The sequence below is a fragment of the Mus caroli genome, unplaced genomic scaffold (assembly GCF_978045245.1).
Source record: "Mus caroli unplaced genomic scaffold, Mus_caroli_1 scaffold_9, whole genome shotgun sequence".
NCBI lineage: Eukaryota > Metazoa > Chordata > Mammalia > Rodentia > Muridae > Mus > Mus caroli.
This window is the reverse complement of record NW_028227264.1, coordinates 8,424,347-8,568,525: the sequence shown is the minus strand read 5'-3', so window position 1 is coordinate 8,568,525 and position 144,179 is coordinate 8,424,347. Positions and strand designations below refer to the sequence as shown.

Below are 144,179 nucleotides of genomic sequence, written 5' to 3'. Positions count from 1 at the left end.
GAACATCGGCACAACAATCAAGGAAAATGTAAAATGCAAAAAGATCCTAACTCAAAACATCCAAGAAATACAGGACACAATGAGAAGACCAAACCTACGGATAATAGGAGTGGATGAGAATGAAGATTTTCAACTCAAAGGACCAGCAAACATCTTCAACAAAATTATAGAAGAAAACTTCCCAAATCTAAAGAAAGAGATGCCCATGAACATACAAGAAGCCTACAGAACTCCAAATAGACTGGACCAGAAAAGAAACACCTCCCGACACATAATAATCAGAACAACAAATGCTCTAAATAAAGATAGAATACTAAAAGCAGTAAGAGAGAAAGGCCAAGTAACATATAAAGGCAAGCCTATCAGAATTACACCAGATTTCTCACCAGAGACTATGAAAGCCAGAAGATCCTGGACGGATGTTATACAGACACTAAAAGAACACAAATTCCAGCCCAGGCTACTATACCCAGCCAAACTCTCAATTAACATAGATGGAGAAACCAAAGTATTCCACGACAAAACCAAATTCACACATTATCTCTCCACGAATCCAGCCCTTCAAAGGATAATAACAGAAAAAAACAATACAAGGACAGGAACCACGCCCTAGAAACAACAAGAAGGTAATCCCTCAACAAACCTAAAAGAAGACAGCCACAAGAACAAAATGCCAACTTTAACAACAAAAATAACAGGAAACAACAATTACTTTTCCTTAATATCTCTTAATATCAATGGACTCAACTCCCCGATAAAAAGACATAGACTAACAAACTGGCTACACAAACAAGACCCAACATTTTGCTGCTTACAGGAAACTCATCTCAGAGAAAAGGATAGACACTACCTCAGAATGAAAGGCTGGAAAAAAATTTTCCAAGCAAATGGCATGAAGAAACAAGCTGGAGTAGCCATTCTAATATCTGATAAGATTGACTTCCAACCCAAAGTCATTAAAAAAGACAGGGAGGGACACTTCATACTCATCAAAGGTAAAATCCTCCAAGAGGAACTATCAATCCTGAATATCTATGCTCCAAATACAAAGGCAGCCACATTCATTAAAGAAACTTTAGTAAATCTCAAAGCACACATTGCACCTCATAAAATAATAGTGGGAGACTTCAACACACCACTTTCACCAATGGACAGATCATGGAAACAGAAACTAAACAGGGACACAGTGAAACTAAGAGAAATTATGAATCAAATGGATCTGGCAGATATCTACAGAACATTCTATCCTAAAACAAAAGGATATACCTTCTTCTCAGCACCTCATGGTACCTTCTCCAAAATTGACCACATAATTGGTCACAAAGCAGGCCTCAACAGATACAAAAATATTGAAATTGTCCCATGCATCCTATCAGATCACCATGGACTAAGGCTGATCTTCAATAACAAAATAAATAATAGAAAGCCAACCTTCATGTGGAAACTGAACAACACTCTTCTCAATGATACCTTAGTCAAGGAAGGAATAAAGAAAGAAATTAAGGACTTTTTAGAGTTCAATGAAAATGAAGCCACAACATACCCAAACTTATGGGACGCAATGAAAGCATTTCTAAGAGGAAAACTCATAGCTCTGAGTGCCTCCAAAAGGAAACTAGAGAGAGCACACATTAGCAGCTTGACAACACACCTAAAAGCACTAGAACAAAAGGAAGCAAATTCACCCAAGAGGAGTAGACGGCAGGAAATAATCAAACTCAGGGGTGAAATCAACCAAGTGGAAACAAGAATAACTATTCAAAGAATCAACCAATCAAGGAGCTGGTTCTTTGAGAAAATCAACAAGATAGATAAACCCTTAGCCAGACTCACTAGAGGGCACAGGGAAAGCATCCTAATTAACAAAATCAGAAATGAAAAAGGAGACATAACAACAGATCCTGAAGACATCCAAAACACCTTCAGATCCTTCTACCAAAGGCTATACTCAACAAAACTGGAGAACCTGGATGAAATGGAGAGTTCCTAGACAGATACCAGGTACCAAAGTTGAATCAAGATCAGGTTAATGATCTAAACAGCCCTATATCCCCCAAAGAAATAGAAGCAGTCATTAATAGTCTCCCAACTAAAAAAAGCCCAGGACCAGATGGGTTTAGTGCAGAGTTCTATCAGACCTTCAAAGAAGATCTAATCCCAGTTCTTCACAAACTATTCCACAAAATAGAAACAGAAGGTACTCTACCCAACTCATTCTATGAAGCCACAATTACTCTGATACCTAAACCACAAAAAGACCCAACAAAGATAGAAAACTTCAGACCAATATCCCTTATGAATATTGATGCAAAAATCCTCAATAAAGTTCTTGCTAACTGAATCCAAGAACACATCAAAACAATCATCCATCCTGACCAAGTAGGTTTCATCCCAGGGATGCAGGGATGGTTCAATATACGGAAATCCATCAACGTAATCCAGTATATAAACAAACTCAAAGACAAAAACCACATGGTCATCTCGTTAGATGCGGAAAAAGCATTTGACAAGATCCAACACCCATTCATGATAAAAGTCTTGGAAAGATCAGGAATTCAAGGCCCATACCTAAACATGATAAAAGCAATCTACAGCAAACCAGTAGCCAACATCAAAGTAAATGGTGAGAAGCTTGAAGCAATCCCTCTAAAATCAGGGACTAGACAAGGCTGTCCACTTTCTCCATACCTATTCAACATTGTACTTGAAGTCCTAGCCAGAGCAATTCGACAACAAAAGGAGATCAAAGGGATACAAATTGGAAAAGATGAAGTCAAAATATCACTTTTTGCAGATGATATGATAGTATATATAAGTGACCCTAAAAATTCCACCAGAGAACTCCTAAGCCTGATAAACAGCTTCGGTGAAGTAGCTGGATATAAAATTAACTCAAACAAATCAATGGCCTTTCTCTACACAAAGAATAAACAGGCTGAGAAAGAAATTAGGGAAACAACACCCTTCTCAATAGTCACAAATAATATAAAATATCTTGGCGTGTCTCTAATTAAGGAAGTGAAAGATCTGTATAATAAAAACTTCAAGTCTCTGAAGAAAGAAATTATAGAAGATCTCAGAAGATGGAAAGATCTCCCATGCTCATGGATTGGCAGGATCAACATTGTAAAAATGGCTATCTTGCCAAAAGCAATCTACAGATTCAATGCAATCCCCATCAAAATTCCAAATCAATTCTTCAACGAATTAGAAAGTGCAATCTGCAAATTCATCTGGAATAACAAAAAACCTAGGATAGCAAAAACTCTCCTCAAGGATAAAAGAACCTCTGGTGGAATCACCATGCCGGACCTAAAGCTCTACTACAGAGCAATTGTGATAAAAACTGCATGGTACTGGTATAGTGACAGACAAATAGACCAATGGAATAGAATTGAAGACCCAGAAATGAACCCACACACCTATGGTCACTTGATCTTCGACAAGGGAGCTAAAAACATCCAGTGGAAGAAAGACAGCATTTTCAACAAATGGTGCTGGCACAACTGGTTGTTAACATGTAGAAGTATGCGAATCGATCCATTCCTATCTCCTTGTACTAAGGTCAAGTCTAAGTGGATCAAGGAACTTCACATAAAACCAGAGACACTGAAACTTATAGAGGAGAAAGTGGGGAAAAGCCTTGAAGATATGGGCACAGGGGAAAAATTCCTGAATAGAACAGTAATGGCCTGTGCTGTAAGATCGAGAATTGACAAGTGGGACCTCATGAAACTACAAAGCTTCTGCAAGGCTAAAGACACCATCAATAAGACAAAAAAAACCACCAACAGACTGGGAAAGGATCTTCACCTATCCTAAATCAGATAAGGGACTAATATCCAATATATATAAAGAACTCAAGAAGGTGGACTCCAGAAAGTCAAATAACCCCATTAAAAAATGGGGCTCAGAACTGAACAAAGAATTCTCACCTGAGGAATACCGAATGGCAGAGAAACACCTGAAAAAATGTTCAACATCCTTAATCATCAGGGAAATGCAACTCAAAACAACCCTGAGATTCCACCTCACACCAGTCAGAATGGCTAAGATCAAAAATTCAGGTGACAGCAGATGCTGGCGAGGATGTGGAGAAAGAGGAACACTCCTCCATTGTTGGTGGGATTGCAAGCTTGTACAACCACTCTGGAAATCAGTCTGGCGGTTCCTCAGAAAATTGGACATAGTACTACCGGAGGATCCAGCAATACCTCTCCTGGGCATATATCCAGAAGATGTCCCAACCGGTAAAAAGGACACATGCTCCACTATGTTCATAGCAGCCCTATTTATAATAGCCAGAAGCTGGAAAGAACCCAGATGTCCCTCAACAGAGGAATGGATACAGAAATTATGGTACATTTACACAATGGAGTACTACTCAGCTATTAAAAAGAATGAATTTATGAAATTCCTAGCCAAATGGATGGACCTGGAGGGCATCATCTTGAGTGAAGTAACACAATCACAAAAGAACTCACACAATATGTATTCATTGATAAGTGGATATTAGCCCAAAACTTAGGATACCCAAGATATAAGATACAATTTGATAAACGCATGAAACTCAAGAAGAATGAAGACCAAAGTGTGGACACTGTGCACCTTCTTAGAGTTGGGAACAAAGCACCCAGGGAAGGAGTTACAGAGACAAAGTTCGTAGCTGTGATGAAAGGATGGACCATTTAGAGACTGCTGTATCCAGGGATCCGTCCCATAATCAGCTTCTAAACGCTGACACCATTGCATACACTAGCAAGATTTTGCTGAAAGGACCCAAATATAGCTGTCTCTTGTGAGACGATGCCGGGGCCTAGCAAACACAGGAGTGGATGTTCACAGTCAGCTATTGGATGTATCACAGGGCTCCCAATGGAGAAGCTAGAGAAAGTACCCAAGGAGCTAAAGGGATCTGCAACCCTATTGTTGGAACAACATGATGTACTAACCAGAACCCCGGAGCTCTTGTCTCTAGCTGCATATGTATCGAAAGATGGCCTAGTCGGCCATCAATGGAAAGAGAGGCCCATTGGACTTGCAAACTTTATATGCCCCAATATAGAGGAATGCCAGGGCCAAAAGAATGGGAATGGGTGGGTAGGGAAGTGGGGGGTGCTATGGGAGACTTTTGGGATAGCATTGGAAATGTAATTGAGGAAAATATGTAATAAAAATATAAAAAAAAAAAGAATGGATACAGAAAATGTGGTTCATTTACACAATGGAATACTACTTAGCTATTAAGAACGAGGACATCCTGACTTTTGCAGGCACATTGATGGAAGTAGAAAATATCATACTGAGTGAGGTAACTCAGACCCAAAGGACATACATGGTACGTACTCACTAATAAGTAAATGTTAGCCAGAAAAAAAAAAAAAAAGAACAACAACAAGGAAAAAAAATATTGAATACCCAAGATACAGTCCACAAAACTCAAAAAGGTTAACAAGAGTTGAAGTGCCCAAGTGAGGACACCTCAGTCCCACTTGGGAGGGAGAAGAAAGCAATCACAAGTGGAGAGGAAAGGAGGGAAAGAGGGGAGGGAGTGGGGGGAGAGGGGAACCTGATCTGGTATTGGGTGAGCGAAAAGGACTGAAGCCCTGAAGGCCAACAGAAAGAATGCAAACAGGCAACCTCAGGAGATAAGAGGTTCGGGGAACCCTCCAGAATGCACCAGAGACCTGGGAGGTGAGAGACTCTAAAGACTCAAAGGGAGGAACCTTAGATGAAATGCCCGACAGTAGCTGGAGAGGGAACTTATAGAGCCTACCTCCAGCAGGAACACAGAACTTCAAGAGAGGGATGTGGTTGCCATCCCACAGTCACAACTGTGACCCATAATTGTTCCTGTCTGAAAGAATTACAGGGATGGAAATGGAAAGGAGCCTGAGGAAAAGAATGTCCAGTGACAGGCCCAACGTGGGATATAGCACAAGGGGAGGTCCCAAGACCTGACACTACTACTGAGGCTATGGAGTGCTCATAAAAAGGGATCTATCATGGCTGCCCTCTGAAAGACCCAACAAGCAGCTGAAAGAGTCAGATGCAGATATTTGCACCCAACCAATGGACAGAAGCAGCTGACCTCTGTTGTTGAATTAGGGAAGGCTGAAAGAAGCTGAGGAGAAGGGCCATTCTGTAGGAAGACCAGCAATCTCAATTAATCTGGACCCCCTGAGATCTCTCAAACATTGGACCACAAAACAGACAGAATACACCAGCTGTTATGAGACCCCCCCAACACACATATAGCAGAGGAGTGCCGGGTCTATGTTCATTCAGAGATGATGCACCTAATCCTCAAGAGACTGGAGGCCTCAGGGAGTTTAGAGGTCAGGTGGGGTGGGAGTGAGGACATCCACATATAGAAAGGTGGGTGGGGAGGAAGTATGGGATGTGGAACAGTTGGAGGGTGGACAGGGTGGGAGGCAGATAAAATATGGAGTATAAAAAATAAATAATCAATTTTAAAAACATGGACAAAAGGAAACAAAAATAACCTGTTTCTTAGACTTGAAAAGGCAAATATTATACATTGAATACTGGAACATTTAACACAGGAAGCAAAAATGTATGAACAAAAAAAAATCTATAGGCAACCCACTCTTCCAACCCCTGTCACCCTAGCCGCTCATCCTATAGCCTAGAGGATGTACATCAAGTCAGATGCCTGGGTGAAGAAATTCACTTCCATCAGCTGATAGTTGTCCTAGCAACAGTGAACATTCCTACCAATCCTACATGCACCAAATCAATTTAAAAAAAAAAAAAAGCTAGTCTATCACACATGAAAACAAAATAAGATTGCTTGTGGGTTTTGTATTCTCTGTTCAGTAATGTGCCTCATGTGAGCTTTGGAAGTGCACATGTAGTCATGTGCACTTTGCCTTTTTGTTGGTGTTGTTGGGGAAGGCAAAGTCTTCTCATAACTCAGGCTAGCCTCAAACTCACTAGCCTCCTGCCTCAGTTTCCTGAGTACTAGGATTGTAATTGTGTGCTAGCATATCTAGCTTGCATGTTTGTATGGTGATCGGGGGACAGGTTTCAGGAGCAAGGTCTCACCTCTTGTCATGAGTCCTGGGATTGGTCAGAAGGACAGTGCTTTTTCCCACTGAGACATCTTCTGGGCCCTGACATACATTTCTTAACATGTTAGGAAAACAATACTTAGTCCCTTGGTATAAATTGAAAATTCATGATTTTAAAGCATGACAAGGAAGTTGTAACTTGGTCAATTAGCTTTGAAAATCAAACGTGAAGGCTGTGCCTAGAGAATCCACAGCCAGCTGGGCCTCTCCTGTGATCTGAGCAGTTTGATTTACAAACATAAGAGACACTTTCCTTATACATAGATAGCAAAGAAAACTAAAAGTGAAGACAGGCTAGTTAACCATCTACTAACTGCATTTATAGAACTAGGGACTTTGCAGCAGGACCAACATACAAAATAACTATGTGACTAGTTTACCTCTATGTTCTCCCTATAAAATGTTTGCCTCACTGTACTCAGTATAGCCTCTCTATCAGTTTCTATTTTGATCTGTCCAATTTCCAAATATTTGTTTGCTCAAAAATTTTCTGAAACTCAAAATACTACTCAGAAAACATGTATATTTTGCTTCACTTTGCCCTTTAATACTCTAAAAGATAAAAACCCAACTGAAGATTTTTGAGGTGTTTTTAAAGGTTTGGCATTTCCATGCAAATGACTATATCACAAGAGTTGGAGAGAGACAGATTTGTCTAACGTGACTGGAGGTCAGGACCCAAGAACAGAGAATAAGGACTTGGGCTCAAGTTTGTCTCCTCAAGGTGAGACGTGCAATGGTGGCTCTCTGAATTCTTGAGCCCTCGGTCCACTGCAAAACCCTTAGTTTTGAGGGAAGGTAGAGAAGAACATTAAAAGACAAGGGACCAGGAAAGTAAATACATGGACCATGGGGTGGATGACAGTGTCGAACCCAGAACATGTATACAGGGAGTCTGGTAAGAGAGGTTTGACGGTGACAGACAGAGAATGTGAAGTTTGATGCAGAACACAGAGCACATTTAGCATGAAGAAGGCAGAAGAGGTTAAACTGCTACTTGTCTGTGGCTTAAAAATGAGAGTGGGGTGAGGCAAGCTCACTGCTTGACAGGGGGCAGAGGACATGAAGTGAAGCTGCCTTTCTGTTGTGCCTTTGCACCTTCCACTTCCCTGAGAGGTCCATTTCAGCAACTTCTATAAACAGGCTTTCACAAATTAGTAGAAAGAAGATGAAGGAAAATTCCATTTGTGTTTGTATGCCCTCACTACCATGGGGGCCCAATACTTACTAGCTTACCCTTTGTAGCTTCTCACTGGTTAATACCACTAGTCCAGACTTAGACACTATGTCTGTGGCTTCTAAGTCCAGGGGAGGCCTGTTCATCAGATTCAAACACAGTTTGATACATATGCACATTCAGTCACGCACACATATACATCTACCTACAGAAGCTCAAAGACAGAATTAGAATTATGTTTAGGCTGCTCTTTCATTCCTGTTCCTTTCTTTCTTTCTTTCTTTCTTTCTTTCTTTCTTTCTTTCTTTCTTTCTTTCTTTCTTTCTTTCTTTTTTTTTTTAAGATACTTTCTATTATTCATTGTATAGTTTTGGCTTCTTTATCAAAAATCAAGGGTCCACAGGTGTATGGATTTACTTCTGGGTCTTCAGTTTTATTCTATTGATCAACATGTCTGTTTTTATTTCAGCACCATGCAGTTTTTATTACTATTTCAAAAATAGTACAGCTCAAAACAAGGGATGGTGATACCTCCAGAAGTTCTTTTATTGTACAGGATTGTTTTTTTTAGATATCATGCTTTTTTGTTTTGTTTTGTTTGTTTGTTTGTTTGTTTGCTTGTTTTTTGAGACAAGACTTCTCTGTATATCCCTGGATATCCTAGAACTCACTCTGAAGACCAGGCTGAAAACTACCTGCCTGGGCTTTCTGAGTGGTGGGATTAAAGGTGTGTATCATCACTGCCTAGCCAGCCACAGTTACTTCTTAAAGAAAGTTGAGAGCTAAGCCAGGCGTGGTGGTGCACTCCTTTGATCTCAGCACTCAGGAGGCAGAGGCAGGAGGATTTCTGATTTGGAGGCCAGCCTAGTCTACAAAATGAGTTCCAGGACAGCCAGGACTACACAGAGAAGCCCTGTCTCGAAAAAACAAAACAAAATAACAAAAAAAAGAAAGTTGAGAGCTATTTCACTTTTAATAACTAGGTACGTCTGTCCTTAGCTACAAGGTAATTGCCATATATTTATGCAAATATTTGAAACATCTAAAGAATGTTATTTCTTCCCAAGGTTTTCTTTTCTCAAAACCAGGAATACTAAACTCCTTTCTGATTCAGTTCATCTTAATACAAGGTGTCCTGGGTACCAGACTGTGAAAACTCTGCATAACATCAAGGAGGTAGAAATAATTTCAATGATTGTTCAAAAGATAGGATTATGATTACAAAAAAAAAAAAAAGACTAGTTAACACCACCTATGCTTGTCAAGAAGTCAGAAATCTTTGTACATTTGTCCAATATTTCCCTCAAATGTGGTGGGCAAAACCGCATGCTCAGTCCTACAGCAACTAGAATACCAGGTCATGCTACCACTTCCCTGATTGGTACCCAAGGCCTCTCTGGATCTTTGAATGTGTGATACATGATGAGCCTGCGGCAAGCCTTCATAGCAACAACAGCAAATGGCTGGCTCACTGACAAACCCTTAGATCATTTTTATTTGAAATCCTACTAATCAGTTTTCTTTATTTTATTTTTGCAAAAGATCTACACCAGTGGTTTCAATCTGTGGGTCACAACCCCTTTGCCAGACCTCTATCCCCAAAAATATCCACAATAAGACTCATGGTAGTAGCAAAATTACAGTTACAAAGTAACAACAAAAATAATTTTGTTTTTGGTGATCACCACAACTGAAAGACTCCATGAGGAGCCCCTCGCTCAGGCCTCAGGATAATAGTGGACCCGCAAGAACTCACGAGAGACCAAACTTGATGCAAAACCACATGAGGCTTTATTTGGGGAAATCCAGAGCTCTGGGGATGACTCATATCCCACGCAGGGGTAGAGAAGTTGACCTTGAGGGGAGAAGGTTCCAGTTTGTACAGGCCCTCAGGGGGGAAAAGAGAACGGGGGAGTAGGGGATTTCCAGATCTAAACAATGTCTATTCTCAAGAAATGGGTGAGTCTGCACAGGTGAGAGTGTGCACCACAGAAGCTGACAGCTTCTGGGACAGGCAGGAGCCACAGAGCTTCTGAGGCAGCACCCTTTTTGGGCTCCGGACATTCAGCCAACTTCCCGGCCAGAGGACAGGTGTCCGCTCCGCCCAGGAGGACTTTGCCTCAGTATCGGCGGAAGACATCTTGGTTCTGAGACTCCACCAAAAGTTGTCTGCACAAGTGAGAGTATGGACTACAGAAGTTAACAGCTCCTGTGACAGGCCAAAGCAACACAACTTCTGGGAAAGGTCGTGTTTTGGGCCTTCATCTTTGGCCAGGAGGAGGTCCAAACACCAGATATCTGTTCACTTTCCCTGTAAGAGGAGAGATTGCCTGCAGAGAGTGCTCTGACCACTGAAACTCAGAGGAGAGAGCTAGTCTCCCAGGTCTACTAATAGACGGTGACAGAATCACAAGAGGAACAATCTCTAAACAGAGACAACTGTAACAACTAACTCCAGAGATTACCAGATGGTGAAAGGTAAACGGAAGAAAATTACTAACAGAAACCAAGACCACTCACCATCATCAGAACCCAGCACTCCCACTTCACCCAGTCCACGGCACCCCAACACTACTGAAAAGCTAGACCCAGATTTAAAAGCATATCTCATGATGATTGTAGAGGACATCAAGAAGGACTTTAATAACTCACTTAAGGAAATACAGGAAAACACTGCTAAACAGGTAGGAGACATTAAAGAGGAAACACAAAAATCCCTTAAAGAACTGCATGAAAACACAACCAAACAGGTGATGGAATTGAATAAAACCATCCAAGACCTAAAAAGGGAAGTAGACACAATAAAGAAAACCCAAAGTGAGGCAATGCTGGAGATAGAAACCCTAGGAAAGAAATCTGGAAACATAGATGTGAGCATCAGCAACAGAATACAAGAGATGGAAGAGAGAATCTCAAGTGCAGAAGATTCCATAGAGAACTTCGACACAACAATCAAAGAAAATGCAAAATGCAAAAAGATCCTAACTCAAAACATCCAGGAAATCCAGGACACAATGAGAATACCAAACCTATGGAAAATAGGAGTAGATGAGAATGAAGATTTTCAACTCAAAGGACCAGCAAATATCTTCAACAAAATTTTATAAGAAAACTTCACAAACCTAAAGAAAAAGATGCCCATGATCATACAAGAAGCCTACAAAACTCCAAATAGACTGGACCAGAAAAGAAATTCCTCCCAACACATAATAATCAGAACAACAAATGCACTAAATAAAGATAGAATACTAAAAGCAGTAAGCGAAAATGGTCAAGTAATCTATAAAGGCAAGCCTGTCAGAATTACACCAGATTTTTCACTATGAAAGCCAGAAGGGCCTGGACAGATGTTATACAAACACTAAGAGAACACAAATGCCAGCACAGGCTACTATACCCAGCAAAACTCTAAATTACCACTTATGGAGAAACCAAAGTATTCCACGATAAAACCAAATTCACACATTATCTTTCCACCAATCCAGCCCTTCAAAAGATAATAACAGAAAAAGACCAATACAAAGAAAGAAACCACGACCTAGAAAAAGCAAGAAGGTAATCCCTCAAGAAACCTAAAAGAAGACAGCCACAAGAACAGAATGCTAACTTTAACAACAAAAATAATAGGAAGCAACAATTACTTTTCCTTAATATCTCTTAATATCAATGGACTAAACTCCCCAATAAAAAGACATAGACTAACAGACTGGCTACACAAAAAACCCAACATTTTGCTGCTTAAAGGAAACTCATCTGAGAGAAAAAGATAGACACTACCTCAGAATGAAAGGCTGGAAAACAATTTTCCAAACAAATGATAGAAAGAAACAAGCTGGAGTAGCCATTCTAATATTTAATAAAATCGACTTCCAACCCAAAGTCTTCAAAAAAGACAAGGAGGGGCACTTCATACTCATCAAAGGTAAAATCCTCCAAGAGAAACTATCAATTCTGAATATCTATCCTCCAATTACAAGGGCACCCACATTCATTAAAGAAACTTTAGTAGAGCTCAAAGCACACATTGCACCTCACACAATAATAGTGGGAGACTTCAACACACCACTTTCACCAATGGACAGATCAGGGAAACAGAAACTAAACAGGGACAGGGTAAAACTAACAGAAGTTATGAAACAAATGGATCTGACAGATATCTACAGAACATTCTATCCTAAAACAAAAGGATATACCTTCTTCTCAGCACCTCATGGTACCTTCTCCAAAATTGACCACATAATTGGTCACAAAACAAGTCTCAACATTTAAAAAAATATTGAAATTGTCCCATGCATCCTATCAGATGACCTTGGAAAAAGGCTGATCTTAAATAACAAAATAAATAATAGAAAGCCAACATTCACGTGGAAACTGAACAGCACTCTTCTCAATGATACCTTGGTCAAGGAAGGAATAAAGAAAGAAATTAAGGACTTTTTGGAGTTTAATGAAAATGAAGCCACAACATACCCAAACTTATGGGACACAATCAAAGCATTTCTAAGACGAAAACTCATAGCTCTGAGTGCCTCCAAAAAGAAACTAGAGAGAGCACACATTAGCAGCTTGACAACAGACCTTAAAGCTCTAGAACAAAAGGAAACAAATTCACCCAAGAGGAGTAGACAGAAGAAATAATCAAACTCAGGGGAGAAATCAACCAAGTGGAAACAAGAAGAACTATGCAAAGAATCAACCAAATGAGGAGCTGGTTCTTTGAGAAAATCAACAAGATAGATAAACCCTTAGCCAGACGCACTAGAGGGCACAGAGACAGAATCCTAATTAACAAAATCAGAAATGAAAAGGGAAACATAACAGATCCTAAAGAAATCCAAAACACCATCAAATCTTTCTACAAAATGCTATACTCAACAAAACTGGAAAACCTGGATGAAATGGACAAGTTTCTAGACAGATACCAGGCACCAAAGTTAAATCAAGATCAGGTTAATGATCTAAACAGTCCTTTATCCCCTAAAAAAATAGAAACAGTCCTTAATAGTCTCCCAACCAAAGAAAGCCCAGGACCAGATGGGTTTAGTGCAGAATTCTATCAAAACTTCAAAGAAGATGTAATTCCAGTTCTTCACAAACTATTCCACAAAACAGAAACCGAAGGTACTCTACCCAACTCATTCTATGAAGCCACAATTACTCTGATACCTAAACCACAAAAAGACCCAACAAAGATAGAGAACTTCAGACCAATTTCCCTTATGAATATAGATGCAAAAATCCTCAATAAAGTTCTCGATAACCGAATCCAAGAACACATCAAAACAATCATCCATCCTGACCAAGTTGGTTTCATCCCAGGGATGTAAAGATGGTTCAATATACGGAAATCCATCAACATAACCCAGTATATAAACAAACTCAAAGACAAAAACCACATGATCATCTTGTTAGATGCAGAGAAAGCATTTGACCAAATCCAACAACCATTCATGATAAAAGTCTTATAAAGATCAGAAATTCAAGGCCCATACCTAAACATGATAAAAGCAATCTACAGCAAACCAGTAGCCAACATCAAAGTAAATGGTGAGAAGCTTGAAGCAATCCCACTAAAATCAGGGACTAGACAAGGCAGTTCACTCTCTCCATACCTATTCAACATTGTACTTGAAGTCCTAGCCAGAGCAATTAGACAACAAAAGGAGATCAAGGGGATACAAATTGGAAAGGAAAAAGTCAAAATATCACTTTTTGCAGATGATATGATAGTATATATAAGTGACCCTAAAAATTCCACCAGAGAACTCCTAAACCTGATAAACAGCTTCAATGAAGTAGCTGGATACAAAATTAACTCAAACAAGTCAATGGCCTTTCTATACACAAAGGAAAAACAGGCTGAGAAAGAAATTAGCGAAACAACATGCTTCTCAATAGTCACAAATAATATAAAATACCTTGGCGTGACTCTAAGGAAGTGAAAGATCTGTATGATAAGAACTTCAAGTCTCTGAAGAAAGAAATTAAAGAAGATCTCAGAAGATGGATTGGCAGGATCAATATAGTAAAAATGGCTATCTTGCCAAAAGCAATCTACAGATTCAATGCAATCCCCATCAAAATTCAAACTCAATTTTCAACGAATTAGAAAGGGCAATCTGCAAATTCATCTGGAATAACAAAAAACCTAGGATAGCAAAAACTCTTCTCAAGGATAAAAGAACCTCTGGTGGAATTACCATGCCTGACCTAAAGCTGTACTACAGAGCAATTGTGATCAAAACTGCATGGTACTGGTATAGCAACAGACAAGTAGACCAATGAAACAGAATTGAAGACCCTGAGATGAACCCACAAACCTATGGTCACTTGATCTTTGACAAGGGAGCAAAAACCTTCCAGTGGAAAAAAGACAGCCTTTTCAAGAAATGGTGCTGGCATAACTGGCTGTTATCATGTAGAAGAATGCAAATTGATCCATTCCTATCTCCTTGTACTAAGGTCAATTCTAAGTGGATTAAGGAACTCCACATAAAACCAGAGACACTAAATCTTATAGAGGAGAAAGTAGGGAAAAGCCTCGAAGATATGGGTACAGGGAAAAAATTCCTGAATAGAAGAGTAATGGCTTGTACTGTAAGATCGAGAATCGACAAATGGGACCTCATAAAGTTGCAAAGCTTCTGCAAGGCAAAAGACTCCATCAATAAGACAAAAAGACCACCAACAGATTGGGAAAGGATCTTTACCTATCCTAGATCAGTTAGGGGACTACTATCCAATATATATAAAGAACTCAAGAAGGTGGACTCCAGAAAATCAAATAACCCCATTAAAAAATGGGGCTCAGAACTACACAAAGAATTCTCACGTAAGGAATACAGAATGGCAGAGAAGCACCTGAAAAATATGTTCAACATCCTTAATCATCAGGGAAATGCAAATCAAAACAACCCTGAGATTCCACCTCACACCAGTCAGAATGGCTAAGATCAAAAATTCACGTGACAGCAGATGCTGGCGAGCATGTGGAGAAAGAGGAACACTCCTCCATTGTTGGTGGGATTGCAAGCTTGTACAACCACTCTGGAAATCAGTCTGGCGGTTCCTCAGAAAATTGGACATAGTACTACCGGATGATCCTGCAATACCTCTCCTGGGCATATATCCAGAAGATGTCCCAACCGGTAAGAAGGACACATGCTCCACTATGTTCATAGCAGCCTTATTTATAATAGCCAGAAGCTGGAAAGTACCTAGATGCCCCTCAACAGAGGAATGGATACAGAAAATGTGGTACGTTTACACAATGGAGTACTACTCAGCTCTTAAAAAGAATGAATTTGTGAAATTCTTAGGCTAATGGATGGACCTGGAGGGCATCATCCTGAGTGAGGTAACACAATCACAAAGGAACTCACACAATATATACTCACTGATAAGTGGATATTAGCCCAGAAACTTAGGATACTCAAGATGTAAGATACAATTTGCAAAATGCATGAAACTCAAGAAGAATGAAGACCAAAGTGTGGACACTGTGCCCCTTCTTAGAATTGAAAAAAAAAAAAAAACACCCATGGAAGTAGTTACAGAGACAAAGTTTGGAGCTGTGATGAAAGGATGGACCATCTAGAGACTGCCATATCCAGGGATCCATCCCATAATCAGCTTCCAAACACTGACACCATTGCATACACTAGCAAGATTTTGCTGAAAGGACCCAGATATAGCTGTCTCTTGTGAGACTATGCCGGGGCCTAGCATACATAAAAGTGGATGCTCACAGTCAGCTAGTGGATGGATCACAGGGCCCCCAATGGAGAAGCTAGAAAAAGTATCCAAGGAGCTAAAGAGATCTGCAACCCTGTCGGTGCAACAACATTATGAACTAACCAGTACCCCGGAGCTCTTGACTCTAGCTGCATATGTATCAAAAGATGGCCTAGTCGGCCATCACTGGAAAGAGAGGCCCATTGGACTTGCAAACTTTATATGTCCCAGTACAGGGTTATGCCAGGGCCAAAAAGTGGGAATGGGTGGGTAGGGGAGTGGTCGGGGAGGGTATGGGGGACTTTTGGTATAGCATTGGAAATGTAAGTGAGGAAAATACCTAATAAAAAATATAAAAAAAAAAGAAAGAAAGAAAGAAATGGGTATGGGAGGGGTACAAGGAAAGAGTCTTGTTCAGGTGTAGTAACTCCGGATTGGCCCGACTGTGGTTGCTGAGGAGATTTTCTGACTCTTCCCCTGCAACCAATATCACAAACACCTGGCAATGGGCTTCATCAGTGGGCACACCTATGAGTTCAAAAAACAGTCAGAACATTAGCAGACACATGGGTTCAAGGAGTGTCCAGAGCATTGTCCACCTCTATTTTTCTAAATCAGTGAAGCTAGTTCTGCTAACAATTAAATCTATTTTGCCAACTTCAGGGCTCCTGTGAGCTTTTACATTTTGTCAGGATCTTTCACAACAAGAAGAATTGTATTAAAGGGTCACAGCATACGGAAGGTTGAGGACCACTGTGCTCTGTGATAACCTCTCTATAATGAGACACTGAGAATTCAACCCCCAATTGAAGTATAGAGACATGGTACATATATCCATCATGCTTATTAGTGAAAATAATGATTGAAAATAAGGAAAACGGATGATCAGTGGTTAAAATTCATTCCATACTTACAGCAAATACTTTGGTTAAATTAATTTCTAGACAAAGAATATTGTTAAACAGTTCCATTTAAACCAAGACAATGGCCCAGTGACAACTTAAAACCACCATCCTGAAAATTTTTTGCTTTGTATTCAGTATTACTCTTCCCATAGATCCAGAATTATTTAAGAATCTAAACAAAAAAATAAAATTTCTCTACACAATTCTAATTACTACTTCTCAGCAACTATATACAAATCTCCTTCAGCTAATGTTTTGAAATATACAATGATCTTATTCAAGCTATTCCTCTTATTTTGAAATCACATATTTAATAATTATATTAATATATATTACATATTATATATATTGTCTATTATATTTTAACCTGTAGGTCATGACCCTTTTGCCAGACCTCTATCTCCCAAAATAGTTACAGTGTGATTATAGCAGTAGCAAAATTACAGTTATGAAGTAGCAACAAAAATAATTTTGTGGTTTGTGGTTACCACAACATGGGGAGCAATATTAAAGGGTCATAACATTAGGAAGGTCGAGAACTACTGATCATATATATTATTCATAATATGTTAATAATATTAAAATATCCTATGTGTTCAGAGTAGAAATTTTTGAAAAAACAAATCAACAAACTCCTATGACCCTAGGAGAAAGTAATATGATATAGAGAAAATGTTTAAAAGTAGCCCCTTCTCAGAGAGAGAAGGGGCAGAGAGAGCAAGGGAGGGTAAAACAGCCTCTTTTATAGTGAGCCAGGTCTGTTGTGTGCAGTCTAGAAGGAAAGTTAACATTCCTCCCTCTTGGTTTAATTTTTAAAAGGAACAACTAGAAAGAGGCGATGGTAAAGCACTAATAGGATTGTTGTGATCTTTAGCTGATTCCTACTGACTTTTGGGGAACCTGTCTCCTGGAAACATAAAAAATGGGGATGAGGTGTTGGTCTAGTTTTAGAAGAGTTGACTTTTTCCTTGCTGTCCAGGATCTCTGGGGTCATCTGTGGGCAGGAAGGAGCAGGTCCAGTAGAAGCATCCATGTCCATGAGAGGAGACAGTGCTGCATCTGTGGGTTGCTTCTCTGCAACTGTCCTGGATGCAGATTTTGAGTGAACTTGTGGACTTGGCAAGATACTGAAACACAGGGAGAGAGAGAGAGAATAAAGTATGTTTGGGAGAAAAAAATCTTGTATGTATATTTGAAACCCTTTAGGTCTTGGTGGTTGGGGTGAGGGGATTCCCAATCCCATGGAACAGGAGAGGAATCCTACCCTTTGGAATAGGTAGCAAGTGGAAACATAGGCTGTTGATTGGCAGGTGTACTTATCCAGATGGAGTCTGTTTGGTCCATGAGAGGTAGATCTGAGTGCGTTTCTTGGAGCTTGTATATTTACAAAAGAGATAAATTTGTTAACAGCATGAACAGTCTTTAAGGTGAGCTTAGGAAAGACAAAAAGAAGGGCTTTTTCCTTCTGTCTAGGAGACTGGATATATATAAATTTAGTATAATGAGAAACATTTTTAAGTTTCCACTTAAAAGACAATTAAAGGAAATTCAAAACTTTGACCTTGTGAATATGATAGTTGATCATATAGATTTAGCATGAGAACACCTTAAGTCTCTAACTAAAGGAAACTTATATTTGTAACTATGATAGGTGATCTTATAGATTTATCATGAGAAACATTTTAAGTCTATAGTTAAAAGACATCCAAAGAAAACTTTGCTTTTGAAGTATGATAGCTGATAGTGTAGAATTAGCATGAGAAATACTTTATCTATAGTTAAAAAGCAACCAAAGGAAACTTATATTTGTAACCACGAAAGCTGATAGTATAGAATTACCATGAGAAACATTACGTAAGGGTCCATGATTCACAGAAGAATGATATCCAGGACTCAAATAATATGTAAATACAAAAAGTGTTTTATTCTGCAGAAGTCCACCATGCTGGGGTCTCCCATTACCAAGATAGTGAGACAACCAAGTGAGCTGGTAGGCCTAATTTAAAGCACATTAGGGAAATTCTAGGGCAGGTGATCTCTATCTTAATCTGTTGGGGTGGAAACCGTTGCTGGGGAGGTCTGGAAACTGTTGCTGGGGATGTCTGGAAACTGCTGCTGACCCACTGTCCTTGCCTCAGGCCAGGTAGTGGGGCAGATTCTTAAGACTAGTTTCTTACTTACAAAACCCAGGCTGCCTGAAGCCTGGGTTTTGTTTTTTCTAGAACTGACTTGCCTGGGCTTGCCTGCTTCTTAGGCCTACTCTTGAAAGACCCACAACGTGAGGACTCCCCCACGTTCTGACTCAGGAGAGGCGACACCCCAAATCACACAAGAAACGGTCTTGCTGCAACTGCAAGAGGATTTTTATTCGAGAGCGTTCTCGGGCCCATGGTCATACACCACGCAGGGGTAGAGGACCATGGCGCCCCGAGTAGCTGAGTAAGGGGGTATTTAAAGGAAGAAACCACAACTCAAGGAGGTGGGGAGGGCGTTGTTGGAAAATACCAAAAATACCAGTTAAGAGTCACAAGGAAGTGCAAAGTCACAAGTGTCAGGTTATCGCTCAAGACAGTTTCTAAGAGCCCCTAACAATCTAAGAGCCCCTAAAGATAGCACATTTGCATTGTAGGTTCCAGTAATGGTCAGGGTGCCATTCTTTGAATTGAACCCAGGAAGCGGGTAGGTGGAGGAATGTCGCTATCTGTTTTATGACCAGCACCTGGAGCACTAAGCCACAAAAGTCACACTCCCAAGCCTGGGCCCAAAAGCCTCAAATTTTGCTATACTTCTTCACTCTCATGAACTTCCAGTTTGAAGCCTGTCATGGAGTCAGGCTAGTCTTCTCATTTCTCCCTTCAGTTTTAGGCCACCTTGAATCTTTGAGAAGTTTAATAAATCTGTTCCTTAACAAACCTAACTAAAGCATTGATTATGTAGGGACTGAGGAACCTGAGTGCTTTTTCCAGTCCCACACCCTCCTTATAGCTTCCCCCTCCTGCCTGGGGTCAAGGCTAGGCCAAGTTCCATTCTCCACCCACAGTAGCATTCTTGAGTAAAACATTCTCAGAATGTACTGAATGAAAGCTACCTGACCCTCAGGAAAGTCCCAGGCAGAGTTCAAATGTGCATCTTGCTTGCTAGGCAATAGATTTAAAGGTCAATATGCTTAGCCAGTAAGTTTGAACTATAACCTTGTTGATGCAACCAGTGCCCCTAAAAAGCATAAATACTGCTTGTAATAGCCATTTGGGGTCATCTTCTAGTCACTCTCCTCAAGGGACTGACTGAGGGTTAAACCTGAAAATAACCCTCTTGTTTTTGCATCAATCTGCATCTAGGTGTCTCACTCAGGGGGCATCTCGAAGTAAGTACCACTGACTGAGGGTCGGAGTATTACGGGACCAAAAGTCAAAACTAAAACCAGAAGGATCTGTCATGTAGTCTCTTTCTGACGAAGGCCATGTATTCTTTGATGACCTGAGTGGTCAACATAGAAACAACATTCCTCACCTAAAGCTGCATAGAGTCCTCCTTGCTGGAGGGACAGCAAGTCCAGGCCTCTTATTTAAGACTACTTCTGCCAGGGAGGACAGGGAATCCTGCAGGGCCGTGATGGACTTTTCTTTCTCCTGCATATCTGCATTTATAGCCATTCATAGGACTCTAAAATTTTTATTGTGGAGTATTATGGCTGAGGCCACTACACTAGCAGCTTTGGCCAGTCCTATGACAAGAAGTGAACCTAGTAGTACTGAAAGAACCTAGTGGGGAAACCCTCACTCTGTTCCCGATTCTGTGTGCACCCAAAAATCACGAACAGACCATCTTGATGTAAATACATGAGGTAGTTTAATGGCGGAGCTCTGGGTTGAAACGTATCTCATGCAGGAGACAGTGGATTTGACCACGAGGCTTGGAAGCTAGGGGTTTTTATAGAAAGGGTGTTGGGGCTGGGGGAGGAATTGGCATAGTTTCACATGATTGGTTCATTTAGACATCAGCAGACTGTACATGCAGATAACATTTAACTTAGGTCAGAAGGGCGGGAGGTAGGGAGGTGGTGGGCCAGTCCAGACATGTCATTCTCTTTATCTTTATGGCTAAGCAGCCTCAGGATGTCTTAACAATGGGCCTGCCCCGGCATGTCCTGGGCTTGTTCTGCTACGTTCTCAGCCCCAGGTTCCAAAGCTCACAAGCAACTCTTTGGGCTATTTGACATAAATTACATGAATTACAGGTTTTATTTTCTTTCATTCCCCTCTTCTTCTACTAAGTAATTCTAATCTTAGAATTAGTCACTATCTTCTCCCTGACACACTTGATCTTTCTCAAAACTAAAAGTCGCACTGCACTAAATCTTGTTCTAATAAAGGTGACTTGCCTATTTAACACACATGGACCTCTAATTAAAAGCAGAAGCATAATCAAAAAAGGTCCCATAAGCGTAGAAAGTAGGATGGTCAAGAGTACAAGATAAGGGCCTTTCCACCGAGTCTCAAGGTTTTCTGCATGGTGGCATCTAATGTAGACCAAATCTCTAACTTAGAAGAGATGTGGGGCTTGCAGGTCTCCTTTTCTTGAGTAGGCCTTCTGGAGCTGCTTCCACACTCACTCACTGTCTCACCCACTCGAGTGCCTTGAGCCTAGAGAACAAAGGCTGGGAAAGCAGCATGTCAGCACTATGTACAGAGGCTATTTTTACCAGTGGAGCCCCCCACCCAGGCAGAGTAATTTATAGGGAGGGTCAGTCCAAACTGTCCAGGGGTGTTTCTAATCCTGAAGAGCACAAAGGGTAGGGAGGTAGTGGACTAGGCCAACCAGGAGGCTTCATAGATTTTGGAGGAGCCGATGGATTTAACTGGTGGCTCGATTCGGAAGAAGCCTTTAATTTCTCTTGTAACACGAGAGTACAACCACAATTTTGGGAAGCAAAACCCAATTTTAACAGTGTAAACAATCCATTCTCTTTAAAAATCAACACCAAGGAACTCACACAATATGTACTCACTGATAAGTGGATATTAGCCCAGAAACTTAGGATACCCAAGATATAAGATACAATTTGCTAAATGCATGAAACTCAAGAACGAAGACCAAAGTGTGGACACTTTGCCCCTTCTTAGAATTGGGAAAAAACACCCATGGAAGGAGTTACAGAGACAAAATTTGGAGCTGTGGCGAAAGGATGGACCATCTAGTGATTGCCATATCCAGGGATCCATCCCATAATCAGCTTCCAAACGCTGACACCATTGCATACACTAGCAAGATTTTGCTGAAAGGACCCAGATATAGCTGTCTCTTGTGAGACAATGCTGGGGCCTAGCAAACACAGAAGTGGATGCTCACAGTCAGCTATTGGATGGATCACAGGGCCCCCAATGAAGGAGCTAGAGAAAGTACCCAAGGAGCTAAAGGGAACTGCAACCCTATAGGTGGAACAACAATATGAACCAACCAGTACCCCGGAGCTCTTGTCTCTAGCTCCATACGTATCAAAAGATGGCCTAGTCAGCCATCACTGGAAAGAGAGGCCCACTGGACTTGCAAACTTTATATGTCCCAGTACAGGGGAACGCCAGGGCCAAAAAGGGGGAGTGGGTGGGTAGGGGAGTGGGGGGTGGGTATGGAGGACTTTGGGGATAGCATTGGAAATGTAAATGAGGAAAATACCTAATAAAAAATTAAAACAACAACAACAACAACACCAAAAAACATTACTTGCTACAAAGTTTGGCTGCCTGTTCCTGCACACAAACACAAGAAGGTGTAGCCGCCAATACCTCAAAAATCACGGCCCTAAATCTTATCTTTTATAAGTCTGGTTTCTAGGATAAGAATTACATAGAATATTACCCAATTCAGGTGTATCTTCAGAGACCTGTCTCCTTGGGTTGTCTCATGCTGCATGTTGCAGTTTTAAATTATTTTATCCCAGAGTTACCATTTTTAAACCAACTTTCTGTTACGAATGTTATAAAATTTTAATAATAACCAAATAACTTATGAGCCAATAATCTATAACCAAGTCATAATATAGCCTATAACCAAAACATTTTTATACCTTTAAACCAAACAAAATTCTTAATTTTTCTATCTGTAATTTTAAGAGAGGAGCAACTTGTCACCTGATGAATCTAATATCACAAGCACAGAGATTTTTGTAGGAAAAACAGCCATCAGTTACCTTACCATAGAACTTGAGAAACTGCTAGTCCCTATAAGAACAGCGTTTACAATCAGCACCTAGCAAGGCTTCTGCAGCCACATGAGACTCCTAAGTATAGGTGCAGGGCTCCAAAGACCAATTGATACTGTCTATTTTTTTCTTTTTCTCTTTTACTAAATTATCTCCAGATAGTTGGAGAGTTAACGTGTAAACTATCTCTAGTTCTAACTTCAGTTCAATGGTTAAGAGACAGTCGAAGGGGAGTGCTAAAGGTCTGCCCCATTGTCTAAGTCACATACAGGGAGACAAACAAGACACACATAAAAAAAGATTACAGTAACCAGGACCAGAACCTGCCTCCTGCGGGACTTCTAACACCCAGAAACAGAATCAGACAGCCAAGTGAACACAAAAACTCAGGCAGATACAAATTCAGGCTGTGCCGCGCTTCAGAAACATAGGAGGAGACACAAATAACCCAACACAATAAGCACGTTCACATGTTCGTTTCAGAAAACAGACACTCAAAACAGAGACACTGGCTGGCATGCACACAAAAGGGTATCCCCATACCTCTAAGTTGGTCCTCGAATGTGAGGGGGTGGTCACGTTTCCCAGCCCATCAGAAAGAAACAAAAACAAAACAAAGACACAAGACGCTAGTATCTAAGCACACTCATTCCTCACTCTGCCAGATGATAGTCAGACCTTTTTGACTGTCCCTCACCCTTGGAACGTCTTCCAGGGGTCGCAGCTTGCGGGGCCTTCTGGACATCTCCCTCCCACGGCTACTGGGTCCTTATGGCCCACAGTGGTTGCTGCCAGAATACAGAATACCAGAACTGGAGACCCAGGCGGGACTTGAACCCACCAGGTGGGACCCGAACCCACAATCCTAGAACTGTAAAAGCAAGACACAAGGTGGGATTTGAACCCACAATCTCAGAACTGTAAAACCAAGACACAAATTCACAAACCAAGACACAAACTCACAATCTCAGAACTGAAAAACCAAGACACAAATTCACAATCTCAGAACTGAAAAACCAAGACACAAATTTACCACACTTAGACAACAGACAACATGTAAGACACAAACAAGCGTACCTCCAAGGGGTCTTTCAGGGTTCCTGGGTGTCACGCAGATCTGGGTGGGACCTCCAAATGAAAGAACCTAGTGGGGAAACCCCGACTCTGTTCCCCATTCGGCATGCACCCAACAATCACGAACAGACCATCTTGATGTAAATACACAAGGCAGATTAATGGCGGAGCTCCGGGTCGAAACATATCTCATGCAGGAGACAGTGGATTCAACCACGAGGCTTGGAAGCTCGAGGTTTTTATAGAAAAGGGGATGGGGCTGGGGGAGGAATTGGCGTGGTTTCACATGATTGGTTCATTTAGACATCAGCAGACTGTACATGCAGATAACATTTTACTTAGGTCAGAAGGGCAGGAGATAGGGAGGTGCCGGGACAGTCCGGCATGTCATTCTCTTTATCTTTATGGCTAAGCAGCCTCAGGAATGTCTTAACGATGGGCCTGCCTGGGCATGTCCTGGGCCTGTTCTGCTACGTTCTCAGCCCCAGGTTTCAAAGCTCACAAACAACTCTTTGGGCTATTTGACATAAATTACATGAATCACAGGTCTCAAGTTTTATTTTCTTTCAGTACAGCAGAAATGGCCATGAAAAAGTATAACATAAAAACAAAAAGTCTAGGCCTTTAGGCCCAGGCTTGAGAATGTGACCTTTGTGACTCAATGCTCCAAGGCATGCTAATCATAAAACAGATAGCAACATTCCTCCACCCACCTGCTTCCTGGGTTCAGAAGTGTTTGTTCAAAAAGCATCACCCTGCCCATTCATGGAACCTGCTATGCAAATGTGCTATTGTTAGAGGGTCATAGAAACTGTCTTGAGAAATAAACTCACAATTATCAAGTATTTTTCCTTGTGACTTGTGACTTCCTCGTGACTCTTAACTGGTATTTTTGATATTTTCCAGCAACGCCCTCCCCACCCCCTTGAGTTGTGGTTTCTTCCTTTAAATACCCCCTTACTCAGCTACTCGGGGTGCCACGGTCCTCTACCCCTGTGTGGTGTATGACTGTGGGCCCGAGAATGCTCTTGAAATAAAAGTTCTCTTGCAGTTTACATCAAGACAATTTCTCATGAGTGATATGGGGTGTCGCCTCTCCTGAGTCAGAACATGGGGGAGTCCTCATGTTGTGGGTCTTTCAGCCACCCTTTTAACCTGATTGTTTGGAGATGCTAGCTGATTGAAGACATCCTCCCCAGAATAAGTCACTCTGGGTACAAGCTGTACTAGAACATAATCCTCAGGTATATGTATAACCAGGCCATAAATGCATGGAGTGAGCTCCAAAGCACAAGCCCACCAAGCATTCTCTGGGGGAAGCATGTATCCTGCAACAGTAGGGGTTACAGTGGTTGCAGAAGTGGAAACAAGCCAGGGGTACCTTATTTCCAACACAGATTCCCTGTCCAGTAAGCAACAGGTCCGTGTTAAGTCCAGGGAAAGAGAGGTTAAGAACTGGCAATCAAGTCAGCCTTCCTGCCGGCCACCATGAACTTGGTAACAAGGTTGTTGCATCACCCCCTGGGGTGCCCAGATAGTAAAGAGGTTATTAGCTGTGTGATGGTTTGTATATCCTTGGACCAGGGAGTGGCACCATCTGAAGGTGTGGCCTTGTTGGAATAGGTGTGACCTGGTTGGAATGGGTGTGTCACTGTGGGTGTGGGTATAAGATCCTCACCCAAGTTGCCTGGAAGTCAGTCTTCCACTAGCAGCCTTTGGATGAAGACATAGAACTCTCAGCTCCTCCTGCGCCATGACTGCCTGGATACTGCCATGCTCCCACCTTGATGATAATGGACTGAACCTCTCAACATGTAAGCCAGCCCCACAATTAAATGTTGTTTTTTATAAGACTTAATTACCTTGGTCATGGTGTCTGTTCACAGCAGTAAAACCCTAACTAAGTCAAACTGGTACAGTAAAGCAGCAAGCAAGTAGGATCAGGATCATTGGAGTCAAAGTTTGAGCAGATAGACAGGGTGTGAGGTAACTGACCTTACATCATTCTTGTGATAGTTCAGCTAGAAATCTCCTCTGCTGGGACTTCAACTGCTGGATCATATCTCTCTTGGCAGGCTTAACGTAGGAGTGGTGTATCCATGTCCTGTTCCCGTGTAACTTAAGAGTTGTCAGAGTGGTCAGGATCACAGTGTGGGGTGCTCTCCAGGTTCGTTCCAGAGTCTTCTGGCTATGTCTCTTAATCCAGACTTCATCACCTGGTCCAAAGCAAAGGGGGTTAGGTGAAAGCGCAAACTTATAAACCTATCAGATGGCAGGCCAGAGTTGCTCTGGACCCTATGGAAAGGTTCCAAGGATTTTTAAAACTTAATAATGATCATATTCAGCTAAGATATCAGACTGGAAGTTAGGCAGCATGGGAGGGGGGCTCTCATATAGATTCTCAAAGGGGGTTGGGGGGAGCCTAAAGTATAGAGGATATTCCTAGCCCTATATAAGGCATAATGTAGGAGAGATACCCAGTCACTGCCAGTTTCAGGGTTAATTTGGTCAAGACCTTCTTCAGGGTCTGATTCATCCTCTCTACTTGCTCTGAACTCTGGGGTCTGTATGCACAATGTAATTTCCAATTGGTCCCCAGAACCTGTGCTAGAGATTGAGTTACCTGAGAGATGAATGCTGGTCCAGTGTCAGACCCAAGCAGGGCAGGCAAACCACACCTGTGTGATGTCATCCAGAGGCTCTTTGCCACTATGTTGGCAGTCTCCTTCTTTGTAGGGTAGGCTTCTACCCATCCTAAAAAGGTATCTATAAAAACTAGCAAATACTTATATCCATATTATTGTATATTATACTGTATATTATTTCTCTACACTCTATTTCCCAATTAGCTCCTGGCCATTGATTTCTGATTCTGATTCCTGGAGCAGCTTCTTGATTGGGGCCTGAGGGGTTCACAGCCTGGCAGGTGGGACTGTGTGAATTACCTGATCAGCCAAGGGTCCTAAGTCAAATATTTGTACCTTGTCCCTCACAGCAATTCCTTCAGCTTTTGGTGGCCAGGTGTGAAGCTTGATGAATCTGACAGATGAGTTGCTTAGCAAACTCCTTAGGTAGGGTGATGCAGCCTTCAGAGGTCAGCAACCATCTGTCTCTTCATCTGATGTTGTCCCTAGCAGTATATTCAGGGATGGCCAGGAGCACAGGGAGCAGCAAGGCTACTCGGATGTTGGCAACAGAAGGTTGGGTGACCTCCCTTTCAGTTTTATCAGCTACTCTATTCTCTCGGGCTAGTTCTGATGTCCCTTTCTGATGCCCTAGGGCAATGAATTATGGCCACTTTGAGAGGAAGCCATAATGTCTCTAATAAAGCAAGTACTTCCTTCAGCAGTCAATAATCCCATCTGCTGTCAGTGTAAATGTTAGCTATGGCTCCTTTTGGCAGTTTTAAAGCCTGGGTTAGAGCATTTAGTTCAGCTTTCTGGGATGAAGTTCCCAGTGGCAAAGCAGCTGCCCAAATAAGAGTCCAAGTCCATTGCTGCCACCCCTGCATACCTGACTCCATTCTGGATGAAGCTGCTCCCATCCATGAAGTAGATACATTCTATGTCTGACCAGGGTATGTATATCAGTCAAGTCTGGCCTGACATTCTAGATGTGCCCCAGAACTATAGAGCAATCATGCTGCACCTCTGAGGACAAGTCAGGTAGCAGGGTGGCTGGGTTTAGGGCAGATGATGGGTTTTATCTTACATGAGGGGAATTCAAAAGTAGAATCTGAAGGTGCACCAGTCTGGCGTTGGACAGCTACCAGCTAGGTAGATTCTTGAGGGTCCCCTCAATAGCATAGGAGTGGTGACAATACGTTCCTGTGTCAGCATCCTTGACTAGTGGGGCAGTGGCAGCTATCATCTGGAGGTAGGCTGGCCATTCTTGGGCCACTGGGTCCAGCTTATTAAATAAGCCACGGATCTTTTCTGTGGTCTCAAAGTTTGGGTAAGCACCCCCTTCGCTGTCCCCTTATTCTGATCCACATCCAGGCAGAAAGGTCTGTGAATGTCCAGGAGGGCCAAGACCAGCAACCTCCAATGAAGCTCTTCCTAGAGACTTAAAAGCCATGTCCATCTCAGGAGTCTGTTCTCTTCTTGGTCCCTGGTGTCCTCATGTAATGGTTTGTCTATCTCAGTGAAGCCTGCCACCCAAAGTCTACACAACCCAGCAGATTCCAGAAATCCCCGTACTTGCCTTCAGGTTGATGGAACTGAGATGCTAAGAATGGTTTGCTTCTGGGCAACGGACAACATGCGTTATCCGGCTCCCCCATGAATATGTACCCCAGATAGGTGACCTCAAGTTGACAAAGCTGAACTTTCTTAGCAGATTCTTGGTAGCCAAGTTGACTCAGCACCCGTAGCAGTTCTTGTGTGGCCTCCTGGTATGTCTACAGGTACTTGCACGACCCCCCCCCACACACACACACACATACAATCAGGATGTCATTTCCATCCTGGAGCAGTTATTTGGGGATGAGCTCCCTGTAATTACCTAAGTCCCCCTAAAGTGCCTCCTCAAAGATAGTGGGTGAGTTCCTGAATCTTTGAGGGAGGAGTGTCCAAGTCAGTTGTCTCTTGAGTCCTCTCTACAAATTTTGCCATTCAAAGGCAAATAGAGGCTGGATTTTGGGTGCCAGAGGCAGGCCCTGAAGCCATTCAGTGGCTGAAACTTCCAACAGATGTCGGGGCAGCTTGGTTAACAGAAGCCATGTTCATGGGCTTCTGGGTCAAAGGAGTGTAGGCCCTATAGGCTTCAAAAAGTCTTTCCAGATGGTCCCTGATGCTCTGCTTTCCTTTTTTCCTGCATCACCTTGACTCCTGAAAACACCTACCCTCCTCTTTTTTAGAATTTGTGATGGTTTGAATTTAAAAGTCCCGATAGAACCATATATTTGAATGCTAGATTTCCAGTTGATAGAACCACTTGAAAAGGATTACAGGGTGTGACTTTGTTGGAGAAAGAGTGTAACTGGGGTGAACTTTGAGGTTTCAAAAGTCCATGCTATTCTCAGTTATTTATATACACACCTCTGATGTTCATGTGTGAGCTCTTGGATACTGCTCCAGCGCCATGCCTACCATGCTTCCCACCATAATGGCTGTGGATGTTAAGCATCTCAATCCCTTGCCTTAGTCATGGTATCTCTTCCTAATAACAAAAACTAAGATAGAAATATCACTTGGTTTTGCTTTACCTCACTTTCGTTGATTTTGCTTCTGCTTTCCCCAATTTCATCAGTCTTTCCATCAAGTCTTCCCCTACTCACAATATTGCTTAATTGTGTCTGTGCAAAGCCTTCTCTATTCCTCTACACCACGGAGCTCATGGACCTGCGTTCCTGATTTGCCCATTTCCTCTGGCCCTCACTGATAACATCTGCATTACAATACAGGGTTTCTGCTCTGCTTTTACCTCTATAAAATAAAGGAACTGTACTTCATTATCTTTAAAGAGAAATTTGATTGTAATTTCCCATCTTGTATCTCTATTGCCCAGTGTACAGAGAGTTCTAATTCCCATTTAGTTCTCTTTTGAATCTCGTTTCATTATTTCCTCCTCATTCCCAGACTCCTTTTTTCACACACTTTGCATCCCAGTCACAGCCCCCTCCTCCCAGTCCCACTCTCATACATCCTCCTCTCATTACACTCTCCCTTTCTCCTCAGAGAAGGGGATGCCCACCTTGCTCATTCCCAAAGTCTTAACTACATTTTTTATTCAATCTTTTTTTAGGACAAGCCAAGTGAAAAAAGAGAATGTGAGTGTGTGTGTGTGTGTGTTGTTAATGTTTTCTTTTTACCAATTTTGGCCCACAAAACAAAAGAAGGATATGTTTGAAGTCTAAAGGAAAGTAACAGTACCTTGGTGTTCCTTAACTAAGCATGAGATCTTAGAATTTCCTGTAAGAATTCTGTGAGTAAAAAGCTTCATTGGGCTAAAGGTAAAGTTCAGTTTACAGAGTACCTGAGCATTTGTGAGGCCCTGGTGTACTATCCCTGCACCCCCACACATACGCATCCCCCAAACATGCCCAACAAGAGTGGCTTGAGATAGGCTCTTCATTGCTCTTCTCCCAGACATTCTTCAGTTTCCCCTTCAGTGCTGTGGGTGTTTCCATCTTTGACTCCTTCCATTGGCTAACCTTTTCATGGTTGGAATCCATGGGGTAATGAGAAAGGACAACAGAGAAAAGGCAATTTTGCTGAACCAGATGGCCTTTTTACAATAAAAAATAAATAACAAGTATGTTCCTCTTGATTTCAGAGTCAGTTGACAGCATTAAAACAATTGTGTGCAAAGGTCTTCTTTTTATGTTTTTATTTAGCAAAACTCCTTGGTGATTTTTGAGATACACTGGACAATGTACTCACTGAGAGAGTCATTTTAAAATGTTCTTCAATAATTCTAAACAACTCTGTTTATCAAAGCAATAGAGAAAATTCCACCTGAAAAGGACATTGTACAGTGGAACTCATATAGCCAGATTTCTTAAGACATTAAGAAAATTACATATACACACACATACACCACTGTATCAGTTTAAAATATTCCATTTAAAATTTAAATTTACATAATACATTATAACTATAAAATGGTTCTTAAACACAACAACTACAACTAGGGGAGGCTGGACATCACTTGATGCTGGTTTATAGACTTAACTTTCTTAAATTACAAGAGAAATGTTTCCTGTAGGCTGCTCTGCCCAAAGCAAATGCCACCTCCCATGGGCATCATCATGCTGAAAAATATCCTCTCTCTCTCTCTCTCTCTCTCTCTCTCTCTCTCTCTCTCTCTCTCTCTCTCTCTCTCTCTCTCTCTCTCTCTCTCTCTCTCTTCCTCCTTCCCTCCCTCCTTCCTTTTCTGCCTCCTCTGAGTGTCACCATGCTGAGGCTATCCTCCCTTTCCTGAGCAGTACTTAACTTATGCTGTGGCCTTATTGTCCCTGCCCCTCCCAAATAATCCCTCTGCTATCTATTAACACACACTTATAAAATAAGGCAGAGAAACATATTTAAGCATCATAGCTTAACTTTTGGCAGTATGAGATTTGAGAGACAAACCTAGCTTTGCATCCATGACAACAGAAATGAACATGTGCTTTAAATTCTCTGGGCCTCAACTTCCCCATCTGAACAGAGATGATGACCTTTCCCAGGGAGAACAGAGATGGCATCAGAGATAGGGGAGCAACTGGCACACAGTGGCATTCAACTGAAGACAAGTATGCCCCTTCTATGCCCTTAACATCACCTTGGTAGTTGGAGATTATCTTGCAGAGGGTGGAACACAGGTCTGTTTCTAGGTTTTATATCTTGGGAGGCAAAGTGTTGCTGATGTTTGTGCTTCTGATAGAATCTAATGGAATCGAGCACATATTTGGGAGGAGCAGCAATTGTGTGTTGAGTGCCAAGCCAGGATCAGCCCCTAGCTGTCCAAGAATCTGAACATGACCTCCCCAGGCTCCTTTCTCTCTTGAAGTGTGGCTCAGATAAATTAGCCTTGAGAACATACACCACAGCTTACAGTAGGTTGAACAAAACCCAACTGTTTTCCTACATCCTTTGGCAATGGATCAGAACACTGTTTCATTTCCCACCATAGAAACAACCACAGGGGTAGCAAGTTTACCTCAAGAGAGACAGAGCTGTAGCCATGACGGTCTGCTAAAAACAAGCGGTACTGAAAGCAGCTCTGAGCCAAATAAACTGGATTCCAAACTTCATCTCCTTCCAACCCACCGTGAGATTGGGCAAGCCAGCTATGCTCAACAATCCTCAACTGAAAACTGGTGCCATGCGTATGGAGGCACACACCTTTAATCCCAGTCCTCAGAGGCTGAGCTGGGAGGATTGCCATGCGTTCAAGGCTGAGCTTTGTGTGTTATCCTAAACAAGCAGTGCAAACTCTGCCTCAAGAAAAAAAAAAAGGCAATAAAAAGACAAGAAAAAACAGACGGCAAACTCTACTCCTGTTGTCCTATTGGGAGGACAGGAAAATTAGGAGGGTGGAGTCTCTGAGATGTCAGCAACTATGAAGCGGAATGAAGGAAATTACAGAACGCCATTGTTCTATGACCATGCGCAGGAGCTCTTTCTGAGTCCTAGTTAGGTGTACATATTTATCCCTTCCACCAGCAAATGTCTATAATTCTATTCAGTAAAAAGCTGTTTGTGTTTCATGTATGCACATACAGTGTGTTGTGTATGTGTGTGTATGTGTGTGTGTGTGTTACGCTCACAGTAATGATAAGATCCACTTAACCACTCTCTTGTCTTCTGCATGCCAAAGTCACAAATCCATAACAACCTATGCAGACCCTGTAAGCAAAGGCCCCCTGCCAGTGGCAGCAGCAACTACAGGCATACACTGCATTGCCAGTGTACTTTGAAGTTTTCTCATGTGGCATGCAGTTTTCCTTTGTAAAGCATTTCAAACACAAGCCCAACCAAGCCACAATAGAAGGTATCTCCAGGTGACACCAGCCACAGTCCCCTTTGTCTCCAGGTCTTCCACTAACCACACCCCCAGGTTCCTTACTAAGGCAGCTAGACAGGATGGAAGGCTGGTCACCTACAAAGCGCATATGGAAGAGTGAACCTTCCCGAACTTCTGAGAAAAGTCTTGTTGTGCTTGAGCCAAAGCGTCCTCATCAATGTAGACTGCAGGCCTCTTGGCCATGATGAAGTACTGCACCTTGCGCAGATTCCAGCCAATCACATAGTGGAGCCAGCCGCACACTGCAGCTGTGGAGCGACCCACGCCAGCGTTGCAGTGGACATACACGGTGTGTCCGTTCTCCAGAAGCGCGTGCAGGAGACACACAGCCTGTGGCAGCATCTGCACTCGGCCTAGAGAAAGCACAGAACAGTATGTGATTAGAAAAAACAACGTCACGGTCACCGCTAGTAATGCTACTACCAGTGCATTAAGGCAGAAGGCTGAGCTTAGGGGAGACTGGGTGTGACAGTTTGCTTCGTTTATTCGTTTTAGAGGCAAAAGTGAAACAAATTTAAAACTTGAGAATACCAAAGCGAAGAGAGTATCCCAGAGGCAGCAGTCAGTTGTGAACCTGACTACTCCAAGGGATATCACTGCTTTCTGAGTGGCTATGCCCTTGCAAATTTCTCAACAAAGTTAACTACTACATGTTTTTGTGAGGGGGTGCATAGAAGAAAGGATTTTTAACATCTTTCTAGAAGGGTTTGCCAAGATCTGGCAGTGGCTTTAGAGGGTCTCAAAGAAAACTTGATCAATCCTGTCCCCCTCCGTTTCACTTCCTTCCGGGCAAATGGAAAGCACATAATGAGTTCCCACTGGTTAACAACTTGGATGCACTCCTGATTAGACAAATGCGATTTGAATCAGAATTTAATACGCCGATTTGTATTCAAGTAATGGAGTGGCTAACTTACAGCCGATACATGTAAGATAACCAGTCATGTGCACAGCCACAGCACAGCAAATAATAACACGGATTTAATTTCTTCCTGTGTTATTGGAAAGTTGTGATCATTGCTATCACTGCCCTTGGTGCTGTTTTGATGATTAGATTATCCGAACGTCTCCTGATCCTGAGAAGTATGTTTGCACCTGTTGAGCCCCAACATCTCCTGGCATCCTGCCAGGCAGAAGAGTACCCAAAATCCAGCCTTTGAGATCTGAGATGACTGCTCTTCCTACCCACAGGTTCTCTCTACAAAGATACTTAACAAGGTGTTTATCTGTCTACTATTTGGGTGGACAACATCATGATAAATTACTTTGGCCTCTCCTGGGCATATATCCAGAAGATGCCCCAACCGGTAAAAAGGACACATGCTCCACTATGTTCATAGCAGCCCTATTTATAATAGCCAGAAGCTGGAAAGAACCCAGATGTCCCTCAACAGAGGAATGGATACAGAAATTATGGTACATTTACACAATGGAGTACTACTCAGCTATTAAAAAGAATGAATTTATGAAATTCCTAGCCAAATGGATGGACCTGGAGGGCATCATCTTGAGTGAAGTAACACAATCACAAAAGAACTCACACAATATGTATTCATTGATAAGTGGATATTAGCCCAAAACTTAGGATACCCAAGATATAAGATACAATTTGATAAACGCATGAAACTCAAGAAGAATGAAGACCAAAGTGTGGACACTGTGCACCTTCTTAGAATTGGGAACAAAACACCCAGGGAAGGAGTTACAGAGACAAAGTTCGTAGCTGTGATGAAAGGATGGACCATTTAGAGACTGCTGTATCCAGGGATCCGTCCCATAAGCAGCTTCTAAACGCTGACACCATTGCATACACTAGCAAGATTTTGCTGAAAGGACCCAAATATAGCTGTCTCTTGTGAGATGATGCCGGGGCCTAGCAAACACAGGAGTGGATGTTCACAGTCAGCTATTGGATGTATCACAGGGCTCCCAATGGAGAAGCTAGAGAAAGTACCCAAGGAGCTAAAGGGATCTGCAACCCTATTGTTGGAACAACATAATGTACTAACCAGAACCCTGGAGCTCTTGTCTCTAGCTGCATATGTATCGAAAGATGGCCTAGTCGGCCATCAATGGAAAGAGAGGCCCATTGGACTTGCAAACTTTATATGCCCCAATATAGGGGAATGCCAGGGCCAAAAGAATGGGAATGGGTGGGTAGGGAAGTGGGGGGCGCTATGGGGGACTTTTGGGATAGTATTGGAAATGTAATTGAGGAAAATATGTAATAAAAATATTAAAAAAAAAGACACTAAAAAAAAATATATTTGAGAATGAAATTCTTTCACTATGAAAAAACAAAATAAATAAATAAATAAATAAATTACTTTGGAAGGGAATGAAAGAGGATCACTATATCGAATTATCAAATTGTAACTATGCAGTTGCAACTTAGCATTGTCTAGTTCTCTGCACCTCACAGAGAGAGACATAATGTCCCCAGGACTACAAAGAACAGAATCATGTAGTCTTCATGCTGTGGTTCCCACTGAATGACTGAAGGCGTGAGAAGGCCCTCTCCCATCTGCAGATCTTTATGGAAGGCTAGACTCTCCCACAGGAATATTCACTCCTTAGCTGTCCTCTTAGGAAGTACTAGTAACCTGAAAGGGCCAATACAGTACCTCACCAGGAAGTAGTACCCTACCAAGAATTAGTACCTTGCCAGGAGCCAGTACCTAGGAACCAGGAGCCAGGACCTAGGAACCAGGAGTCAGTACTTAGGAACCAGTAGCTAGTACCTCACAACCAGGAGTCAGTAACTGTGGAAGGTGGAGTTTTCACTGGAGCTCACCATGGCTCCAAGGCCCCCTCAGTCTCCTACTTGACTTGAGGCTTATCATACTCTCAGACAGAAGCAACCTGCAGCAAAGCCACAATGGTATTCCAGTCTTCCTGCCTGAATTCTGTTGGCCCATCTAAGGAAGTGATATAAAGTTACAGACACTACCAGCAGTTTCTAAATATTTTCTCTCAGTTTCTCTGTATGTCTGTCTGTGTGTGTGTGTGTGTGTGTGTGTGTGTGTGTGTGTGTGTCTACATGTGTCTCTCTGTCTCTCTTACAGGCAAACACACACACACATACACTTGAATGCATGTACACACACTCCCCATTCCTAAAAGGGTCTGCATTAGTTACATACCAGCTCCCAGATGTCCAACAGAGGCCCAAATGTTAATTTCACTTAATCTGTATTCATGATTTCAGCTAAGTAGCCTGCCACACAATTACATAGGGGGCCCTCTGGGTGGCACTCCCTACCCAGAGCATCACATCAGCCAATGGGTTCCTAGTGGTGATCTCAGTGTGACATATCCACCATTTACCTCAAGATCAGAGGTGGCAAACATCTAAGGCGTATTGGAGTGACTATGCTAAGGGCACAATCTGCCCCATCACTATGAAATCTGTGCGCAGCTTCTGGAGTGAAGAGAAACCCCCTGATAATTTTGGAATCATGGCTTCATCCTGTTCTGGTCCCCTGGACAAGTTCCCTGCAATAGTTGTCATGTCAGGAATTAAACACGAATATCTTACATATACTTTTTAAATTAAATCCCTAGTCCATAAAGAGACCAGAGTGGCTGTTTGCAGTAGAAGCTGAAGGGCTCAGTGTCTCGTGAGCATACTTCTTTCACGATGGCCTCTGCAGACAGAGGAGCGTCAAGGACATATGTGTTCCAACTGCTCGGATGATGTAGTGATACACACTCCCCCTTTCCTTTCCACCTGCAGAAAGGTCATTCATGAAACAAGGACACGGCCCACCCCACTATGGAAATCAGTGAGGAGGCTCCTCAGGAAGCTGGGGGTAGATCTACCTCAGGATCCGGCTACACCACCCTTGGGCACACACCCACAGGACTCTATACCCTACCACAGAGACACTTGCTCAAGCTTGTTCACTGCTGCTCTGTGCATGAGAGCTAGAAACTAAAAACAGCCTAGATGTCAGCCAATGAACAAATGCATTAAGAAAATGAAATAACACACATGAAATATTATTTAGCTGTTAAAAGGAAAATGGTGAAATTCCCAAGTAGGTGGATGGAAATAGAAAAAAAAAAATCATCCTGAGTGAGGCAATCCAGACCCAAAAAGAAAAATATGGTATGCATGGTATGTATTCTCTTATATGTGAATGTTAGCTCTTGAGTTTCTGAAAAGCAGGATACAAGGCTACAATCTATAGAGCCACCGAGGATAGGTGTAGAGGAAGGGGACTGGTTGGGGAAGCAAGGATCTCCCTAGGAAGGAGCATGGGAATAGATAGCTGTGGATAGAGGGAACAGGGAATTAGAACAGGAGGATCAAATGGGTAGAAAGACTGCAGGAGGCCATGGGGATGGAAAACAAGCCATCCAGCAAGCCCTTCCAGACACAGGACTGACAGACACAGGAAGCCTCTGAGACTGTGGCAGCATGCACAGAGCCTGCACTGGTCCAACCCAGATGGGGTTCCAGTGTTAAGAGAAGTGAACACAAGACCCCAACCCTATCCCAGAAGCTATCTCCAATTGATAACTGCTCCCAAAGAAAACCATTCCTTTTCTCTGATGGAGTCTCACTGGGTATCCAAACCACTCTTAAGTATAGTCCCCATGCTCAGCCAACTCAGTGATACTGTTGGAGATGTTTGTTTGTTGTTTGTCTGTTTGCTTTTTACCCTACAGAACCTTTGCTTACATATTACGGATTACAGTTTTGTCTTTTTTCTATGTATTCTCTCTGTGTGCAAATAGGTGTGTCCCTGTGTCTGCATGCATTTCTTGTGCTTTTTTTCTCTGCCTTTTCTCCCTATTTGTTTTGTCCTATTCTTGTTTGTTTGTTTTGTGTTCTTTTATTTGTTTAGATTCCTGTTTCTTTTCTAATGAGAAAGAGAGAAAGATTGTGAATTTGGGTAGGTGGGGGGGGGGGTAGTTTAACAGGGAGGGTAGGGGAACCCATAATTGAATATATTGTATGAAAAAAATCTACTTTCAATAAATAAAGAAGCAAGACCACAGCTTAGGAGTTAGAGAAGTAGTCTTGGATATCTGAGAGAATCTATAGCAGGTGTTATCTCTTATCCTCAACTTTTCCATGAAGGAACTGAGAACTTTAATCCATTCCAATTAAATCTGTAAGAGGCTACTCTGTTGCAGCCAGTCTGACTCCAAAGCTGGGACCTTAGCCCCTGTGCTGTGCTCCTGCCCCATCCACTTGGTTGCTGGCTTGGTTGCTGGTACCTTCTGCTTCATCTCAGTCTGTGTTCTCACAAATCCCTCTAAGTGGCTGAGACCCTGTGAGATGGCAGTGTCTTCCTGGTGCATCGAAGGCCCCCATGCAGACAGCCTGAGTCACCAAGGAATGAAAGGAGGAACTGCAGTGTTCAAGAGAGTCCGTGCCAGCCAGAGCACCAAAAGGGCAGGTTTAGTCTGCACATGCGTGAGTTATGCATGAGTTATGCATGAGTTATGCGTGAATTATGTGTGAGTTATGCGTGAGTGAGTGAGTGAGTGCGTGCATTAATTTGGTAAGTTTCCAGCCTTAAATAGTACAGAAAAAAAAAAAGGCAAAGAAAGAAAGAAGGGAGGGAGGGAGGGAGGGAGGGAAAGAAAGAAGGGAGGGAGGGAAGGAAGATTGTTTCTCTCCATTTATACACATGTGTCCTATGCTGGTAGAGGCCAGAAGAGGGTGTGGAATCCCCTGAAACTCGAGTTACAGACTGTTGTGAGCTACCATGTGGGTGCTGGGAAGCCGGCCTGAGTCCTCTGCAGGAGCAGCAAGTACTCTTAACCGCTGAGCAATCTCCTCAGTTCCCAGATTCTTTTTTTATGGAAAATATTCCAGATTTTAAATGCAGCTAACTAAATTGAAAAAAAAATTGTAAACCTTATGTAGGTCAAGCAAAACACTCCACCATCTGTGTTTCTGTCCTTGGAATTTAAAACAAGCACTGGGCATAGATGCTCACTCAACAAGCATCAGATACCTCCCTAACAACTGAACAGCAGACAACAATCAGGCAATCCCACTTGTTTGATCTGACACGTTAGAATTCTCTTTCTACCTTTTGCTCCTAACCTGCTAAGAGGCTAATCTAAGTCTGGGATAACTAAAGCTCCCTGAAAGGGAAGCAGGTATTGAACAAGCCACGGTTATTAGAAACGGAAGAGCTTTTTAACACCCGACTCTTTAGGGCCTGAGGTAAGGGAGGTCAAGACCCTCTCCAGGGCTGCTTTGCTTTGTCTACAGTTGGCCAAGAAAGAAGTCCACAGCATACATGTGCATCTTCCCTGTCTTACTCTGGCACAATACATAACTGTACACTGGTACTTCACTTGGAAACTCTTGTTTTCCACCTTTAACAAGATGGATAGATGAGGGTCTATCCTATCTGTAACATCTTTTGGTAGAAACATAAAGAACTCTCACCCCTAACTGAAGGCTATGGGTACTTGACAGCTCTAAGCAGGGAGAGCCACTTTTCTTTGCAAAAGTGTCTCCAGTAGGTTGACCATGCTGCAGAGGATGGCCCTGTACCATATAGGCAGCACAAAGTGGATACCATGATTTATTTACAAAACAAACACAAAGAGAATACAAAGTGGGCAGGGTACAGGAAGGCCAGGGTACAGGATGGACCTAGAAGGAATTACAGGGAGGCATGAGGATGAGTGTGTTCAAAACACATTTTATGAAACTCTCAGAGAAGTAATAAAATATTTTTTAAACTTGTGACTAATCTTACAGTCTATTATAATCTAGTTAGTAGAGATCCCATCCTGGATCCTGGATGGCCAGTATAGGAATAGACCCGTCTACAAGCTACCCAAGGCCAACCAGGTATTTAGGCTCCACGGTCAGTGTTGTAGCAGAAAGGCAGAGATGAACTGAGTCTGCTGAGTGAGAGAATGACTGAAGTGTGATAGCAAAGCAACACCCAGAATCTTAGAACTCACTGGGAAGGAAAGAGCTAAGCTGTTACAGGAACAGAGCAGAGAGCCACACTCAATGGAAACCCCTCCCCTGAGAAGGGGGGTTTAATGAGCAAACGCAGTTTATTCCTTTGACTTGGAGATTTTTTTTCATTCCCCAGGTGAAAGAGAGGAGCCATTTTTTAAAAAGGAGAACTGAAAAGGAAGATGTCTAAGCTAGTCGTCCTTATATGACAAAGTGTACAACAGGAAGGATCAATAGGACAATTGACTGCAGCCGCTCTATGACAATTGAGTCTAACAGACTCTCCTTCCAGACTTCACCTGACAGCATTATGCAGCAGCTCAGAATGCTTCCAGACAGATCCCACCCCCCTCCCCCTGGTGTTCTAAAAATACTCGGGTGGGGGAATCTATATGTGCATTGGTCTATAATTATAAGCTACACAGATTAATCTGTTGGGAGAAAGTCACCCTGCCACTCTGAAATGGCTAACTCTTTGATAACCTGTCAAGGTCCAACTGAACCAAATCTTTTATTCGGTGTCAGCATTTGTGCTATGGCAGTTGTGGGCTCCTTGGCTCTCTTCCTGTTGCTGTGATAGCTCTGCATGGGAGGTAGCCATAGACACCCTGACCTGGTGACCCAGTGACCCCCCACCCCCACAACCATGCTTTGAATACAACTACAATGGCTCCCAGCAGAAAGATCAAACCAAACTACTGAGCAAATTCCCTTTTAGACCTGGGACCCTTCAGTTAGCAGAGCATGGGAAGGGGTGGGTGGAATAGCAGAATTAATGGCTCAACTGCTTCCTGCCTGCCTGTCCCCTCCTATTTACCCTGGGCAATGATGCTGTGGAATTAGAACCATAGAAGCTAAATCAAAATCTCTGTGCTACAGTTGAAGGCTCGAACAATTCTTTGACTGTCTTAAAACCAGACAGACAATCTTCAGAGAGCTAATCTGACCTTCTCTCTGCTGATGCAAACTCTGTCTGGTTTGGGGTTTAGCCTCAAGTAAAGGCCTTACATTCCACCTGAGGTCTTTGAAGTGTCAAGATGGCCAGTGACACAGGTTTCCGATGGTCCTCAAGGTGTTCTGCTTTACAGACCTCTGGTTTCTGGGAGATAACCTATGTCCCCTCAGTTCGTAGCTTTGCAACTAATCATGAACACAAAGAACTGAAATTACATGGGTCTGGGGACTCTGCCTGAAGCATACAAAGAAACGCGCAGTTGCGGCTTCGCAGCCTGGCTTTGGGAGCAGTTCTGTGAGACAGAATGACACCCCTGAAATGTGGAATATCTTTCCACATTTCAGTCTTAAGTTACATAACCATTTTGTACCTGTCTTTTCCTCTGCAAAATGGGGTGACTACAATGTCTGCCTAGAATCTTCCCTGAAGCTGACGAGTTAATCCATTTCGTTCATGAGAGGGGTGGAGACGTAGCATGCATTACACCAAGAGAGAGCTGGATGGTGAGAGCTTCCTGGCCTGGCTTCAATGCCATTCTTACCCAGAAGAGCAAATCTTCAAACTCCCCAAACCCATGCACTCTACAGCTCTCTGCTGCCCCCTGCTGACACGTTACTAATACTGTCGTTGAGAGGTGGTTCTTTTACCGAAAGGAAAAGTTAGACCTGCTTTTCAGCAACTGTCTATTGCATCTATAGCCAGCTCTTCTACAAGCCCAAGCTTCTGCGCCTTCGTCTGTGCTCCCCCTTGCCCTCTCATTTCCCTCTCTCTGCCCACATCTCCCATCCAAGTCAGGCCCACTTCAAGCGCCCTGGAAATCGTGTAGTCTGCCTATCTGCCCCCATCAGAGAGAAGCCATAATCTCCAAAGTACATCACATCATTCATTGTCCACTCTTCTCTGCGCTGTAATTGGTTCTGAATTTACCTTATTGCCGCTTACATACTATGTCACATCTATGACTTAGTCACCTGCTTCCCCAGCAGTACCCGACCGCATAACCCATTCATAAAGACTGGTCTCGAATGCTTGCCCAGTCAGTGCTGCCTCACTAACTACCATGCTCCTTCCTCCCCACAGCCCAGGGCCTCACCTCCCAGATTATTACCCATCTTACTACACCCACCTCACTGGACTCCCAGACCCAGCTGCAGGCTGTTCCTGCAGCAACAGATATACTTTTGGTAAACAAGCTTCGCACCTTTTCCCCTGCTGAAGCTATTCTGACAATGTGACACAGTCTGCTACTGTAGCTCACGTCCTGGGGGTACTTTCATAGTCTCAGTTCTTTAGCCACACTGGCCTTTCAGTTCCTACAAGGTGCCACATCCTATGAGGACATAGAGATTCTTCTACATCGCTATTTCTTCCACCCTCTCCTCTTCCTCGTGCCCTCTCCCCAGTCACTGCAAGGCCACTCCCCAGTACCTCAGACATCACTGCCTCAAAAGCCTTTCTAGATTATCTACGCAAGCTCCCCAAAATATCTGTGTGTCTTTATAACCAACCCATTGTGCTTTTAAACCCCTACTTTAGTTCATTCATTAAGACTTGCCATCCCTTAGGGACTGTATGCTCCATACACACATATATATGAAGCCATGTTAAACAGAATCCTGTCAAAGTGTCTAAATACATATTAAATCTAAATCCCTATGTTGATTCCACTTTTATAATTCAGAGTTTAGACATTCGGTTATAGATGAGAGAAAGGCGAACAGGTCCCTGAAGCAAATTCAGCAAGGAGTCCGAGTGCTACTTCTGGCCCTTACCCTCAGTGCTCATGTCTGGAGTGGGCATCCAGATGTAGGCCAAGCCTTCTTCCTTATACAGCTTCATCATGGTGTCTGGAGTCATGGGTTCAGGGTAGCGGTTGCAGCCTGAAGAATTCTGGATGATATCCCATTCAGTCTGGAAATTCATGACAGCTGTAACTCCCAGTTCATGCTTCAGTTTGATTGTCACATGTTCCAGTTGGCGAGGGCAGCTACCCAGCCAGATATTTGGTAGAATCCTAGAAAGAACATACGGGGTCAACAATTAGTAAGGCTCTAACTTGATTTCTCAGCATCTGCATACAACATATGCTATTGAAGTACAATTCATCTTCTAATCTGATAAGGCTGGATTTTTTTAAGGATATAAGAAATAATACTAGTTTTTAAAACTACTTGTTTTACTGTTTCAGGAAAACTTATGATATCAACAAGCACAACAGGAAGTGGACATAGAAACTAAATCTAGCAACATATGAAAATAAACTCAACATGTTGTATGTGCTCTACGAATGTTACACAAAATCTATCAATTCATTTTAAACATATTAAATGTGAAACCACCTACAATTATCTCAAATTTCAAAATAATAAAAAAAAACTAAAATACAGCCATCATTCTTTATCACTACATAAAATTCTTCCAGCAGTATAAGGCCTGTGAAACCAGCTAAACTTGGGAAACAGAAAACTTCTGTTAAACTCAAAACCAAGATTAAGTCCATTAGCCCCCAAACATTTTTCTATATGTTCATCAAAGGTGACTTAAAGGGCTCTCCATTTAGTTCACCAGTTTTCCTTAAAACTATCAGTAAGAGATAGATAGATAGATAGATAGATAGATAGTTAGATAGATAGATAGAGATAGATAGAGATAGATAGATAGATAGATAGATAGATAGATAGATAGATAGATAAGAAAGAGAGAGAATATTGCCATTGAATTTCAGATTTCCAACCATTTCCCAGGTGACCTTGCTTATTCAAATTATAAATCTTGAGAAACACTTTCCTAGAGACTCAACTACACAAGTTATGTGATGTATTTAAATCATTCAGATTAAGATTAAGAAGGAAGAAACACAAGTAGAGTTTTCTTTGTATTTGCAGCATACAAGGAGAAAAGTAATGAAAAGAAAATGATTATTGTGTAAAAATTCTAGGGCAATGAGAAATATTTTTAACCTAAAAGAATAATAAAAGCTTACTGGAAGACAGAAAACAAACAAACAGAGCTTATCATAGCTGTTAATTGAAAACTCCATTGTCATATATGGAAATATTACCAAAAGTGTAAATATTTTACAAACCAGTATGCATAATAAATTTATTATATTTTATCATATTCACAGAATCTTATTCCCATAGTAACTTATTCCATACTTATGCATTCTCTCCAGAACCAAGGAATAGACACTATACCTCAAATGTCCTGAATCAGTTCATATAGGACTTAACTAAGGCTAGTGATATACATTACTGAGATTCACCAGTAACTCCAGGTATTCCCTTTAAGCATGGAGAACCAAATGCCCTCTGCTTCAAATTCAGATGTGTCCTGTGCAGCTTGCTTTTGTGGCTAAACGAGCTGAAGCGCCAAGTATCACTCCCACTGGTTATATTTGAAACTGCAAGCTTGGTTCTCCATACTCTCCCTCCCTGCTGCAGTGACCGTGAACGGGCATGGGAATGAGCTCATGACATCATCTAGAACGCCAGTTACAGTCACAAGGACCGCTGCCCTAGAGAGCTAAGGGCCTGTTACCTTAGTGGTGCACCTGACTTGTTCTGCTAAGACAACACCTAAGTCACAGATGGTTTGAACTCCATAACATGCGAGACAGAAACTGAGCAGAGGGTTGCATTTGCAGCAAGGCTCTTCACGTTGACTTTACAGCAGAGGTGGTCTGCTGGGCCAGTCAGTTTTGGCAATATTAATGAGATACTCTGGGTTGTCACACTGGCAAGTTAAGACCTGTAGTGTTGCTCAGCATCTACAAGAAGAGAGGACAGGACCCACGACAAAGAACTGTCTCATCCAAAATGTCAGTAACACACGTGTGAGGAAAAAAAAAAAAAAACCCTTGGCTTTTAAGAATAAAAATAGCATTGGACCCCTTCCCCTTTAAACAGAAGAAAGTCACCGGGGATGGTGAAGCTCATAGCTCATGCTGTTCTGACAATAGTATGGTAGCTCACATCATAGTTTAAAACACACACATATGTGGTAGAAGAGATAGCCCAGTGGTTAAGAGAACTTACTGCTCTTGCAGGGGACCCAGGTTCAGTTCTCAGCATCCATTGAAAGCTAGCAAGTGTCTGTAACTCCAGCTCCAGGGTATCTGATGCCCTCTTGGGCATCACAAAAAGGTGCATAGACATACAAACAAACAAACAAAATATATATATATGTGTTTGTATGTGTGTTGTGTGTGTTCTTAATTTATGAATTTATATATGTATATATATAAATTAAGAAGAAATAGATTTTTATTGTACATATAAATAAAAGAAGTATCTACAGGAGAATAGAAGTTCTATATTAGATATTTGAAAAACACTCTAATGTTTTTAGCTATAACAGAAATCATGTTACATGTAGTCAGAAAGGCATATGGTATTTGGTAAGAGTCATATGACTATAGGCCAAGTCATTACTCTGATGTGCTCATCTTTGGAATGGCTATAAAACTAACTGAATCACAGAAATTTTCCACGAAATAGCTACAATTTAGTACTGCTGTATTTGAATAAGGTACTCACAGACATACAGGAACGAAGGACGGTTTATGTGAAGCTATAATCATAATTCATTTTGATCTTAATACTAACATCCAATATGACAGTATCACACTGACCAAGATTTCATTTTTCTCTATTTTCTTCACTTGAATGCTGCAAGGTATAGAACAGCTGCCTAATTTTTAGTATGAAATCTATGTTGGCTTTCTTTCTTTTGTCCTTTCTTCTGTCTTGTTTTTATTTGTTTGTCTTCTTTTGTTTTATATTTTTTTTTTGCTTTCTTCTTTTTGACAATTCTTGCTGTTGTTGATGTGAACTTGAAAACAACCCACTCGATCTGCAACCCTATAGTTGGAACAACATGATGAACTAACCAGTACCCCGGAGCTCTTGTCTCTAGCTGCTTATGTATCGAAAGATGGCCTAGTCGGCCATCACTGGAAAGAGAGGCCCATTGGACTTGCAAACTTTATATGCCCCAATATAGGGGAATGCCAGGGCCAAAAGAATGGGAATGGGAGGGTAGGGAAGTGGGGGGCGGTATGGGGGACTTTTGGGATAGCATTGGAAATGTAATTGAGGAAAATATGTAATAAAAAAAACAGTGGAAAAAAAAAAAAGAAAACAACCCACTCACTTCAAATGTGGGTATTTCTCATCCTCAGTAGACACATCTCAAAAGACATAACCAACTTTCTAAGACTAAAGTCCTATTTACGTGATAGGAAAGGTTTTTTTTTTCCTCTAGTTAGGTTCTTGTAGACATGTCCTTATGGAAAAATTTTTAAAGGAAATTTGCATTGGAACTAGAGATTTATTTTCACAATCTACATTGGTTAGGTGAATAGCTGGTATATAGTCCTATCTAAAAGTATACAAAAAACTCGAAACACTAAACGTCAAGTATACAAACAATCCAATTAAAAACAGACTATGGAACAAAAGAGAAAGTTCTGAAAAGATGAAATACAAATGGCTAAGAAAATTAAATTTTTAATGAGCAATATCCTTAGCTAACAAGGAAATGCAAATTTAAACTACGTTGAGACTTCATCTTTTTTTATTAGATATTTTCTTTATTTACATTTCAAGTGTTATCCCCTTTCCTAGTTTCCCCTCAGAAAATCCCCTATCCACTCACCCCTACCCCTGCTCCCCAACCCACTCATTCCCATTCCTGGTCCTGGAATTCCCCTATATGAGGGATAGAGCCTTCACAGGACCTAGGGCTTCTCCTTCCATTGATGACTGACTAGGCCATCCTCTGCTGCATATGTAGCTAGAGCCACAAGTTCCACCACGTGTTTTCTTTGATTGGTGGTTTAGTTCCAAGGAGCTCTGGGGTACTGGTTAGGAAATTCTTATTAGAATATTATGGGGTGAAATGAAGGTATAAAAGTAAAAAGAACCAAGAAAAGCATAATGGTACTGGAGAGATTGGCACTGAATTTCTTGATCCCGAAGAATTCTGAGGAAGTCCCTTGGGCACAGGAGATAGGGAAAGACCACAGCATGACATGTGCAGAATGTCTGGACCTGTGATGGGCAGACAATGTCCCTGAGGGCTTAGTGTTCACACGAGTGTAGAAACTTCACAGTCCATTGTGTCCCTGTCTCTTCCCTCTACTGGGGGATGAGAACAGGACTGGCTCTATCTAGACACACAGCCATCCCTCTGTTCCATCTCCAGGGTCCTGCAGAAGCCTGCTGGAGGTTGTGTAGGACCTTCAGATGTAAAGAAATGTAGACTCTAAACAAACTCGGCTATGCCACACTGTGAGAAAGGGAAGCAGGAACCTTTTCTATATAAAGTAACTGTCTTAGTCAGGGTTTCTATTCCTGCACAACATCATGACCAAGAAGCAAGTTGGGGAGGAAAGGGTTTATGCAGCTTACATTTCCACATTGCTGTTCATCACTGAAAGAAGTCAGGACTGGAACTCAAGCAAGTCAGGGAGCAGGGGCTGATGCAGAGGCCATGGAGGGATGTTCTTTACTGGCTTGCTTCTCCTGGCTTGCTCAGCCTGCTCTCTTATAGAACCCAAGACTACCAGCCCAGAGATGGTCCCACCCACAAGGGGCCTTTCCCCCTTGATCACTAATTGAGAAAATGCCTTACAGCTGGATTGAGTGGCGGCATTTCCTTAACTGAAGCTCCTTTCTCTGTGATAACTCCAGCTGTGTCAAGTTGACACAAAACTAGCAGTACAGTAACATAACCTACTGATTAGCATCCCATGTTTTGCTGGAAAAAAAAAATTTATGTGGACTGGCAAACAGTCAAAATGTGTTTTGATGACAGAAAATTTGAATTTCAAATGTTACTCAGAGTTCTCTTAAATTCTCTTCATTGTGAATAAAAGGCATTTAATATATACCTTGTCAATACATGCCAAAATAAAGCAACTGACTGGTTGGTTTTCCACAAAGTATTTCATAAAAGGTGAAAAGCAGTTGACTCTGATATGCAAAAGGTGAACTGAGTTGGGCATAGGTCAACTCAGAACAGAGTCTCCACCAGAGTCAGTCTATAGAACCCCAATGCTGCTGAAAGGAACATTGACTGTTATTCTCTTTTCCCATTCAGCTCTGCTCTTAAAATAATTTTTAAACATTGGAAAAGTCAAAGCAAAAAGTAAGGCCAGCCGGGTGTGGTGGTGCACACCTTTAATCCCAGCACTCGGGAGGCAGAGGCAGGTGGATTTCTGAGTTCGAGGCCAGCCTGGTCTACAAAGTGAGCTCCAGGACAGCCAGGGCTACACAGAGAAACCCTGTCACAAAAAAAAAAAAAAAAAAAAAAAAAAAAAAGGTAAGGCCAAAGTTAACATTATATAGATAAATAGATACGTATCCAGCATTACATTTCTCATGAAAATAAGTACACAGCTGCATGTGTGCATCACAAATAAATGCCAGATTCTATATTAGGTATTTCCAACATTTACATAACCTACATGACTCTTCCCCTGGTGATATGATGAGCCAAGTTCTATAGTTAAGAAAGGAGTATTAAATCTGTCTGACTGTTTCATTTCAATTGTTTTTTTAAAGAATTGTTTATGTATGTATATGAGGACACTGTAGGTGTGTTCAGACACACTAGAAGAGGGCACCAGATCCTATTACAGATGGTTGTGTGCCATGTGGTTGCTGGGAATTGAACTCAGGACCTCTGGATGAGCAGTCAGTGCTCTTAAGTGCTGAGCCATCTCTCCAGCCCTATCTATTTTAAACAAGAGGTTGTGAACCCAGGATAGAGATAATTAAAGATAAACTTTGCAGAGACCACTGTATTAAAGAGTGGAGAATGAGTTATGAATAGAATCCAACCAAGGGTAATATGGGGTGTGGCAATAAAGCCTGGATTTTGATAGAAACACACAAATCAGTGGGTTCTGCTAAAGACAGCCAAAATGTCCCTTAGGACCATCCTTTTTCTGTTCCTTCTCACAGCAGGTAACACAGTCCTACGTACTTGACACCCTGGAGGTAATGAAGTGCACACTGTACTTCCTAAACTGTAATTCACCTTTGCTTCACTTAAAAGGATAATTTGACACCATTAAAAATTCATTTTTGTTCATCTCAACTTGTGTCTAATCTTCTTTTGGTGTCAGCAGTAATTTAAATGGTTTTAATATGAATGTTTTTAAGGTAAAAAAATAATTATTGAAATATGAAACTTACAGAAAAATCTCCTCTAGATAAATTAAAACATATAATTAAGGAACAAGTGTATGGCTTATAGTTATAATATACATTATACTGAAAGACCCCCCAGAGGAATATTGATGAATAATTTACCTTAGATTCTAAGTTGTGATAGAGATTCTTGGCTGCAGTGTAATAGATTATTTAGAAAGGTCAGATGGAAACCACTGTGCCCAATGAATATTAACACTCAGAATGACGTTCCCAAGCCAGGCTTCACCTTCACATTACAGAACGGACCTTTATACAAGCATCTATTCACCAGGATTCTAATGGGCTGCCTGCCTTTTCTGTGTTCTTAGAAATTACCCATTCATCTTTGGAACTCTATTTCAGACCCACTGGCCTGGCATATCTCAGTAAGTGCTGGGAGAAGGTTATTAAATAAATTTTAGTTCCTTTTAAAGGGAATAAGTATTGGCAGACTGAAAAATAAAAAATAAAAATCCAAGGACACTCAACTTTCTATATGAATATACTTCAAAATTTAAATCTATATCCTTCTCCAAAAGACTTCCAGTCAGAATGAGAAACTGGAAACTATTAATGATATAGTTAAGAAGAGGAAATGTGTCCACATTTTAATACACGCTGTTCTCAGAAATGTCTAAAATAAGCCTGCTTTTGAGACATGAGAAATGGTTAATAAAGTTATATGCATTAAGAATAGAATATTGGTAAAAATCCTTTCCCAATCTGTGGAGAACTAATATCCAATATATACAAAAAGCTCAAGAAGCTGGATTCCAGAAATTCAAATAAAGCCATTAAAAAATGGGGTTCAAAGCTAAACAAAGAATTCTCAACTGAGGAATACCGAATGGCTGAAAAACACCTGAAAAAATGTTCAACATCCTTAATCATCAGAGAAATGCAAATCAAAACAACCCTGAGATTCCACCTCACACCAGTCAGAATGGCTAAGATCAAAAATTCAGGTGACAGCAAATGCTGGCGAGCATGTGGAGAAAGAGGAACACCCCTCCATTGTTGGTGGGATTGCAAGCTTGTACAACACCTCTGGAAGTCAGTCTGGAAGTTCCTCAGAAAATTGGGCATAATACTACAGGAAGATCCAGCAATACCTCTCCTGGGCATATACCCAGAAGAAGTTCCAACTGGTAATAAGAACACATGCTCCACTATGTTCATAGCAGCCTTATTTATAATAGTCAGAAGCTGGAAAGAACCCAGATGTCCCTCAACAGAGGAATGGATACAGAAAATGTGGTACATTTACACAATGGAGTACTACTCAGCTATTAAAAACAATGGATTTATGAAATTCTTGGACAAATGGATGTATCTGGAGGATATCATCCTTAGTGAGGTAACCCAATCACAAAAGAAGTCACTTGATATGCACTCACTGATAAGTGGATATTAGCCCAGAAACTTAGAATACCCAAGATACAATTTGCAAAACACAAGAAAATCAAGAAGAGAGAAAACCAATGGGTGGATACTTCATTCCTCCTTAGAATAGGGAACAAATTACCCATGAAAGGAGTTACAGAGACAAAGTTTGGAGCTAAGATGAAAGGATGGACTAACCAAAGACTACCCCGCCTGGGGATCCATTCCATTACCAGCCACCAAACCCAGACACTATTGCATATGCCAGAAAGATTTTGCTGAAGGGACCCTGTTATAGTTGTCTCTTGGGAGACTATGCCAGTACCTGGCAAATACAGAAGTGGATGCTCACAGTCATCTATAAGATGAAACACAGGGTCCCCAATGGAAAATCTAGAGAAATCACCCAAGGAGCTGAAGGGGTCTGCATCCCTATAGGTGGGACAACAATATGAACTAACCAGTAGCAGAAGATGGCCTAGTCAGCCATCACTGGGAAGAGAGGCCCCTTGGTACTGTAAACTTTATATGCCCCAGTACAGGGGAATGCCAGGGCCAAGAAGCTGGAGTGGGTGGGTAGGGGAGCAGGGTGAAGGGAGGGTATAGGGAACTTTTGGGATAGCATTTGAAATGTATATAAAGAAAATATCTAATAATAAATAAATAAATAAATAAAAGAATAGAATATTGGGACCGAGAGAGATGGCTCAGTGGTTTAGAGCAACTTTTGCTCTTGCACAGGGCCCAGTTTCAATTCCCAACACCTACATGGTGTTTCACAACCATGAGAAATCCAGCCCCAAGGAGTCCCACACCTCCTCTGGCCTCTATGGCACAAGGCAAACAAACACATGATGCACATACATATTTGCATACAAAACACTCAAACATATAAAATTAATAAATCTGAAAACACTTTTGTGAGAACTTTGTATTGAGGCGGAGAGATAACGGGGTGGTTAGGAGACGGTACTGCTCTTCCAGAGGAGCAAGTTCCACACCCAGAACCCACTTTGGATCACTCACTACAGCCTGTAAGTCCAGCTGCAGGGGATTTGATGCCACCTTCTGGCGTCTATGAACACTGCACTCATGTGCATAACACACACATACAAAGGCGTGCACGCACTGACACATGCACAATTAAAAACAAAAACTTGACAAAAGACTAGAATGTTGTGGGGAGAAGTGGAGTAAAACACTGTCTTTTGCACATGACAGGGATATCATACCCACGAATCCATAGAAGCAGAGGGTACCTGCACTAACCCACACCAGATCAAGCCAGTTGAATTTTCCAGCACGCAGCAGGGAGGGGCTCCTTAAACCCCACTCCGTGTTCAGTTGATGACTCGTGGGGAGAGATAGAGTGACTTCTCTTTAGGACTGTGACTACTGTAGACTTCCTATTTCCCAGTGGTTGACCCCATGCATGTGTGCATGTGTGTAGAATTCAGAGGAATAAGTAAATAAATAAATTATACCATTTATTAAGGAGGACATGAAGTTGGGAAGAAGTTGAGGTAAGATGTTATAGGAGAAGCTGGAGTGGGGGCAAGGGATAGTAATAATCAAGACATATCATATATTAATATATATTGTACATATACCACTTTCAAAGAATATTTTTTTAAAGAATAGAACATTGAAAAAACTAACTAATAGCATTTCTTCTGTGGTTCAACCAACTTCAATTTAAATAAAATCCATTCTAATAATACAGCTTAATCGAAGCCCATGGGAAATGAGTGGCTAAAACTCTGGAATCTTGCTTTGTTATTGCAAATCAAAATCAGCTTAATTCATTTGAATGGATGTGGCTTTGTGGCAGTCACATCACAACACTGCTGTTGGCTTCACCTGACAGGTCGGCGCCTGTGGTACAAGAGTTACTGAGGCATAAGAATCAAAGCTGCTGGCTCTGCCTCAGCAGTCAGTCAAAGCAGACCTTGCTGGCAATAATGAGGACATCGGGCAGAATGAGCGTCCAAGCACTCTGCAAAAACTGCCTCCAGGTACTAACAGGAGATGCTGGCATAGAAGGAGCAAGTCCAATATATGGTGGACATGTCATCCACCAACGGCCATTAGAAACAGCAAAATAGCATCTCCTAAACGAGGAAGTTAGCATGATTGTCTGACCATAGCTAATACAAAGATTAGGAAACTACAGGAATGGAGGAATGGTTGTATGAATATGGGCTTCAGCCTTCTTGCCAAGCATGCCAGTGAAATGTGTTCCAAGAACAGAAAATGGATCTTGCTACGATTCGCTCAAAACCCAAATGAAAACCTGAGAGAGAAAAAAAAATGTGTCTGTGTGTGTGTGTGCGTGTATCTGTGTGTATGTGTATGTATGTCTGTGGGGGATGTCTTTGTGTGTATGTGTGTGTATCTGCATGTGTATGGGTGTACAGAAATTTTCCCAAGTTGTATAATTGTGCTGTGTTTAGCTTATTTAACATTTTATAGCCAGCCCAATGTGAAATTAATGCATGACTTGACTATTCAATAATGAGTTAAGATGGAAATTCTGTCAATAATATAATTTTGATCTCATTAATATAAAGAAGAGAAATATTAAAAATCTGCCTCTAGTATGCTCCTGGGCTTATGAACACACACAGTTTCCATTGTTGAAGTTTGTCTTCTAGTAGCCCAAACTTCTGCCCTCACATGGTGCTTGGAACTCTTGCCAGTTAAGTCTGAATAACTTCTTGAAGAGAATTTCCAGCCTGGAGAGCGGCACTGATTCCTTACTCAGCCAAAGCATAGCTCTGTTCCAGTTTACTATGGGTCACAGGTAGCAGTACAAACACAGTACAAGCTGGTGTGGGGATGCACTCATAGCTTCTCGTTTAGTTTAGATGTGTGGTGTAGGGTTAATCTGTTGTATATTGTGTGGGAGCATCACCTGGCAATGAACATCTATCTGATGGCCAATAAACTAAGGCCATATTAGAAGATGGAACATGAAAGAGAGAGAGAAACTCTGAGAAATAGTCAGATATAAGAAGATTCGCCACTCAGACTCTGAGGAAGTCTGACATCTGAAACTAGGCAGAGGTAACCAGCCATGAGGCAGACATAGAATAACTGAGTTATAAGCTAATCATGGAACAAGCCTGCCTTTATGCCTAGGCATGTGTTAATAAATAGCCTCTGAGTCGTTATCTGGGAACTGGGGCACAGGTAGAAAGGCACACAGTTACAGTGTTATATAGTTTATATAGGTTGTGGTAGTTCACATAAAAAATATTCTCCATAGTTTCTGACATTTGAGCACTTGGCTCCCAGTCGGTAATGTTGTTTGGAGAAGTTTAGCAGTGTGGTCTAGCTGGATGAAGCATGACACCGAAGGAGAGCTTCAAGACTAAAGCATTCATATCCAGTTTGCTCTAGTCTGTGCTCCTGGCACCAAGCCAGCTACCTGCTGTCATGCTGTCCCTACTGTCTCTGCTAATAATGGACTTTAACTCTATAGACAGATAAATCCAAATATTCTCCTTTTTTCTATAAGTTGCCCTAGGCATGCTGCTTTATCACAGCAACAGAATCATAACTAATAAAGGTATTGTATGAAAAAAAAACTCTCACCTAATGTTCTTTCCATTTTTAATGTTAGTATGTATCATGTAATTAAATCAATGTGGAGCCCTATAACTGAGAGGTGCTTGTTCTAATTGGCTTCTGCTGTCAACTTCATACAACAAAAACCCATCAGTAGTATCAGAAGTGCAAGTTGAGAGATTGCAAATATCAGATTGGCCTATAGCCATATCTGCAAAGGACTGTCTTAATAGAAGACGGATAGAGAGGTCCCAGCCCACTGTGGAAAGTGGCATTCTTAGGTGTGTCTACATAAACAAGCTAGCTGAGCATGTGCCTGTGAACAAGTCAGAGAGTAAGCCATCTAGGCTTACTCTACAGCAGTGGTTCTCAGCCTGTGTGTGGGTCATGAACCCTTTGGCAACTGAATGACCTTTTCAAGAGATTATATGTCAGACATCTTACATATCAGCAGCAAAATTTTGAGTATGATGTAGCAATGAAAATAATTTTACAGATGGGGGGTCACCACAACATGAAGTTCACAGCATTAGAAAGGTTGAGAACCACTGCTTTTTAGGTTATGCTTCAAGTTCCTGCCATAACCTACCTCAGTTATGGACATGACCTGAAAGTATAAGCCAATAATCCCTGTCCTATCAAGTTACTTTTGCTTAGAGCATTTTGTCACAACAACATAGCGAAACTAGACCTATACTTTTACCCAAAATTCTCAGGCTGAATTCTTGATTCAGTTTCTGAAACTGTGACCTTATTGAAGGTAGGTTCTCCACAGAAGCAATCAAGTTACACAAGGCCACCCATGGAAACCCTAACACAATATGACCAGTGTCCTTTGAAGAGGAAGCATCTCCATATAGACACTAAGAGACAAGAATGTGATGACACAGAAAATGACCAACCACCAGCAAGTGAGGAAGAGGGGCTTGGCATGTACTGGTTTACAACACTCAAAACAAATCAGTACCATAGATTGCTTCACATCCAGAAAGGCGAAACACCAGACTTGTAGGACAGACGCACGGTGCTCTCTGTGGCTGATTTTAAGGAAGTACAATTGTTGCCTTCTTTACAACTACAATATGTTAGGATAGAGTGCAAGTCAAGTCTAAGTGTGGAAGGCTCAAAGCATGGAAAGAATAAACTACTGGACGGAACACTGTTAGCTGATAGGCCTAACTTTCAGCTGAGCCTGAGGGACTGTGAACTCTTCTGTTTCCACTCACTCTTCACTGAGGTGAGTTTCCTGGAAACCAGATGATAGAACACATGGGAAGGACTCATTTGAAAGAGTGATAATAGAACTGACATGGGAAAATTAACAGGACAGGCAAAGGACAAGGCACACTTAAAGAACTGAAATATCTGAAGACATAGAGGACATAATAGCAGATGAGACAGGCTGAAAGAATAACGTGGTAGTATCTTGATGTTCTAGAAATCTATATAGCAATATAAGGCAGTTAAGAATCAGTGAAGGACCTTTAAGTAGAAGGGTGACTTAGATTTGACTGGCTACTGGAGGAAAATGGATGATCCAGGAAATATGGTTGATATTAGAGAAAAGGAACAAGCTTGGGACGGGATGGCGTGGCGTCTTCGTTAGGGTTTTATTGCTGCAGAGAGATTCCATAACCAAGGCGACTTTCATAAAGAAAAACATTTAATGGGGGATGGATTACTGGTTCTGAGGTTCAGTCCATTATCATCATGATAAGAAGCATCTCATGGCACAGGTAGACTTGGTGATGGAGCTGAGAGTTCTACATCTTGATCCAAAAGCAGTCAGGAGGAGACTAGATTTCACACTTGGTGAAGCCTGAGCATAGAAGAACTCAAAGCCTGCCTACACAGTGCCACACTTCCTTTAACAAGACCACACCTTCCCAATAAGGCCACACCTCGTAACAGTGCCACTTTCCCATGGGCTAAGCATATTCCAACAACTACACGTGGAATACAGTTAGTGTATAGAGAGGACGTGGATGCACTCGAGATGGATGTCAGCAAAAGCAACCTTGGAACCCACAGAGTGACTGTATGTGATAACTAAAGGAAAGATTAACAGTGACAAAGTCACTGTGGTACTATAATTTACCTTCTGCTAACAAGGTGCCCCCATTTCTGTTAAATTCACTATAGTGAGACCTTCAGGACACACTTTTCTTTGAAATCATTCATTCCACTGAGCATAAGTGATTCATAAATGAAAACAGGCCTCAAAGTTTTGTAAACTAAAATCTCTTCCATGTTTCACAGCCCAGGACACTATCATCTCTACTTTATACAAGAGCTTATTTTCAAGATTTTGGGGGGGTGATATTTTGTACTCACTGCTGGGCTCAAGTGTGTGAAGATATCTTCTAAGCTGGAGACATCTGGATCTCGAACTTCTGAAACATATGTAATATGTAAATCACCTGTCCTCCAAGCAATAGAAACTATCATTGGCAAGTCATAAGAAACCTCAGAGGACTAGTCAGAGACCCAGCCTTTGCCAAGTCCAACTCACAAGCATTTCATAAGAAACCTCAATGCAGTAGCCAGAGGAGCCAGAAACCCCATGTCTACCTGTCATCGATGCTACATCACAAAGACAGAAACTTTCTCTGTCCCAAATTCCATCACTGGGCATTGACACACACCCCACTGATAACTTCTGTCATTCTGTATTCCTTGTTTTTATCACACTTACATCTCCTCTGTTCTCCACAAACCTTGTAAGAGTGAAGGTTTCTCAGAGTTCCAAACTCTTGACTTTTCTTCAGTTCCTAGACACCTCGTCGCATATTCTAGCTGCATCTACATTCTGGTAAATTGAATAACTATTGCCTTCAGCTCAGATCTCAACTCTGAGAAGTGCCCACTGGATAACCTTCAGCATTTAGTGAGCGCATCTTCACCAGCTTACACTGATTACTCTCTACCTACAGCTGTCTCTATTGTTACTGACTCCATGAACCTCAGCAAGGACTTTTCAATTGGTTCCTTCCACTGTTTCTTCCTGTAACCATTAAACAAGATCCACAGGTCATTCTCCTCTATGGCTATGACTCCTGCTAATCTTCAATGTCATGGCTTTCCTTCAGATCCTTAGCAGTGAAAAAAAAATTACACCAATGGCCTTCTAGACAGATGATCTCCTGATCTACTTTCCTCCCACAGTGTATTGGGATGTTCTCTGTAAAACACAAACCATGCAAGTCCCCAGTCAAACACATTGAGGTGACTATTCATTGCTTTCATATGACATCACAATTGTTTGTATAACTCTCTCAAATCTAACATCTATGGATTTTTCTGATTCTATGCCACCACGTGAGCCTTCCATCTAATTCAGCGGAGCATTTGTGCTGACGTGCATACCTCTCTCTCTCTCTCTCTCTCTCTCTCTCTCTCTGTGTCTCGTCTGCCGCTCTTTTTGGATTACACTTGCAGTGCTCCTGTGTTTGATGACACTGACTGGATGGCATGTCCTCATCAGTTCCCTGAACTCCTTCCTCTATTCCACAGCAACTCATGCATCCCTTTGTTGAAAGTCGGTACAAGCAATTACACGTTCTTGGATCAGACTCCTACCCCTCAACTGTCAATCACTGTTTTTCTTGGCATGGTGGTGAACTTCCCCCAGAATAAGACATATCATATTTATTGCCACATCACCAGAGATTAATGATGCAATCATTTTATTCACCTTAAAAGCAAAGGTAACGAAGAAATAACGAAACGAACAATCAGCCTATGATTCATTCAACTAACACCAGGACCTTAACACTGCTACAACTTTTGTAAAGCTCTGTTGAAGTTATTTTCAGCTGTATTATCCCAAGAACATAGGTGTTAAACTATTGGTTTAACTGTTCAAAATAACAATTTTCTCTGCAGACAAATGTGAAAGCTGGTTTTACCCAGAGTATAGAACAACAAAACCCAACATGTTTCCCTTTTTGCTCTCACTGCTAGAAAACTCAAATTTCAAATTTAATAGTAGTAATTATACTGTCTGGAGTCTCCAGTAATTGGTATTCTACTTGTTCTCCTAGATAAGCTATTTCCATCCTATATTCTTCTACTATACACTAGTGCATTACTAAGGACTTCTATTATAAGTAATTATATATTTGTGGGTAGCTGGGGAACGGTGGCAAATCCTAATCCCGTGAAATGTTCATCCCCTCCCCTGTCAGTCCTTCCAGGGTGACAGCCACAGAAAGGTATAAAAACAGCCTGTATGGCTTAGCCAAGAACACTCATAGTCATTCATCACAATCCCCCAGCCTTGGTCAGTTTAGTACTACAGCTATGCATGTCAATCCAAAAGTTGCATTCAAACAGAACTGCTTGAATATTACGACCCTCGGTACAGTTCATCTACAACAATAAAGGCCCATTCTTACTTGGAATATGGTCATATCTTTATTACTGTAACCCATGGACAGTACGTGTAAGTTTTATTTCATGCCATATGGTATTTTAAATTCAAGCTGTTAATACATGTGGCTATTTCAGCTTGCAAAATTAAATGAGATTCCAGGGTAGTGATTACAGCCTGGGCTACATACTAATCTCTCCTGAGGGTTCTGTTCTCATGATTCTGCTAGATCCTTGATGAAATTATCAGATCTCTGTGCTGGTGAGGGCTCACTCAGCATCCTTCCTTCTAATCACCCCTGAATGACTCCTACTTACTCTGCAACTTTCAAGTCACAGTCTCCCAGGATGGCAAGAATAAAAATAACTCCACCTTGGAAAATTCCAACTGTGTATTTATCGAACTGAAGTGAAATTGACTATAAAAATCAAATTTTAAAAAGTTAGATGTAATTATGCATTTTAAAAGGATTTTGATTTTGTGACTGCTAAGCATGGCTTCCACTTCCAGGCCTTCCCAGTGGTGACTTCATTGACATTAAGACCTGTTTATCAGGCTGGAGAGATGGCTCAGCAGTTGGGAGCACTGGCTGTTCTTCCAGAGATCCTGAGTTCAATTCCCAGCAACCACATGGTGGCTCACAGCCATCTATAATGGGATTTGGTGCCCTCTTCTGATATGTCTGAACATAGCTACAGTGTACTCACATACTTAAAACAAATAAATTTTTAAAAAAAATTTAAACTGGGCCTCTTGTTTCTCAGGAACGCATGAAGAAGACTGGGAAGTAACACCTTCTCAGCTCTCCTGCTGTCGCATACAGGTATCAAGATGATTCCTAGAGGTGGGAAGGAAGTAGCCAACTTGGAGTCTAGCTCCATTACTTCTGTCTCCTCGTACTGGTTCTTTAACTTAGCTGTGTCTTGGTGTCATCACCTTTAGACTGGGATTCTTGGTACTAAGTACTCAATAGTGTTGTGAATTTAAGAGAAAGAATATAGATAAAATAGACTAGTTCTAGAGACCTACTGTCTTAGTTAGGGTGTTACTGCTGTGAACAGACACCATGACCAAGGCAAGTCTTATAAAAACAACATTTAATTGGGGCTGGCTTACAGGTTCAGAGGTTCAGGCCATTGTCATCAAGGTGGGAGCATGGCAGCATCCAGGCAGGCATGGAGCAGGCAGAGCTGAGAGTTCTACATCTTCATCCAAAGTCTGCTAGTGGAAGACTGACCTCCAGGCAACTAGGGTGAGGATCTTAAGCCCACACCCATAGTGACACACCTACTCCAACCAGGTCATACCTACTCCAACCAGGCCACACCTACAAATGATGCCACTCCCTGGCCCAAGAATATACAAACCATCACACCTACCAAGCACTATTAAAGCAGTATCACTAATCATATTATTGATAGTTCCCCTGAAAACGATCATGACCCTTAATTTGTTAATATTTAGTGAACCACTCCAAAATGCTATGTGACCATATGGCCATTTTATTATAGGGTGATAGCATGCATTGTCTGGGGAAAGCTAGATCACATGACTGCCTGCCTTCTTTAAGCTCAAGTATGATACATCTCTGTCTTTTATTGGGACACAGCCACACTCAGTTGTTTGCATGTACATCGTCTACACTAAATTTTCTACAACCACAGCATGTTTGAATAGTTGCTATAGAAACCACATGGTTCACAAAGCCTAAAGCATATCCTATTTACTCATTTTGATCTCCACCTTTGAGGTGTAATTACCAGAAAACCCTACCCCATAGTGATTTAATCATCAAGACCAGTTTTATTCGATGACTGTGTATTTCTACTCTATCAACTTAGCTGTAGGAGGAAAGAAACTATGGTAAGGTGTGCAAGCACAGAGGAGATCAACTACGGAGCGATATTAGCAGGCTGTGTATGATACATGCTAGTAAGATAGACAGTGAGCAGCACAGAGATGCCTCTAATTAAAAAAAAAAAGACAAAAAGCTGTAAAGGAGAAGGTGGGTCAAAGTTCTCAACTCGAGCTAAGAATCTTACTCTATACCAACCTTGCTGAAATCTCAGCAACAGAAAGAACACATAGTGCCAGCAGATGGGGAGGGCGCTGTCTTCTGGACACAGCACGGCCACTGCATTCATGAGGTCACTAAAGCCGCAGCTGTGGTTAGCCTCATGAAACCTGCACAAGACCAACCCAGGAAGATCCCACTATTTCTACTCAGTGGTTTACAAAAAGAGACAGACAGACAGGTGGGCAGACAGACAGGAAAACAGAAACAGAGAAACAGAGAAAGTCAGACATAAACACAGACAGAAAGACATTAAAGTGGAAGCAGGTATTTGGGGAGTCTAGGGGCAACTGGTGTTGGTATAATCAAGATATGTGGTAGACACATATGAGACTGTCAAAGGATAAATAAGAGATATTCTTTACAATGTTCTAGTTTGCAGGGTGCTTTCTTTGCAGTGGTTTACATGGGCTGCCTCAAAAATACTTTATTCACTTATTACTAAGTACACGCGCAGTAGAGATGTTTTTGCTCTGCTCTTTGATTCTTACAGCATAGCAGTTATTGCCCTAATGAATAAGGCAAGGCACAGACTTTTAAGCACACTCTGCCATCTAAGCAGTGGTTGAACTTGAGGGCAACTTCATTCTAGGAGACTCAGATTTTTCCATAGGGCCTGTTGAAACGTCTCCATTCTAGAATTTGCTGCTGAACTGGTTAAGTAGAAAGAAGTGTTACAAAAGTTCCAGTGACTAGGATTTCTCACACTGTGCTAAACAATGTCTCTTCCTAGGGCAAACCTTCATACTCTCTGTCCATACTAATATTCTATTGCTCTGAGGACATTCAGATCTGGCGGCAGGGTGGAGTGGAAAGGGATCAGCTGTAGATCTGACTGCATCTTTTATAGAGAGCAATTCTCACGAAGTGTACCTCACAATGAAAGAGACAGTCGGGGGTGCATCCCATGTGACTATGACCCAGGAAGCTGCTCAAGATAAAAGGTGCACTGACTCTGAAAGCAGCAGGTGCAACACACGCCCCTGCCCGTCAGCTCTTCTTAGCCAAATGTAAATGAGAAGAAAGACAATTTAGTGTTTAGAAAATATGTCTGATTTACTACTGCAGCTATACAATTCTTCTTGAAGGAAGGAACTCTACATCAGCTTTTTAGAATGATGTTGATTAAGTAGCCTACAACGTGCTCCACTGATCCCAGCCTTTTGTTATTTGTGTCATCCTGATGAAAAGTAAGTATGCTTCGGTGAGTTTTCCTCTTAGAGGCAATCTGGACCACTTATCTGGGATTCTCAGAAGGGAATTGCCTGGATGACTCAAAGAGAACACCTGCTTCAATCAATGCAAAGGGAGCTTGGAGGGAGAGCTTGTTTCTCTGCTAGCCCTGAAATGGCCACTGATATATTTGTGAACAGTCTTGCAAGGATTTTCATTTCAAAGAAATCAGGAATAGCGTGGTGTGATGGTTTATATTTACACAGGAGAGGAAAAAGAATAGTCAGGAATATAAGGTGCCAAAAGAGAAAAGTGAGATACGCTGACACCCAACTCTAGTGACCCACACATCCTCAGTAACAATGCCCTTCAGGTGCTCGGGAACTCAACAAAGCATCATCCATGTAAGATTCTGGGACTTTAAATGTGTCAAAGGGCATCAGCAGGGAATGCATCTTTCATTGTCTGCATGGAGGTTCCCTGTGTGAAAATTCAATCCCTCCTCTTTCCAGTAATGTGAAATAAAATGGTAATCGGCACAGGGTTTGTGGCTCACAAAAGAAAGGCGGTCCCCATGCTTTATTACGGCACTAAATTATTCCATTTCTGACTAGGATGTGTAAAGCATCAAATATACTTTTAAAAGACGATTTGCCAGGGCTTTCACCTGGCTTCTCCTCCGGGGTCTAATGGTTACCAAAGAGCACTTTCACAAGCAGAGCCTTTGGCCTCCCTGCGCTCTTGAGATGTGCACAGGCACAGTACCAAGTATCTAAAGCCCTTGCCCCAGAAAGTTTGCTCAAAATCCATTCCTGGGTGGAAAAGTCTGTCCCCCTTTGCCGATACTTTAGTGCTGCTCTTTGTTTGCTGTTAATGGGAACCCAATACTCTGATGGTGACTGCTGAGGAAAAGCACTGCAGTGAATTACTTTGGTTTATTTATCTTTTATATCCATACTCTATGGATTTTAAAAGTATTTACAAAACAGGGTATATGTGCTGTAAAAATCCTTTACTGAAACATATCATAAAGTAAATGGGCCTATAGTATACTGGTCAACTACTCCTTCTTTACAGCCTGGGTATAGCCATACAGCAATGCTCAGATTCCAAAAGATGATGTTTTCCAGCCCCAGAAAGGCTCTGTTCGTGCCCATTTCTAATATTAAAGGGATCATGACTGCCCTGACTTCTAACAGCACAGACTGAATTTGCTTCCTCATTGAGGAAGTGCCGTACATTGCCTCATCTGCCAGCACAGAAACCTGAAACTTGTAAAGATCAAGCTAGAGACTCAGTGTCGTGAATATCCATAGAACTGCCTTGGCCTTTAAAAGCCTTCCTAAAAAGCAGGAGAAATCACTTGACAAGATGACCAGTTTTACACATGAAGCTAATATATGATGACTTTCAAACCCTAAGGATTAAAGGATACTCTCTTTCGGGGTCTATCTGCAGTAGAACTTATGTATTATCCTTTCTCCCCAATCCTCTGCCAGCTCCCCATCAAGGAGAAAAGATTAAATATGGGAGAGGGGAACAAGACAATCCATTCATTCTAACCATGCTTTCAGCTAATTTTCTCTGCTCAGAACACACTACTCAAGTGTCATTGCTCTGTGTTAATCAAGATTCTCAAGAGAAAAAGAACGCACATGTGGACAGGCACACACACACATACACACACTGATCTACCATAAGCTCCAATGTATGTAGTTTTTTGTTTATTTGTTTTTGAGACAGGCTTTTCTGTGTAGCCCTGGCTGCTCTGGAACTCACTCTGTAGACCAGGATGGCCTGAAACGCAAAAATTCTCCTGTCTCTGCCTTCTGAGTATTAGGATTAAAGGCATGAGCCACTGCCGCCTGGCAATGTAATTATATTTTATTGAATTTCCTTGATCAATGTACTTTAGTAACCACAGAACTCACTATATTTGTGAACTTGATGGTGAATTCTTTATCAATTTTACACAGACTATGAAATCCAAATGTCGTTTGAAAGCATAGGTAAGAAGGAAATAATTTGGACATCAAGTTATCCAGTTCCAAATAATAATTTAACATTCTATATTGCTGAAATTTTTCTTGAATTTGGATAATACAAAAATTGTCTAGGGGTCTTGAGAGGTGGCTCAGTGGTCTTTCAGAGGACTGGAGTTTGGTTCACAGTACCTGTATCAGGTGGCACACAGCTACCTGTGACTTCTGCTCCAGTGAATCTCACCCTCTTCTGGTATCTGCAGGTACATCTCACACACACACACAGACACACACACACGCACACACAGACATACACACACAGACACACATGCACACAGAGACACACACACACACAGAAACACACGCGCACACACACATGCACACACACAACACAAATTTTTTTATCTGCCACATTGACAGTTCAAGAGGAATCCCCAGTTGCTACAGCATGTAACAAAGTCTGTTTTTTGTATATGACATCTGACCTACACCCACACTCTTGTTATTTCTGAAGAACAGGGAGGAATGAGGAATCTCCTCACCAACATCACTTCCTGGGTAAGTGAAATGAAGAAGAAAGCTTGGCTCGTACAGAGAACTTGATAACTGGCTACTGGGTTGCTAGCTAATATAGACGATGCTTGCATCTTAGATTCTTAAAAAAAAAAAAAAAAAATCTTTATTTTAGACTCTTGGTATTTCCACCAGTATTCCTAAGCTTCCAGGGTCTCTGTATACAAAACTACACTTTTGTAAAATTGAACAATTTTCCCAGTAAGAGTGTCTGTCCACAAGTAACTTTCCTGTTATGGACTGTCAGCTCCTTGAGGGTGATTTTATTGTGTAGCATTATGAATGGTTTCCTTGCCATCCTTGTTCTGATTTTCTTGATCTGACTTGGGTGGAAATGCATGTGTGCATGCACAGAGACAGAAGTACGTGCAAAGCCAACATCCTCCACTTGCCACACTGGACGACACAGCAAAGCTTCGGTTTTGAAAGCAGCAGGAAGCCTGTGTCCAGCCATGTTTTGCTACAGAATGAAAGCAGAATTGGGTTTCCCAATGACTGGTTGCCACGAAGTTCTGTCATGTTTACATAAGTGCTTACACATCCATCACTGTACAACGCGGATGCTGCAGGGGAGCTGGGGAAGGGCAAACTCGCCATTGAGCATGCCAAGTTTACTCAGATATAACTTCCGTAAACAATAAATAGCAGCCCAAGGATGGCTCATGACCGTGGGGCACAGACTCCATACCCACCCAGGCCTTGAATTCAGTTGCAAAGACTCAAAGGCAAATAAGATACAGCCCCTAACTTCAAAATGCCTTCCCAACAGTGACATCAGTCCTTTAAAATAGTATTTGAGAGGCAGGGGTCACAATCTATAAAAACAAAATGACTTCACAACAACATCAGGAATGAATAGCCAAAGGCTCACCCTCACGGGTGATTTGAGTTCTTTTATGTAGACGCATGTAGACGCTGCTTCCCCTGGATGAAGAGAATCTCTTAAAGCACTGGCAAACAAATAAAAACACTGCTTGCTGGTTATATTAAAATTGTCCTTGCAAAACCAAAGAGTATGCTGAGTCAAAAACCTTGGTATTTACTAATTCAGAAAATCATTTTCCAGTTAATTTATGGAATCATCAGTATATCACGAAGCAGGAACAAATTTGGTTCTTAGAGTGGAGAGTTGCTACCACTGAAAAATCTTCATATGTTTATCCAAAGCGACAGCAGGGGCATTGAGCTAAGGCCTGCCGTTACTACTGGATTGGAAAGGAAAAGTGCTGCAGCTTGTCCTGGAAGAGAGAAATCATGCTCAAGGTTTAGTTTTCAAGGTCTGTGGATAAAACTGAAGCCAGGAAAACTTCAACAAATTCTTCTGGGAAAGATCTCAGAGCTTGTCAAGATTTTTGTAGCCACAAAATAAAGAGGGGGGCGGTATTCAATAGACATAAGTCTTCGTCTCTCCCTATTCATTTTCATTTCTGAGAATTAGTATTCACTTTTAAACACATTTTATGAGACAGTAAGGTACACAGGCAAACCTCTCTTAAATCAGACAATCCTATGATTGAATCTGCTCACTGGTTCTGTAAGGACGGTTAATGGGTGTAGTTTATTCATGATGGGCTTCTTGCCATTCAAAGGAGGACACTAAAGGTTGAAAGAATTAAGGGAATTGGCCTAGAGCTAGCCCAGCAATGTCTCCCCAGAAAGGCAGCAAAAAGGGGTATGGATTTGGCAACTGGGACCAAAAGATGTTTACTTTTGGCCATTTAGCTTTGTCTTGCTATTCTGGGACCAAAAGCTACCGGCTTCTGGAAATTTAACTACTGCTGATAGCAGTAAAAGATTAAAAAAAAAAAAGGCTTAGTTATTCTTTTCTCTTTGGCTCAATGGTCCTGGCAAGGTGAGAGGCTTGGAGTTTGTTAATTCTTTGTGAGCCAGAGAAAAAGGAAAAGAAAAGAAAAGAAAAGAAAAGAAAAGAAAAGAAAAGAAAAGAAAAGGAAAGAAAAGAAAAGAAGGAAGAAAGTGCTCTCTGTCTGTCTCTCAGACTCTCTGTCTGTCTCTCTGTCTCTGTCTCTGTCTCTGTCTCTCTCTCTCTCTCTCTCTCTCTCTCTCTCTCTCTTTCTGTCTCTCTCTGTCTCTGTCTCTCTCCCGCCACTCCCCCTCGACAACCTGGGATCAATTTCACAAGTGCACATGCATACTTATATACAGAAAATGTGGTTAACTCTTCTTTTGTGTAACATTTTATTTATGAGGTAATTTTACAAGAAACTTTGATCTAAGCAGGTATAAAAAGACTCAGAAAAGAAATAAAGTATGGCTATTGGTGGTCTCCTCCATCCACCATATATATACACACACACACACATATATATCTCTATAAATGTGTGTGTATATACATATTTATGTAGTTATATTTAAGATTTATGTAATAGTATTCAGCTATTAAGAATGAGGACATACTGATTTTTTTCAGGTAAATGGATGGATCTAGAAAATGTCATCCTGAGTGAGGTAACTCTGATATTTACTAGTTCCATCCATTTGTCTGCAAAACTCAAGATATCCTCATTATTAATAACTGACTATATTCCATTGTGTAAATAAACCACATTTTCTGTATCCATTCTTCTGTTGTGGGACATCTAGGTTGTTTCCAGCTTCTGGCTATCACAAATAAGGTCGTTATGAACATAGTGGAACATATGCCCCTGTGACATGGTGGGGCATCTTTTGGGTATATTCCCAAGAGTGGTATAGCTGGGTCTTCAGGTAGATCTATTTCCAATTTTCTGAGGAACCTCCAGATTGATTTCCAGAGTGGTTGTACCAGTTTGCAATCCCACCAGCAATGGAGGAGTGTTCCTCTTTCTCCACATCCTCCAACATGTGTTATCAACTGAGGTTTTGGTCTTAGCCATACTGATTGGTATGAGGTGGAATCTCAGGATCATTTTGATTTGCAAGTCTCTGATCAGTAAGGACTTTGAACATTTCTTTAAGTGCTTCTCAGCCATTCAAGATTCCTCAGTTCTCTGTTTAGTTCTATACCCCATTTTTTTAATTGGGTTGTTTTTTTTTATGATTAACTTCTTGAGTTCTTCATATATTTTAGATATTAGCCCCCTCTTGGATGTGTGGTTAGTGAAGATTTTTTCCCCAATCTATAGGTTGCTGATTTGTCTTATTGACTATGCCCTTTGCCTTACAGAAGCTTTGTAGTTTCATGAGGTCCCATTTATCAATTCTTGACCTTAGCACTTGAGTCATTGGAATTCTGTTTAGGAAATTTCCCCCTGTACCAATGAGTTCAAGGCTATTTCCCACTTTCTCTTCTTTTAGATTCAGTGTATCTGGTTTTATGTTGAGGTCCTTGATCCACTTGGATTTGAGCTTTGTACAAGGTGAAAAATATGGGTCTATTTTCATTCTTCTACACACAGACAGCCAGTTAGACCAGCACCATTTATTGAAGATTCTTTCTTTATGCCATTGTATATTTTTGCCATCTTTGTCAAAGATCAAGTGATCCAAAGTGTGTGGTTTATTTCTGGGTCTTCAATACACAATGGAGTACCACTCAGCTATTAAGAACGAGGACATCTGGAGTTTTGCAGGGAAATGGATGGAACTAGAAAATATCATCCTGAGTGAGGTAACTCAAACCCAAAGGACATGCATGATATGTAATCACTAATAAGTGGATATTAGTCAAAAAAAATTGTTCATAATACTCAAGATACAGTCCGCAGAACTCAGAAAACTCAACAAGCTGAAGTGTCCAAGTGAGGATGCTTCAGTCCTACTTGAGAAAGAGAAGAAAACAATCACAAGCAAGAAGAAAAGGAGGGACCTGGGAGGGAAAGTGGATGGGGTGGGGGAGTGGGATGAGAGGTGAACCTGATCTGGTATTGGGTGAGGGAAAAGGACTGAAGTCCTGAGGGCCAGCAGAAAGAATGGAAACAGGCAACCTCAGGAAATAAGATGTTGAGGGGACCGTCAGAATGCACCAGAGATCAGGGAGGTGAGAGACTCCCAGGATTCAAAGGGAGGGACATTAGATGAAATGCCCAACAGTAGGGAGAGGGAATTTACAGAGCCTACCTCCAGCAGGAAATCAGGACATCAAGTGAGGAATGGGGTTGCCATCCCACAGTCACATCTCTGACCCATAATTGTTCCTGTCTGAAAGAATTACAGGAGTGGAAATGGAGGGGACCCTGAAGAAAAGACAGTCCAGTGACAGGTCCAAAGTGGGATCCAGCTCAAGGGGAGGTCCCAAGGCCTGACACTATTACTAAGGCTATGGAGCACTCACAAAAAGGGATCTATCATGACTGCCCTACAGAAGACTCAACAAGCAGCTGAAAGAGTCAGATGCAGATATTTGCACCCAACCAACGAACAGAAGCAGCTGACCCCTGTGGTTGAACTAGGGAAGGCTTAAAAGGCGACCCTGTAGTAGCACTAGCAGCCTCAATTAATCTGGACCCCCAAGATCTCTTAAACACGGGGCCACCAAACAGACAGCATACACCAGCTGATATAAGGCCCCCAACACACATACAGTAGAGGACTTCTGGGTCTTTTTTCATTCAGAGATGATGCACCTAACCCTCAAGAGACTGGAAGCCCCAGGGATTTAGAGGTCAAGTGGGATGCGGGATGGGGACATTCACGTGGAGACAGGAAGGGGTGGAGGTGTGGGATATGGAGTAGTCGGAGGGTAGATGTGGGGCAGGGAGTGGAATATGGAGTGTAAAAAATAAATTAAAAATAAAATAAAAACAATAGTTACAGAAGGATGACCATAGTAAGTTCAAAGCAGTGTTTCATTCTATAAGCTCATTATAAGTTTAAAGCAACAGTTTCACATGGTCTTACTTTATCATGGTACACAGCTGTAGCCTCATCCTTGGACGTGACCTATAATGAAAGTTTTTCCTTGATCACAAATTTGTCTCAAGCCTATTACTCTTCTTAGTACAATTTATGAAAGCTCAATACATTCCTTATTATGCAGCCCTTGCTTACTGTTCTATGAGGAGTGAGCACATTCTATTCTTGATTCTAATTTTATTACATCTTTCTGGCAAAACAACTAAAACCATCTACTTAAACTTTCTTCCTAAAATTATCTGAATCAAACCAGGAATTGTATCAAGTCATTAACTCATCTAAACAGCATTAATTCATGAAAGTTAATCTTTATGTTGATCTGCAGGACATTTGCCCAATAGTGTGGTCTGATGTCCCAGAAACATTAGACTATGTGATAGTGGTAGGAAAGGTATATCAGGAGCAGGAGCAGTCCTGGGATGAAGTCTCTGGAGCTGTGCCTCTCCAGAGTGCACCCATCACAGCCATGCAAAAATGATCGGCCATGTCCAGGAAACTCACTTGCTTTCCATAGCATTTCCTACGTGGCTTCTGTCAGGAATCCATGCAGGTAGTTGCCTGCCTCACTCCCTAGCAGTTAGTAAATGTTCAAAAAAAATGTATTTCCTTTCTTACTAATAACGTGGGTGTCTTATTCTACGTTCCAATATTTTCCTTTCATAAGCTAAGAAAAATATATAAGCAACAGAAGACTCTTTAAAATCACCATCTTGAGGACTGGGGATGTGGCTCAGTGGTAGAGCATTTTTGGTTTGCATAAGACCTTCTGTTCAATACCCCATGTTGAAAAATCAACATATTGAATTTCTATTTAAAATAATGTTGTGCTGGGGAGTTTGCTCAGTGATTAAAAGCCAAGAGTTTGATTTCCACCATTTGGAATACACTTGATCTCATCTATTTAGGAAAACAGACTTTAACATCTTAAAGTAAGGCCACTTCCAAAAAAAAAAAAAAAATGGCAGTGCAGATCCAGGCTTGCAAAATTTCCTTCACAAACCAAATATACACCAAAAACATATGAGCAGGACTGCAAATAATAACCTTTTACTACTAACTTCAAAAAATGGTCAAAATGTAAGAACTCACTTAGTAGAGCCAATATGGAGGTCAGTGTGGCAGTTCCTCAGGAACCTGGGAGTAGATCTACCTCACCATCCAGCTACACCACTCCTGGGCATGCACCCAATGAACCTGACATCCTACCACAGAGACACTTGCTCATCAATGTTCATCGCTGCCCTTTTCAGAATAGGCAAAAACTGGAAACAGCCTAGTCTATTAACTAATGAATGAATATAAAAGCTAAATTCAAGGATAACGAAAATGTGTTACATTACATGATGGAATATTATCCACCTGCTGAAAATGGAATTATAAAAATTTTATTGTTACATTCACTTAGCAGAATAGTAGTATTCGGTTTTTCCCTAGGTCCTTGGCCTATTTAGTATCAGGTTATTGGCCACATGGAAAGTGGTAAACATTGGTTCTTCAATAGGTATAGTATTTAAGCCTTCAATAAAATTACTCCTAACATATTCTTCCATACTCATAGATCATTGTCTCGACCATCATCAGAGACCTTATTGCAATAAGTAGAAACTAATAAAGAAACCCACAAGTGGAGAATGTACAAGGACGCTCAGTTCTAAGTAAAATGTCTTCCTCAAATCTTTCTCCTCTGGGCTCAGAGAACTATGTGGAAGGGAAGGCAGAAAGATTGCAAAATCCAGATTACTCCAAGGAAACTGACTTCAAGACACATCAGGACTGATGCACACATAAGACCTACACATAATCAAGCCAGGAAGAAATGGACACAGGCTCCCACCCTAATCAAGAAGCTATGTGCAATTGATACCTACCTGCAAAGTAAAAATTAGTTTTCTCCAATGGCTCCTCACTGGGTTTATTAACCACACTTTAGAGTATACTATATCCAGAAATAGATGGCCCAGAAAAACAGGAAGCGAAGGAAAAGAAGAGGAAGAGAAGGAAGAGAAAGAAGAAGAAGAAGAGGAAGAAGAAGAAGAAGAAGGGAGAGTCAGAACATCATTTCTGAGTCTCTTCTACAGGCTCAAAAGTTGTTGCACTAAATCCTGTTAAGTCTGGACAGATTGGCATCCAAACTAACTGGTCAGGGAGAGTTAGAACATGCATGAATCAGAGGGAAAGTGGCAAGCATTAATAAAGACCATCAAGCTGGGCAGTGGTGGTGCAGCCTTTAATCCCAGCACTTGGGAGGCAGAGGCAGGTGGATTTCTGAGTTCGAGGCCAGCCTGGACTACAAAGTGAGTTCTAGAACAGTCAGGACTATACAGAGAAACCCTATCCCGAAAAACCAAAAATAAAAAAAATAAAAATAAATAAATTAAAAAAAAATACAGGCCATCAAGATGGAAACAGCCTGGAAAAGCTAAGGCAATATGTAAGATTTGAGCAAAAATTGTCCTATAAGAAGTTGTCATTAAACAGAGAAAAAGGATATAGCAGGGTCCACTGAAGAGTCTCCAAATTATAGGCAAGGATGGGAATAAAAACCAACCAGGAGCCAGGCAGTGCTGGTGCATACCTTTAATCCCAGCACTCGAGGCAGAGGTTAGCAGAGCTCTGAGTTTGAGGCCAGTCTGGTCTACAAGGTGAATCATAGTACTGACAGCGTACACAGAGAGACTCTGTCTTGAAAAACAAAGCCAAGGCAAGCTGAGCAAAGTGCTTGCCATGCAGGCATGGGGATCTGAGTTTGACCCCCAGAATCCACATTTAAAAGTCAGGGGTGGTGCTGCACGGGTGTGTACCAGATCTGGGAAGGTGATCACAGACAGATCTTAGGAACTTGCTAGCCAGTCTTGCATGAGTCAAAAGCTCCAGCCAGTATGAGACTGTCTTAAAAAGTCAGGCTCACTAAGACCTACGGATCATCAACATCCACAGTTATCCTATTGGCTTCCATGCACACACACACACATATGCATACACACCCATATCTATGCATTCTTCCACACACATGAACTCTCATACAAGTACATGCACACAGAAAAAAAAAAACAGCTAAAGATATGTGAAGGCCATCCAAATAGTCTATATCAAACCAAACTAATAAACCAAATATAAAGGCGTATTAAATATGTAAAAATATTATAAAATTCATCTAAACACGAATCCTTCTTTGCAAACTCTAGTCAGTCTAGATAATCTGATAATGACTTTAAACATTGTAAATACTCATGTATGTGTGTGTGTATGCGTTTGTGTATGTGTGTGTGTGCATGTGTTTGTGTGTGTGTATGTACATGTGTGTGCGAGTGTGTGTGTGTGTGTGTGTGTTACTGTGTGCCGTCGGGGTGTGAAATGCATGGAGGAGGCCTCAGGAGTCTTCCTTGGTCACTCTCCACCTTCTCTTTTGATATAAGGTCTGTCACTGAACCCGGAGACATCGATCCAGCTAGGCTGGCTAACAACTAAGCATCAGAGGCCTACCCATCCCCCACCTACCTACTCTAGCATTACAGATAGTCACCAGTGCATCTAGCATGTTACTAGCTACAAAAGATCCAGACTCGGGTCATGTTTGCACAGCAAGTACTTTTACTGACCCAACATGTATTCACAGCCCAGCCTATAAAGGTTTAAAAATAAAAGGGAGCTGAGATAAATAGTGCCATTATCATATGAAAGATTCACTAACAGCAAGCAATTAATTTAAATAAATTATGAAGTTTAAACAATTATTAAAATGTCAAAACTATGTGTCATCAAAATAAAATTACATGCAGTTTGAAAATAAAAATAGATGACTATAAGGAACAGAGAAGTTGCCAGCTAATAAAAACAAAAACATCGAGATTACTGCGGAGAGGAGGAGGAGTTTGTGCAATAGTATCGATGGTCTTTGAAGAACCAGTCTGCTGACATTTAAGTCAACCTTTAGTAGGATATGGAAGACTATACAGACCCATTCATTCTATATGCCTTCCAATTTATCAGAAAGACAATAACATAAAACAGAAGAAAACTCAGAAACTATTAAAATACTAAAAGTTAAATGATGTAGTTAAACTGGGTATTTTATAACACTAAATATCAATTGGCTGGATACACCCTCCCAAAAAGCATTAATAAACATAAAGTGACTAGATGATTATAAAGGAACGCATCAAAGCATAAAATGCATACTAGAATGAAAGCAATTTGGAAATGTCCAAAATAAATGGCTAGAAAAACATTATCTTTTTATTACTTGTTGCTATTAAATTACTACTTACAAAAATAAACTAAGTTGAAATAGAGAGATGACTCAGCAGTTAGGATCAAGAGCAGTAGCTCTTGCAGAGGAAGAGAGTTCAATTCTCAGCTCGCTTCTTCCTTCAACAAGCTCCAGGGTCACTCAATGCCTCTGACCTCCAAGAATACCTACACTTGCATACACAGACATTCATACACATGGATGTGATCCAAAAATAAATCTTTCAAAATAAATTAAGGCTTAAGATGTTTGCTTGTTTGTTTGTGACAGTTATCTCACTATAATCACTCAAAATCCCCTTGCCTCAGTATTCCTAATGCTAGAATTATAAGTTGTTAAGGCATGCAAAGCTTAATTGAAATCAAAAATTATAAAAGAGTTTGCTTTACATGAAACTAAAACCTCTTGACTATTCCATAGCAGGAAGCTCGGTGTATAGAAAGCTGACATTCTACTTGCTGGAAGAGTACATGGATTTTCGTTGTTGACCTGTGTATAGAAAGCTGAAGTTCTACTTGCTGGAAGCGTATATAGATTTTGCTGTTGACCTGTTTAAGTATTTTACAGAGACAAGGAAAGGGTTTCCATAATGAGTTCTGGAAGATAAAATAACTTTTGTGCTTGTTTTTAATACTTATTATGATAATAATTAAGCACTCTACAAAAGAAGGCCTTTGAACATAAAATGCAATTTAAAAAGGAAGTAATTTAGAAATCTGTAAAATAAATGGTGAGGAAAGTGTTACTATTTTATCACTTTTAATCTGGGTAACAAGTTTACATATTTTATTGCAACCATTACCTAATAATTACCAATAGCTAACTAACTTGCCCAGATCCTACTAAAGAAAAGATTCAAACCTGGCAGTCCAATTTGGAGCCAGGATTTTTAATGACAACATTAGAAAATGAAATGAAAAACCTCTACTCTGAGCATAGGTATGCAGACATTCAGGATCCATATAAGCTGACCAGGTACCATCTATGTAAAGCTACTGACTGGTGGCCATGCATGTACTGCTAATGTGTCAGTCCTTACCAGGGTGGGTTCAGGACATGTACCAAGCTGGCTGCTAGAAAGAGAACATGCTAGGACTTCCCAAGGTCACCCCTATATTTATGGAATGAGTGCTTGAGTCCTTAAAATTCATGTGCTCAAATCATGAACTCCACTGTGGTAGTGTGAAGGGAGGAGCCTGTGGGACGTGATTAGGTCACAAAGCAGAGCCCCTTAGGAATGGGATTAATGCCTTATTAAAACAGCGCATTGATAAAGCTCCCTTGCTGTTTCTAGGACTGGACAACGCTGCATATGAACCAGAAACTGGGTCCCAACCAGACACTGATTCTATTTGTTCCTTGATCTTAGACTGCTCAGCTACCAGAATGAAGGGACAAATTTCTGTTCTTTATAATCTAGACAGTTTATGGCCTTTCACTAAATCCTCCTGAATGGGATGACATCCTGTGTCAGTAATTCTTTAGGTTTTGCAGTGGGCCCTTGTGTTCAAGGCTGAGTTCAGTATAATTCAAAGATACAAAGCAACGTTACTAGGAAAAAAAGGCATGAAGAGTGGCCTGGAGGAAATCTCATGCAAGCATCCAAGGGTGAACTGCAAGGATGGCACCTCACATAAGAAGTACTGTATACCAGAAGAGCCTCACTGGAGGTTCTCTGCCAAAAGTTTTTACTGGATATTGAGGGGTAGCCATCCTCTGCCTTGTATATAACACACTTCCCCGGAAGGGAAACAGGTGTTAAACGCAAAAACATTCTGGCTGGGAAGACACTCAATGATTATAAAGCTATTGTCCCCTAATCATGAGAACCCAAGTTCAGATTCCTAGAACCTACATAAATGCCAACTGGATACAACACCAAAGAAGGCGATTCCAGACATCAACTGCAGGCCTCCACATGCATGTGCACACATGTGCACACATATGCATGCACAATCATACACACACACATACATGCACAATAAAAATGGAAAACAAATGCTTTTTGTACAGTTTTGGGCACAGTAAACTACATTTTAGTTGGGAAAGATTTTTTGAGTTCGCTTAGCTGTTTAATACCAATGTAGAGAACTCTCACAAGTCATAATCTGGAGCCCAGCAAAGGACCGAGCTTGCCTTCACACGTCTCTAAAACACCGTTTTCTCTGAACTGTGAATGGGATGGGAAGCATTCAACCGTCTGCTTCCTCCTCTGCCTTTATGACTGAAGACTGAAGGGAAAGGTTAGGATGATACATCTCATTCTCTTGTAATACATTTTTACTCTCCACTCTGAAGTGCCTACTGTAGGCACTGAAATTATTTTGTTTTAATTACTTATTTGTATTTATTTACTTATTTGTATGGGTATGTGTATGCATATATGTGGCTACTGAATGCCTGTGGTGGTCAGAGGACAATTTTCCAGAGTCCTCCCCTTCTATCATATGGGTCCTGAGATTAGAACTCAAGTCCTTAGGCTTGGCAGTAAGCACCTTTGTCCTCTGAGCCATCTAGGCCACGACATACTCATAATAACTGGTCCTTTCTGAAACCCACTCTTTGTGGTCATCAATGCAGAGGTAGACTCTGGGAAGATTAAAATGGGAGACGACATTGTCCTTCATGGTGACAACTCTCCAGCTCTGTGTCAATCTGACTGTCATCTCCTCCACTCTGATGTGCCACACAAGGCCTACTACTGAGTTCAAAGGCTTTGAATCCATCAAAGGATAGCAAGAGACAGTGAATCATTAGACTTCACAGATTTCACCCTCCAACCTAGATATAGGTGCAATAAATTGAAAGCAATGACAGTGAACGATGGAGATGAATTCAGGCACATACTATGCACTGAGACGGCACACAGCCTCTTCATGGGGAGGTTGACATGGCCACTGGCCACCTTTCACATCAGGTAACCAAAGCGCAGGCAGTGGGTCTTCGAGAACAATTGAGAATGAGACATACAAGATCTCCACATTCATTATAAAGACAGGGAGCATAGAGTTGGCCACATCGGACAGTGGGGCCGGCCGATATCAGAATACTGTCACGACACTTGGCAAACAGGTAACATGCTGCTGTCACATTTGTGATGCTACTGACAATATCCCAAGCCAGTCTTTCTTTTACATCCTTACTATTAGAATTCATATACTATATTTGAAGTCTCAAAAAATCTATAATTTGTAAGATGTTCAAAGATTCCATTGCAGCACGGAATTTTCCCAATCTCGTGACTAAAAGTAGACATAATTGTATATTGTAGATCTAAAGAAAACCATCCATGTGACTCTTACATTTATAAGCTTAGACTTTAGAAAGGCTAGATTTTTGTTTTCTAAGCCTACCAGAAAGGCAGAATTCATTTTAGAGAATTTTACCAAGCTCAAAATAACTAAATAATTAAGAGGAAAAACAAGAAACAACCCGTATTGGTGTGTCCTTTTGGAGGGACTATTCCCTCTGATTCTATTTCCTGATTGTAATCTCACCTTTCTGGACTTTCTCAGCTTCTCTTCCTGGGCTTTGCTTTCTCCTGTGTCCCCTTTCCAAGTCTAATCCCTTCTAATGAATTGGTCCCTAATAGTGGTTCTGATTCCCTCCCTACGGCATTTCTGTAGCACTCTGTTCAGACAGTTGGGGTCTGAGGCTGCCACAGTACAGACTTGCATTAGAACTTTAGGAAGACAGTACAGTCTTCTGTTAAAATCTTCAAGTCATTTTGAGAGCCAATTTCATGCTTTAATCGGAAGTCTGGCAGTTTGGTCTTAAAACTGTAGAAGATTTACAACCTCCATCCCAGGGTCTGTACTCAGACAGAATGGGTTCTCACACAACACATCTCTTTGGACTGACCTTCAACCTCATCCTGCAATGATAAAACCGATTCCCATCAGCTTAGCACATAACAGTTTTTTATTTCCAGGAGTGTCTGGAATAAAAATTCACTTCCTGGACTTTTTTCCATGTACACTAACTACTTATATGATATCTGTATTTATTATTTTTATTCTCCCTCCCCTCAAAGTCCATTTGCATTAGCGAGAAGGCAGCTCAAGACAAATATCTTAAATATGTTAAAGAAATTATTTCAGTGATTAAGACAAAATACTTCAAACCAAAGTTGTGTAGTAAATTCTGCTTGCATCTGTCCAAGCATAAAGCCATATTTTACCCTCTCTTTATTTTGCATTTTAATTATAGATATATTCTATTAAATGACTGACCTGTTCTGCACTCTAGAGCATTTTTCAAATTCATGGCCTTCTTCTTTTTAATGATGATATGTAGTTTGGATTCACCATTTATATCACAATGGATGGCTTTTCATCCTAATTTCATTTCTCCATGTTGTTTTACTCTGCATTTCCAGTCAGAGAGCCAATTGATTTCACTGATCTCTCTACAAACAAAAGCCCTGACAGATGTCTTTCTTGTTCTTTTCATTTAAGATATAAACAAAATATCTCATTTTGGCCTTATTTCATAGTGATGTAGCTCACTGAATTTCAGATGAACGTTATGCTGCTTTCGTTAAAATTCAATTCATAATTAAGCAATAAAAAATCTAGTCTAAGATAACATGTTTCTTATTGGGCTGTTTTGCAAGTTAAATACATAGAAAATTCTATTTTGTTAAAGTAGTGGGAAATTGCAATGGCTTTCTAATTTCAAAATACTAAATTAGTTTTTATGTGTAATTGAATTAATGTCAATTGAACTTTTAACATTTATTTTAGGGTACAGTGTGCTAATTACATGTCCCACATTTACATCATAATGAGGAAGATTACTTCATATTTTCATCTTCTTACATTTTTTAAAATCTGTTAAGACATAAAAATGTCTCTTTGTGTAGTGCAGTGTGTCATTTCAATACATGTATACAATATGCACTAATAAAGCCATGATTAATTTTTTCATCTCCTACTTTGTGTTTGGAGCCTTTGTCATTTATTAGAGATGGGCTGAACCATCAGGAGCTTACTTCATATATTAGTGTTTAATTCTAGCTATTTAGCCTCCCATGCACTTCCCGACCTCCAGCAATCTTCTTTATACAGTACAGTTGCTATTTTTAAAAATTCCATTATAAGGGAAAACACATGGAATTAACCTTTGTGCACCTGACTTACATGACTTAATATCATCTCTCTGATATGGTGCCATCTGTTTTGTTGCAAATGATAGGACACTATTTTTTTTTTTTTTTGGCTAGATACTATTCTCCTGTGAGAAAATATGCTTCAAGTAAGACTTAAAACACACTACCCGAGCACCCTAAGTGGTCGTATCACCAGAAACACAATGGCAGTTATTGATCTTGCCAATGGACTCTAGATAATTTGTTTATATCTCTGTATTGGTTATCTTTTCCATTGAGCTGAGGGAAGTAACTGAAGGAGGAACTAATTTTGGTTCACAGTTCAAGGGTACTGTCCATCATGGTGGCCAAGACACCGTAGCGAGATCATGAAGCAGGTGCTCACAGCTTACCCATAGTCAGGAAACAGAGAATGATGAATGTCCATGCTCGCCTGGATTTCTCTTTTTTTATACAGTCTAGAACCGCAGGCCATGGGACCCACACTTAGGATGGATGGTTACATCTCAAGTAACCCAAACTAGGAACTTCCCTATATACACTTCTGGAAGGTTTCCTGCTAGTTCTTTCTAGAACCCGTCAGGTCGGCACTTAAGATGAACCATTTCAGGCTCCACTTTCTACTGTGTTTAGAAAGCCTTGTTTCGAGGCTTGGTTTCCCATGCAAATTCCCAGACAACCTTTTATACTGCGAAGTTGGGTAAGCTTAAAAAATACCAACACAAGAGACCTTAATTAACTCAAATACTTCCAATAGACATGTGGCAGACACAAATCAATTAATATTGGTGATTTCTTATAAGCTGTTACTATCTCATAAACATATATATATATATACCATACACAGATATAGATATAGACATAGATATATTACTATTAACCTTCCTAAAATTTGCATTGGGTGAATAGATGGTATCTAAAGTAATTCTCCAAGCAATCTTTCCACATACAGCAAGGCAGACTCATACAACACAAAGAAGATGGGAAGATGGGGTAAAGGGTGTAGGGGGTGTTTCTGATGCTCTGATTAAGAATCTGCAGATGAGCCCTGAAAAGTTCTGTTCCCCAATTGGTTTTTGATCAATCAATAAAGATGCTAGTGGCCAACGAGAGAGGGCAGAATGGGCGGGACTTCCCGCACCCCCCCCCCGTGTCCCCACCCCCACCCCCACCCACGGCTGGCAGGATAGCAGATGCAGGGAAGAGGAAAGGTTTTCACCAAGCTTTGGAGGGCTGCCAGCCACATGAGATCTAGGGTGGAGTGGCCATTGGCCACTTCATCGACTAGGCCTGGGGTAGCAGGCAGGAGATTAGAGATCAACTGAGCTGAGGGCAGATTTAGGGTGCTGAGCTGCGAGTGAAAAGAAAGGCTGAGAGAGGCTTAGAAGAGGCTAGCCATTGGGCTAAAGCATATCAAAAATAGGCGCGCGCGCGCGCGCGTGTGTGTGTGTGTGTGTGTGTGTGTGTGTGTGTGTGTGTGTGTGTGTGTTTCATCTGCAGATCCAGGGGAACCTGGGTAGGGCTGGTAGTTCGGTCTGCCTGGAGCTTAAAGTGGGGTAATAAAAACTACATGCTACAGAAGGGGAAGAATTTCAAATAAACTATTGTATAAACCATATTCTTTGGCATTGTATGAGGCAAAATATGATTCAACAATGTTTTAAATTTCATTTTTTTAAGGAATAAGAGCCTCAGGCATAAGTTTGATAGAATTATAGTTACCTAGAAGCCTTTTTCTGTCCTTCAATATTATAATTACTAAAAATACTTTTTTAGGGCAAGAAAATAGGAATGTGGGATAAATAAAACTTTTATGAAGTTCCTTATTTCATAAAATTTTAATTAACATGATATCTTCATTTTTAAAAAAGAAACTTCTCCTGGCTATTAAATATTAAATATATTTTTGAAAGCAAAGTCACATTGCTAATGTAGTTAGATTTAAACAGGACCCCAAGTCCTTGATACAGTGGAGCCACCTAAAGGAAATAAGTTGAAAAGAATTCACAGACACATGAAAAGTAACTTAACTGCATTAGTATTTTCATAGAAATGTAGATTTCATATGCCTCTACCATGAGACCACTAACTTATGAGACAGAATAGGTACCTCTCATACCTAACGGCTTTAAAAAAAAAAAGTAGGCACTCAGAACGTATCAGAACCCTGAATGAATGAAGCGAAAATGGTCCCAAGTCACCCAGTTACCACATCAAGAGCAGAAAGCACAAAGCATTCTATGCTGTGTTTAGATATGAAGCTCATTCCCAGACCATGTCTTTGCTTGCAAAGTATCGAGAAGACAAGAAAGGGCTGTGTTTCAGCTTGCTTTCTGCGGCTCTCATAGAGTCTAAACAAAAGCAACTTAGGACAGGAAAGGATGCATTTGGCTTACACTTTCTGGTCACAAAGGTCGCAGTCCATCACTGAGGAAGATAAGGACAGGAATCATGGAGGAATACTGCTTGCTTACTGGCTAGTGTGCAGGCTTGTCCTTAACCCAGGTGGCTGCCCAAGGCCTCACACTGTCCAGAGTGGAGTGAGCCCTCCCACCTTAATTACCTAGTTACTTATGGCCTGATAATCACGGGCCATTCGATCCAAGCAGTTCCTCGACTGAGATTACATTGCTAGCTGACTCCAGGGCTAGAGTCTAGGAAGTGTCTAGTTGACAAAGAGACTAGAACAAGACAGAAAAGAGAAGTCAGGAAAAGACAAGTCAGGGCAGAAGAAATAAGAGATGGTCCAGTTGTGGGAGGAGAGAAAAAAAGAGTAAGGGCAGAAAGACAATGGGTAGAAAACAGAAAACGGCGAGGAAATGGAACCGAAAGGGAGACAGATACAGACTATGCACAAATGTGTAGCAGACAACAGTATCTTCATACGTAAAATTTTACAAATACAGGTCTATATCCTGCAGTCCACTGGCTGCTCAAACCTGTGATTACCAACCATTGAGATGTGAGCTAACTAGTTAATCATAGTTCACAGTCTGAAAGGAGCTTCTATTTCTGTTTTTACAAGTATGCAGCACTGAAAGGGCTCCAGAATGTCCCTTGTGTGCTGTCCATTTGGGTGAAAAGAGACCCTGCCACAAATATTTGTTCTGAGAGCATCTACCGGCTTAATATAAGAGAATCTTTATATGGAGTAAAGAGCACCTTTGATGCCATATAAATATGACTATATTGCTAAACCGGAGCATTTATAACTCCTAACATGATGTATAATTGCAATTATGCCTTAAACTTGAGACTCCCTCATTTATGCAATAGGAAACAATATTAGACAAACTCACAAAAGAGCATCTTGAAAGCTGATGCTCCGATGTCAAGTCCACTTCTGCACCCATGTGCACAACTTTCAATGTTGTGATACCATGGTATCTTACCATTTCCTCTTTCCTCACCAACCAGCAGAATTTGATTTGGTTTTCCTTGGATTAGCAGATGGACCTAGAAACCTCATCAGCTGAAACAGCAATTATTCTGGCTGAGGACTACTCTGACTGATGAATGCTCTCGAACCCTGCTGTTTATCAGTGGGGTTATTCAGAAAACAAAACGCTATCTCAGCTGCTCAAAAATTATCCATTCTGACTTCCATATTCATCTAATCTGAGAGAATAACTCTTCCTTGGCTGTCATAGACACTTTAATAATAAAACTGGGAGAATATTGTAAAACTTAAAATTCACAAGTCAATGTGTTCACACTCCATCCTTCACTCAGTCTACATTTCATTTTAAGGAAGACTCACCTCTCGTCCCCATGGGAGGACTGTGCTTCATATTTCACTGAGAAAGCTGGAGGTGAGCAAAGTGTGAGCTTCTACCTGCTCTCATTTCTAGCAATCGCTGCATCCAAACCCAAACTCTCCTCTTCCCCTCCCATGGTCGTGGAGGAAGCACGGGTTCTCCTGGAGTCCGGGATCTGTCACTGCACAAAAGTTTTGTATCTGTTTCCCTTCCCCTTTCTCCTCCTAATCTCTTTCTCCATTCAATGGGATCATTTTCATCAGCAGGAAGCTCTTCCACAATGGCTGTCATGTTATGTCATTTTCTCTGACTGTATATACCCTCATCTCATCGCCCACTGCCTTGTGATAAAGTTCACAGGCGACAGTAACACTGCCCCACTTTATTCACATAATGCCTCATGAATCTAATTTCCTTGCTTCTTTCTGATAAAAGAATCCTCTGCTCGCTTGCCTTCCTTCTTCTGGACCTGACCTTACAGCTGGCAAGAGCACACGCTTTTTCCATCCCCTTTCATTCACCGACCATCAAGACATTTGAGAACAATACAAAATCACAACTTAAATGCTCTGTTGTGGATAATGCACGAGACAGCAGAGGATCCAGCTGCTTCTTTCATGATCGCACTGGTGCAGTGACAGCGTCATCAGCAAGAACTGATGTCTTCACGAGCTTTAGTCGACAGGTGACGCCAATTTAGGACCTTTCATGGTTAATATGCTTCCTTTCACGTGATGTTGCAAATTAATTATCCCAGCATAACTATATGTATAATGTAATCTATTTAAATGTCTTACATGGAATATAGTGTCAAATCTAAGGAAGAAAGGGACATCTGTCAATAACTGACCCTACAAAATATGAACAGCACTCTATGTAAATAGGAAAAGGGAATGATCAAAGGATGCCCACACACCTAGTTAAAACTCATTAGCAATCATCCCCCCCTCCTGAAATCACGCTATTTCCCCTTACTCCAAGTATGGACAGCTGTAATCTCATTTTAACTTTTAAAGAATCTCAAATCATTCGACCAGATATAAGTACCAGTTGAAACTGGTTGTCCTCCTTTGGCCAATAACATTTTACTTTTGAACCACAGAATAAGGACAGTGCAATCTGTTATGAGGACATCGGGATTTTGCAGCTCATTTCTATTCATTCCAAAAAAAAGACATTCTTGCCAAGGTTTGATTACAAACATGAGTAATATAAAAATGTTCTTATGTAATAGGCATTTTCCTACTTAATAAAGACAACTGTGTGCTGGCTATAGAATGTATATTTGTGAACATGGCTTCTAGGGCCCCACGAGTAAAGAAGAGTATCATTTGGAGATGGAACACTTGGTCCCTGGACCTGAAGCGAAAAATCAGATGTGAGGTAGTCATTTTAGATGAACATGACATTAGCCTTAGATCACTTCTAGAACCTGCCTTCAGCAGTCACTTAGATACACATCTCATTTTGAAGACTAAAATATTAAAGCTTGCAGAGCTATTACGGGATTATCCCAAGGTTACACAGGAGAGATTGCAAACTGATCCTTTCTTCTGCCATAGAGTAATTAATCTCATCATTTAAAAAACAATGTCAAATAAAACCAGTATTTTAAAGTATACAAAGTTACTGTGCTGTGTTGTTAAAAATAACCCAGTTGCAAAATTACTATGCATTTTTTCATTTATAAAGTAAAGGCCGGTAAAGTATAAGCAGGCTTTTACAATACATTTTCTAAATTGTAACATGTCAAGAGTCTAAAGTGTTATGTTCATTAAGTCTAATTTATGTCTCTTGAAGAGTGTTCAATTGGCAATAAACCTTTTCCAGAAACAGAAATTATAGCCCTTTACTACTTATGTTTCATTAAATTAGTTGTCTGTGTCTTTAGTGCCAATCAGTTCTTTTGCATGAAAAAAAAAAAGTTCTATGGAAGAGAGAGGTGTAGTTTCCCATGTATAGCCTGAAGGTGGAAATAGAATGTTGATAAATGAAAATCTCTGATGCTGACTAGTGAGGGGTGCTGGGATGGTTTTTCCCTAAGGGAAATGCCTACCTACCAGCTGCCTTGTTTCCCAAGTTTAAACTTGTTACCCAAGCTCAGTATTAAATCCTTCCTTTGCCCTGCAAAGAGACTTGGCTGTAGAAGACTGTTTAACTGTTTGAAGCCCTGTGCCCTCATCCCCATGCCCTCATCCCTGTGGCTTCAGCCCTCTGTTCAGGTGCATTTGCCACTCTCCTTAACTTGACCTATGCCCTCCTGGAAAACAAGCCCACTCTCTAAAATCCAGTGTAAGTTCTCCTTCCTAAAAAGGATTTCTTTGAACTAAAATCTTCTGCCCCTTACTAAGCTACATATAAAACTTCACTGCAGCTGGGAGAGCTTTGCTGGAGTACCTGGGGGAGCCATCTTGGTTCCTGGACCCCTCAGAGACTAGTCTGCACAGGTGAGAGTGTGGACTACAGAAGCTAACAGCTTCTCGGGCAGACCCCATTTCGGGCTCCAAACATCTGGGCACCTTCCCTGCCAGAGGAGAAGTGTCTGCCCCGCCTGGTAGGGCTTTGCCAGAGCACCTGGGGGAGCCATCTCTGGTCCGGGATCTCTGAGAGACTAGACTGTGTAGATGAGAGTGCCATCTACAGAAGCTACACAGCTTCTGGGACAGGCCCAGTTTTGGGGCTTCATCTTCTACCAGGAGGCAGGTCCAAACGCAGGATATCTGGGCACCTTCCCTGCAAGAAGAGAGCTTGCTTGCAGAGAGTGCTCTGACCACTGAAACTCAGGAGAGAGCTAGTCTCCCAGGTCTGCTGATAGAGGCTAACGGAATCACGGGAGGAACAAGCTCTAACCAGAGACAACTAACTCCAGAGATTATCAGATGGCGAAAGGCAAATGTAAGAATCTTACTAACAGAAACCAAGACCACTCACCATCATGAGAACCCAGCACTCCCACCTCAGCCAGTCCTGGGCACCCCAACACACCTGAAAAGCTAGACCTGGATTTAAAAGCATATCTCATGATGATGGTAGACGACATCAAGAAGGACTTTGATAACTCACTTAAAGAAATACAGGTGAACACTGCTAAAGAGGTACCAGTACTTAAAGAAAAACAGGAAAACACAACCAAACAGGTAGAAGTCCTTAAAGAAAAACAGGAAAACAAAACCAAACAGATGATGGAAATGAAAAAAAAAAAAACATACAAGGCCTAAAAAGGGAAGTAGACACAATAAAGAAAACCCAAAGAGAGGCAACGCTGGAGATAGAAACCCTAGGAAAGAAATCTGGAACCATAGATGCAAGCATCAGCAAAAGAATACAAGAGATGGAAGAGAGAATCTCAGGTGCAGAAGATTCCATAGAGAACATCGACACAACAATCAAAGATCCTAAATCAAAACATCCAGGAAATCCAGGACACAATGAGAAGACCAAAACCTACAGATAATAGCAGTAGATGAGAATGAAGAGTTACAACTTAAAGGGCCAGCAAATATCTTCAACAAAATTATAGAAGAAAACTTGCCAAATCTAAAGAAAGAGATGCTCATAAATATACAAGAAGCCTACAGAATTCCAAATAGACTGGACCAGAAAAGAAATTCCTCCCGACACATGATAATCAGAACAACAAATGCACAAAATAAAGATACAATATTAAAAGCAGTAAGGGAAAAAGGTCAAGTAATATGTAAAGGCAGGCCTATCAGAATTACACCAAACTTTTCAACAGAGACTATGAAAGCCAGAAGATCCTGGACAAATGTTATACAGACACTAAGAGAACACAAATGCCAGCCCAGGCTACTATGCCCAGCCAAACGTTCAACTACCATAGATGGAGAAACCAAAGGATTCCATGACAAAACCAAATTCACACAATATCTTTCCACGGATTCAGCCCTTCAAAGGATAATAACAGAAAAAATCCAAAATAAGTATGGAAACCACACCCTAGAAAAAGCAAGAAAATAATCCTTCAATAAACCTAAAAGACCGCCATAAGAACAGAATGTGAACTCTAACAACAAAACTAATAGGAAGCAACAATTACTTTTCCTTAATATCTCTTAATATCAATGGAATCAATTCCCCAATAAAAAGACATAGACTAACAGACTGGCTACACAAACAAGACCCAAGATTTTGCTGCTTACCGGAAACACATCTCAGGGAAAAAGACAGACACTACCTCAGACTGAAAGGCTGGAAAACAATTTTCCAAGCAAATAGTCTGAAGAAACAAGCTGGAATAGTCATTCTAATATTAAACAAGTAAAATCGACTTCCAACCCAAAGTTATCAAAAAATACAAGGAGGGGCACTTCATACTCGTCAAAGGTAAAATCTTCCAAGATGAACTCTCAATTCTGAATATATATGCTCCAAATGCAAGGGCAGCCACATTCATTAAAGACACTTTAGTAAAGCTCAAAGCACATATTGCACCTCACACAATAATAGTGGGAGACTTTAAAACCCCACTTTCATCAATGGACAGATTGTGGAAACAGAAACTAGACAGAGACACATGGACACTAACAGAAGTTATGAAACAAATGGACTTAACAGATATCTACAGTACATTTTATCCTAAAACAAATGGATATAACTTCTTCTCAGCACCTTATGGTACCTTCTCCAAAATTGACCATATACTTGGTCACAAAACAGGCCTCAACAGATAAAAAATATTGAAATTGTCCCATGCATCCTATCAGACCACTATGGACTAAGGCTAATCTTCAATAACAACATAAATGATGGAAAGCCAACATTCACGTGGAAACTGAACAACACTCTTCTCAATGATGCCTTGGTCAAGGAAGGAATAAAGAAAGAAATGAAAGACTTTTTAGAGTTTAATGAAAATGAAGCCACAACATACCCAAACCTATGGGACACAATGAAAGCATTTCTAAGAGGGAAACTCATAGCTCTGAGTGCCTCCAAAAAGAAACTAAAGAGAGCACACACTAGCAGCTTGACAACACACCAAAAAGCTCTAGAACAAAAAGAAGCAATTTCACCCAAGAGAAGTAGACAGCAGGAAATAATCAAACTCAGGGGCAAAATCAACTAAGTGGAAACAAGAAGAACTATTCAAAGAATCAACAAAATGAGGAGCTGGTTCTTTGAGAAAATCAACAAGATAGATAAAACCTTAGCCAGACTAACTAGAGGGCACAGGGACAGCATCCTAATTAACAAAATCAGAAATGAAAAGGGAGACATAACAACAGATCCTGAAGAAATACAAAACACCATCAGATCTTTCTACAAAAGGCTATACTCAACAAAACTGGAGAACCTGGATGAAATGGACAAATTTCTAGACAGATACCAGGTTCCAAAGTTAAATCAAGATCAGATTAATGATCTAAACAATACCATATCCCCTAAAGAAATAGAAGCAGTCATTATTAGTCTCTCAACCAAAAAAAAGCACAGGACCAGATGGGTTTAGTGCAGAGTTCTATCAGACCTTCAAAGAAGATCTAATTCCATTTCTTCACAAACTGTTCCACAAAATAGAAGCAGAATGTACTCTACCCAATTCATTCTATAAAGCCACAATTACTCTGATAGCAAAACCACAGAAAGAATCAACAAAGATAGAGTACTTCAGGCCAATATCCCGTATGAATATCGATGCAAAAATACTCAATAAAATTCTCGCTAACCGAATCCAAGAACACATCAAAGCATCCATCCTGACCAAGTAGGTTTCATTCCAGTGATGCAAGGAAGGTTTAATATACAGAAATCCATCTATATAATTCATTATATAAACAAACTCAAAGACAAAAACCACATGATCATCTTTTTAGATGCGGAGAAAGCATTTGACAAAATCCAACACCCATTCATGATAAAAGTCTTGGAAAGATCAGAAATTCACGGCCCATACCTAAACAATCTAGAGCTAACCAGTAGCCAACATCAAGTAAATGGTGAGAAGCTGGAAGCAATCCCACTAAAATCAGGGACTAGACAAGTCTGCCCACTTTCTCCCTACGTATTCAACATAGTACTTGAAGTCCTAGCCAGAGCAATTCGACAACAAAAGATCAACGAGATACAAATTGGAAAGGAAGAAGTCAAAATATCACTTTTTGCAGATGATATGATAGTATATATAAGTGACCCTAAAAATTCCACCAGAGAACTCCTAAACCTGATAAACAGCTTCAGTAAAGTAGCTGGATATAAAATTAACTCAAACAAGCCAATGGCCTTCCTCTACACAAAGGATAAACAGGCTGAGAAAGAACTAGGGAAACAACACCCTTTCTCAGTAGTCACAAATAACATAAAATACCTTGGTGTAATTCTAACTAAGGAAGTGAAAGATCTATATGATAAAAACTTCGAGTCTCTGAAGAAAGATATTAAAGAAGATCTCAGAAGATGGAAAGATCTCCCATGCCCAAGGATTGGCAGGATCAATAAAGTAAAAATGGCTATCTTGCCAAAAGCAATCTACAGATTCAATGCAATCCCCATCAAAATTCCAACTCAATTTGTCAATGAATTAGAAAGGGCAATCTGCAAATTCATCTGGAATAACAAAATACCTAGGATAGCAAAATCTCTTCTCAAGGATAAAAGAACCTCTGGTGGATTCACCACGCTTGACCCAAATTACTACAGAGCAATTGTGATAAATACTGCATAGTACTGGTATAGCGACAAACAAGTAGACCAATGGAATAGAATTGAAGATCCAGAAATGAACCCACACACCTATGGTCACTTGATCTTTGACAAGGGAACTAAAACCATCCAGTGGAAAAAAAGACGCATTTTCAACAAATGGTGCTGGCACAACTGGCAGTTATCGTGTAGAAGAATGCAAATTGATCCATTCCTATCTCCTTGTACTAAGGTCAAATCTAAGTGAATCAAGGAACTCCACATAAAACCAGAGACACTGAAACTTAAAGAGGAGAAAGTAGGGAAAAGCCTCAAAGATATGGGCACAGGGGGAAAATTCCTGAATAGCAATGGCTTGTGCTGTAAGATCGAGAATTAACAAATGGGACCTCATAAAATTGCAAAGCTTCTGTAAGGCAAAAGACACTGTCAATAAGACAAAAAGGCCACCAACAGATTGAGAAAGGATCTTTACCAATCCTAAATCAGATACGGGACTAATATCCAATATATATAAAGAACTCAAGAATGTGGACTCCAGAAAATCAAATAACCCCATTAAAAAATGGGGCTCAGAACTAAACAAAGAATTCTCACCTGAGGAATACCGAATGGCTGAGAACCACCTGAAAAAATGTTCAGCATCCTTAATCATCAGGTAAATGCAAATTAAAACAACCCTGAGATTCCTCCTCCCCCCAGTCAGAATGGCTAAGATCAAAAATTCAGGTGACAGCAGATGCTGGCAAGGAGGTGGAGAAAGAGGAACACTCCTCCATTGTTGGTGGGATTGCAAGCTTGTACAACCACCCTGGAAATCAGTTTGGTGGTTTCTCAGAAAATTGGTCATAGTACTACCAGAGGATCCTGCAATACCTCTCCTGGGCATATATCCAGAAGATGTTCCAACCAGTAAGAAGGACACATGCTCCACTATGTTCATAATAGCCAGAAGCTGGAAAGAACGCAGATGCCCCTCAACAGAGAAATGGATACAGAAAATGTGATACATTTACACAATGGAGTACTACTCAGCTATTAAAAAGAATGAATTCATGAAATTCCTAGGCAAATGGATGGACCTGGAGGGTATCATCCTGAGTGATGTAACCCAATCACAAAAGAACTCACATGATATGTACTCACTGATAAGTGATACATATTCTGGATATTAGCCCAGAAACTTAGAATACCCAAGATACAAGATACAATTTGCAAAACACAGGAAACTCAAGAAGAACGAAGACCAAAGTGTGGACACTTTGCCCCTTCTTAGAACTGGGAACAAAACACCCATGGAAGGAGTTACAGAGACAAAGTTTGGGGCTGAGATGAAAGGATGGACCATCTAAAGACTGCCATACCCACGGGTTCATCCCATAATCAGCCACCAAAAGCTGACACCATTGCATACACCAACAAGATTTTGCTGAAAGGACCCTGATATAGCTGTCTCTTGTGAGGGATGCCGGTGCCTGGCAAACACAGAAGTGGATGCTCACAGTCAGCTATTGGATGGAACACAGGGCCCCCAATGGAGGAGCTAGAGAAAGTACCCAAGGAGCTAAAGGGGTCTGCAATTCTATAGGTGGAACAACAATATGACTAACCAGTACCCCCTGAGCTTGTGTCTCTAGCTGCATATGTATAAGAAGTTGGCCTAGTCGGCCATCATTGGGAAGAGAGGCCCCTTGTTCTAGCAAACTTTATATGCCTCAATTTAGGGGAACGCCAGGGCCAAGAAGTAGGAATGGGTGGGTAGGGGAGTGGGCGGGGGGTGGGGGGAGGTTCTGGGGGACTTTTGGGATAGCATTTGAAATGTAAATGAAGAAAATACCTAATTAAAAAAATTAATTTAAAATTTTTTTAAAAAGATGAATAAACCAGCCACCAACCTGAGACTTGAAAACAAAAAAACAAAAAAAAAAAAACCTTCACCGCAACAATAATCTCTCTGCATTACAAATGCATATAAATGCCTGTCTTCTTCTATGGCATGATGAGTCCATTGAGAACAGAGTCCTTTGACAGCCCAGCATTCAACATGGCTATGTCGTAGCTCTCCCTGAATGAACGAAGTTTCCATATGCCCTATGATATATAATTTACAGTGTTAGGTATTTGTTTTCTTGGAAGACTAGTCATGTAATAGATTTTGACAAGTCATTTTGATATAATTGACCCCAACCATAAAAGAATTCCACGTATAATTCTCTTCTCATAATCAAACTAAATCGTGAGAGTTTGTGTTTGTATCCTCTTAGGTAACTTAATGTATGTATTTACATCTGCTCAAGCATGTTACTTACCATGAATATATCTACTTCAAAAGCTAAGATAAATTTACACATTGTACTCAAGTGGATGCAGCAAATGTATCAATCAAGTGTTTTCAAATTAATAAGGAAATATATAAATAGCTTTTTCATTTAGACTAAATGCACATTTTATCTTGTTTAGTTTAAAATGATGGAATGTTGTAGCTAGAATGTCAAAGGTGAACTAAGCCAAAATGTATTAACATATTTGGTAATATCCCTCCTTCATTGCTGTGTCTTTGGGTCAGCTACAGTAGTAGTTTTCAAATAATGTGTGAACAATAACCACATGGAAATGTTGCAAACTAAAGTCCTCAGAACTTGGAAGGACACACACACACACACATGGAAATATAATGATGACAGTTAAATATTGTTTATGTTTACATTTCCTTAATTATCCTCTGTATTGTGTGTGTACATGTGTGTGTGCACTCCTGTGTGTGTGCACTCCTGTGTGTGTGTGTGCATGCATGTGCATGTGCTGCACAAGCGCACCCATGCAGCCCAGGTGGAAAAGTCATATTTGCAGGAGCCAGGTCCTTCCTTCCGTACGTGGGTCCTGGGAATTAAGCACAGGTAGTCAGGCTGGGCAGCAGGTGTCTCTACCCACTGATCCATCTCACCAGCCCCACATTTAAAAAAAATCACACCTAGTATTCTCCTTAGTTTGGTTTTGACACTTAGCCATGAAAAAACACTAGAAGATAATACAAACTATAAATATGTTTTTACATGTTACATCATTGGCCATTTTAAAACTATAAAAGAGAAATATTCAAAGTAAAGAGCACAAGATCATCCTGGTAGGAGAACTTTTGAGTAACTGTAAGCATTATAAGGGAGATTCATGAATGCATCCATTCAAAACTAGAACAAACCAAGATAACAAAAATCACAGTGCAAGTAAAATTCCCAAAATTAAGAAAAAGATATTCTCTAGTTTCTTTTGGAAAAATGAATACTGAGAAAGTCTCCAAAATGGAGGTCAATAAAACGGACAGGTGATGAATATTGACAAAATGGAATGTGGGTCCAACAGGCCCAACATACTCCTCCTTTAGCGACAGCTATTTAAGGAGGTGAGAGAGATGAGGTAATAGCCACCCAGAGGAAAGTCTCTAGATCCCAAGGCAGGCGCTTTAAATGGTCTAGGGAGTTTTGTTCAGGACAGACGGGAGACAAGCCCCAAGCGCATGCCCACAAGAGTTTAGACTGGCTCAGAGCTTGCCGCTCTTTCCCTGGACGTCTGAATTACACGAACCCAATGCTTTCTGCCTTCATTTCATCTCCATTTTTCCTTATCTCACTCATTTGTTCCATTGCCTCATGACACTCGTCACTCTGAATGTCATCTCCAGAGGACCCCGACCCCAGATGCACATCACCGTTTCAACTGCTCCTCCAAATTTCTGTGCATCAAAGTGCTATGTGCAGTGGCATCTCAGAAGCATTCCAAGGATGCTCAAGCCCAGGCAAGCACCAGCCCTCCCCCAGGCGCCCTCTTCTCGGGGAACAGCAGCACCATGAACTGTGTTGCTCCGGCCTTAAGTTCATGACTCATATGTAACCCCTGTCTCCCTCACACCATGTGTTCAATTCAGCAAGCCTAACATCAAATGTGAATTTGAAAGGAAGTATGTTCAAAAAGAATAGCAATGTTCTCATGCTTTGAAGAATTTACAGTCTTTGTCACTTTCCTTTCTTTCATGGGGTCTTATCTGAAACAATAATTTCTTAAGAACACACTTGAAAGGGACTGGAGAAATGGCTCAGTGGCTAAGAGAACTGGATGCTCTTCTAGTGGTTCCAGGTTTTATTCCCAGCACCCATAGAGCAGCTCACAATTGTCTGTAACCCCAGCCTGGGGATGCAATTTTCTCTTCTGGCCTCCTCAGGCACTGAGCACATATGTAGTACACAAACATACATACAAGCCAGATATTCATGCACATAAAATAAAGTTTAACTTTAAAAAAAAATTATCTGTTGGTATGATCACTGCATGCACAGCAGTAAGTAATATGTAATATTTGAAGACTGATTTTACACTTAATCAATTAAAATATAAAAGACATATTCAGTATATTAAACAAAAGTTCCACATATCTTAAAAATGTGAAAGTAATGAAAATGAACCACAGGATATAGGTTTGGAAAACAATAAAGACAGAAAGCACAATATGCTCTTATGAAGAAGGAAATGATAAGACATAGTCAAAAACTGATCATAGAATACAATTTTCATGAAGGTAAGAAAGAGTAAAAATGTTTTGATTTGTGTGATAGAGATTAGTGTAAGGGATAGGAACAAATGAGAATTGAAAAGGTCACGCTTGTAATAGAGAGAAATCAATACACTAGCAAATAAAGAAATTCTGGAGAGACTAGCCATTGGTGGCTTAACAACCACTTCTAGCTAATGACAGTGAATAAAACATAGTGAATCTTTCATTTATCATCCTCTTTCAGGACTGCTCTTTGTTATAGTACATGTTGCTACTACAATGTTTAAGTAAATAAACAGAAAATATTAATGAATGATAAGCAAATAATAATCTACTCTTACATCTTAATTCTCACACTAATAATTGAGAAAAGATTTATAAGGAGACCACAAATATTTGTCTCCTTGCTGTATAAAATAAAATATAGGACACAATGTGACCTGGGGTATATTAGAACAATCTTTATAATCAAGCCACTGGATCAGTAGATTGGCTAACTACTATTTACTAATCTGTCTAAATAGGTGGATAGCTGCATATACATGAAATAGAGAATTCTATAAAAATCTTTCACACAGAGTTCGGCTAGCGCTCATGTACTGACACACTGTAATTTATATGCTCAAAGCACTGCAGCTTTGAACCCAGTGAACAGCTCTATTGTCCTAGCACTACCTTTTGTCCTACTTTGAACTTATAAACATGGCTCTATTTTTACCTTGAATAGTGCATGGCTTGGTGGCCAGCAATATTAAAATAGAAGTCTGTTGTGTGCTTCATTTCATTGGTGTGCCCAGTGGCCTCAATCCAGTGTCCTACTGGGAGACAATAAACACCATCCACCAAGTTGTCCTCATTATATGTGCAGCAACGGTCATGGTGAGGTCCATTTCCTAGAACAAGATTGAGCAAACAGCAATTAAGTCACTGTTTTGCTTAGACAGCCTTGAAATGACTGAGAACAAAATTAATAATAAGACAGAAATAAACAGAAAGCCTGCTTAATCACAAAATGAAACTGGCTACAGTCAGAGAAAATTGGGCTTTATAAAGTTACTTATAAAAATCATAGTGTCTGAGTTCCTTCTAAGTACATGAGTTTTAATTTTAAAAAAGAGATGCTTATTAATTCTTTCAGAACTCCATGGATTCTCTCAGTACCCTACAACAAGCTATGACTCTTTTTATTGCCAAATAACCACTTGAAATGGTTTTGTAATCATTGTCATGCTTGGATACCATGTTATCTTTATGGTATGCAAATTACACTTCAGGCCAGTCATAAAGTATCTCAGTACCAATGCAAACAGTAAATACATAAGTATGAATATATTAATAAATAGTAAAAACAAATGATCATAGCCAGTGTAATTCTCAGATAAAACATGGATTAGTATTACTTATAGATGAGGAAACTAAGTATAGTGGACGTTAATGGGTTTACTTAAGCCTGCTGACACTCTCACAGGACGCTCTCTCAGGCACCTGATACCTTCTGCTGCTCCAAGCCTCCTTCACATGCACAACAACACACAATCCTCCTTCCCAGTGCCATGAAGCAAGGGAGAAAGAAAAGAGCATGTCTCTAAAAACACCATTTGCCTTCTTTACAGTTCTTCCCGGAATCAACTACACTGGATATTGTGACCTGAAGACTTGCATCACCCCCAGAGTCTCATGTTGAGCTGCATGCTTGCCCTACCACCAGAGTCCCGTGTTGAAGCACCTCCATTTCCCCTTGGGAGACCCAAGGATATGCCATCTATTAACGGGAAAGTAAACCTTCACTAGATGCTGAATCTGACTGTTCCTGCTTTACCTACCCTCAGAGCTCTGAGAAATAGATTTCTGTTTATTAAACCTCTCAGACTATGACACTTTATTCTAGGAGGGTAAATAAGACACTGGAGGCTTTATTTCTATGAAAAATACAACTCAAACTGTATTATAATTAGATCTTACATGTTCGTCTCACTTTTAATTATCTCCTCCTTTATCCTATCTATAAGTAAAACAAATGTTTGTGATTTGTAGGAATAAATTGTTTGTAATGAATATAAAAATTTTGACTCACTTGCTACTTTCCGTCTTAAAAAGTTGCTTGGCATAACATCTAGAAATGCTCTTTATCTAGTGGTGGATTCTCTAGAATATAGAACTTCTCTCTCAATTCTCTTTTTTCTTGATAGCTAAAAATCTCTCCACCAACAGTCTACTAAGTCCTTTGAGATATATAGTAGATGATATGCAAATGGCCAGCAACTCAACTCCTGAAAGAATAGCCAACAGAAAAGTATGTAATAGCAGTATGACTTTAACAGCAAGGGCTGCAATAATGTTTATTCCTTCTTCAGCAAATATTTGAAACAGGTAGTGTAGTGTGCAGAGTCATAGTAAAGATTTAGGTACTTAAGAGAAATTTAAAATTTCCAAACAGTTTTTAGTAGCCATGTAATGAAACCACATTTTTATTCTGAAATGACTCTCAGATTAAAGGGAAAAATTAATAAGGGAATAATGAAGCTGAGAGTTCAGGAGCCTGACCAATAGCCCAGTCAAGTGTAAGGACCTGCACTCGATCCCAAGAGCTCACAGAACTAGCTGGCTTGGCAGCCATGCTGTAACTCCAGAGCTGACCTATCGGTGAACTCCAGGCAAATGAGAGACCCAGTCTCAAAAAATGAGGTAGATTGTGCCTGAAGAATGACACCCAAGGTTGTTTTCTGGTTTCCACACACATGCTCCCATGAATATATGAACACACACACACATGGACACACGGACACACGGACAGAGTAGTTTAGTCCATTTAGAAAATGACTGTATTAAAGCAGGAGTGTGATGAGGGAATGTTGTTGGAGGAACAGAAACATTAGGTAAATGCAGAAGAAAAAGGCTACTAGACTTGTGAATAGTCAGATATGTAAGAAGATGGTAGAGGACCAACAGATACCTCTACCCTTTCAGTGAACATCATACTATATAGAGTGGTACCATTTACTGAGAGAAAGGGTCTGTAGGAAAGCAACTTGAGAATACTGGAGGATGAGTGCTGAATACTCAGATATCTAAGGAGAATATCAACAGAGCTGGAGTTATGGATTTGACACCTGGGCTAAGGACTTGGACTAAAATGAGTTAGGAATCATCTGTACATGTCATCTAGACATAAAGATGAGTCACTGAGAGAAATACTACATTTGTACACTCAATAGGTGGAGAAGGGAAAAGACCTTATAGATGTACAGGAAGAGAAGGGGGAAGATGAGGAGAAAATGAGAAAGACCAGCCTGAGCGAAAATGAATTGTACACCAAAGCAGACAAGGCATGCGTGCTGTTACAGACAAGGCATGTGTGCTGTGACAGACAAGGCATGTGTGCTGTGACAGACAAGGCATGTGTGCTGTGACAGACAAGGCATGCATACTGTTATAGACAAGGCATGTGTGCTGTGACAGGCAAGGCATGTGTGCTGCGACAGGCAAGGCATGTGTGCTGTTATAGACAAGGCATGTGTGCTGTTATAGACAAGGTATGTGTGATCTTGATAGTGGTTGTCACTGGGAAGTGAAACTGTGTGGAGGGGAATTATACCATGCTAAACTATCCAAATTGATCAATTTGTTACCAAGAATAGGTTTTAATAAATGAATAGCTCATCTCAGAAGTACCTGAAATGTTACAAGCTAATAAAAGAATAACTATCTTTCCCAGTGATCACTATGATAGAGTTATGATGACTTAAGTATTATCTCTAGAATACATAATAATTATTGAGGATCTAAAATGTAGATTATAATGTTCAATAGAAATGCTATATATTATGTTCCAAAGAATTTTTTCACTGCCAGTATTTGTCTCTGAATACTCATTCTTATACATGGATGTTTTAGGCAATATTTTCAGAAGTCTTTTATCTCTAGTAACCTATGTTATACAAATTAAGTTACAGACGGGTCCCACGGGTGCTGGGGATGAGCCACCTTGGTGGTTGATGGGAATATCCTGGCCATGGCCCTGGTACAGAGCGCAGGTCAGCATGTGCTTCTACCCTCCTTCCCTGCCCTGGGTCCAGGGTGACCATCCAGGCCTGGCTCAGCAGGTCCCCTTCTAAGCTCACAGTACAGCAATATTTCAAGAGAAGTCCAAGGTTCCTCTGAGAATGGAGTGATATTTCAAAAATACTCGCTGATGTTTGGACAGAGTACATCACAAACCATGCATGTGCAGCTGTCTGAACAACACCAGCAGGACTCCCACTATCAGCCAACCTTTCAGACCTGCTTGCGCTAGGTGAGAAGGAGTGGCCTCACTGTGACGGAGTCACCTGGAAATAAGACTCAGGATGGAATCCAGACTGTTAGAAAGAAGTTTTTGTTAGTGGGAAAATGCTACTCTGTCAGCTACATGACCTCGCTGGGCCCCACAACCCTTGGGACTTGAAAGAGCCTGGATCTTCCAGCCCTGCTCCTCTTTCAGAGACCCTCACAGAACAGAACTCAGCTAAAAGCCCACTTTACCATCACAGTGAAAGAAAAGATAACGGTTCTGCCTAACCATGGTCTCCACACAGCAGGCTTCATGGAAGCCTTCCTCATCTCCCTCCTCCTGACCTTAGCAGCCCTGTTCTTCTTGACACTGGGTCGGTGTCTGCAGGGAAGAATACTGTCTAGATGCCAGGTTAGTCTCCCTCTCAGGGATGTTCTGGTTGGCAGTGGTGTGAGGTGGACAGTCATCCTTTAGCCTGATGCTTCTCAACTCTGGATCAAGTCAGACTCCACTGGTGATCTAACCTTGCTTGTCCGAGGACACAGCTCATAATTAACCCTGGGGCTGGTGATTTATATCAATGATAGAGCAACTGCCTAGCCTGTGCCAGGACAATCCACAACACTGCCAGTAAATAAGCAAATTAATTAATTCACTAAGCAAAACCTTCTAGGATTATGTCTTTAAATATTATTCTTAATTATATGCAAGCCCATCACCTCAGGCATTCATCATTTCTCTGTGTGAGGAAACCATAGGAGAACAAGGAGCAGAATAAACTACTGGAGACTCTGGAGTCTAAGTGGCTGCACAGTACTGGCTTCTGTGGGGCACTGTTTACTTTATAGCCCAGACTCGGATCTGAAAAGTCATGCTCTCTTCAGCTAGTGTAAACTATGCGGCACCTTCTTGGCAACCTGGCTGCTCCACTGTGCTATGGAACTGCCCAGCATTTTCCTCCTGCCTGTCCCAACATGGCTACCACAGGGCTGCATCTTCATATCCACCCCTGCACACTCCACAAACATGCTAGCCATCACTCTATGCTCAACATCTAAGGAGATCAGTGCTTGGCTTATTTCAGATGTAATATGATCCAGGTCCATCTACATTTTGAAAATGTAGTAGTTTGAATGACATTGACTGGTCTCCAATAAATGAAACTAAGGAGGTATTTCACTGGGGGTGCACTTTGGGGTTTAAAAAGTCCACACGAGGCTCCATCTCTCCCTCCCTCTCTCAGCCTATGGATCAGGATATAAAGCTCTCAGCTACTGTTTCAGCATCATGCCTATCTGCTTCCCACCATGATGATTATGGACTAACCCTCTCAGACTGTAAGCTGGCCCCTAATTAAATGCTTTGTTTTAAAGAAGAAAAAAAGCACATTAAGTTCCAGTGACTAAAGCATCTTTTAGAATGGAGTGGTTGTTTTTTTTTAATGTAACCCAAAGAAATACCAAAAACAAGTAATAAATTTTAGTTGGTAGAATTTCTACATCTAGGACAATAGAGCAGATTTTACTTTTCTTTTCCTTTCAGAACTGGACATTTAATGTACACCAACATAAAAACCATAGAACAAGGAGCAGAATAAACTACTGGAGACTCTGGAGTCTAAGTGGCTGCACAGTGCTGGCTTCTGTGGGGCACTGTTTACTTTATAGCCCAGACTCGGATCTGAAAAGTCAGCGATCTCCTACACCAATGGGCAGAGACAAGAGAAAACACACAGAACTGCAGTTTCCAGCAGAAAATGGAGAAAATCAGCTCAGAAAAGCAAACCTCTTTCTCGTGTGTGCATGTGTGTGTGTGTGTGTGTGTGTGTGTGTGTGTGTGTGTGTGTACACATACATGAGTGTGTGTGTGTTAGCAGTTAGTGTACATTCATGAGTTATTATATTTGTATACATGAATTGTGTTTGTATGTGTGTGTTATAGGTTTGTATATGATCATGCATGTGTTGTATGTGAATGTGTTGTATTTGTATATGTGTATATATGTATGTTGTGTGTTTGTGTGTGCATGTCATATCATTTTGTATGTGTATATATGTACAGATGTGTATTGCATTTTTGTCTATGTGTGTTGTATGTATGGAAGTGTTGGTGCATATGTGTTTGGTTGTGTAAATGTATAATGTATGTTTATGTGTTCATGTGTTGATTATCCATGTATGTGTGTGTTGGTGTTAGTGGTTTTATGTGTTATATAGTTATGTACATGCTCCTATGTTTATGTCTATGCACATGAGTATACAGGTACATTTGTCTCTGTGGGTAAGGAAAGGTCTCTCACTAAATCCATACCTTGCCAGTTTATGTAGCTAGTCAGAAAACCTCTAGGGTCCTCCCACCTCCTAACCCTCAGCCCTGAAGTTCCAGATGTGGTGCCACACCTGGATTTTAGACAAACCTCGGGGGTTGAACTCACATTGCCATGCTTGTACAGCATGTACTTTAAGCACTGTGCCAACTCTCATCTCACACAACTGTAACCTTGAAGTTAATAACTGCTGTACTCTAGTCCCACACCACTGATAAGGCATGAGTCTATACCCACCAATACAAGCAACCTCCATGTGTGACTCCACCATCCGAACTGAAATGGAGCACCACAAGCCACTCACTGGGATTAGAGGAGTCCAAAGACAGGATTAAGACTTCCAATGGTTTCCCTAGAGACCAGGTCTGTCTCAACTTAGTCTTAAGTAGATGTCCCATCCTTTGCCACTGAGTAAACCTAGTAGAGAGTCAGGATTGTCACCTCCCTTCCCACTACTACTAACATGGATGCCACGTAGGGAACAGTAACAAGGTATTTCTATATCTCTTAGTGAGAGGGGTATCAGTGGGAACGTATAAAGACTTTGAACACCCACCCATTGAGTAATAATGTGATTGCAGTCTCTTGATTACCAATGGAGTGTGGAGCATCAGTAATGACACAGCATCTTCACACTCCTACTGAATCAGTACCAGAAAAGTCAAGTCAAAAACAGATTCTCCCAAGACCCAGAGTCTCATCGGGTATTACCCAGAATGTGCAACTTCCAGCACAAGAGCGTCACTGCATCCAGAACCATGACAACCTTAAGCTTTTCCTTAAGGAAGATGCTTGATGGATGCCAACACCAAAAAGAAAGAGATTATAAAACCTAAACAGTCTCTTACAACCAGTTTCAAAGAAATGAAAACATCAGTTTCAGTAAAGAAAAAAGATATCAAAGATATTGAAAAGCAAATGAAAATTTTTCAATTAAAAAATAATGGAGGTGGGGCTGGAGAGATGGCTCAGTGCTTAAGAACTCTAACTGCTCTTCCAAAGGTCCTGAGTTCAATTCCCAGCAAAAGCATGGTGGCTCACAACCATCTGTAAAATATCTGATGCCCTCTTCTGGTGTGTCTGGAAACAGCTACAGTGTACTCTTATAAATAAAACAAATCTTTAAAAATAAAAATAAAATAATGGAGATTAAAAACACAATTCAGTGGATAAACTTAAGAGTAAAGTGGAAAGAATCAGCAAACTTAAGGAGAATTATAGAAACCCATCCAGGGAAAACTGAGAAAAACAGAAGGACAATATTTACAGATGTTTGCTACTATCACAAAATATTTAACATTCCTACAAGACAAGGAAAAGATGACATTGAAGGAAACATTTGAGGAAATAATGCCTCAAAACGTTTTAAATCTGCCAAGGAGCATAAACACAGACAGATTCGAGAAGCTAAGTGAGGCCTAACCAGGGCAAATAAAAACTACATACTAACACTGGTAATTTCTGAAAAGTGCCAACAGAAAGTTTTTAAAGCAACCAGAGAAAGATAACAAAAGCAGCTCCAGCCTGGAGAGCACCTTTGCCTGCCTGTAATCTCCAAAGTTTGCCCTGGGAGGTGGAAGCAGGAAGAACTCAGGGTCATCCTTGATACAGGAGACTGAAACAATAAGAGAGGAGAAGAAGACACAAGGTGTTCTCGTGTCAGCAGTTTACCATCAGAATCCATACAGGCTAAAAGATATAGCATGTTTCAAACACTGAAAGAAAACTATTCACCAAGAATCTTGTATTCAGTAAATACATCCTCCAGAAACAAAGAAAATACTATGAAGACATGCTCAATGCAATAAATCTAAGAAAGTTTCTTGCTACTTGAACTACTTTTAAAACTGACTAGTAGCTGGGCATGGTGGCACACGTCTTTAATCCCAGCACTTGGGAGGCAGAGGCAGGCCGATTTCTGAGTTCGAGGCCAGCCTGGTCTACAAAGTGAGTTCCAGGACAGCCAGGGCTACACAGAGAAACCCTGTCTTGAAAAAACAAAAAACAAAAACTAACAACAACAACAAACCTTACTAGCGGAAGTCCAGGAGAAGACAAGGCATGGTAGTGAGAGCCCTTAACACCAGCTCTCGGGTGGCAGAGGCCAGTAGATCTCTTTGAGTGTAAGATCCAGCCTGGTCCATATAGTGATTCCAGGCCAGCCAGGACAAAACAGTAAGACCCTGTCTTTAAAAAAAAAAATGGGGTGGGGGGATGAATTTCCTGTCCAGACTAGACCTGGTCTATGTCAATTATTTATTATCATTCATTTAAAATAAATAAACATACAAACAGTTCATAAGATTGAAATAAAGACAACTCAATGTGTATTGTTGCCTAAAGTGTAGAAAAGGATTTGTTTAGCCAACAAAGTACCTGCTTCCTCAGAGTGTATTTGGCCACCATTTTTGTCAATTAAGCCAAGTTAGGTGAGTCTAAGAAAATGGGGACTAGTTTCAGGATTGCTGCTCCATTCTCCAAATGCGAAGGAAGAAACCTCAGAATAAGCTCATTGAGCTTGGAAGATTTATAAGGCCAAAGACTGGAGTTAAAAGAAGTTTAGTTTTTTAAGGTCATAAATTGAAATTATATTGCGTAAGCATCATTTATTGGACACGTTTAGAGTTCTTAAGCAAAATAAAACATATTTATTATTCATACTATTTGTTTAAATATATCCTCCTTGGAATTTAATTACTTGACAGTTTTTACTTCTAGCATATGAACATAAATCGTAAGCCTAACACATTAATCTCTAATTTTAGCTATTAATTCACCCCATCTGCCACTGCTTCAGAAGTTCTTAGTGAATAAAGTAACCAAAGATATGGGAGAGTTGTTGCAAAGTCTTTGGCATTGTAATACTGTTCTAATGGAAAATAAATACAGAGGGGGAAAAAACACATTTAAGATGTGCTTGCCAGCTGCCTGCTCTTTGAAAGGGTAGGTCGGGCTGCAGCAGACCTCAGCAAGATAAAATGTGACAGTAGAAAGCAGTTGAGTTTGGCTGCAATGATGGAGAGAGCTGGCCTGGCCTGCATAACAGGATAATGAAATTAAAGAGATAGGGAGTAGAGAAATCTCTTTTTGAAGAACAGAGCATGTGAGGCAGAGCCCTTTATTCCCATCAAAATCCAGAAAGCAATCCCAAGATTCATATGGAGCTACAAAAGACCTTGGAGAGCTAAAGCAATCCTTAGCAGGGAGAGAGACACTGAAAATACCACCTACTAGATCTCAAAGAACATTCCAGAGCCTCAGGAACATAAGCAACATGGTGCCGGCACAAAAACAGATGCTAGAGCACTGTAGTACAAGACTGAGACTAGCAGACAGGTATAGCAACCTGCTTCTTGCCAGGCTCTCAGAGCATCCTTGAGAGAAAAGGACTTACAAACAGTGCTGGGGACCTGGGTGTCTACATGCAGGAGAAGGAAAGCAGGCTCATGTTCTCTCCCCTTTCATAAAAAAACGATCCAAACAGATCAAATACCTTCATTTCAGATCCCAAGCTCTCAAGCTGGGAAACAAAGAGACAGTTCAATATTGTTGGTGGGATTGCAAACTGGTACAACCACTCTGGAAATCAGTCTGGTGGTTCCTCAGAAAATTGGACATAGTACTACCAGAGGATCGTGCAATACCTCTCCTGGGCATATATCCAGAAGATGTCCCAACCAGTAAGAAGGACACATGCTCCACTATGTTCATAGAAGTCTTATATATGATATCCAGAAGCTGGAAAGAACCCAGATGTCCCTCAACAGAGGAATGGATACATAAAATATGGTATATTTACACAATGGAGTACTACTCAGCTATTAAAAAGAATGAATTTATGAAATTCCTAGGCAAATGGATGGACCTGGAGGGCATCATCCTGAGTGAGGTAACACAATCACAAAGGAACTCACACAATATGTACTCACTGATATGTGGATATTAGCCCAGAAACTTAGAACACCCAAGATACAAGTGGCAAAACACATGAAACTGAAGGAGAACAAAGACGAAAGTGTGGTCACTTTGACCCTTCTTAGGGAACAAAACACCCATGGAAGGAGTTACAGAGACAAAGTTTGGAGCTGAGACAAAAGGATGGACCATCTAGAGACTGCCATACCCAGGGATCCATCCCATAATCAGCCTCCAAATGCAGACACCATTGCATACACCAACAAGATTTTGCTGAAAGGACCCAGATATAGCTGTCTCTTGTGAGGCTATGCCGGTGCCTGGCAAACACAGAAGTGGATGCTCACAGTCAGCTATTGGATGGAACACAGGGCCCCCAATGGAGGAGCTAGAGAAAGCACCCAAGGAGCTGAAGGGGTCTGCAACCCTATAGGTGGAACAACAATATGAACTAACCAGTACCCCAGAGCTGGTTATCTCTAGTTGCATATGTAGCAGAAGATGGCCTAGTCAGCCATCATTGGGAGAAGAGGTCCCTTGGTCTTGCAAACTTTATATGCCTCAGTACAGGGGAACGCCAGGGCCAAGAAGTGGGAGTGGGTGGGTAGGGGAGCAGGCAGGGAGGTTATGGGGGACTTTTGGAATAGCATTTGAAATGTAAAATAAGAAAATACCTAATAAAAATATATTAAAAAGAAAAAAGAAAAAAAGCATAGGGGCTGGATCAATAGATCAGCAGTAACAAGCTCAAACAAGAGGACCCCAATTTGATTCTTAGCACCCATGTCAGGTAGCTTGAGACCACTGTAACTCTAGCTCTAGGGGTTCAGATGCCATCTTTCCATCTCCCCAGCACCTGCACACACATGAACAAATGCACATATACACATAATTAAAAATAAATCTCTAATAGAAATGTATGCCTAGACAGGATTCTAACTACATAGGAAATGATGCCAAACCTGACAAATGGGATTTCATGATGTTAAGAAACTTTTACAGATCAAAGGAATCAATCAGCAGAGAGAACAAACAACCTAGACAATGAGGGGAAAAGTATTTGCCAAGCACACACCAGTCACAGGGTTAATACTCAGGCTACACAAAAAGCTGTAAAAATTAAACACCTGAAACTCACGTCATCCAATCTATAAAGCAGCCAATGGACTGAATAGATAGTTCATAAAAGAAAAAAATATAAATGGCCAATAAATATTGGAAAGTGTTCAATATCCTCAGCCATCCATGAAATGCAAATTAGCACTACTATGAGACTGCACCTCACAGTCAATATAGCTTTGCGTTCCGATCCCTGTAACCCACTCAAGAGCCCAGCAGAGCAGCTCACATTGGTAAGGTCATCACTGGTGGAACAGACACACACAGATTCCTAGATAACACTGGCTGGACTGGCTAGGTCAAGCAGTGAACTTCAAGTTTATTGAGAGACTTGGTCTCTAAAGATAAAAGGAAAACAACTGAGGAGGACTGACAAAATGGTCCTCTGTCATACTCTCACGGACACACACAAAATAGATAAGGCAGGTTAGTGAAGCTGTGCAAAGGGAAGGCTTTTTTTCTCTTTTTCTCATTTATTCTTCTCTCATATATTACATACCAACAGTAGTTTACCCTCCCTCCTCTCCTTCCAGTTCCTCCCCCTACCTCCCCTCTCCCCCAGATCCATTCCTCTCTGTGGCCTCCCAGGGATATCAAACAAACAGAGCCTAGCAAGCAAAGCCTACCCATGAACCCTCATATCAGGCCTGGATGAAGCAAGCAAGTAGGGGGGAAGAGGTCCCTAAAGTAGCCAAAAGAGAGACAATCCCCACTCCCACGATTAGGAGTCCCACAAGAACACCAAACTACACAAACACAGAATGTATGGAGAGGAACTACGTCATATCTATAAAGGCACTGGTCTGTGGGAATATAAACTCATGCAACTTTACAGAAATTAATTGAGAGCCTCCTCACAAAACCAAAACTAGCACTACCATACAGTACCCTTGAGTGTACACCTGAAGGCCTCTAAGTCAGCAAGCCATGGGGGATAGTCGAACATTCATGTTATAGCTGCAACATACACAGCAGCCAGGAAATGGAACCGATCCAGCTAGATGCCTATCACCTACCTGATGGATAGATAACAGATGGTATGACACATGATGGAGTTTTCTGCAGTTGTAAAGAAGAATGAAACCATGACATTTGTAGAAAAATGGTTGCAATTAGAAAGCACCAACTGAGTGAAATAAGCCAGACTTAACCCCAAACTCAGTTTTTCCTCTTATATATAACACAGATTTAAAATGATAGATTGTGTGTGTGTTTAGGTCATAAATCTAGAATCATGAAAGGATAGAAAAAAATCTCAGAGGAGGGAGGAATAAAGAAGGTAATATAATGAATGTAATAAGAAAGTAGAATATGGGGCCAACTTCTATCAGTTGAATAGAAATAGAGGAAGGAGAGGAACAGTAGACATGGGGGTGTCATAGAAGAGGGACAGTGGACATGGGGGTGTCATAGGAGAGAGACAGTAGACATAGGGGTGTCATAGGAGAGGACCCTGGGTGGAAGGTAAGAAGTGAGAACAAAGTATAATGAGGCCACAAAGAAACACACAATTTTGTATACCCACCTAAAAATTAATTTTTATATACTAATGTTTTCAAAAGCAAGACATTAAAATGGTCAAGAAGTTCACAAAGAAACATTAGTAATCATTTGGACAGTGCAAACTTAAAGTAAGGAGCTGTCATCATTCCACTTGTTAGAATGACTGACACAGAGCTAAAAGACTGCAAGCATTAGTGAGGTTGGAAAGAAAAGCTCACGCGTGTCAGGATGGCCGAGTGGTCTAAGGTGCCAGACTCAAGTCAAGAAGAAAGAAGACCAAAGTGTGGGTGCTTTGCTCCTTCCTAGAAAGGGGAACAAAATCCTTAAGGGAGCAAGTCCAGAGACAAGTTATAGAGCATAGACTGAAGGAAACGCCATCTAGAAACTGCCCCACCTGGGGATCTATCCCATATACGGTCACCAAACCCACACATGAATCATTAGGAATCTAAAATACCAAGAAGTGCTTGCTGAAAGGAGCCTGATATAGCTGTCTCCTGAGAGGCTCTGCCAGAGCCTGACAAATAAAGACATGGATGCTTTCAGTCTACCATTGGACTGAGCACAGGGTCCCCAATGGAGGAGCTAGAGAAAAGTCTGAAGGAGCTGAAGGGGTTTGCAACCCCATAGGAAGAACAACAATATCAACCAACCAGACACCGCCCCCTCTCCCCCCGCAGAGTTCCCAGGGACTAACCACCAACCAAGTAGTACACATGGAGGGACCCATGGCTCCAGCTGCACAAGTAGCAGAGGACTGCCTTATCAATGGGAGGAGAGGTTCTTGGTCTTGTGAAGGCTCGATGTCCCAGTGTAGGGGAATTCGAGGGGGGGGGGGAGCTGAAGTGGGTGGGTGGGTATGTGAACACCTTCATAGAAACAGGGGGAGGGGGCATGGGATGGGGATTTCGGGGGGGACCGGGAAAGGGGATAACATTTGAAATGTAAATTTTAAAATCTAATAAAAAAAATTTTATATATATATTTTTTTAATTAGGTATTTTCCTCAATTACATTTCCAATGCTATCCCAAAAGTCCCCCATACCCTCCCCCCACACTCCCCTACCCACCCATTCCCACTTTTTGGCCCTGGCGTTCCCCTGTACTGGGGCATATAAAGTTTGCGTGTCCAATGGGCCTCTCTTTCCAGTGATGGCCGACAAGGCCATCTTTTGATACATATGCAGCTGGAGTCAAGAGCTCCGGGTTACTGGTTGATTCATAATGTTGTTGCACCTACAGGGTTGCAGATCTCTTTAGCTCCTTGGATACTTTCTCTAGCTCCTCCATTGGGGGCCCTGTGATCCATCCAATAGCTGACTGTGAGCATCCACTTACGTGTTTGCCAGGCACCGGCCTAGTCTCACAAGAGACAGCTATATCAGGGTCCTTTCAGCAAACTCTTGCTAGTGTATACAATGGTGTCATCGTTTGGAGGCTGATTATGGGATGGATCCCTGGATATGGCAGTCTCTAGATGGTCCATCCTTTTGTCTCAGCTCCAAACTTTGTCTCTGTAACTCCTTCCATGGGTGTTTTGTTCCCAATTCTAAGAAGGGTCAAAGTGACCACACTTTGGTCTTCGTTCTTCTTCAGTTTCATGTGTTTTGCAAATTGTATCTTATATCTCAGGTATACTAAGTTTCTGGACTAATGTTCCAACTGGTAAGAAGGACACATGCTCCACTATATTCATAGCAGCCTTATTTATAATAGCCAGAAGCTGGAAAGAACCAGATGTCCCTCAACAGAGGAATGGATACAAAAAATGTGGTACATTTACACTATGGAGTACTACTCAGCTATTAAAAAGAATGAATTTATGAAATTCCTAGGCAAATGGTTGGACCTGGAGGGCATCATCCTGAGTGAGGTAACACAATCACAAAAGAACTCAAATGATATGTACTCACTGATAAGTGAATATTAGCCCAGAAACTTAGTAAAAAAAAATTTTTTTAAAGCTCAAATCGTTAATGAACACTCAGATTAGTACAGTTATCATGGCAAAGATATACCTCAAAAAGCTAAATATATAAATCATAAGGGCTAGCAGTCCACTTCTAGATGTGTATACACACATGCACACACACACACACACACACAGCCAAAGCAATTGAAATTAATATACAAAAGAGATATCTACACTCCTACATCCCCTACAGCATATTCATAATACCCAAGACATATCAGCCTGAGTGTCCATCAGCACAATTGAAGAAAATCCGCTGCATATACAATATATAAGGGATACTACCAAACATAAAGAGACAACCCCAACATTTGAAATAGCATGCATGAGCCTGAAATACCTCATGCTAAGCAGGACAGGTGCCAAAAGACAACAAGATCATGCTGACATGCAGGATCTAAAATGTCTTCTGTACTCAAAAAAACAAAGAGGGAATTGAGAGGAATAATGAGACTTTGTCCAAAGTTTACAGTTTCACTTAGGCGAGAGCAGTGAGATTTTGAGATATACTGCATTAAAGGATGGTAACAGTAAAATATCTGTATTTCAAAATTTGAAAGAGTAAATATCAAAAGCTTCTTAACAAAATAGAAAGTGATATATGGTGTCTTCATAAACTTGATTTATCCAGTCATTCATGCATGTAAATTAAAATATATTCTGCTACATAAATGTATGTGGCTACAAATTGTTCATTTAAAATATTAATTATAAAAATACATGGAAACACTACTTTAGCAAGGTTAGAATTTCAAGTACCAGGAAAAGAAATCAAATATGATAGAATTACCAGAGTAATAAACTTTTGGTATAATGTTCTGTGTGTATGTATATATGTATGTATGTATGTGTATTTCTGTCTCGAGGTAGAAAATTTACTGTTGAAGATGATGCTGTTTTATGAAGAAATGTACAATGAATGCAAAAATACACTCATAACTCTTTCTATGTAACTGTTCACGAAAACTTGTCTAGCCTTTTTAGTTGCAAATGAGCCACACAGCCTTAGAGCAATTATTTAATAGAATTACAAGTTAGTGGACTAACAGCTCTGTGCAGAATTTGTCCAGCCTCATTTGTTCTCATTAGTAATTATGCTTTTAGAATCTTTAAGAAAATAGCTAAGTCCTCAAGACAGTTCTTTAGAAGCCCGCTACAATGTTTGGTACTCTTTAAGGTAAACCTGAGGCATACAGAAAGGAAGAAGGTATGATTAACAGGGTTGGACTCAGGCTTGGACTCACTGCCCTGCCTCCAGAAAGGAAAGGGAAACTCCCAAGGAGCCCATGTCAGTTCGGCTCAGAATTCTTTGGAAATGTTTCATGTTAAACACCTGCTAAACAGACCACAAGGGAAACTCCTATGATTAGAGAAAGATATGAGTATAATGGAAGCTTTTCTTTTCAACATAAATCAAAGAAATATGACCTGGGTTGGGTGACTTCTTTCTAAAGATATTTATTAGTCATTTAATATCTCATTGACATGGACTGAATTATGTCTATTCAAATTCAACCTACTAAAGCCCTAAGTCAACAGACCCATATTTGGAAATAGGAAATAATGAAGGTACAATGAGATAAGAAGGGTGGGCCATGATCTAACCTGTCTCAAGTCCCTATCAGAAAAGTAAGAGACAAGAGACCGTTAACTCTTCCCTCATGGAACCCCTCCCCATACAAGCATTGAGAATATAGTCATGTGCAACCAAGGATGCCAAAGTTGCCAACTTCTTCTTAATGTAGGACTTCTAGTCATTAGAACTGCTGGGAGATGAATTTCTGTCATTTGAGCCACACAGCCTGTGTTCCTTGCTTGCTGCAGACCTAGTACAGTATTACTCTCATATACAAAATACTCCAGAGTTTAATCCAACTGAAAGCAAGTGTTACTGAAAGCTGGCTTTATATCTTGATAGTTGATATCACCCATAAAGTTTAAAACATGACTACTACCAAACACGAATGGTCTTGTTGATTAGACACAATTTTTCCATGGCAAGAATTACTTAAATGAGTTAAATTATTAAATTTTAGAATTTATATATGATACAGAGAATATTAGAGGATTGTAAAGAAACCATGTCTTGATGCCATTTTCCAAGTGGGATGACTACAAAGCAGTCTTGGAACAGATTCTTAGGAACAACCAGCGCATCATAAAGGAAATTACTATCGTCTGTCACAGGTGGAGAAGTTTGAAGATGTTGCCCACTGGAGAAGGCTGCATCAGTGAGAGCTAGAACTTAGAGTTTGTGATAGAGGGATGGATCTTAGACTGTGATTGACACATATGATAAGGAGCACAACAATCTATGAATGAGAATGATTCAAAGCAGAGGCTGATAAGGAAAAAAGTGACCCAGTACATAGAACAACAACTTTACAGTTCACAATGCCCATATTATGTATGAAAGCATACCCTGTAATACAAGTATAGCACATGGCTTGGGTAAAGAGAGAACAGAATGATACCCACCTTTAATCATTAGAGGGCATGCTCACAAGCTCTTTCACTATAATGAAACCACTGAGGTATTTAACTTAGAGAGAAAAAAAGTTACTTTGTTCCATGGTTCAGGACACTCCTGTCCAAGAATGGGCCACCTTACTTAGTTCTCTGGCCCATGGAAGAGATAGCACGTGGCAATGGTGAGGAGGTTGTGGCAAGCCAAACCACTCACCTCATAGACCAGGAAGCAAGAAACAAGAACAAGAGGAGGAAATTGGGGTCATATTCCTCCAATCAAGAGTAAATCCCCAGTAACCTAGGGGCTTCCTCAAAGCCTGAAAGCACTTTCCAGCAGTACCACCCTGGAGAGTACATTTTTAATGCACCAAGCTATGGGAGGTATTCAGCATTATACATTATACATTGAGTATTAGTACTTACATTTTCATTTAAAATTAAACACAATAACTAAGTTCCCCTTTATAGTTTCTAGAGGAAATCAGAAACTTACATTTTTCTTAATACTTTTTACTTAATATTTTGACCAAAAGCATCAAGACTAAGTTATTAATCCCTCATTTGGTGGAACAATAACTTGGTGATAAACCAAAAGATTTGGCCACCTATAGCAAAAAGATCAAATCACTTGGAAGCTAATTATACTGTGGTTCCAGGGATGAAGCAAAGATGACCAGTTTGTTGACATGATCTACTATTAGTGACTAGAGATATTTATAAAGGAGTCTGCTTTCAGTCTCTATGTTACACAGAGATGCTTCTTAATGAGTTTAATACATTTTTATTTAATTGGTCTAATATGTTTTTGTTGGTATATCTGTTGCTGTTAAAACAATTCTATAGTCTTGTCTAGACTTCTGCTATTGCTGTCATAGTGACAGGTTTTTTCTTTCCTCTCCAATGCTCTCCCAGAACTCACTAGTGATTTCACTGTGCTTCACCACATGAACACAAGTCCAAGTTTTAAAAGCAGATGTAACACTTACATTAGTATTAGTCTCGCTAAATACTAATACTAAAGCAAACACTAGATCTGTGAGGTGACTCAGTGGGTTAAGAGCTCTTGCCACTAAGCCTGACAACCTGGGTTCCATCCTTGAGAGCAACACAGTGGAAAGAGAGGACCGAGCCCTGAAAGTTATACTCTGGCCTCCATACCTGTGCTATGGCACAAAGTGCCTGTAGTAAGAATTTTCATTTCTTTAAAAACATAAAAGTGTTATAGGAATATGTTTTTGCTTTAAATCCAGGTATGGGCTATGGGGCTGCTTCAGACTGTCCACAGCAGAAGACTAAGATTTGCCTCATGCTCTGGTGCAGGCATGACTTTGCAAGCTGCACATAGTCTTGATGTTTGGAATTCTAGGGACTCTTGAGAGGGTATAAAAATACAAGAGCCCACTGCTGCTCCTCCTGCTGTTTGCTGTTGTTCCTGATGTTGTTGGTTGCCCTTTGCTGGTTACCTATTGCTAGTCGCTGGTTGCTGGTTACCTGTTGCTGGTTGCTGGTTGCCAGTTGGAGATATCCTGATGACAAAGACCAAAATTGCGTCAAGGAACTTGATGCCCTTAATCAGAAAGAAGTAGTCTAACCATATCAATGCCCTCATTTCCTCTAACCTTCTTTTTCTCCTACCTAGTGATGGTGGCACGGGAGGAAGGCATAAAGGTGAAGGGTGGTAGAAATAGGAACCCATAAAGTAATAAAATGTCTGGCTACAAGTGCCCACATTCATACACATGAAAACCCACAAAGACAACTAATTTTAAAATAATGAAGCAAATGTACCCAACCAGATTTTACTACTTCACTTGTCATACTGAGAAGCCTTACCAAAAAGCTTCCATAAACAAATAGCCTCCTTTGTATAAACAGATGTGCCAACAACACTAAGCCACAAGCCAGTATCCTCCTGGGAGCTATACCTCAATACCACCAATGTTCAGATGCAGAAAACACAGAGGCAGCAAACTGATCCTGGAAACCCCTCAGAACATGGAGGATTATCTTGCTTTCAACTCCACCCCAACACAGCCTGGCAAATATTCATTTTAGCAGTTTTATAGTAAGTCTTTTGGCATAAAATATCTCTTCAATTAAGTTTTTTTAACAACATAGATTAAGTAGCTTTATAAAACATTCCCTTCAGTTGATCTAGTTCTGCTGCTTAAACAGTCTTTGTTTTATGCTTCAGCTTCTTCCACACAACATATTTCATGCCTGTTATGGACATGCAGCTACAATGAGCATCGCATGGATCCTGATCTAGTTACTGGGAAGAAGCCAGAAGTGCACAGCTAACTGTGATAGAGGACTGAGCTTTTGAATGTAATTTTTAAACACTACATTGTTCTTGAAAATGATAGACCACATAGTTTTAAAGTCTTTCAATGAGATGTTATGTAAAAGATGGGCCTCAACTAGGGAGCTCAAATCATACAGATATTTCTTCCCACAATATACTGCATTTATGAGGATGATCCCATAAAATGCATCATGACTGAGGCTATTACATCTTAGCTTATACTGTACACACTTGATGTTTGTACAATGATAGATTTGCCTAACAATTTCCAGAACACATCTCAGTAGGCAGACAATGTGGGGCTGTTTCTTAGAATTTGCCATCATAAATAACAGAAGATGAGGACTATTTCTGAAAAAATTATTAATAGTGCTGACTTAAACAAATAGATGTCTGTCCCACAGAATGGGGATGGAAAGACAGTCAGACCAGAACCAGTCAATACCAAGTTCCTTGTAAAACTCCAAAGCTTTGTCACTCTGCATACATGAACTCTGTTGTTATGCTTGTCACCTGTCTGCAGAGGGTGTCCCCTCAGCTTCCTATCTGAAACCCTGATGAAAAGTGAATTAGTTGATGCCCCTTTTAGAAGAAAAGTTGATGCTTTCCTGGCAAATTAGTCCAAAAGACTACTCATCTTACTACCCACCTTAACAGCAGGGGCATCTTTACACCTCTAGATGGCTAGGCACAGGGAGTCAAATGGAAATTCTATTAGCTGTGGAAAATGGTGAGAAGCAATACTTCCCACAGTAAATCCACCATCCTTCTCAAAAGTCAATCTGTAGGACAACCTGACTTAATTAAGAAGTTTCTTTACTATAACGTGTGTGTGTGTGTGTGTGTGTGTGTGTGTGTGTGTGTGTGTGTGTGTGCGTGTGTGTGAAAGAAAGGGGGAGGAGAAAGGGGAGAGAAAGAAAGAAAGAAAGAAAGAAAGAAAGAAAGAAAGAAAGAAAGAAAGAAAGAAAGAAAGAGAGAGAGAGAGAGAAGTGAATAGGATGTCCTCATGCTACAGAGCATATATAAAGGTTAGAGGAAAACTGTCGGAAGCTAGCTCTCTTCTTCCTCCATGGGTTTCCAGGTTCACACTTAGGTTGGCAGGCTTATGCAGCAAAAGCTTTTATTTGCTGAGCCATTTCCCTTGCTCCACATATATTACACTGTTAGGTAAATATTATTTCTAGTTAAGTAAACCAATAGTAAAACCATATTTAATGTACCCTAAAAAACTTGTAAAAACCATTGAGAGCACTCAGACACATAACCAGATTATGTCTCTGGTTCATTTTGTTGTTGTTAATTTTACTTATTTATTCACTGTATAACACAATCACAGAAACCCCTTCCTCCCAGTTCTACCCTTACAAATCCCTCCCCCCATTATCCCTTCTCCTTCCCCTTAGAAGCCTCCCTTGGGTACCACACCACCCTTAGACATCAAGTTAAAGCAGAGCTAAGGACAGCCTCTCCCAGTGGGACCCAACCAGGCAGACTATCTAGGGGAAGGGAATCCAATGGCAGGCAACAGAGTCAGAGACAGCCCCCAAACAATTGTTAGGGGACCCACATGAGACCACGCTGCATACCTCTTACAAATGTAAGATCTAAGCCCAGCCCCTGCATACTCCTCGGTTGATTCAGTCTCTCTGAACCCCATGGGCCCAGGTTAGTTGACTCTGTAGGTCTTCTTGTGGTATTCTTGACCCCTTTGGCTCTATCAGTCCCATTCCTCACTGTTCCACAGGGCTCCCCTAGTTCTTCCTGATGTTTAGCTGTGGGTCTCTGCATTTGCTTCCATCCACAGTTGGATGAAGCCTCTCAGTAGAGTTTTTAACTGTGTTTACTTTTACAAGCTCTTTGCTATAACATAGGATTCTCCTCTCCAAATCAATACTTTAAACCACCCACCAAATCTATCTATTCTAGTTATCCAACTGCCCATTGCCCTGAAGATCGAACCCAGGAAGGGCCCAAGCATGCTGGGCAAGAGCTCTCCCACTGAACTCTTTCCCCAGCCTACTTTGTCATTATTTTATTTAGAGATGAGGTTTTACTAAGTTACCCAAACTGGTCTTGAATTCATTCAATAGCCCAGGTAAGCCCTGAATTTATGATCCACTTGTATCAGGCCCCTGAGTATCTGGGGACAGTAGCCTATGCCACTGGTCCCAGACAAACCATTATTTCTTGTAAACTACCTCTTCTATGGCTAGCCTGCCTTCACCCAACATTCCCATGCCCCCTCCCCACATTACTCTTCACTACACCATATGCCACTTGTCCTCAGCACTCCACTGCAGACTTTAAATGAAGTCATCTCCTAACTGCGGCATTAATGTTTCATCTTTCTTTACCTGCCTGCAATATTTAAAGCCTTGGCATCCTCTGATGAAGCCTTCCGTACTCATCTCTCCGTTGTCCTGGAAGACCTCAAGTTCATGACCTCAGACTTCACTCTAAGCCATACTGTCATCCCTCTAGGTCCAGGAATGCTTATGCTCTCACATAAAGTGGCACAGCATTTGCGTATAACATATGCATCCCCTCTATTCTTTAAGTCATCTCTAGGTCACTTATGCTACTCTACATGATCTTAGATAGCATAAATAGCTGCAGCACTTTATCATTTAAAAACTAATAACAAGAGAAAAGTCTGTACGCATTGAATACAGATGCAATTTTTCTCATTCAGACATTTCTGACTTAGTGTTGGTTGGTGGACTCCAGATGTGGAATCTAACAATACAAAAGGCTGAGTGTCTTGTTTACTCTTCCCACACAGTCAGTAATGGGAAAATCATTTAAGCAACCTGTACTTGTGTTTTCTCATTTGCAGGAAAAGGACAAACAGTCCTAACTACTTCATGGGGTTGCTGTGAGGGAATCAATTAGATAGTCCATTAAAAGGATTTAACACAGGAACTAACACAGTTGGTGTTCCACGACTCTCTAACAGCTCTTAACTACGGCTCTTCTGCAGCATATTCCGACCCTTGTAGCATGCATGGAAATCTGTACACTGACTGGTAGAATACCACTAAAACATGCTCATGTGATTTTTGACAACAGCTTTCTGCAAACTGTGTTTTGAGACAAGCTCATAATAGCAGAAACTCCATATAGGCACATGTGATACTCCCAGTAATTCCTCTAGTTTACAAATTCTAACAAATTTCTTCCCAAACCATGGAAAGTGCCCCTGAAAACTGAAAGTACTTAGAGCTCCAAAACCCTTCCACATGACTGTTTTTCAAGGTAAACCGGTTCCTTGTTTTCTGTTCTTGGAAAATAATGCAAATATGAGTCTATTCTTACTGATTTCTTATTGGTTCATTTCTACATGGGGCAGGGGAATCATATTTGAAAGCTGATTCCCTCAAATTACCCACTCCCCTAATTTTCTCTTGCCTGCAAATTTGACAAGCATGGTTCCTGATGAGCAGAGGAACAGGAAAGGACCTGATCAGGGGAATTCTCACTCTCACTCTATGTCCACATTGGCAAACTTATCAGAGCCCTGAGCTCTGAGAGAACAGAATCCACTTGCTCACCCTCCATGAACCTACTTAACTAACTCACTGGACAGACAGCTCTAGTTTCGTTTGTTTGTTTGTTTGTTTGTTTGTTTGTTTTGGGGTTTTTTTGTTTTGTATCTTGTTTTTTAATTTATAGACAAAGCAAATGTGTGAATGTTTGTTTTTGGGTTTTTTTGTTTTGTGTCTTGTTTTTTAATTTATAGACAAAGCAAATGTGTGAATTTTCTGACACTAAAGGTCACCATGGCTGACTCGTTGTACAAGTGGGGATTGGTGCTTTATCAGAAATAAATTCAAAGGCAATTCTTAAAACACCAGAAATACATAGTGGTGGAGAAATTTAGGTGGTTCCCAATTCCCTTTATAATTCAGTGCAAAATTATGAACTAATATCATCAGAAATATGTTTTAAAGCTTTACCCACATAGTGTCCCCATGGTGTATATAGTAACTCACAATTATGACCCAAGCGACAAAAGGGAAAGCCGGTCTAGTGATGCGGCCCTGGAACCCCGTGGGATTTGAGCACAAAGTCATTATCCTTTCCATAGTGAGCCTGAGTTTGAAGGGAGCCTAAGCTACATAGGACTGTGTCTCAACAAAACAAAAAAAGGAAGGAGGTGGGGGACAGGCCTTGGGAGAGTGCTCTAGACATTTTAAAGCAGAATAGAATAAAATAAGCATTTTCCTCCCTGTAAACAGCAAAGAATGTATTTGGCAAAAAGCAATTAAAATTTTATATCATTTATATCATAAAGTTTTATTTCAGCTGTTTAAAAGCATTGATAATCTCTATTTGAATCAAATTTTATAAACAACTCTAAATAGCCTGATTTTTCAAAGCAGTTATTTCCTAAATTACAGTTCCTGTGGTGGCATCAAAGTTGCCCCTGACTAAGTAGACACTAAAAGTCATTATGGTGCTGAATAGCTCTACTTTTCTGTTTGTAACAGGATAAGAATCTTGTAATACACATGTGTTCACTCACAATAAAACCTTAATATCAACAGATGTCAGCAAGGAATGATTTATCACAGTTCACAGGGTACTTTCCTTATGCAATTCATCTCACTGAATTAATTCTCCAGGAAATTCTGACACGGAGCACACTGATATGAAACCACGATAAAACATCTCTCCAGCATGTCATAAATATCAAAGGCACAGTCGTAACAATAGTGAGATGATCTGATGTAATGAGCAAAGCCTTCGTCGCCGTTGTCAGAAGCATCCACAGGCGGGCACAGGAGATGGCTCAGTGGGTAGAGCACTTGCCCCTTAACCTCAAGAAACTGAATTTAAAGCTGAAAGCTGGAGCGTGAGTCTGTCATCCCGGTGCTACCTCTCAGAAACGGAAGGAGGCAGGAGGATGCAAGCAGGCTCACGGGTCAGACAGACTGGCATCTGTAGCAGCAAATGAGAGAACCTAACTTACACAGGGCAGAGGGTTAAGATCAACAGCAAGATTCTTACAGGTAATTTTAATCTTAATCACATCCAAGTAATTTACATATTCTAGAGCAACATAAAACTAATACTTTACCTCCACACAGGGAAAAATTCTAGAAGTTCTAAATCTTATGAAACTCTTAACAGAATGGAAAAAAATGTTTCAGAATTTCCTGGGAAGAAATAGGAAGAAAGAGAAAGCTGCGATGGAATAAGGTATTTGTTTAAAATAGAGAAAGCTGCATCTGGTACTGTACGCCTTTAATCCCAGATCTTGAAGGCAGAGGCTGGTGGATCCCTGCAAATTAGAGGCCAGACTGATCTACATATTGATTTTCATACTGACTTTCAGGCCAGACAGAGGTAAACAGTGAAACCCTGTCTCAAAAGAGAAAGAGGGTAGGGGAAGAGGGAGAGGAGAAAGAGGAGACAGAAAGGTGGGAGAGGGAGAAAGCAGGGAGGAGAACAGGGAGAGGGAGAGACAGGGAGGAGAGGGAGAGGAAGGAAGGGCACACACAAACCATAAAGAGTACTAATGAAACACTGCCACCTAGTGGAATCACAAGACAGAAAAGTCTGAAAAGGATTGCAAGAATTCCATGGCACTTTTCAGTTTTAATAACAGAAGTTAATCTGAATACATGATACCTCAAGCAATCCAGCTGTACTTGAAGCAGTGGTGTTATTACCCTTTCCCTGACTCTGATAATGGAGTTCACATTTACTTAGAAGCAAAACCTACAGCACTCTGTTCCCCTCTGTCCCTGTTCATCCACTGGGCCACTCCTCCGGAGTCTTAAGTCCTGCTCTTGTCCAACCTCTAACCTCCACACAGGGTTAGACTCAGAATCAGAGACAACCAATATCCCAGGCATGGGTCTCCATAGCACAGCCTGAGCGAGAACTCCGTTGACCTGAAAATTCTTGGAAGACTTCTATTATGTTCCTTTAAAAAATTGTAAGATTTGGTTCTATCCCAAGGATAAGTAGTGTATCTATTTTAATCTTTAAATGTTTTCTATTTTCAAATGACTCTTTTTAAAAAGTGGAGTCCTGGACACTGTGGAATTTTTATCTGCTAATACAAATTCATCTCAGTGGAATGGGCTGACACTGAAGAAGAGAAGACAGCATGAATACCTTAGTTAGATCCTGAAAAGTGACCATATCCAGTTTGTTCACTCATCTGGTGTTTAATTAAATTTCTAAGCATTGTCTTGGACTTTAAAATATGCTGAGATGGTGGAAAGATAATTCTTTTAAATTATTTATTTAGATGTGATATGCTGATATATACCAGGCATGCAGACAGAGAGAAGAAGGTCTTTATAGTGCTGTGAGCATAGATCCTGACTCTAAAATCCTATATCAGAGCAAAATTGTAGCTAGCTAGGAGAGGGCATCAGGGCTTGTATGTACAGTGATATCTAGAATCAATATACTACCTAAGTATTTCATAGACCTCCAAGTTGATAAAGAGTTGAGTGACTTTCAACAGACAGGAAGTGCACAATTCATACATACAGAGAGATTTGAGCTCCATACAATGCCACCTAGCCTCATAGCTTAGTAACATTGGCTCCAGCTGGAAGGGGATGCAGTCTCTTCTTTCTGTTAACATTGAAGGTTATGTCTCACACCAGAGGCTCTGATGAAAGTCTTCACACAGAATCCCATCAATACTGACCAGGCACTAGCTAGAAAGGACATCCACTCCTAGAGTGTCACCAATGGACCATAGCAAATGCACATAACAATTCTTATTTACAAGATTTGTGGTGGGGAAGTATGCTTATTGGCTGGATTTGTGAGGTATGTTCGCCTAATGCTCAGGATCCTGCCTTGGCATTGTAAATCTCCTTCCTTGCTCTTCCTATGTACTGGGATTACAGGCATGCAACACCAAACCTGATTGTCTTTTTTTTTTCTGAAAAAGGGAAAATTATGGTGATATTTTCTCAATGACTAAAATTAAATTTAGGGAGTGATGGTAACTTTTAAGACAACAGCTTGAGGTCTGCAAGGTGACTACAGGTTTAGGAAACTGATTTACCTATATTCCTCCAGCCCTGGACTTAAGGAGATCATTGAGGAAGAACTCTGAGACAGTAACACACCAAAGTGCAGATATAAGCAGGTGGCCCAAAGTGAAGGAGACACGAAATGAGGGTGGATGGTCTGGAATGTGTGCTTTTCTGCAGAAGCAGCTTCTGTTCAAAGGTCTAAGGAATATTAAAGCATGGAATTTAGAGAAATTAACAGACTTTAAGCTGTAGAGCATTTTGCCTTCTAATCACAGAGAACCTAGTTTCCTTTTTTTTAAAAAAAAAAAAGTTTAGTTTGGATTATGTCTTTCTACATCTTATTTCCAATTACCTTGACTCATGAGTGGATTCTAAGTGTCTTTCTCTAACAATAGAACCTCTTCATTCATTCAAAATCAAAAGGCAATCAAATCAAGTAAAAAAAAAAAAATCCCATGTCCAAATTCAAAAGTAGTAACACTGAAGGCTATTTTATATACAGATACACACATGCCAAGTCCAGCTCAGCCATGTAAGCAATGGAATGACATGGTTCCTGCCCATGGAGCAAAAGCAGCAGGGCATGGGCCTCCACAAGTATTGATGGTTGCTGTGGCTGTAAGGCTTGTTTGTAGAATACTGTACAAATTTCCATGCTTCCACTTCAAGAAATGTCCTCTCTGCCCAGGCTAATGACTCCAGGATAATCAGAAACAGTACGAGTTCAGGAGATGAGAGTGGATCTAATGTCTCAGCAAAATGATAAATGCTATGACCTTAAGAAAATCTCTTAAGGATGTGGGAAAGAACTCTGAAAATATGAGTTCAAAAATATGTAATTTTTCAACTATGCAAAATATAAGGATGCAATATGAATTGAATGAGGGGTCTCATGAGCCAGCTTGTCAGAAAGATACTACGGGAAAGAAATAAAGAGATTGAGGGAGTGATGATCGAAGGGCAAGGTCCCATCCAGTTTACAAAGGCAGGCAGAACTCAATTCTTTTGTAATGTTTTTTTTTTTAAAAATGGACTTGCTGTCTTTTTCCTAAGATTCAAGGGTCTAGCCAAGCAGTGGTGGTGCACGCCTTTAATCTCAGCACTTGGGAGGCAGAGGCAGGCAGATTTCTGAGTTCAAGGCCAGCCTGGTCTACAGAGCGAGTTCCAGGACAGCCAGGGGGCTATACAGAGAAACCCTGTCTCGAAAAACAAACAAACAAACAAACAAAATAGTCAAGGGGCTGAGGTCATGGAATGCTGATGTGTGAGATGATCATGATGGAATAAATGTCTAAGTTGATATGGAAATTTAAAACTGGGCTTTTGTCTGCAGCATGAGTTGAGCTAACAGAGAGCAATAGCAGTTCTTTCTTTTTCAAAAATTTTTCCCTAAGGAGAGCTGAGATGCCTGGAAAGCTCTGGAGTGTAAACAAAGCTCTTAAAGAATTTATTTTAACAGGATTTTTTTATTTTGGTTGGAAAATCGGTGGAGAAAGACACAGCTCTTTAAGAATTTTCATAGCTCTCTTAGAATTTTTCCTAACAGTATTTCTAACCTTGATCAGAAATCCCAAGAATTACTTAGAGAGCTAACACAGCTCTTTTAAAATGTTTTCTGGCTTTCTGATTTTGATTGGGAAACCCAAGAATTACTTTTAGACTTTTTCTAACAGGATTTCTGTCTGACTTGGTTCGAAATTTTAAGAAAATTTTTTAGCAGCTTTTCTGGCTTTGGTTGGAAAATGCATGAGCTATCCAAAGAGCTTTTAGAATCTTTACTAGCAGAGAGAGGTGTCTCAAACAATAAAGATAATAGAAATAGAGGTGTCTTGAGCAGAAAGCTAGTTGTTTGAACCAGAGACAGAGCTGTCTTGAGCAAAAGCAATTGAGAGGCCAAACCTACTTCAACTCGGGACCAGTCCCCAGTCTTAAGGTGAAAAAGTGAATCATAAAAAACAAAAAATTTTAGGCGTTTAGGCCCAGGCTTGAGAATGTGACCTTTGTGACTCAATGCTCCAAGGCATGCTAATCATAAAACAGACAGCGACATTCCTCCACCCACCCACTTCCTGGGTTCAGGGAATATCTGTTCAAAAAGGGTCACCTGGCCCACTCTGACCGCTCCTGAAACCTGCTATGCAAATATGCTATTGTTAGAGACTCATAGAAACTGTCTTGACTCCCACTCCCTTGTGACTCTTTACTGGTATTTTGGTATTTTCCAACAATACCCTCCCCACCCCTTTGAGTTGTGGTTTCTTCCTTTAAATACCCCTTGTCCCAGCTACTCAGGGCCCACAGTCCTCTACCCCTGCGTGGTATATGACTGTGGTGCCCAGAGCACTCTTGGAATAAAAGTCCTCTTGCGGTTTGCATCAAGACCAGTTCTCGTGAGTGATTTGGGGGTGTCGCCTCTCCTGAGTCAGAACGTGGAGGAGTCCTCACATTGTAGGTCTTTCAAAGGAAAATAAAAGACTAAGAAATTAACCTGCAGTAGAACCCAAGCTGCATGAACATACCAGGAAGGACCCCACAGCTTGTCCTTGGTTAGAGTTACTTCCTAGCTACTTCCTAGCAACAGTTAATCAAAGATTATTCTGATTGTTTCAGATGTATTTTCAGACCGTTCATGATTATATTTGGTCTTGCTTCAGAGCACCCACTTGTAGGCCTACAATAGTTATTCAATTAGATACTTGCCAGGCTACTCCTCTCACTTGCTCACCATTTCCTATAAAGCCTTGTCCCTCTAAGAGTTTGGGGCTACTCCCTCCCTTTCTGCTTTCAGAGATGGCAGTGCGGCCCAAGCTTGAGCTCATAATTAATGTGATTACATAGGAATCAGCTCCTTAGTGGCCTTTTGGGGTTCATGAACGCTTGCTGGCACAACACTATCTTGAGCAGACCACAGAGACAAGAGCTGTTTACAAGAATCTGTCAAGGGAGTCATCTCAAGCAGACTACAGGCTGTCAGCCTGGACCCACAATTTGACTTTGAGTTGTTCTTTTTGCCTCTCTCAGACACCCCTACTCTCAGGACCCCTGCAAAGCCAAGGCTGGTTCTTGGTGCACATACACACACACACACACACACACACACACAGCTTTTAGGTAGAGTACTTTTAGAACAAGCATCCATCTTATCCAATCTGCCTCGACTATAAAGCAGACATGAGTGGCCCCCAAAAGTCACAATTATAAACCCACAACTGCATATTCAGTCGATTTTTATAGAAAGCATAAACTCATGTTTATAGAGAGTATTCATATGTGTTAACTCATCTATCTACCATAATTATTTTGAATTTGAGTTAAACAATTGTCATCTACACTTCTTCAGAATTACCTCTAACTTAGCATTGAATGGATAACATTTATACTTCTAAACCTAAAATGGTATAACAGTGTAACATCCAAACCTAGTTTTTCAAGTTTGAAAGAGTCTGGACTGTCAGACAGCTAGTTAAGAATTACCAGGTTTGAAGGTCACTAAGAAAGGACCAACCCTTTTAAGAAACAGCCTGCAAAAAAACAAGAGCTGAAACTGCAAGGCTTCAATTCCTAGTCAAAACAAAACAAACAAATAAACAAACAAAAAAGAAAACTAAAGAAAAACAAGACAAAAGAAAAAAAAACCTAAGATCTGAATCATGTTTTGGGCTCTTGATGGACGTGAGACATTATAAACTACCCCCCAAAAGATAATAAGACTATTGTCTAGCATAAAGCTTTCTATTAAAGAACAAAGACAAACTGGTCCCTTCCCTTAAGAGTTAATTCAAGTAAACCTGCCACTCACCCATTCAATAAAATACCACCAAGAAAGCCAGCTGTCCAGATATTTTAGAAAATACTGAAGCATACCTATACATGTAGGTCAGCACAGTGGTCTCTCAACCCTTGGGAGCATTTTCCTCTATAATTGTCCTTCAATCACTGCCAATTCTGACCTCCTGAAAGTGTTTTGCTCCACAGTAGACTCTCTGGCCCTGTCAGCACTCACCCTGACAATATTTTCCTGTCTAATTATCCCTTTAAGCACTTTCTACTCTCACCGTTTAAAATGCCCCCACTTTACTCAGTAGTAAACAGAACACTCAGCTCGCTACCTGATAGAGCTTTCTCCCTGAAGCCATATCCACTCTAATTACGAGAAAGACAGCAAGAACATTTTCGGCACACCTGATAAGAACCCTTTAGAACCATGAAGGTCATGTCAGAGACAATGAAGGCTGCCTGAAGCAGTAAGTGTACTGTGGTAATATAATTGAGATTCTTCTCTCCCATGCTGGCCTCAGACTCATAGAGGTCTACCCACTTCTGCTTCCTGAGTGCTGGGATCAAAGGCGTGCTCCATGCTAAACTCAAGAATGAGCTTCTACATAAGAAAAAGTAAATTGGGTTAAAAACAAGGTTGGAAAAGAATACATTCTCAGCCACCACTTTAATCCCAGCACTCAGGAGGCAGAGGCAGGCGGATTTCTGAGTTCGAGGCCAGCCTGGTCTACAAAGTGAGTTCCAGGACAGCCAGGGCTATATAGAGAAACCCTGTCTCAAAAAAAAAAAAAAAAAAAAAGAATACAATCTCATTAATAATGTATATGTAAATATCAGTTCCTTTTTTTTTTATAAGCATAGCGAATCAATATGAGATGTTAGCAACAGAGAAGGTCCCAAGGCACATAACTATAGTGTTCTGTACTAACTCAGTAACTTCTCTGACTCAGTAACTTCTCGGAACATCTAAAAGTATACTAAGTAGTATATTTTTTAAATACATGCAATATAACTCAAAAATCTGTTTTTTTTTTTCAATCCACAAGTAAAGCTCTGCTATATTACACATAAAAAGGGTGGGGATTATTTCCTGCAATGTCAAAAGAAATAATATAAGTTACACTTAAATGTGACACACTTATAGAAGTTAGAAGGTAAAGTCTGTGGACATATATTCAGTATGGTCAGGAATTTAAAGAACATGAACTAATTTCGAGACAAAAGAAATATACAAGAAAACAGAATGGCCGGGCGTAGTGGCGCACGCCTTTAATCCCAGCACTCGGGAGGCAGAGGCAGGAGAATTTCTGAGTTCGAGGCCAGCCTGGTCTACAAAGTGAGTTCCAGGACAGCCAGGGCTATATAGAGAAACCCTGTCTCGAAAAACCAAAAAAAAAAAAAAAAAAAAAAAAAAAACAGAATAAAACATCTAGAGCTGAAAAATCCAGGATCTCAGGGGCAATGCCACTGCCTGTGACTGATGGCAGAGTGCTGCCTTCTTGGGTGTATGATAAAGAAATGAATGCCTGCCTCAGTGTTGGCCTGAGGACCAAGGGTGATTTAATGAGAAGCAAGGAGGAAGTCACTGAGGTGAGACCACCTGGTAGACACCTGATAATAACATCCATCTCTTCCACTTTGTGCCCTGTTCACCCATCCCATGACCACCGAGCAGCGGCTATGCAGCAGCTAAAATAGCAAGATGCAAATGAAAAGCAAAACACATAACCCCTGCCCCAGTGAAGCTCACAGTGTGGTAGGAAGACCCACGTTACACAAAAATTGTACTTCTCTTTGGTTTTAAAATGTAGTAGACGCTGTTTTAGTTATCTACATAGAACCTACTCCCCCAACTCTTCTTGGTATCCAAAATCACAATTTTCTTCATGTGGGCAGCAGAGTGTTGAGTCAAATTCTATAGGGGAAACATGGTGGTCTAAGGAGAAATGTCCCCTAGAAAGTCGTGTATTAATTTGTTAAACGCATGAAACTCAAGAAGAACGAAGACCAAAGTGTGGACACTGTGCCCCTTCTTAGAATTGGGAACAAAACACCCATGGAAAGAGTTACAGAGATAAAGTTTGGAGCTGTGATGAAAGGATGGCCCATCTAAAGACTGCCATATCCAGGGATCAATCCCATAATCAGCTTCCAAACGCTGACACCATTGCATAAACTAGCAAGATTTTGCTGAAAGGACCCAGATATAGCTGTCTCTTGTGAGACAATGCCGGGGCCTAGCAAACACAGAAGTGGATGCTCACAGTCAGCTATTGGATGGATCACAGGGCCCCCAATGGAGGAGCTAGAGAAAGTACCCAAGGAGCTAAAGGGATCTGCAACCCTATAGGTGGAACAACATTATGAACTAACCAGTACCCTAGAGCTCTTGACTCTAGCTGCATATGTATCAAAAGATGGCCTAGTCGGCCATCACTGGAAAGAGAGGCCCATTGGACTTGCAAACTTTATATGCCCTAGTACAGGGGAACGCCAGGGCCAAAAAGTGGGAGTGGGTGGGTAGGGGAGTTGGGGGGAGTGTATTGGGGACTTTTTGGATAGCATTGGAAATGTAAATGAGGAAAAATACCTAATAAAAAAATTAATTCTAAAAAAAAAAAAAAAAAAGAAAAGAAAGTCGTGTATTCAAACATTTGGTCCCCAGTCAGCAGTCTGTGGTTATGGAACCTTTGAGATGCACGGTCATACTGGAGGAAGTACATCACAGGACCCACCTTAAGAGTTTATAGCCTTACCTCACTTCTGGTTCTTTCTCTTTACATCCTCTGTGTCAATAAAATGTGACCCACCAGCTTCCTGCTACTTCTGCTTTGCTGTGCCTTCCCCACAATGAAGGACTCTATCCCTCTGAATTCACAAGGGATAATAAACATTATCTTCCTTAAGTTGCTCTTGGTCGGATTATTACTACATCAAGAGAAAACCAATAGAGATAGCCAAGCATGACAACGCTGGCCAATTCTAAACATAAATGAAGCAGCTGGGAGGGAAGACAGTATACTAATCCTTTAGCTCTCTTGATAAAGGAAACTCCAAAGACTAACTTTCCCATATTTCTGTCTTCTTTAAATTTCACAGGACATAGCTCTGGTGATTAGAGCAGAGCTCTGACAGCCATCTTATGGGGAAACCCAAGCAATTGCAGTTAGACTTCTCATTTGACATTTAGTTTTTCTTTCCTTTAAACATAGGCACATGAACTTGGTGAAATCAGTTAGATCCAGAAAGTGAGGCAGAGTCTGGAGAAAGTAAACACAAGGTGGTATTGAGAAGAACTGAGGAGGGAAAGGCTGTGTGCAAGCTTCTTTCAGCTGGCTATGTAAATTAATAGAATTTTAGGCTAATTTACATTGTAAGTTCCCAGTGCTTACAGTTGCAGAGTCCAATACAATATAACCTGCAGTGGTTAATTTTGACTGTCAACTTGACAAACTCTAGAATTACCTAGGAGACACACCTCTGCACAGACAAACATAGCTGCATAGGAATTTCTAGATTGGGTTAGTTCATGTGGGAAAACCAAACATAAATGTGGGCAGCATCATTCTACATTTCATAAAAGGGAGAAATTTAAACCCCAACATTCTTCCCTCTGCTTCCTGACTGCTGGGGACAGCATACAATGACAGGGACTGCCTGCAGTAGGCCAGGATGGAGACATCTCAGTAGCCTGTGCCAGCTCTCTGTAACAACAGTTGTTCCCATTTCTCCTAACCTTAGCTCTAGACAAACTGCTGTATAGATTTCATTTGTGCATGACTGCTTTTCAGTTGGCCTTGATGTGCATAATTATTCTATTATATCTGACTTTCTTATTTCTTCCTCCTTCTGCTCTGGTGAATTCTGTGAAACTAGATTTTCCTTGATGTAATGATTCTTAAACAATTAAAAATTGAGGCATGGGCACAGCACAGCACAGTCCTAATGGCCCAGGTACATGCTGTGTGTTCTCATCTTGGAAACAATGTAATAACTGCACCAAGGTAGTTACAGATTAAAGCTTAACTTGGGAAGAAAGTTTGAAAATATTATTAGAAAATGAAATAGAGCCAACATTGGAACCCCAAGAAAGGAAAAAACTATTGAAGTTATGAAATAAGTTTTGCACAACATTTAAGAGATAAGCAAGTATAGAATGTGTAAAATCTTATATTAGTAAAACTAAGTCAAACCACTGGGACTCCTAGGAGATTAACTGTGTGCAATGTGCAGAAGCAGAAAGCTAGCAGAACTGTTGAGTTAAGGGTTAACTTGATTCTTTCTGGCCACTGCCTGGCAGCTTTGCCCAGGTCATTTATCATTAGAGCTTCACAAGAAAATGCAAGTAGCTGGCCTCAGAGCTCTGAGCTCTGAAGTATAATGAGTCAAGTGTTAAAGTTTAAATAATGATCAGTTTGCAATTATTATTAGTTTGGTTATAGGCCTGGGAATAGGGAAAGCTTAAACTTTGGAGAACAATTCTAATTCTTAGCTCTTTGTGGGATGTGGGTATTCCTCTGAATTTGATTTGGCAATGATTATACAATGTCTTTTTTCCTATCTGCTTTTGGTGTATCAATAAAAGACTTGGGTAAAAGAAAGGCTAGAGAGCGAGGAGTGTGTGAAGAGCGAGTGAGACATATGTGAGGTGGATGTAGAGAGCATGAGAAGAGCTTGTAAAGAGTGAAGAGAGAATGTAAGGTGTGTATGAAGAGCGTATGTGTGAGTGAAAGGAGAGTGCATGAGGTGCGTATGAGATGTGTGTAAAGAGTGTGTGTGAGAGCGAAAGAGGTGTGTAGGAATGTGGAATTTCGAAGAAAGAAAAGCACACAGAAGAGCAGAGTGCGCAGGAGAATGCAGTGTGTGCAGCCTCAAATTGTGGGCGAGCAAACGAGCCAGAGAGGAGAGCAGAGAATGAGAGAGAAGAGATGGAAACTTCAAGCCTTAAAAATTTGCCTGTCAGTTTGTACCCAAAAAAGTAGTCTGTGTATATTTATTATGCGCCTTCCAGATATCCCTGCTTCCAGTTGAGAACTCCGATCCTGTGTCAAGGATGGACCCCAACACCTGACTGACGTCATCGGGTTCTTTCAGTTCCTGCCCTCATGCCTTCCCAGCAGTGATGAGCGACACCCTTGACGCTCTTGATAGTATATATAATCTCGTGCAGGCACAAACATATACATAAAAATAAATCTTTTCAAAAAGATGTTAAGGAAGACTTCTTGGCAAACGGAAAAATGGCAAACCTAACAATGAAGCCCGCACCAGCCTGGAAAAATCTCTGGAGGAAAGCTTCCATGCCCGCAGTCCTCTACCCCAGCAAATGGTCATCAGGAAACGAGCGCTCTGTAAATGTAGCAGGGAAAGGTTTCCTGGGACAGATCCTAGTGTGAGTGAGGTGTGGAGATCTACCCCAGCACACTGAGGCATCTGAGGCCCAGCACATAAACAGGAACTCTGCTCAGTAACAAGCAGACTACTGTTAGGTCACAAATCAGGAGCTAAGATGGTGGCACAGCTGCCAAATCCCTAAAATGGACACCTGAGCTTAGCCCAGACAGGCCTCCCTTAGGAATCAGAAACCTAAACACATGGCTCAGAAATCTTGTGACTTGGAGGCTCTGTTTGTTGGGTAACAGCTTCCACATTCCTCGACCCTTCACAGGCAAAAGAACATCTGTCAGTCATGAAACTGTCCTGATGACTTCACACACACACACACACACACACACACACACACACACACTCATGTGACCAGGCTAAGTCCTCTGTTTTACCTTAAAAGGAAAAGTTTTCTGGTAGGGGAAGCTTCTGCCCTTATCTGTAGAAATACTATAAAACCTTCTTGCTCCCCACAGTTGGGCTGCTGTCCCCTACTCTAGAGAGATAGCCCAGCTGTTTGTTCCAGCAATAAACTGCTTTTTCCCCTCAGAAGTATATTACTTAATGGTTTTCACTGCCCATGTTTATATTTGGTGCCTAACCCCATTCATCCCTGCAGACTGCTGTCATTTACCCGTATGCAACTCCAGACTTTCTGTCTGTCGTTTTCATTGTTCCTCTCTTGGAGCTGCCTGCTCAACTTTTCCTCTCTCTGTAAAGTCACACTGGAATGCCAGGAAGTTTCCCTACAACCTCTTGGGCACCCATCACTTGGTCAGGAAACCAATCCCTCATGATCTGGACATTCTCTTGATAAACCAGGATCCACTTGGGATGCCCTCTGGTTCAAGAGTCTGTCCAATGGCACTTAACCTCTGCCGACTCATCCCATCTCCTTTCCCCCTTCTCTACTCTCTCCTCTGTCCCCTCTCTTCTCTTGTTCTTTCTCTCTCATGCTGATCTCCCTCCCAGGGCCCACCTGGTCATGTTCTGTTCCTGACCCTTATATGTGTAGAGAAAACCTTGTCTTTACTCGAATCCTGGGATTTCTTTACTACTTCGCTCTCTCTAAGAGCACAAGAGATGGTTATCTAACTCTTCCCACTCAAAACTCATCCAAAACTTCAACTCCTCTTGCCTGTTTCCTTAAGTCTCTTTCCCCATATGGATTTGGAGATACCACACATTCAACCTGCAAATTCTCAGAGATCTTAAGAACCTTGCCATCACATGGGTAAGTGATCCAGAAATGCCTTATATCGAAGCACTCCACTCTCTCTGCTCCATCCCTTCCTCCTCTGCCTCTCCTACCACGCCCATCAGATTCTCCAGGCAAGGCTAAGTCTCCTTGCCTACCCAATCAGAACATAGAGCCCTCAGTCCAGCTCCTGTAGACTTTGAGATAGAGGACTAGGCTTCCCTGTAGGTGCCTCCCCAGGACAATCCCCAGGCACCTCCCTTGTGTGTCTTCATAAGAGAGAAGGATATTTGTTAAGCTTTCCCTTTTGTCTAACTCCACCTACAGATACCTGAAAAGTGGTTATGGGTATGTGGATCATTGGAGCCAGTCAAACAGAGTTTCAAATGTCTTTTCTAATTATTTAAAAAAAAAAAAAAAGTCGCATGCTGTTTTATTCTACTAAAAAGCTAGCTCTGAAGACGGAATTTGGCCTACCCACTTTAGACCCAAGCATGTTTACCTAAAAATTTCCACTAATGCCTCTGTCCTTGGTCAGGCTTGTCTCCTGATTCTGTACAAGGGAGAAGGAGGGCAATAGAACATCCCAGGAAAAAGATATATTATGTCTGAGAACAGCTAAGAAGGAAACTATTTCCAATAAGGGCTACTGTTGTTTACCTCATGGTATTTACATTTTTATAATAAATAAAAATTTAAGTATGATTACAGATGCTTGGTTTTCTTAATGTTCTTCCTTTTTCTTGATTTTATTTACTAAAATCACAGCCACATATACCTTTAAAGCTTTTGCCCAAACAAACTTACCCTGTCTTAGGATCTGGAAAAACACTGAGGTAAAATCCCCCCGCCCTCCTACACACACACACACACACCAAAAGTTATTTTAAACCTTGTAACAAAAAAAAAATTTAGCCGGGCGTGGTGGCGCACGCCTTTAATCCCAGCACTCGGGAGGCAGAGACAGGCGGATTTCTGAGTTCGAGGCCAGTCTGGTCTACAAAGTGAGTTCCAGGACAGCCAGAGCTACACAGAGAAACCCTGTCTCGAAAAAAACCAAAAAAAAAAAAAAAAAAAAAAAAATTTATAGTTTAAAAAAAATCTATGTACAAGTAATCTTAACGTGCTAAAGCATGCATATATGCAACTTGGATCCAATTCTTGCTTAGGAAAATAATTAGTTGGGGGGGGGAGGTTAAAAGCTTAAATGATGGCCCTCAAATCCCTCAGAGAAAAGTGTTGGCAATGGCATTTAAAGTCTTTAATGGGCAGGAGGAACAGGAAAACACCATAAAAGGCCCCCTGTGAAAAATACCAGCTTTCAGCAGCAGCCCTGAGACTACCTCTGAAGAATATGGGTCACCCATGGACCCCACTTGGAACTTGCTTCAAGTGTAGCCACAACACTGGCCACTGGGGAAAGAAGTGTCTTCATCCTCTGCCTGCCACCGGGACCTTGTCTGAACTGTGCATAGGTGAGACAGTGAGGAGTCACCTGACCCTCTTTATCTTCTCAAGGAAGGTCACTACCCCAAGCTCCTCCCCCCAGGAAACCCTCTTAGATCTTCTTGGCCTAGAGACTGAAGACCAACACTGCCCTAGGACCTCAGCCTCTAACAAGGCCATCAAGGTCACCACAGAAGCACAGATAGAGAAACTGTACAGACAGAGAAAAAGTCTCTGTCATTATTAATTAATATGGGTGTCACTTGAGCCATACTTCCTGCTTACTCTGACAAACACATTTCTCAGACCTCAGGGGTGCTGATGACCCCTTCACTGTTCCCTCTGCAGCCATCTGATGGTTCATGTCTTCTTCTTCATACCTAGCTGCCCAACCCCTTTATTGGGCAAGGATATTGGCTAAACTAAGCCTTTCCACTGCCTTCATCCATTCCTCCAGAATTTTCCTTCTTCTCCTACTCTCTGAGGACAATACCCTCCAGTTCAGCATTCTTTTAGATACAAACTGAGCCTACTTTCCTATTTTATATTAAGTAATTAAATTATGTCAGTCTTGTGGAGGTGAGACCCACAGGGATGTTTTGATAGATAAAATATTTTTAGTGTTTCATCTGCACAAACTTTAAAAGTTGATTTTCCTTTTAAAGAGACAAATGTCATTATTGCTGCTGTTCAGTAGATTAATTGTTTAATAATTGTTTAATTAATTGTTTAATAATTGTTTAATATTGGATGGTGACCTTCTAGATGGCTAGACCAAAGATGAAATATTAGCATTGTGTGGTAAGACTCATCTATTGCTCTCTAGACCTGATTGTAGTCCCTACACACCTGAAAGCCTGGACTAAGAGTGGATTGGGTTTGACTTTTGTTTAAATTAAAAAGTACATTTCTTTTTCTCAATGTTTAGAATGAGTGGGTAAAACGTAATTCTAGTAAGGTCCAAAGTAGATGTAGTTGAGCAGATACTATAAATAAAAAAGGAGTTTAAATATAAAATGTTCTACTTTGTGAATATGCGAGTATATAATAAAATTCCCTTCATCCATCTATCCCCTTCCTTTCAAATAAACCTTAGTTTATAACTTGCTGGTTTGTCTAGATTCCATTGCCTTTTATGTAGCACTGGGACAGATTTGGCTATAGTTTTAGTCATCTACTTTAAGAGTTTGTCTTCCGATAATCCAAAGGAAAAGAAGTTTACATTCTTGAATACATATTAGCCTCGGCCTAAATAACGATTCCTTTGAAGTAAACACTTGCCAGGAACAGAACTGACAGATTCTCTACCTGCTCACTCCCTAACATATACTGCTGCGCTGTGCTCTCGAGAGATTCCCCTATTCCTTTCCTAGGTCTTTTTTTAAAAACTCAGTTTCAGTACTAAGGTATACAACTGGATGTTTTTCCTGATGATACAATGTCGGGAAGTTATTCATATCTAAGAACTTCGGACTGGTCTGGGAAAGATGATGGATTGAATACTCCATTGAATTTTGTCTGGAAGTCTGGCAGAGTTACAATGTTGTACATTTTGTGGAGGCTTATGTTTTTGTACTTTATATTTTAAATAAGATAGTTTTAGAGTCTTGAGTGAAGAAGAGCCACCTTTGTATTCCATAGTAATAACCAATCCCTAACTCACCCTCTACATCACGAAGGAACTCCATTTGCTCCTGCAGGCTTCTTCAGATCGCCCTACACATCAGTGCGGAAGTCTACATTCTGCTCCAAATCACACACAGAATCCAGTGGACTGTGACTTTCCCAGTCATGAGTGGGATAGGTTTGGCAACCTCAGTAGCTGATAGAGATCTGGCTGCAGAGCAGGGAGGGGGGGAAGGGCGCTGGGGGGTGTCATAGTTTATATTTATGTCAGTAGATCTCTACCCAGTTGGCAGAAACCATCCAACAGTCAACCTTGGCCCTACCACTCCTTCAAGACCAACTCACCTTCCTAGCTTCAGTGGTCCTATACAACTGAAGGGCTCTGAACTTGCTGCTGCCAAAAAGTGCAGCACTTGACTCTTCTTCAATAAAATATATGGTGGTCATAAGTAAATCAGTCTGCCCAAGAGGAAGAGAGGATTAAAAAATAAAAAACTCACATAAATTGGCTTATAAATCTCGACCTCCATGGACCAACTCCAGCAGAGACAGGATCCTCAGTATGTCTACTCTAGAGCCCTGGTATTTAACCTCTCCTTGGCCCGCTGGTCTCTATCCTTCTCATAATGATAATTGTTACCCATATCTTTAGAATTTTTTTCAGAAACATCTGTAAAATTACCCAATGGTCAGTGAACTGGAGGCTTTGGACAAAATCCCCTCAAGTCTCTTACCGTCACTCGCCATCCTAACATACTGTTTTGGACCATGGTTGCAGCCCATTATCCACCTCTTCAAAAGATGGTTTGGATAAACAAAACCAACCTCAAGATGCAGAGCTACCGCTATATCCTTCATTCAGAGCAGCCATCAAGGATTACCACATACATGAGGAAAATCTACAGCATAAATAAAGACATATAGGAAAAAAATTAATTACAAATAGGGTTAAACTAATGCAAGAGAAAACAAGCTTTGACCAACTCTATTTAAAATCTTTTGGAAGTTTCAGATTAATACAGCCAAGTGTTAACAACAAGCAGCTCTGAAAAAAATAAAGACATCATAAAATAACAGAAAAATGTGGGAAATTTTTAAAAAATGCCTGTTGGGACCAGAGAAATGGCTCAGTGGTTAAGAACTCACTGGCTGCTCTTCCAGACGTCCAACATCCACTTCCCAGGACGCACAAATGGCAGCTCACAATCATCTTTAATGCCCTCTTCTGGCCTGGAAGACACTGCACACACTTGGTGCACAAATGCATGTGCCAGGAAAATACCCATTCACATAAAATAAAATAAATTAAAATAAAATAAAGTAAAAATACCAGAAGTAAAACTTTCAGTGCACGGACAAAATTATAAAATAGCTGACTTTTTACAAACTCATGTGGGGAACTCATAAACAGAAATATATCTAACATACAGAAGGTATATGGCTATCCCATTTCAGAGGTAAAATAAAAACAGAGAATAAAATACTCAAAGAAATACTTCAGTGGGTTGAAGAAAATAATTCTTGGGATTAAGGAAAACAATTGTCCAACAACACAAAACACACATCCTGGCACAATATTTTTTTTAAATAATTGAAGCTTCAAAGGAAGACAACGCAAACTGCTTCCACCAAAAGGAAAAGAAAAGGAAAAAAGGAACAAGGAAAGATAGAGGAAAAGAAAAAGAAAGTGCTGACTTTGACATTCGAAAATGCATTCAAACTTGATGCTAAAAGATCCTGCGGCAATGCCCACAATGCCTTGGAGATGAGGAGGATCTAGGAAATGGGTAATCCAGAACTTGGGGGCTCACATGTTGCCCTAACTGCCACTTCTAGGAAGCTATTTGAGAATACAACAACCCAGATGATTACATTGCTCAAAGAAAGGTGAAAGGGAATCCAAAGCACAGTGACAAGCTGAGCACTTGTTGTTAAAAGTCTTCCCAGAGCTGGCTGTGGGCAAGGAGCTTCCCAGTAGCAAGAACTACAACAGAAATCTCAAGCAAAGACTAAGCAAAACTACAGTCATCAAACCCTGTGCTGAACCAGGAAATCTCAAGGGCTAGTATCATTGCTCTGTTGAAAAACTTAAGAAGAAATTTGGAATTAAGTTGCAGAAGAACGGACAGAGAAGAAGCCGACATAAGGGGAGATGGACTATGAGCACATGGCCAGGAGAAACAGAGAATCCAGATTACCAAACTCAGTGCCATAGAAAGTCCCCTCTGATCCTTCTTCCAGTTTGAACCTGCACCCGGAGCAGACCTGGGGCTCTGGATCTACAGCCACTCCTACAATACCCAGAGGGAGCCTGACTCCCAGGTGCTCTGAAACTCTGAGGATCACAGGATCACGGGTACTCTGACACACACAGGATCACAGAAGAAGCTGGACTCCCAGGAGATCAGACACACCCAGGATCACTGGAGTTCTGACACACTCAAGATCACAGTTGAGACCACAACATCTTTTCCAATACCCAGAGTGACTGGGACCCTCACAGGAACCAGAGAAACATAAACCCCTGCACAGCCAGAGGCACGAGTTCCATCCAGCTTACACCTACCTGTGCCTGGAGCAAACCCAGGGCTCTGGCTCACAGACCCATTCCTACAACACCCAGAGAAAGCTTGGCACCCAGGAGCCAAGCCAAGACACAACAGGATCTCAGGAGCTTGGTCAACTTGGATTTCAGAATCTCAGAGGCAGCTTGACTCCCAGGAGCTCTGACACACCCAGGATCTCAGGATCACAGGATCCTTGAATCACAGGATTACAGAGACAGCTGGATTCTGAGGAGTTCTGACACAACCAGGATCACAGGAAGGACAGACTCTAGTCAGAGACAACAAGGGCAGATAGCACTAGAGATAACCAGATCATGAGAGACAAGCACAAGACCATAAGCAACAGAAACCAAGGCTATTTGACAACATCAGAACCCAGTGCTCCCACTATAGCAAGTCCTGGATACCCCAACACACCAGAAAAGCAAGATACGGATTTAAAATCACATCTCATGATGGTAATGTTATATATAATAGGTATAATATATGTAGTTTTGTATATATTCTTATATATATGTTTTATATATAATGTATAATATATTTTTATATATATTATACAGATTATATATTATAATATATAACATGTATATTTTATATATAACATAATTATATACATAATATATCATGATGTTATATATAATTAATGGTATAGTAATAAGTCAGATTTTATATATATATTATAATGTTATATATCATATATATTATATTACACATGATATAGGAACTAGAATATTGTATAATATATTATATAATAATGTATAATATAACATATAATATATAATATAATATATAATTATATAATATATCATATATAATGTATAATTATATAATATAATATATTATATATTTTATTATATTATATGTAATATAATAATATATAATGTAATGATTGATGATTATGAATGTTAATATATTTACTATAATGCATTATTGATTTATTAACATGTATGATATAATATAATTATAATATATTTTAATACTATATTATATTATATACATTTTTTCCTTTTTTTTTAAAGATTTATTTCATTTATATGAGTACACAGTAGCTGTCTTCAGACACACCAGAAGAGGGCATCGGATCCCATTACAGATGGTTGTGAGCCACCATGTGGTTGCTGGGAATTGAACCCAGGACCTCTGAAAGAGCAAGCAGCCAGTGTTCTTAACCACTGAGGCATCTCTCCAGCTCTACCTCAGTTTCCTTAAGCCTCTACTTTTTAATTCTTCCTCTTCTTCTGTCCACCTTCCTCAGCAGAGTCTAAGAACCTCCACTGTGTTCTGGTTTTCTAGTCTGTGCTAATGAGGAAACCAACCTCTTTGGCTCAGGGTTGCTGGGGACTGGCTGCATACTCCTATGTAAAAATGCTAGTATTATAGTATAGTGAAGAAATGAGACTTTACTCATCCAGAGACAGATTCTGCTTCTGGAAATTCATTTTCCCCCTTTTATTTACTTAGTAATTTGGTGTTTTTGAGATGGGGTCTCTATGTAGCTTTGGATATCCTGGAACTCACTTTGTACACCAGGCTGGCTTTTGAACTCTTGAGTGCTGGGCTTTAAGACATACATCACCATACCAGGCCTCCTTTTTTTTTTTTGACTGCGAGTACAAGGTCTTAGTTTGCAATGACAATAGCAAAAGTACCAAGCACAGTGGTTCACATCTTTCACAGCACTCCGGAGGCTGAGGAAGGAGGGATGCTACCAGCTACAGGCTACCTGTACATACATTGCCTCACATCAATCTGCCCTGGTCTAACAAACCATATTCCTGAGTTAGGCAGTTTAGCCCCTCCCACACAGTTATCCATGCTCTTAAAGACAGCATCTCCTTGTTAATTTCCAATCCTCAGAACCAACCTACCCATCTACAAGAAGGTCCTGATAACTGAGAAAACAGAACATGAACACATGAAACTTAACTCAGAAAACAAGTCAGAGTACAGAGAATAAGTGAGGTATGTGTATTATTTTAGAAATCTTTTTAAAAAAGAAATGTCTCTAATAGGATAAAATAAACTCTATAAAAGTCAATATCACATCTATAATTTAAAATAAGGGTATTAAAGCCAGCAGGGATAATGGACTAAATTCTTTATATTTTATAGCATGTACAGTTGCTAATTTTATGCATTTCCAGTAGGTGTCAATAGATACTCTTTATTGCAAACTACAGATAATGTATGTGGTAACTTGCAGAAAAATTGAAAACAGACAAGTTAAAGTGAATGCATTAAGAAATAGCAACCCAACCATCAGCACTTTGGGGGTATTAGAAACGCTGATAAGGGAGGAGACCTGGAAATGGGTGCTCTAGTACACCACGCATCGTTATTAAAATTATCAGATGTAATTTTACTGTGGAAAAGGACACAGTGACATTAGTAGAAATGCACTGCAAAGGAAGGCCAGCCAAAGGCAGGCAGCTCTCACATCTGACATAATGAAGTGCTAGCTGACCATCAAACCCAGGAGTGGCCAAAAAGACCAGCAAAGGGAATAAACAGATCCCAGTAAACCACGCGCTTTTCTTGGGTTTCGTTTTTTTGTTTTTCTGCATTCTTGTTTTCCACAAGAACTGGCTAATGGCCTGGTTGTCTGCCCATATGAATTTCTTAAGAAGCATTCATTCCCTCACACACGTTCAGTTTGCCACCACGCCCATTGCCTTCACAGAAAAGGCTGTCTCGATCCACCCAGCGTGGTCGGTGGACACACTGCTACCGATTTTTCAACACATTCATTACTGAAATGTAAAGTGGTGACATTTTGGCTTGTTCAAATCCATTGTACAGAAACATTTCCAAATGCTAAGAAAGAAAACCGCACTTGGATTCCAATCCAAGAATCTCGAAAACCAAAAGGAACCTTAATGCACAGTAACAGCTGCACAGTATTTTTTTCACCTAAAAGATAAAACACACCTGTATGCAAATAAGTCTGTGCTATATTAATATTGTTAAAGAAAAAATAAATATTCAAAATTATATATTGTACAATATTTGTTCAAACAGTTACACACACACATGCATGCAGGCAATATGTTTAGGTGTTGTATGCTGGAAATGCTGCTTTCACTCATATATTCTTATTATAATATTTTTGTGGAACAAGTTCTCACTTTGTAGCCTTGGCTGGCTGGGAACTCCCAGCAATCCTCCTGCCTCAACCTCCCAAGCACTGAGATAACAGATTTGTGCTATCACAAGTGGCTATTTACTTTTATTATTTCTTTACAACCAATATTACTCTTTACATATTTTAAGAAATCAAGTCATGTCTCAAATGTTCTATCGCGGTGAGCTGACTTTGGGGGAGGAGCTTGCTATTTCCCACGATTCAGTCTCAAAAATCTAGGGAAAATTCCCTCCAACAAGTGGCCCTTTGTAGTCTAGGGTGGGCCACTTCGGAGTGAATTAGAGAGAGGCCTAAGGCAGGAGACCTTCGGGGCTGGGTCTTGATCCGGACCAGGGCATCGCCGTGCAACCGGGTAGGGTCAAGATGGTGGGCGAGCGGTAGCCAACAGTTAAGTGCACGGGGAGCTGCGGGAGCGCGCGAGCTGCGGGCTGCGCGCCCCCGAGGCCGCGGCCGGGGTGCACGGGGAGCTGCGGGGTGCGGGCCTCGGGCCCCGGAGCGCAGTACCTTCCCAGTGCAGCTCGCCTCCAGGCTCGCGCTGCAGGAACTTGTACCAGAACGTGTCAACGCGGCCCGGCTCCGCCCCGCCGGCCTCCTCGTACGCCTCCAGCTCCACCTCGGCGAGCCACAGGCCGGGCTCCTGCAGCGCCAGCGCAGCGGCACCCGCCGCGGTACCCGCGGGCCTGAGACGCACGGCGCCGCGCGGCTCCCAGCGCCCCAACTCGGGCCGCGAGCCCGCGAGCAGCAGCTCCTGCCGAGCGCCGGCCACCGCGGGCGGCACCACCACGCCGAAGCGGAAAAGCATGGCGGTGGCCCGAGTCCTGGGAGCCTGGCGAGCGGCAGCGGCGGCGGCGCGAGCTCCGGGGCCGCGCGGAGACGTGCGGCGCCGCGCGTTTGTGGCCCGGTCACGCGGCCGTGGGATCTGGGTTCCCAGGCGCCCCGGAGCTGCAGCCGCAGGAAGAGGGCATTCGGGGCTCGCGAGAGGCTGGGACCCACACTGGACCTAGGAGGGAGGAAAATGACACCCGACATTGTCCTGTCGTCTTCCCAGAGATCTGAAATCACTTTTACTAAGTCACAAAGGAAGAAAGAGTTGTCTAGCTTGAACCTCCAGCCTCAGTGAAGTTGGATGATCCAAGATTTACCTGTAACCCTCAATCAAGCACCCCAACATTTAGTCCTTATGGGCCTCTGATTATAAAGTGGGAATAATACATATGAATAATGTTCTTTAGAGACCCTCCACTCCATACACAAAAAAACCAGCGTTCATCAAACACACAAAATACTTTCCCTTGCCTAAAGGGACTACAGAGAAAAACAAAAACAAAATTTCAGTCTCCTCTTTTTAGCGTGTGTAAGTTGATCTCAAGATCAAACAAAGAGAAAACCTTGATTGTGAGATGACAAAGTTTAGAAACAAGGTCTCACTGTGGAAATCAGACTGGCCACAAACTTTTGAGATTCTCCTGCCTCTGCTCCTGTGTGTGTGTGTGTGTGTGTGTGTGTGTGTGTGTGTGTGTGTGTGTGATAAAAACCTATATAATTTTCTTCTTGGGGAAAAATACCAGAAAAATAAATAAAAGTTGCTTCTTGCAAATATTAGCACTTTAGGTCAAGAAACAGCTGTGTCATTATTTGGCCTCTGGGAGCAGAGGAAGCTGCTTCACCTTGTTATTAATATGAATAAAGAAATGTCTGGAGTGGCTGGGGTTCGTTCTGGTCAGTGCGAGCCCCAGGCCACCTTGGGCATGAACTCCGCAGACCTTCCCAAGGTCCCCAGAGAACTCTCCATGCTGCAGGCGCCCTAGCACACCCAGGATCTTAGGATCACTGAGGAGGAGAGTCAGCAACCAGAGAGGGCTCTGACCCCATGACTCAAAGGTGAGAAAGCCATCTTGTATCCCTGATAACTCAGAGACCAGTCTGAGCAGGAGAGCACGAGGGCCTCAAAAGCAACAGAGCTTCTTAGACAGGGCCCTTTTGGGCTTCATCCTCAGCCAGGAGGCAGAGCTGAACTCCAGACCTCTGTGCACCTTCCCTGCAAGAGGAGAGCTTGCCTGCAGAGAGTGCTCTGACCACTGGAACTCAGGAGAGAGTTGGACTCCTAGGAATGCTGACAGAGGCTAACAGAATCACAGGAGGAAAAAACTCCAGCAAGACACAGCTAGAACATCTAACACCAGAGATTATCAGATGGTGAAAGACAAACATAAGAATCTTACTAACAGAAACAAAGAACACTTGGCATCATCAGAACCCAGTACTCCCACAACAGCAAGTCCTGGATACCCCAACATATGCAAAAACAAGATTCAGATTTAAAATCATATTTCATGAGTCTGGTAGAGGATTTTAAGAAGGGCCTTAATAACTCACTTAAAGAAACACAGGAGAACACTGCTAAACAGGTAGAAGTCCTTAAACAGGAAACACAAAAATCCCTTAAAGAATTACAGGAAAACACAACCAAACAGTGATGGAACTGAACAAAACTATTCAAGATCTAAAAATAGAAGTAGAAACAATGAAGAAAACTCAAAGGGAGACAACTCTAGAGATAGAAATTCTAGAAAAGAAATCAGGAACCATCAGCAACAGAATACAAGAGATGGAAGAGAGAATCACAGGTGCAGAAGATTCCATAGAAAACACGGACACAGCAATCAATCAAAGAAAATGCAAAAAGATCCTAACTCAAAAAATCCACGAAATCCAGGACACAAAGAGAAGACCAAACCTAAGGATAAGAGATATAGATGAGAATGAAGATTTTCAACTTAAAAGGGCCAGTAAATATCTTCAACAAAATTATAGAAGAAAACTTCCCTAACCTAAAGAAAGAGATGCCCATCAACAGACAAGAGGCCTACAGAACTCCGAATATGTAGCCTCCCACAAGCCTGAAGCAGGCTGGGCCAGAACTTGACCTTTCTGCCACTAAGGAGATTACCTAGGGTGGAGCCTTCCTCCCTAGATCACTCTATTGTTGAGCCATTGTCACTGTTCCTCTTCAAAACACTGCTACCTGCTGAGAGGTCCCCTGGAGGTATTCCGGAGACTATGCCCTATCCTGTGCGACATCACCTGCAGCTGGTTCCAGGCTCCAAGAATGAATTGGCAGGAATGGACTTTCCCCCCTCCTTTATAAAGTGTGTCCACCATTAAACATTTGAACCTTGAGCAGAATAGCATGTCTTGGTTCCATTATTTCTCAACCCGCCTAGGCTCGCTCTTTTCTTTCAGTTCCAAGATGCCTTCCAGGCTCAAACCCAGACATGTGAGCCACTGGCCGGTCCCAACAATTTAGCGAACCAACAAGAAACCTGGGAAAGGCAGAGGACATTTGGAAGAAGCACTGCTGGTTTGGGGCTCCATGGAAGAAGAAAAGAATTAAAGAAAATTCCTACTGGAGAAGGTTGGTGCGGGCTAAGCTGGAACAGCACTAAAACTGCACGCTGTGAAGAAGTATAGCAAAGTAAAAAAAAAAAAATCGAGGCTTTTAGGCCCAGGCTTGGGAGTGTGGTCTTTGTGGCTTAGTGCTCCAGGTGCTGGTCATAAAACAGATAGCGACATTCCTCCACCTACCCGCTTCCTGGGTTCAAAGAGTGTTCATTCAAAGAAAGTCACCCTGACCCACCCTGACCATTACCAGAACCTGCAATGCAAATGTGCTATTGTTAGGGGCTCTTAGATTGTTAGGGGCTCTTAGAACCTGTCTTGAGAGATAACCTGACACTTGTGACTTTGCACTTCCTTGTGACTCTTAACTGGTATTTTTGGTATTTTCCAACAACGCCCTCCCCACCTCCTTGAGTTGTGGTTTCTTCCTTTAAATACCCCCTTACTCAGCTACTCGGGGCCCCACGGTCCTCTACCCCTGCGTGGTGTATGACCGTGGGCCCGAGAGCGCCCTTGAATAAAAATCCTCTTGCAGTTGCAGCAAGACCGTTTCTTGTGTGATTTGGGGTGTCGCCTCTCCTGAGTCAGAACGTGGGGGAGTCCTCACGTTGTGGGTCTTTCAGCTAGATTCACTTAGGTTCAGCAGTGAGTTATCAGGAACTAGGAACTCAACAGGCAGGCAGTCGGCCGAAGCTTCCAGAAGCGGCTTTTTGGGCGAGAGAAATAAAAGGGTTTAATAAAAGGGATTTAATAATCAGGCAGATGTCCGGAGTTGGAAACTGCATCAGGCGGGAGGAAAGTGGATTTTTGAAACTCTCCCAGGGACAGAGAGAAAATCGGGGAATCCCCTCTTGTGTGCATGCCAGCCGGTGTCTTTGTTCTGAATGTCTGTCTTATGTTTCCTAAAATGAACATGTGCGTGTTGTGTTGGTTTGTTGTCTGTGTTTCGTCCCGTGTCTCTGAAACATGGCTTAGTCTGAGTTTAGATTCGCCTGAGTTTGGTTTCTCTGGTGTTTATAGACGATGGGGTTTTCTGAAACGTGTGCTTGGTATTTGCAGCTGTCCCTTTGGGCTGTAAGGACAGGAGGACTGTGGTCAGCAGATGTGCTAGGAAGACCGCTACCTCCCCAGGGGATGCCCTGGGGAGTAGGGAGAGCCAGAGACGTCTGGCAGTCTCCAGAGATCGAGATTGGTCAGAGGGACCAAGTTTTGTTTATGAAATGGAAGCTTACCCTTCTAATTCTCTTGTCTGCTTGTGGAGGACGAGAAAGGGTTGCATGTGTCTGGATTTGTTGGTTTCTGTTTTGTGTGTTTTGTGTATGTGTTTAGAGCTATGTGAAAATTTAGAGAAGTGCTAGTGTGACTGGAAAAGCCCTGTTGGGAGCTGATTGCAAATGCAGCTCTTAAAGGGGCAGGCAGCCCTTTGCTTGTAATAGAAAGTTAGCTTAAAATTGGTAACTCAGAGTTGAAGTCATTCTAAACAACATGTGGCAGGAGTGAACCCAGGAAAACAGGTCTTTAAAGATACTTCAAAATAGGGATAATCTTTGGGCCAGGACTCTGGCAGAGTGCTCAGATTGAGAAATGTTTGCGCTTGGGTAGACACAGAGCTCAGCTCCTGCACATCATCACCTGCAGCTGGTTCCAGG

The 144,179-nt window shown here is 41.1% G+C and overlaps 1 protein-coding gene across 2 annotated transcripts; it reads right to left on the bottom strand.

The window, feature by feature from the left end:
- Positions 1 to 30,392: 30,392 nt before the first annotated feature.
- On the bottom strand, positions 30,393 to 140,041 carry Epm2a (EPM2A glucan phosphatase, laforin). 2 transcript variants are annotated; one of them, XM_085842632.1, is made up of 5 exons: positions 139,636 to 140,041; positions 93,819 to 93,993; positions 68,760 to 68,801; positions 42,368 to 42,609; positions 30,393 to 33,047 (listed from the first exon to the last, which is right to left on the bottom strand). In XM_085842632.1, exons 1-5 carry the CDS (start codon positions 139,931 to 139,933, stop codon positions 32,770 to 32,772), a joined length of 1,035 nt encoding a protein of 344 aa, XP_085698758.1. In that variant the 5' UTR covers positions 139,934 to 140,041; the 3' UTR covers positions 30,393 to 32,769. The 2 variants fall into 2 exon arrangements, with proteins under 2 accessions (XP_085698758.1, XP_021030334.1); XM_021174675.3 differs by lacking the exon at positions 68,760 to 68,801 and having other exon boundaries at positions 139,636 to 140,007.
- Between the last annotated feature and the right edge of the window lie 4,138 nt (positions 140,042 to 144,179).

Bases quoted from the DNA above. Each gene is read 5' to 3' on its own strand.
- Epm2a (XM_085842632.1), bottom strand. From the start codon at position 139,933: ATGCTTTTCCGCTTCGGCGTGGTGGTGCCGCCCGCGGTGGCCGGCGCT. The intron at 93,994-139,635 runs GTACTGCGCTCC...ATCTTGTTCTAG, and splicing joins AGGCGAGCTGCACTGGGAAG to GAAATGGACCTCACCATGAC. The intron at 68,802-93,818 runs GTAAAAATAGAG...CTTTCATTATAG, and splicing joins CAAGCCATGCACTATTCAAG to GTCACGTCCAAGGATGAGGC.